General features: G+C 42.5%; 2 protein-coding genes, 1 long non-coding RNA gene and 1 pseudogene across 6 annotated transcripts in view; all 4 read left to right on the forward strand.

The window, feature by feature from the left end:
• LOC146895997 (cytochrome P450 2B1-like) overlaps positions 1 to 2,322 on the forward strand; it is a 21,683-nt gene extending 19,361 nt beyond the window's left edge. The window contains exon 9 of the mRNA XM_087908209.1: positions 1,755 to 2,322. Coding sequence (XP_087764335.1) covers positions 1,755 to 1,936 — 182 coding nt within the window. The 3' untranslated portion in view covers positions 1,937 to 2,322. The remainder of the gene's footprint in view (positions 1 to 1,754) is intronic.
• A 23,538-nt stretch (positions 2,323 to 25,860) lies between these two features.
• On the forward strand, positions 25,861 to 40,768 carry LOC125404585 (uncharacterized). 4 transcript variants are annotated; one of them, XR_015738384.1, is made up of 3 exons: positions 25,861 to 26,328; positions 34,206 to 34,305; positions 35,056 to 40,768. It is a non-coding gene; the product is annotated as an uncharacterized LOC125404585 (long non-coding RNA). The 4 variants fall into 4 exon arrangements; XR_007233314.3 differs by lacking the exon at positions 34,206 to 34,305 and having other exon boundaries at positions 26,063 to 26,328; positions 35,056 to 36,485; positions 36,941 to 40,768; XR_015738385.1 differs by lacking the exon at positions 34,206 to 34,305 and having other exon boundaries at positions 26,066 to 26,328; positions 35,056 to 35,229; positions 36,003 to 40,768.
• A 2,243-nt stretch (positions 40,769 to 43,011) lies between these two features.
• On the forward strand, positions 43,012 to 54,520 carry LOC146895998 (cytochrome P450 2B1-like). Its single transcript, XM_087911072.1, has 5 exons — positions 43,012 to 43,047; positions 45,637 to 45,816; positions 45,988 to 46,129; positions 52,238 to 52,435; positions 52,534 to 54,520. Exons 1-4 carry the CDS (start codon positions 43,012 to 43,014, stop codon positions 52,249 to 52,251), a joined length of 372 nt encoding a protein of 123 aa, XP_087767198.1. The 3' UTR covers positions 52,252 to 52,435; positions 52,534 to 54,520.
• Positions 54,521 to 67,862: 13,342 nt separating this feature from the next.
• On the forward strand, positions 67,863 to 105,487 carry LOC148123405 (cytochrome P450 2B19-like; annotated as a pseudogene).
• Positions 105,488 to 108,782: the final 3,295 nt, after the last annotated feature.

Consider the following 108,782-nt stretch of genomic DNA (forward strand, 5'->3'; position numbering starts at 1 on the left):
CATTTAAAACTAGTAGTTGCTTTTAAAAAGTAGATTCAATAATCTACCTTTATATCTTATCATAGCTATATCTTCCCTTTTTTCTTTTTAGAGTACATTCAATAATCTATCCTTTTATCCTATCATATCTATATCTCCCTTTTTTCTTTCAAAACAAGAACCTTGAATCTAATTTTCTTTGTTTAGCTTTTTTTCTTGACCATTACCAGTAACAACTTATAACCAACCCCTCTAAACAATGGCAAACATCCATAACCCAATGAAAGACCAAAAACCACCCACCCTGCCTCTTGGAAATGAAGGCATTGTGTTTTTAAATTTACTTCCTGCTCTTTGGAGATGATGGCATCTTTAGGGGACCCTGAAAAGAAAAGTTTGGGTTAATTGTCAAGTCCTGGGAGAGGCAGGTGTGTTATTTTTGAACAGTCTCTGCGTTATAGGAAATGTAGTACTTGTCTCAAGTCCTGGCAAGAGTAGTCTGTTAGGCTGGACCATCTCAGCTAGACACTACAAAATTGTTCTGAAAAAGTTGTATTCCAAAGCTGATCTTTAGGTGGTGTTTTTCAGCCTAGTGGTATTATCATAGTCCTGAGGGAATAATAGTTTTTGGGCCCTACCCTCCTTATGGAGACTCCAAAGGCTGCTGTTAGGTATGCTCATGGTTCACTGCAGAAAACTGTTAGAGTCTGAAACCCGAAATCATATACAGGGAGGTAGGTTTAACCTTTTTTTAGAATTAGTTAGTACTCTATATGATCATTAATATCATGACAAAAAGTTTAAATATATATATTAATCTCATAAATCTTATACTTTAAGAAATGCTGTTCAAAAGTCAATATAAAACCATAGGATTATGAGATTAGTGGTAATATAATAGTCCATAAATATTTGTTTTTCTTCTGTCTCATATCAGGTGGCTCTTCTGATATGAGACAGAGATTTTTGGTTTCATTTTAATCTGCATTTTTGGGTTTAGAGAAGGAGAGACAGAAGGAATGCACACACAGAAATCTTGTTATGTAGTCCAGCCTGTTCTGAACCCATCATCTTCCTTCCGTGGTCTCCCAAGTGCTGTATTTACAGGTGTGTGCCTCCACATCTGGCTCATATAGGACCCTTAACAACATCCAGTTGTTAATCTAAGAGTCTTTGTAAACAGTACCTTTACCCTTAGGCAGCCAATGAGATGGGTACCAATTCCCTCACATGAGAAAGAGGGACATTAAAGATGCTGCATTATACATATGTACACATTCACACCTCCTTCCTACTCTAAGTGGGTTCTTACAGTCCAGGAACAAAGGACTTTGATAAGCTAATAAAAACTAGGAATTTGTCAGAAGTGACCATGAGAAATTCCCAACAAATTGGAACATGTTACAATTTATTTATTCCTTGTGTACATGGTTGTATGCATATATATGTGCGCTATGGTGGGTATGGGTGTGTTCATATCAGAGGACAGCTTATGGGAGTTGGTTCTCTCTTTCTAACATGTGGGTCCAGAGGATTGAATTCATGTTATCAGGATTGATGGCAGGTGACTTTCCATGCTAAGAAGTCTCACTGGCCCTTGAATCAATTCTTTAACATTTTGGGAATCTCTCAACATTCTCACTTGAATTGCAGGGTTAAGAGTCAAACTCATTCTTCTCCATTGCAATGGGAGAGTTGTCTGGGTTTAGGGAAGGGACAGTCTGAAAGTTGTACAATGCCCTGGGGCTAACATGGCTCATTCTCTGTGCCCACAGGAAAGCGCATTTGTCTTGGTGAAGGCATTGCCCGCAACGAATTGTTCCTTTTCTTCACCACCATCCTCCAGAACTTCTCTGTGTCCAGTCCTGTGGCTCCTAAGGACATTGACCTCAGTCCCAAGGAGAGCGGCATTGGCAAAGTGGCTCCAACATACCAGATCTGCTTCTTGGCCCGCTGACTGGGCTGAGGTGGCCAGGTGTCCCCACTCCTGTTGAGAATGACCCCATCTTTCTTCCTCTGTGAGACCTGCTGCAAACCAGGCTGTAGGTCACTGCTCAAACCCTTCCACCTTACTGCAGCTTTTTCAAAGCTCTGAGGTGTGTTCTTCTGCCCTGAGAATGACACTGGAGAAATCAGTCAAGTGTCTTGCTTGATGTGTGAACAGAGAGACTTCTCAAGGTCACATCTCTTGCTAAGTCAGTTCCCTATAGCAGTCACAGTCCCCATGTAATACCTCTGGTGCTCCATGAGCTAATCTAATGGACTTTGTATATGGTCTGAATTCTGTGTCTATGAACCTGCCTAATATGTATGGTTCACATAAACAGAGTCACATGACTGTGATATTTGGTGTCTGGTGTCTTTTACTTCATATAGTATTATCTAGGTTCCTGTGTTTTGCAGTCAACAGTTACATACCTTCACATGCTTTTGTCATGATCTTTCTTAGCAAAAGCACAATACCTTCTTTAATGTGTCCTGCCAGCAGAAGTAGTCCAGATTTAGAGTGGGTCTTTTGGCTTCTAATAATCTAATAAGAAAACCCTCACAGGATGCCCAGCAGCAGCAGCCACCATGGTGCCCAGTCCCCTGATCTCCTTGCTATTCTTACATGTGACCTCCTGATTGTCTGGTAACGAAGGTTTTCTCCGGAAGGACTTCTTACTGCCAACTCCATCACATTCATGCCAGGTTGGGGAAGGACAACTTGTTGCCTTGTTCTCTGTTCCACTGTGAGAACCTGGAACAGCAGGTGGCTGATATCAGATGTTTAATTCTGGGGAACAGTAACCAATAAGTAAATAAACATCTCGATAAAGTGACACAACCAGTCATTCTTTAAACTTGTCCTATGCACAGACCTCATCTGTCTCCAGTCTCCTTCACTGTCCTCTGATGATCAGAGAAAATCCTCATCCCCAAATGTCCAGGTGGACCCCAGCTCATGTTTCTGTTGCTGGTGGAGGAGGGTGTGTCACAACTCTGCCTTGACGAAGTTCCTGGTAACTCCCCCTGGCCTACAGAGAGCTTGATGATGCCATGCTCTGACACAAGTATCTGGGCACCACCCTTTGAGCAAGTCCCAGGAAACTGAACTACACACCACACTGCTGGGACAAGCAGGTGCTTGTGGGAAATGCCATTCATTTAACACCATCACCTAGGAAGATGTCTCTTGGCAGCCATTGGCCAATCAGCAGGCAGCTTTCAACTCACCTCTGAGATACTAGATTTCCACCTGCCTCATCAAGCCCTCTGTAGCCCAGGGAGAGTTACCAGGAACTTTGCTAAGGTAGAATCCTGGCACACCCTCCTGTACCACTAGAAACAAGACAACAAACAGAGCAGCCAACTCTTCAAGAAAAACAGAGGAATGTGCAACATGCCAAGGTAGGACCATGGTGCTCTAACTTCTCCTGGATCTTAATTGTCTGGACTTGGGTGACTCCAGCTCAAGGGCTCTCTTTTTCTTGAACAATGGCTTCTGGTTTCCTGGAGAATATTTTGCTAACAAACTCTATGAGCTTACTCAAATATTTTCAAAAGGTGAGATGTGGAGGAGGTCAGGGTGAGGAGGCAGGAGGTGGGAGGAAGGAAGCGATGCTCACAGGGAGCAAAGAGTTGCAGGTCTACGGTTCAACAGGCATCTCCAGATCAGGTTGGGCATTCTCTTCTTCCAGACATGCTGTGGTACTAGAGAAGCTTCTAGAATTCTTTTGAGAAGGAACAGAGGGAGGGTTGGTATGGGGATAGGTTCTGGTAGGTGTACTGTAGTCTCTATCGTGGAGAGCAGCATTTCATGTGTGGAGTCTGTGACATTCATAGTGTCCAAACCTGAGAAGGTTCTCAGAAAACCTGGGACCAGGCCCTCAGGGAAGGGTATGATAGAGATGGTCATGTGAAACCACAAAGCTCAGGATAGGGTTTTAACCTGATGAGACCCAGACAACCTAACACAGGGGAGTGTGATTCAGTCAGAAGAAGGACCCATCACTAGGGTCAGCCTGTGAGGTTTGGGCCTTAACTCTGCAGCTGAAGGGAAATATGGAGATTTTTAATAAGCCTACGTGGGCCTCAGCTTATTCTATCCCTGGGTGGACATGAGGTGATATGGGACCTCCTAGAGGATCAGGCTGAGACTTTCTGTACACAGAGACTCATGACCATTATTGATCCATCTTCCAGAAAGTGGTGACTGGGGCATAGTCCCAAAGATAGCAGGAGAAATGATCCTACCAACCCCACTCCTAGGTATAATTGTTTTAATATTATTTTATTTTTTGCACAAAGACAGACTTGGAACTTCCTCAAGTATTCTGTCTGATCACCACAAAGGACTTTGTATCAGAACATGAAGCATGGAGAATGGAATCGGGCTGGAGACTCTGGGTCTGGTGGCACAGGTTTGGAAAACCTGGACTGAGTCCCAGGGGTCTGTGCAGGAGGTCACCATGGTGAAGACATAGAAATGGAGAGTGTGATTGCTAAAGATCTGGACAGAGCGACATAGAGACAGGTTCAAGCGTGTGGGAGAACGACAAGCTAAAGATGCAGGGATATATTTCAATATAGAAATTTCACAGAAAAAATAGAACTAAAATATGTGATACTAGAAAGAGTCGACAGAGACACAAATGTCTTGGTGGGAAGGACAGATGGATGTGAGAGTAACAGGCTGTGGTGGTTTAAATGAGAATACCCCCCATGGCTCTGATCTTTGAATACCTGGTCTCCAGTTGGTGGAAATGTTTGGGGCAGGTTAGGAGGTGTGGCCTTGTTGGAGGAGATGTATCACTGGGGGTGGATGTTGAGATTTCCAAAGCCCAAGCCTTTCCCAGTTAGTGCTCAGTCTACCTCCTAATGTGTATGAGATCTAAGCTCTTAGCTACTTCTTCAGCATGTCCACCTGATTTCATGTTCCTGAACAAGATGGTCATGGACTCACCTCTGAATCTGTAAGCCCCGAAAAATCCTGTAAATGGAGACTGTGTTTTTGTTTCCTGGCTACCCGGACCTGAATTATCACACAAAACTATATTAATTACAACACTGTTTGGCCAATAACTCAGATGTCTTCCTAGCTAGCTCTTACATCTTAAATTAACCAGTTTGTATTGACCTCTGGATTGCCACAAGGCTGTGACTTACTGGTCAGGTTCTGATGTCTCTCTCCTTTGTCAGCTACATAGCATCTGCCTGACTCCACCGTCTTTCTCCCTGAATTCAGTTGAGATGTCCTGCCTAGCTATATGTTGCCCTGCCATAGGTCAAAGAAACTTCTTTATTTACCAGTAGTAATAAAACATATTCATAGCATACAGAGCGGAATCCCACATATCTCGACTGAGGTGGTCATGTTGTCTTAGTAGTGCAATGGAAAAGTAACTAAGGCAAAGGGCATGAAGGGAGGACAGACTCTCAAAGAGACAGTCAGAGATGAGATCAGAGAGAGAGATGCACAAGGAGTCACACCATTGTCGCACCAGCACGGTAACTGTCATTCTTCTGAGCGAGGGATTAACACGCAACACAACTTCAGGTTCTGCAGAAAAGCCTTTATTCCACTTTCTCACACAGTATATATAGCCCTCAGCAGGGGAGGCCAAGACAGCAAAAGCAGGAAGCTCATTACCGTAACTCAATGGCTTAGGAGTAAACATCCTTAGAAACATTGCTGAAAACAACAGATTGTTCCTGTTTTTGTTCCTGTTTTCAAACAACTGCAAGAGTGCAAAACAGATGGAGTGGAGGTGCAAAGGCCTGTCCTCTAGGGACCCAACACACCATGGCAGATGCCTGGAGAATAATTGACACAGCACGGTTACAGAAATACAGGCAAAGCAGGATATGGCCCAAGCCAGGTGAGGGCCAGTCAGAGGGACAGGGTAGGGTACACCTAGAGCTCGGTGGTGTACCTCTTGTTCCCAGGGACCTTTATAAACTTCTTTCACTCTGCCATGATCAACATTATCTGCTTTATGATTTTTAGTGAGTGCTTTAATTTCTAGGATCTCAAATTTGTACATTCATCAAGATTCACATCTTCTTTGAATAACTAGCTAAGGTCAGAGATTCCACCATGAGCCAGGAATCAGTGTGGGTGGATTCTGGGAAGAGACCAGGGGTCTAGAAAACAGAGGCAAGAAAGCCTCAGAGGTCAGATTCCCAGAGAAGTAGAGATTATTTTAGTCTGTCCGTGCATCTGAGTGTGGTATCACTCAGTGGGTAACCAGCAGCATCCATAGCAACCGAGGAAAAGGAGATGTGCTAAGGCATGCTCAGATGGAAGAGTGTGTTCACAGATGCATGGAGCCCTGGGTCAGTGTGGAGATTTGGAGACTGTGTTATAAAATGCAGGGATTGTGCCACCCGCACCAGGGGAAGTGTTGAGTACTGCCTTGGAACCTAAGAGAAGTTCCATGGAATGCTATGGGACATTTCAGAGTGACAAGTCCTCTGACCTTTAATTCTGAGAGCAAGTATCACATACCCTGTGGATTGTGGAAGTGGCTGCTCTGAGGCCGCAGTCTCAGCTTGAAGCAGCTGTTCTGCTCACTGAAGGAAGTTTTAGAATAGATTGGAACAGTGAGATAATGTCTCTGGAGGCCCTTGTTTAAAATAGGCTATGATGTCTTGCAAGCCCCCAGACCACCTTTGCTACATTAAGCTGCTTTGTGTACATAATCTAAATAAATCCTTGGTTAACTCATGATCTATAGTTCCTCTTTAAACTGGTGATTAAAGCAATTGTTTCCAAAGCAGCATATAAAAGGATTACTTAATAAACACACAGCATGCAGATGCAAATGCTGTTTTCCCGCACTGCATCCCGTGTCCTGGTTTGTTCGGCACTCTTACCCAGGGACCCCTGACACTCTAGACATTGACAGGTAAGGGCCATGGAACCACATAAAGTGATTGTGCTGGGGCAAGTTTGTTATTCCAGGATTTGGAAGGTTGAGGCCGGGGCTTGGGAGTTCAATGTTATCCTCAGTTCCTTACGTGGAGGCCAGCCTGGAATACATGAAACTCTATCTAAAAAAATACAAAATCTTTTCCTTTCTCAAGGTAATACATTGCTTACTTGCTTATAGAAATCTGAGATAGCATTTATGGTTCTGGTTTGCCTATTCCCATATCCATAGACTCCCATGAAAATACTTTACCTTCCCAGTGTGGTGACAAGTCATACCGGGCATAGATTTAGGCATCCAAAGGATGGACTGTGGGAGAAGAAGCTGTAGTGATCTCGTGGTGATTCTAGGTAGCTGGAGCTGTAGAGGCAGCAGTGTGTGTGTGTGTGTGTGTGTGTGTGTGTGTGTGTGTGTGAGTACCCACATGACCACCTATACTCAGCTGGGAGCACATTCCCCAAGTTTCTATGATGTTCTTGAGATGCTGTTGTGTTGTGCAAGGCACAGGCTTAAGCACTAGCCATTTATGGAATCAAAACATGTTTTTAGGGTGTTCATGCCTTCCTCTGGGTGTGTGAGCTCCTTCCTGGCATCTTGAAGCACTTCCCTGGGCCCCATACCTGCTTGTACAGCAACCATTGAGAACTGAACAGCTTCACTACTAAGCATGTGAGAGGTGCCAGGAATCACTGAGCCCCAGTGCTCATCAGGTTCCCACTGACCCCTCCTTCACATAAACTCTTGGATGAGAAAAGGAGCAGAGGTCTCCACAGACACAAAAGCTCCCTCCTGGATTCCTGTGCTGATCTCTTCAAACTGGACTCGGAAAACCCCACGTCAAATCAAAACCCTTTATTTTATTAATGAATATAACACCTTTAGGGGAAGTGATTTATCCAAGGTCACACAGTGAGGTCAGTGTGAAAAAGGGCTGGGATCTTCATTTTACCCACAGCTCTTTCTCGATAAAACACAAGGGGCCTGGGTTAATCTCCACCCACTAGCCATTCCATAAGCAAATCTCTCTCACAGGTAGAACAGAAACACTAGACGAGGCATCTTCTTAAAGAGTCCACTGGCGGTCCTAGGTATTATGTTGACAGTGACAACCAGCATCTTAGAAAAGAGTTCCTTTCTATCTCTCACTCTCTTCCTCCTTCCCTTTCTCCTTTCCTTCCTTCCTTCCTTCCTTCCTTCCTTCCTTCCTTCCTTCCTTCCTTCCTTTCTTCCTTTCTTCCTTCCTTCCTTCCTTCTTCCTTTTCTCCCACCCTCCCTCAGTCCTTCCCTCCCTTCTTGTCGTGTTTGAAAGAAAATGGCCCTCAAAGGGTATGACACTATTAGGAGGTAAGGTCTTATTGGAGGAAGTGTGTCACTGTGCACACAAATATTGAGGTCCCTCAGTGTGACAATCAATCAACTTCTTGCTGCTTCCAAGATGTAGCACTCTCAGATCCAGAACCAAGTCTTCCTGCACACTGCCATGCTCCCTGTCATGCTGATAATGCCCGGAACCTCTAGAACTGTAAGTCAACCACCCTAATGAAATGTTTTTCTTTTTTCCTTTTTTTATTTTTTAAAAAGAAAACAATCTTTTTTTCACTTTATATACCAATTCCAGTTCTTACTCCCTCCCTGTAAAGAGTCCTCAGAGCATCGCCATTGTTAAATGGTGCTGGTGTCCTGCAGCTTGGAGGTAAACAAATCCTTTTGAAGTTGCTGAGTGGGCTTTGGCCTGTCTTTGCATAACTGAGCCTTGGTTCCCTGGCCTGTCCTGAGGCCTGGGCTTCAGCAGAATGTTATTCACCAATCAGAACAGTGTCCGAGTCTCTCCACCCTAGAAAAGCAGCTGCCGCTTGGCTTTTCGCTCTCTCATTCCCCAGTTCCCCTTCAACTGAGAGGCTCCAATAAAGTTGTGATTTGGGAAGAATTCTCGATTTCGTGGTCATTCCTGCTTGCTGGTCAAGAGGCGTGCTACACACCTCCCCTCCTCCCATTCCTGCCATCTTCCCCTCTACCTCACCCCCACATAAACTCCTCAAGGAGGGTAAGTCATATTGCTTTGGGGAGGGTCCAAGGCCCTCCCTGCTATATCTAGGCTGAGCAAGGCATCCATCCAAAGAGAATGGGTTTTCAAAAAGCAAGTACAAGTAGTAGGGATAAATCCTGTTACCACCGCGAGTGACCTCACAGTCTGCCCTAGTCCTACAACTGTCAACCACATTCAGAGGGGTTAGTTTGGTCCTATGCTGGTTCCTTTCCTGTTCTGCTGGAGTTGTTGAGTTCCCATCAGCTCAGGTAAACTGTTCAGTGGGTGTCCCCATCATGGTCTTGACTTCTATGCTTATATTCTCCCTCCTACTGCTCTTCAACTGGACTTTGTGAGCTCAGCTCAGTGCTCCAGTGTGGGTCTCTGCCTTTGTTTCCACCGGTTGCTAGATTAAGGTTCTATGGTGACATTTAAAATATCCATCAATCTGACTGCAAGGCAAGGGCAGTTCAGGCACCCTCTCCTCTATTGCTTAGGGTCTTACCTGGGGTCATCCTTGTGGCTTCCTGGGAATTTCTCCAGTGCCAGATTTCTTGCTAGCACTGTAATGGCTCCCTCAAACAAGTTATCTCTTTCCTTGCTCTCATCTCTGTCCTCCCTCCATCTCAATTATCCCATTCCCTCAAGTTCTCCTCCTCCTCCTCTTCTCCCCTCCTCTTTCCCTTCCATCCTCTGTAGTTCCGTTCATTTACCCAGAATTTCCATATTCATAATTCCTTCAGCTTATGCTTTCTTTATTGCCTCTATTTCAGTCTTCAAGTCTTGAACTGTTTGTACTTTTTGCTTCACCCATTTGATTTTTTTTCTTGGTTTTCATGGTTTTCTTTGAGAGATTTATTGATTTCTTCCATTTTTTTGTCTTTTCCTCCATTTCTTTAAGAGAATTTTTCATTTTCTTATTAAAGGTCTCCATCATCCTCATAAAGTTACACTTAAAATCATTTTCTTTTACTTCTTCTGGGTTAGGGTGATCAAGTCTTCCTGTTGTGTGACCACTGGCTTCTGGTGTTACCGTGTTGGGTCCTGGTGTGACCTTGTTGCTTTTTAAGTTGTTGAATGATTTCTTGCATTGGCACATACCCATCTCTTCCTCCAATTGGTACCAGCAGTGTCTTTGCCTCTTGGTCCAATCCTTGCAGTTGCTGTCTGTGTCTTTGGGAACTGTTCTTGGTCTGCTCTGTACTGTCGCTGTCTGTGGCTCAGGGAGTCACTGTGATCTCTCTTTGGCCACTCTTGGACTGCTCTCTTGGTCTGTTCTTTTGATCACAGCTCCAGAGTTCCTCTCTTGGTCCTCTCTCTTTCCTCTCTTTGTAGTTGCAGGTTGTGTTTCAAAGTTACTCTGAGATTGCAGGGGACAGGAGAGTTTGGGGGTGGAGTGGGACTTGTAGCTTGCAGCGTCTAATCGATAGGATGGGGATGTTGGAACAGCCTACCTATAGGAAACTTGCATGCTGACTAAAGAAGCTGATGCAGGTGAAGGAGGGGCCCAGGATTTTTGCCCTTGTAGGAGGGCCTATAGAGTGAGGTGTCCCGCCAAGTAGGTGGTCACTCACCCCTTGGTCCTCTCTGTGTAGTAGCAGGCTGTGTTGCAGAGTTCCACTGAAATTGAAGGTGTAGGAGGGTTTGGGAACAGAATGCGACTTGCAGGGTCGCATTGATGGGGTAGGTGTGTTGGAGAAGGCTACCTGTAGGAAGCTTGCCTGCTGACTGGTTAGAAAACTCAAAATGTGTTTCTGAGAAGAGTTACTGTGGACTGGACAGTGTTGGCGCATACCTTTAATCTTAACATTCAGGAGGCAGAGACAGGCAGATCTCTATGAGTTCGAGGCCAGTCTGGCCTACAAGAGCTAGTTCCAGGACAGCCAGGGCTGTAAAATAGAAAAACCTTGTTTTGAAAAAATAAAAAAAACCAGCAAACAAACAAAAGAAGATTTGCTGTGGTCATGGTGTCTCTTCACAACAATGGAAACCCTAACTAAGATACTTTTTTTCCTTTCTTTCTTTGGTACATTTGTGTGTTGTATACATGCATGTGTGTTTGTGTGGTTTTCATGTATGTAGGTACACCTGTGAGTAGAAGTTCAAATTCACATTCACGTTTGCTTGCTGGCCCGAAGTTAGTATCAAATTTTCCTGGATGATGCCCCTCTTCACTGAGGCAGGATCTCACTGGACCCAGGGCTATCTTTCCCCCAGAGGTCCCATGTCTGTCTTCCAAGTATTGGGGTTACACAGGGAGCCAAAGATTCCTGGCTTTTATGTGACTTGTGTGTTCTTATCTTTAGTCCTTATGCTTGCGTGGCAAGTACTTTATTGGTGGAGCCATCTTCCCAGTCCTGTTGTGAAGAGTTCTGAAGACTCACCTCAGTGACATATGTGTGTGTGTGTGTGTGTGTGTGTGTGTGTGTGTCTGCATGTGTTTATATGTGTGTATGTTGATGTAGTCCAGGTTTTCTTGAACTTGCAGTAGCCCTGGCTAGGTTCAATCTCATGACAGCCTTCCAGCCTCACCCTTTAGAACGCTAGGATCAGAAGTGTGAGTCATAATACCTGGCTGCTGGTGAGGCCTGGATAGCTGAGACTGGTGGGGGGAGGGGTGTCGGGATCGAGACATAGAGGCTTATTTTCTCTAAGCGGAAAGACATAGAGGCAGAAAAACAGCAACCTTTATTTTTCCCTAACCTAAAGCCTTTTATACGTCTACTGCTTCTGTGGAAAACCCACTGGCCAGAAAGAACACAAACAACCTTGTCAATTACAGACCACAAGAAAGTTCCACTGTCAGTCAGGGGAGTGAGGGCAGCCTGATCATGACAACTCCCTCCATTTTATTTTATAAAATAAAAAGTATCTGTCTTTTTACTTTGGGTGGAATACCTTGCCTGCCATGGGGACTAACCCTCTAACATTCCCTGTCTTAAGTGGCATCCTGCCTCCATGGCTATGCAGACACATAGCCTTAAACCAAGTATCCCCAGGACTGACAGCGCCAATGAGCCAGACCAGTGCTACAACCATCTAGCATGCACTAACCGGGTGGTAAAATTAACAAAAGCAGTATTCCAAACTCCTCTCATATGATGGTTGATTCCCAACAGTAGCAGAAGCATGCAGTACAGTGCCATGAGTAATGCACATAACATGATTAACTGTTGAAAAGTCCAAAGATAGTCCACTTGCTCCTGAATCAGAGCCATTTGTTGGTTACGTCCATTAAGATTATTTTGAATGTCCGAAGCATCTCTGACTCTTTCAGCCATCTGGTTGACAGTCTCAGCCATCTGGTTGACAATCTCAGCCATCTGCACAGTCTGGGAAAGAGCAACTCTGGCAGCAGTAGCTGTGGTGGCAGGGATAACAATAACAGCAACCACAGCTGCAGTGATTCTGAAAGACTCCTACCCCTTTATGACAGAGCCTTAGACCAATGTGCCTATTGCAAGGAAAAAGGACATTGGGTCAAAGATTGCCCTAAGTTACCCAACAACCAAAAGAAAAGACCCAAAAAACCTGACCACCTGTTGGCTTTGGATGAAGACTAGGGGCATCAGGGCCAGTAGCCCCCCCCTCCGAGCCCAGGATAACCCTACACGTTGGGGGGCAACCTGTCACTTTTCTAGTAGACACAGGGGCTCATCACTCAGTGCTCACCGACAACCAGGGACCTTTAAGCAGCAAAACTGCCTGGGTATAAGGCGCCACAGGAGGAAAACAATATTGCTGGACTACTGAAAGGAAGGTACACCTGGCAACATGTAAAGTCTCATTCTTTCCTACATGTGCCTGACTTCCCCTACCCACTTTTGGGGAGAGATTTACTGACCAAATTAAAGCTCAAAATTAATTTGAAGGGACAGGGTCCACCATATCAGGCCCAAATGGGGCTCCTCTTCAGGTCCTCACCCTCCAATTAGGAGATGAATACAGGCTTTTTGACCAACCCCCCCAATTACAGGGGGACTTAGACTTTTGACTTAAAGAATACCCCTTAGCCTGGGCAGAGACTGGGGGCATTGGACTGGCTATACAACAGCCACCCCTCATCATAGAGCTGAAGGCAACAGCCACCCCCGTCTCCATCAAACAATATCCTATATCTAAAGAAGCACACCAAGGAATAAGGCCTCACATAAAAAGACTTTTGGACCAAGGAATATTGACTCCCTGTCGGTCTCCTTGGAATACCCATCTTTTACCCATTAAGAAACCTGGCACAGGGGACTACCACCCAGTCCAAGACCTCAGGGAAATTAATAAACAGGTGGAAGACATCCATCCCACAGTGCCTAATCCGTGTAACCTACTAAGTACCTTGCCTCCAACACATCCCTGGTATACTGTCCTAGATTTGAAGGATGCCTTCTTCTGTTTGAGGCTAAGTCCTCAGAGTCAACCTCTGTTTGCTTTCGAATGGAGAGACCCTGAATTGGGTATCTCAGGACAGCTAACCTGGACCCGCTTGCCACAAGGTTTCAAAAACAGTCCCACCCTCTTTGACGAGGCTCTTCACCATGATTTGACAGACTTAAGAACCAGGCACCCTGCACTGATCCTGCTTCAATATGTGGATGACATTCTGCTGGCTGCCTCCACCGAAAAAGATTGTCGGACAGGTACCAGGGCCCTCCTACAGCTTCTAAGGGAAACGGGATACAGAGCCTCTGCCAAAAAGGCCCAAATTTGCCAGAAGAAAGTCATCTATTTAGGATATAAGTTACAAGACGGCCAACAATGGCTGACAGCCGCACGTAAAGAGACTATATCCCATATCCCAATGACCCAGAACCACCACCAATTGCAAGAGTTCCTGGGGACAGCTGGGTTTTGCTGGATATGGATCCCGGGGTTCGCAGAAATGGCAGCCCCTCTTTACCCACTGACCAAGCAGGATACCCCTTTTGACCAGACTGAAAAGCAACAACAGGCTTTTGATGACATTAAACGGGCCCTTCTTTCCTTACCGGCCAAGCCCTTTGATATAACCAAGCCCTTTGAACTCTTCACTGATGAGAAACAGGGCTTTGCCAAAGGGGTCCTTACTCAGAGACTTGGGCCATGGAGACACCCCATTGCATACCTGTCCAAGAAACTAGATCCAGTTGCCTCAGGATGGCCCTCCTGCTTGAGAATGATAGCTGCCATTGCTGTTCTGATCAAGGATGCTACCAAATTGACTCTGGGGCAGCCATTGACTATTCTAGCACCCCATGTCATTGAATCCCTAATTTGCCAACCCCTCATCACTGGCTGTCAAATGCCCGTCTAACCCACTACCAGTCCTTGCTTCTGGACGCCGACAGAATCCAGTTCAGGCCTATAGTTGCCCTCAACCCGGCGACTCTACTGCTCCTACTGGAGGGGCCTACATCCCATGATGGCCAACAGATCCTTGTGGAGATGCATGGGACTCGACCTGATCTGAATGATCAGCCTCTGAAAGATGCGGACTTCACCTGGTACATGGATGGCAGTAGCTACCTGCTAAATGGAGAACAACGGGCGGGAGCTGCAGTGACAGATGACACCCAGGTAATCTGGGCCAGTGTGCTTCCTGGGGGTACCTCTGCCCAACGTGCGGAACTCATTGCTTTGACCCAAGCACTCCAACTGGCAGCAGGTAAGAAACTTAATGTCTATACTGATAGCTGGTATGCTTTTGCCACGGCCCATATTCATGGAGAAATATACAGAAGAAGGGACTTTTGACTTCGTAAGGGAAGGAAATTAAAAATAAGACTGAAATCCCGGCTTTGCTAAAAGCCTTATTTCTCCCCCAAGAAATTAAGCATAATGCATTGCCTTGGGCATCATAAAGGAAACAGCCAGAGGCAAAAGGGAACCACCTGGCCAATGAGACAGTCAGACAAGCAGCTCTGGGACCTCAATTGTTGACAGTCACCATCTTATCAGAGACTGACAGGAATACCCAGATCCCTGATTGGGATTATGGAAAAGAGGACTTGGACATTATTCAAAAACTGGGAGCAGATTATGACCCAAACCGTAAACATTGGATATACCAAGGAAAGACTGTAATGCCTGTCAAAATAGCTAAGGAACTAATTGACCACCTTCATAAACTGACCCACTTAAGTGCAAGAAAAATGAAGGCTCTATTAGAATGAGAGGAAATGGGTAAATACCTCCCAACTAGAGACAACCTCCTACAACAGGTGGTCAATAATTGCAGAGCCTGTGCTCAAATTAATCCTGGGAAAACCAAAATTGGCCAAGGAGTCTGCCTGAGGTGACATCGCCCCGGGACTCATTGGAAGATCGATTTTAACTAAAATCAAACCTGGAATGTACAGATATAAATATCTCCTAGTCTTCATAGATACCTTCTCAAGATGGTTCGAAGCTTTCCCCACCAAACATGAAACAGCAAGAATGGTCACCAAGAAACTCTTGGAAGAAATCTTCCCCAGATACGGGATGCCTCAGGTACTGGGGTCAGATAACAGGCCTGCCTTTGTCTCCCAGGTAAGTCAGTTGGTGGCCAAGCTTTTGGGGATCAATTGGAAATTACATTGTGCATATAGAACCCAAAGTTCAGGACAGGTAGAAAGAATGAATAGAAGGATTAAGGAGGTTTTGTCAAAATTAACGCTTGAAACTGGCTCTAGAGACTGGGTGCAGCTCCTACCCCTGGCCCTATAATGGCCAGAAACACACCTGGCCCACATGGCCTGACTCCATTTGAAATCCTATATGAAAGCCCACCTCCAGCCATTTCTTTCTATGATGCTGATATCTCTGACTTTGCCACCTCCCCTTCCATGCAGGCCCATCTGCAAGCATTGCAGTTGGTGCAACAAGAGGTCAGGAAACCGTTGGCTGCTGCTTACCAGGAGGGTCAGGAAACTCCCTGGAGGCCACATCCCTTCCAGATCAGTGATTCCGTTTGGGTCAGGAGACATCAGACTAAGAACCTTGAACCAAACTGTGCTCCTGACCACCCCCACGGCGCTGAAAGTTGACGGGATCACTGCCTGGATCCATGCGTCACATGTCAAAGCACCCCAACCAGGACACTTCACCGACAATCAGGACCCAGGATCATCATGGAGACTCCAACACTCTCAAAACCTGTTAAAGATAAGACTTGTCAGGGCTTAGCATTGACAATGGCCCTGGCCCTCCTTGCTTTAAATGTTGGGGTCTCGGGGAGCCCTCACTTGCCTAAGCAGATTACCTGGCAGGTGATCTCTCAAACAGGAGATATAATCTGGTCTATTACTGGCTCCCACTCCTCTGGGACCTGGTAGCCCACACTTACCCCAGATTTTTGTTCATTAGCTGCTGGATTAGACTCTTGGGATCTACCTGGTATCAACCCACGTCATATACCAATGGTAGCCCTGAGAATAACCCAGGGAAAGAAATTCTCAAGGAGCCAGCGTAGCTTAGGATGGTCATCTAATAAAGGCGGATTTGGCTGTAGAAACCCGACATGGAGAGCTAACCTAGGAAAACTGGACTTTTATATATGTCCCAAAGATGGAAGAGATAGGACCACAGCCCAGAGATGTGGAAGGCCTAAAAATTTCTATTATGCTAGATGGGGCTGTGAGACCACTGGTGATGCTTACTGGAAACCTAGCTCTAATTGGAATTGGATTTGGGTAACTAAGAATTATACTGCAACCTCTTACTGTGCTGAAGAAGCCACCTGCTTACCTCTAAAAATAGTCTTTACCTCTCCTGGGAAACAATTACAAAACCTTGATAATTGGATAAAAGGCAGGACACGGGGCCTCAGATGATATTTCCCAAATAGGATGAATCACCCTGACCGGGGAATTATTTTTACAATTCAACTCAAGGTTGAACAGGCCCCCCATTCAATCCTAATAGTTTGACCAATGGGCCCCGGCAACACTGCCCTCATGACCTACCCAACAGGTCCTGGCCTCACTGCCCCACCTACCCAATGGGTCCTGGCTGCACTGCCCTCACGACCTACCCAACAGGTCCTGGCCTCACTGCCCCACCTACCCAATGGGTCCTGGCTGCACTGCCCTCACGACCTACCCAACAGGTACTGGCCTCACTGCCCCACCTACCCAATGGGTCCTGGCTGCACTGCCCTCACGACCCAAACAGCAGCCTAGACCCAGGGTTCTCCATGCCCTGGAGGACTTAGAATTCCACCCTGCCATCCTGAGATCAAAAGATCCACCCCACTGGTTAAAGAAATCAGGCCCCCCAATCAACCACTAGACTTAATTTCACTATGTCATCTACCCCATGCAGACATACTCTATCTATCCCACTGCAATCACCGACAGCTACCCAACTTCCAGGGACAAAGAATAGATTCTTAAACCTGATCAAAGGAGCTTACCTGACCCTCAATAGCACCAAGCCTGAACAAGCTAAAGATTGCTGGCTATGCTTAGTACCAAGACCACCTTATTATGAAGGTTTAGCCTTTAATGCTAAGATTGATAATCGCACCACCCTGCCAGCATCATGCGCTTCCCTCCAGAGTCACAAATTGACTCTTCCTCAAATTAACGGACGAGGACTATGCATAGGGATGGTTCCCCTATCCAAGCAGACATTATGTAATCAAACAGTCTCTGTCCCTTCAGGGTACTACTACTTGGTTGCCCCTAATGGAACTTACTGGGCTTGTAAAACAACACTAACACCACGCGTTTCTGCAGCAGTTCTCAACATGACTGCCGACTACTGTGTCCTAGTCCAACTCTGGCCCTGCATCATATATCACAACTCAGAGACTGTCCTAGAATTTTATGAGGGACATCATAGATTTAAAAGGGAACCCATCTCTATGACCCTAGCCATCTTGCTGGGCGTTGGGGGGATTGCGACTGATATAGGAACGGGAACTACAGCATTGCTTCAAAATAACAAATATATGCATTTACAAGCCACTATGAATGCTGATTTACAAGCTTTAGAGAAATCAGTTAGGGCACTTAAAGATTCATTGACCTCGCTATCCGAGGTAGTTTTGCAAAATAGGAGGGGACTTGATTTGCTGTTCCTAAAAGAAGGGGATTATGCACCACACTCAATGAGGAATGTTGCTTTTATGCTGACCAAACTGGAATAGTAACTGAAACCCTGGATATACTCAAAGATAGAATAGCCAAACGTCAGAAAGAATTTGAATCACAACAAAATTGGTTTGAAAGCTGGTATAACTGTTCTCCCTGGTTCACCACCTTGGTCTCCACAATCATGGGTCCACTAATGATTTTAATGCTCATCCTGACCCTTGGGCCCTGAATCCTCAACAGACTTGTCCAATTCATTAAGGACAGGCTTACAGTCATCCAGGCTCTAGTCCTCACTCAGCAATACCATGCACTCAGACAAATGGAACCTGGGGTCAACCAGACCCCAGAGCAAGACAAATGGATATAGGGTTATATCCAGGATAAAACCACAGGGGGGAATGAAAGACCACTACCCATTTATGACAGAGCCTTAGATCCAGACAGGGGACTTGAAAACTGGGGCAGCTTTTCATACAAAAAGAGGAACCAGGTGAGGCCCAGCTGCACAGGATATTTGCGGTCAACTAGCTTTGCAGAGAACTAGGCCGATGGCAAGATAGCAGGAACAACAAGTTCCCATGACATTTCATCAAAACAACCAGAGTGCTGAACTTAGCTTTATCTAGATTTTATGGTTTTTCTGAGAAAATGCCGATGGCCCAACACCCTTGTCCTAAATTTGCCCCTAGCTCACCTAATGAGAACTAATGAAATACTTGTTGCTATGCCTCAGCCTATGTAACCCCAACTTCCCTATAAAAATCAGCTGTATGCTCAGCCCAGGATGCTCAGTCAGCTACGCTGCTGAGACATCCACAGGTGCCTGTGTATTCAATAAACTGCCTCTTGCTCTTGCATCCAATGGACTGGCTCTTGGACAGGGAGCTCCAAGTGAGACCCCTTTGACTTCTGGGGTCTTTCAATTCCAAGGTCTCTCTTTTGCTAATCTTCTATGGTCCAGCACTTGTTGCCATATTTGCTGATACTCCTGACACCACTGTGGTGTCCCCCAGGCCAGGCACTGACTGGGCCAGGGCAAAGTGCCTTTCGCCGCAGCCACCTATCAAAGTTCTGCTCCAGCTGCCTTCTGGCCACAGCCACACTCTCTCTGGGTCCAAACTGCTGCATGGAGCAGAGCAGAACTCAGGGAAGCAGGCTCGCTGCTCCTGTTCTGGAACCATTGAAGGGGCCCACTTTAACAACCTTTTAGGGAAACCCAGCACCATTGGCATATCATTTCTATGTGCATGGATTGACTTGTTTGGAAAATTGAGTATAAATGCAATCTCTTGACCTCTACACTTGCTGATTTTTTTCACTTAACGTCAGGGTCCTGGGGTCATCTTCATTGCAGCAGGTGTCAACAATGCATTCCTTTTTAGTAGCTGAATGATAATTCAATGTTCCCCACATTTTGTTGATATGTTTTCCCAGTAGGGACATGCACGCACACACACACACTGGGTCTTAGTATGCAGCCCAGGGTGTTCTTGACTTCCTAATCTATCTGCCTCATTCTTTAGGTAGCTGGGATAAGATATACATCAAGACGTCTGGTGGGTTGTGTCCATTTTTGATTCTGCTGGGTGTGGGTCTTTCAGCTGATTTCTTTTTGCTGTGTCCCTGTGCTGGCTGCTTTTATGTGAACTTGATACAAACTGGAGTAATTTGGGTAGAGGGAGGTTCAATTGAGAAAATGCCCCCATAACCACAGGACCGCTCCCCAACTCCATATTCTGACATTGTATATTCAGCACCTGGGAAGGGTGATGGAATCACCTGGGCTTCAGTGGTCTGGGACAGCCCTGTCTCTCCAGCTCTGTCACCTCAGCATCATGACTATTCTCTTGGGGACCCCTGAGAACAAGGTATTTCTGTCAATAGTTACTTATTTTTAAGTGGGGTTTCATGTAGCCCAGAATGACCTAGGACTTGCTTCATAGCCAAGGGTAATCTTGAACTCTTGCTCCTCCTGACTCCTCCTCAGTGCTAGAAATGCTAGTGTCTCTCTCCATAGTGGTCTCTGGAGTTTTAAACAGTGAGCCTTCCACAAAGCAAGACCCAGCGCAGAACTGTGACAAATGCCTTACAAAGTCTGACTTCCCTACTTTCTGACCTCATCCTTCACATCTGTAACTCGGAGTCTGAGAATTGATCTCTTAAACATGATGGAAAGGGGCTGACGGGATGGCTCAGTGGGTGTGGGCGCTTGCTGCCAAGCCTGACTCTGTGAGTTCGAGCCCTCGGACACACACAGTGAAAGGAGAGCACGGAGTCCACAGTTTGTCCTCTGATCTCTGCCTGCAACCTTAGCACACGATAAATAATTGGAACACAAAATAAAAACCATGAAAATAATCCCAGGATCGGATGACCACAAAACATTTTCCACGCCATCTGGCCCAGAATGAACAGTTAATAAAGGTGGGCTCTCTGCGTCCTGGAGAGCTGTGCTTCTAAGACGCGGCCTGCTTGTGCGGTGAGCCCTGCTTTTCCTTAAAGGGAACACATGGTGTAAAATCAAACTAGACTGCACTAACTAGGGACCATATAATTGGTCACACTGGGATTATTTTGAAAGATGGATTGTCAGTAATTAAAGCCAGGGCAGAAAGGCAGTCTAAAAGTCATTCCTGCAATAAAGTCATGGCCGACAGGGGCCAGCAGAGGGCAGATGTTACAAAACCGGTTTCCAAGTCAACCAGTTTCCTGTGCCAGGCTCCCTTTGGTAGGTGACTGAGTTACATAAGAGGCAGAGTCAAGTTGTGTCTGCTGAACATTCCTTGGCTCACAGCAAGAATATGTGTGGGAGCCACGGCCTGGCACCTAGCTTCAGTGTGATCTGTGGGGTGGGTCTCAGGGAGATACTGGGAGTGACTATGGGGTTCTTCCTCTGCAGGTACCTTCTGCTCCCTGGGCACAGAGAGATAGAAAGTTCTCTCTAAAACATAAATCAAAAGAGGGTTGGTGCTGGCAGCTGGGTGGTAGTGGCGACACACACTTTTAATCCTAACACTTGGGAGTCAGAGGTAGGTAACTCTCTGAGTTGGAAAAAAAGGAATAAGAGTGTTGGTGCTGTTGCCAGGGCCAGCCTAGGACTCATTCTCAAACCGAAGCAAAGTAACTGCACTAGGGATGTAACTCAGTTTTCAGCAGCATTTGTCTATTATACCTGAAGCTTTGGTTTCATCTCCAGCATGGTATGAACTAGATGTGCGGGCTTCTGTTTTTGGTTCTAGAGCTTGGGAGGTAGAAGAAGTATAAACAGAAGTTCAAGGTCATTCTCTGTTACAGACTGAGTTTGAGGATAAGATTGGGTTATGTAATATGTAAGATGCTGCCTCAGCACCTACCCCACCACCAACCACCACAAAAGGAAAAACTCCAACCAGAACAAACACAAATTAGGTATGGGCGCGTATCTCAGTGGCACCTACTAAACTTCGCGAGGCCCTGGGTTCGATGCCTAGCACCCTAAACCAAAACCCATATTCAGTCAAATCTCTTCTCTACTCATAATTTGCCATGCTCCAGTCTCTATGACCAACCCATTCTCCTTCGTCCTGGTGCCCAGGCACATTCACTTTGTTCCAGCAACCCTGACCCTCTGGCTCTCTCTGAACTCAATCAATGGGGCTGGGTTTTTGCATCTCTTGTTCCCTCTGTATGGAGTTGATCTCATTCAGACAGCTGTGCCTAGCACTCGGTCATCTTGGTTCTTTTTCCAGTGATCTGTTCCCAGCAGGAGATCGCTTGTCTATGTAAAAAGACAAATGGTCGGTGCCTTGTGTGGCTCTGCTGGGGTTGTATTCTGTCATAGACAGTGGATGTGGGAGGGAAGAACCTGTCCCCAGATGTCACCTATGAAAACAGGACGCAGCTCCTTTGCAGCCTTTGTACTACAGCCGGGTCACAGAGGGACAGCGGGTCATAGCCAGATGGTGGTTGGTGTTAGCATGGGAGGTGGGCTTGGGTCTCCCTGACCTGCAGAATGAACTTCAATGATAGATTGCTTGTATAGTTTCTGTTGCTATGAAGAGACACCATGACCACAGCGACTCTTATAAAGGAAAACGTTTAATTTGGGTGGCTTACATTTTTAGAGGTTTAATCCATTATCACGGTGTGACATGGTGGTGTGCAGGCAGACATGGTGCCAGAGAAGAAGCTGAGAGTCCTGTGTTTTGACCCACAGGCAACAGGAAGTGATCTGAACTGTAACACTGAGCTTAGCTTGAGCAAAGGAGACCTCAAAGCCCACCCCTACAGTGACTCACTTCCTCTAACAAGGCCACACCCACTCCAACAAGGCCACACCTTCTAATAGTGGCACTCCCTTGGGGACATTTTCTTTCTTTCTTTTTCTTTTTATGTTGACACTGAGGCAAGCTCCAGCCTTTCAAGTTTTATTACTTATTACTTCTTACATAAACACTACTAATACCACAATTTCTGGGAAAGAGATAAGCTTCAGTTTGTTTAGCTTGGTTGTCATTCCTTTCTTTTTCTTACTGATAGCCTTCCCCCAGCCTGGCTTGTGCTCTCATTCACTCCAGCCTAGGCCTGCTGTATAACTGACTAGACAGCATCTTCCATTTAAGCTGTTCTTAGTATGGTTATTACTATCTAAACACAACTATCCATGAATTTCAACCAGAGAGACTTTCTCTTGTCTTCCTAGACCTCATGGGCCAACTGTTTCCATGTTAGAAGGCACAAGCAGTAATGCAGTTCACTGTGCTTTTGTCCTGATATTGGTACATCACTGTGCCTGATGGCCCCAGCACCTCAGCCAAAGATGGGAAGAGGCAGCATTGTGAGTTCACGTCCCCATTCATGTGTCTGCCTGTGATACTTGTTCAAGTAAATGGGATTGTTGCAATAGGGATGGGTATTTTTATTTTTTTGAGTTATTTTCTTTTTTTTTACTGATTTTTATTGAGCTCTAAATTGTTCTCTGCTCCCCTCCCTGTCTCTCCCCTCCCCTTAAACTCTCTCTGAAGGTTCCCATGCTCCCAATTTACTCAGGAGATCTTGTCTTTTTCTACTTTCTACTTCCCATGTAGATTAGATCTATGTAATCTCTCTTTGGGTCCCCATTGTTGTCTAGGTTATCTGGGATTGTGCTTTGTGGGCTGGCTTTCTTTGCTTTATGTTTAAAAACCACCTATGAGTGAGTATATGTGATAATTGTCTTTCTGTGTCTGGGTTACCTCACTCAGCATGATGTTTTCTAGCTCCATCCATTTGCCTGCAAAATTCAAGATGTTATTTTTTTTTCTGCTATACAGTACTCCATTGTGTAAATGTTGCATATTTTCCTTATCAGTTCTTCAGTTGAGTGACATTTAGGTTGTTTCCAGGTTCTGGCTATGACAAACAATGCTACTATGAACATAGTTGAGCACATGTCATTGTGGCATGATTGAACATCCTTTGGATATATAACCAAAAGTGGTATTACTGGATCTTGAGGAAGGTTGTTTCCTAATTTTCCAAACCACCACAGTGGGGCTGTAGATCCAGGGTCCCAGGAGGCAGCAAAGAGGTGGGTGAGAAGTGCCACAACGTGTCTGTGAGGAAAAGAGTTAGACAGGGGAAAGAGACTATTTAGGACATGCTCAGTTCCCTGCTGACCATGAAAGTAGGGATCAGAGGAGACTGAGGGACATTTGGGAAGGAGGGGGTCACAGAAGAAGGTGGAACTTGCTGAATAACATTTGCCTCTGAATTCAAACGCAACTGGAGGATGGTTTATAGGACGAAGATGCCCAAAGCTACTGAAACTTACTATGCCCAAGATGCTCCAAAAGTTGTCAGAGTCACAAAGCTCCTAGCCAAAGTTATAGAAGCAGCAAACAGTTGCTGCTGGAGGGGACTCTTCATGGAGCTGCCTGCAGCCTGTGTAGAGCTCCAGTGGTGTGGCTTCCCCCAGTCAATGCTTGGGTTGACTTCTTAGTGCTGCAGTTGTTATCCACGCTGCTGTCAATAACTCATCTATCTGCCTGTAAGTCACTCTGGTAAACTCATTGGTTCACCAAGCTAAGCTCGGTGGAGGTGTTCCTTTTGTCTGTTGCTGGTGGCCCTATCCAGGGTGTATAGATGTATGCTTATCGTAACAGAAGTTATTGGATTATCGTTGGGGAATCCAGGAGCATGGTGTTAGCATCTGGTAATGGCTCTGTGCTGTGATAAGTGTGGCACCAAATATGAGGTAAGAAGTAGTTGAGGAAGACACCTGAGTTCAACCCCTGGCCTCCATATCACGTTCATATGTATAGGCCCATGCACCCCACATGCGTAAACATGCACACAGAATAACTAGTCGAAATATTCATGTGTATATTTACTTAGGATTAAGAAGGATACTAATAAAATTGTAAATCATATTTGCCTCTAGGTTGTAGATCTTACCCTCAGGAGAGAGCCTGTGCTTTCAATTTGTATTCTTATTTCTCTTAAAATATCAGTAGTGAGGACTGAACCCAGAACTTCACAAATCCTAGACAAGTGCTTTACCATTGAGTCATTGCAGTCTCTCTCTGAGGGATTTAGGCAGGGGCTCTACCACTGAGCCATACCCCTAGCTCCTCACTGAGTTATTCTAGGCAGGGCTCTATCACTGAGCCATACACTCATCCCCTCACTGGGGGATTCTAGGCAGGAACTCTACCACTGAGCCACACTCTAAGCCTCTCACTGGGGAACTCTAAGCAGGGTCTTTATCACTGAGCCACCCCCCAGTTCCTCACTGAGTTATTCTAGGCAGGGGCTCTACCACTGGGCCACATTCCCAGCCTCTCACTTGGGGATTCTAGGCAGGGGCTCTACTTCAGAGCTACATCATTCCCTTCTCTATGCTTTTGTTTTGATTTTGAGACAGGGTTTTGTTTTGTAGCCCAGACTGGTCGTAAACTTGCAGCGATTCTTCAGTCTCTCAAGAGCTGGGACTACAGATGTGTGTCACTACTTCTAGCTCTTAACTTTGAGAAAATAGTTTATGTATTTGAGAGTTTGGTGCATTTATGTTTGTGTAGTTTGGACCTGTACCATGTATATATTCTTGTCCTTTGGAGGTCAGAAGAGAGGACTGGATCCCTTGAAACTGGAATTGCAGTGTCAGGAAGCCATGGGAGATGAACAGCAAACAGCTCTAGAATGCCTGGACTCCAACCTGGGGGTCAGCGTAAACAGTTTGGGTGAGCCTTGGAGCCCTGGGACTCTGTGTCCTGAAGACCTCATGCTGTTATTGAGCATAACTCTGCTTACTGCCCTCATGGTCACCATGTCCCTCATAATCTATGGGTTGTATGAAAACTCTCAGGAGTTTTCTAGCCCCTCACTGTTCATTGTTACTGGTATTTACAATAATAATTATTAACTTTTCCCGAACATTGCTGCTGGGGTAGATTAATGATTCAACCACCACCCTTGGAAAGAATCCAGACATGTAGATTGTTAGTAAAGTTAGATTAAGATTTTTTTTTATGGCTTTGCTGTAGAAAGTCTTGGGGAGCAATTTAAAGTTTAAAAACATACACATGGCGCTCACTGAGGTCAGGGAAGAAAAACAATGGCAGCCTGGCTATTGTTGGTTGATGAACCTTTCTTGCTAGGATGGGTTCATGATCAAAAGTGATGATTAATTAATTGTACCCATTTCCATCCTGAGCTTACTGATATGATTTATTAAAAATCTGTTGACAAATGGATACACAACCTGAGGACTTAAAGTAATAGTGACTGTTTTCATATACAAAAATCTAGATTTGTGATTCTTATAAGATAATTTATAAAATTACCTTTTGAGTTAAATAATAAAATGATCGCTCCTTTCCTTGTAACACTAAGATGCAGCCTGCCAGCAAAAGAAGTGACTGAGAAAAATTTCTTGCCTGGTTATACTCTGTCAATGTATAACACGTTGCTCAGATAGGAATGTAGGTCGATCTTTGGAAACATTTGCTTTTCACATGTAATCCGTGAAAGGTTTAACCACGTAAGGGAAGTGAGCACCACTCTGGAGTTTACTTGTGCTCATTGCAGTCCTCCACCTGAGAAATAGAAAGCTTCCCTTGTGCTCATTGCAGTCCTCCACCTGAGAAATAGAAAGCTTCCACACTGTAACTTCTGTACTGCTTGAAAGATCTAGATCTTGCTGTGATGTGGGATTTCTTTCTGTATGTTGTGATTATCATTAACGAGAAAAGAGCAGTTTTTTTTTAATGAATAAAGAAACTGCTTTGCAGGGTAGAACTAAGCTGGGTGGAAAACTAAACTGAATGCTGGGAGAAAAGAGGTGGAGTCAGAGAGAAGCCATGGAGCCACTGGAGACATATGCTGAGAACTTTACTCAGTAAGTCACAGCCACATGGTGATATATAGATTAATAGAAATGGGTTAAATTAATATAAGAGTTAGGCAATAAGAAACTAGAGGTGATGGGTCAAGCAATGATTTAATCAACATAGTTTCTGTGTGATTATTTTGGGTCCAAGGTAGTCAGGTGACTGGGAACCAACAAGTTATCTCCTCCAACATTGCTGGGATATATAAGCTGTAAGGAGAAAAAGAGAGACCTTGGCATGAGAGACCCTGGCATGCTGAAGATGTGTGTGCATGCATGGGTGCAATGTATCTCCCTTTTTACCTGCCCCAGAGAATTACGTTTTGCTCCCTCAAGAAAAAAAATCTATTGTGTGATCAGTCGCTGACTTCATGCCTCCTCTTTGGTTCTTGAGCTGCTGAGAGCTGTTTCTTCAGCCACATTACAAATAATTTTTAACTATTATATGGGGGTGGCAATCAAACCTGGGTCCTCTGGAAGAGTAGCCAGTGCGCTTAATCACTGAGCCATCTCTCCAGCACTGATTTCTTTTCTCTTTTTCTTTCTTTTTTAACAAGTGTTTGCATTTCACATAGTCATTAAGATGAAACTATTTCTTAATGTTTGCATGGTTATGGAAGCTTTGCATAACTCTAATAAAACTTAGTATAAAAACTATTTATTTTATTTTGGATTAGATGGGCTTTCATTTAGAACATTTGGGTTTAGATTTTTAAAAAAGCAAATGGACACTGTTCTAATGACACCTTTGGGTGTTTTCATTGCCTGGCACGATCTGCAGCTCCTGAATGAACTGGGCATGCTCAGTGACATGTGTGACTGAAACTGATGTGGTCTTTCCTTTCCACTAGTCACCTGTGCCATTTGAGGAATACAGGAACTGGCTTATGCTAAAGAAGGAAGAACAGAGAAGGTTGGCATGCTCCCCAGAGTGACACAGCATGGACACCTGTCCAGAGAAGGACAGGAAGTCAGGGCTCCTCTTAAAAGCTTCATTGGTATCTAGAAACTTCTCAGGTTGGAACGAAGCAGGTCCTGGAACTGGCCAGGGCCATGAAGGATGGAGTGGAGCAGTGGGAGAACTGTGGTCCCCTGCAGGAAGAGTTGGTACAGATGACCAAGGCTGCCTACCCAGGGCAGCACATAGAGGTGGCTTCCTGGCATTTGTCCCCAAAGCTCTAGGGCCTACTCAGCCCTAGGGACAGAGGGAGTGAGAACATGGGCTCTGAGGTCTGCTCTCTCCCAGCAAGGTTCCTGCAACCTTCCCCCTTTGCAAGGTGAGTAAAGCGATGTCTAACCAGCTCAGCCAATGAATTGCAGATGTGTCTTGTCTTAGAATGGGGCAACCAATGCCCCATAACCTCATTGGAGGTGAAAGACATACCTGATGATAGGACACACTGATGCCGCATCGTGATTGTGTAGTTGATGGAAGCCATGACTGGCTCACCCTGAGTTGAGAAACAGCCTGGTTTATTACACGATCAGTTAAAAAGTCCAAAGTCAGGGAGTAGAGAAATGGCTCAGTAGTTAAAGGCCCTGGCAGCTCTTGCAGATGACTCTGGTTCAATTCCCAGCACCCATATGGTGGCTCACAACCATCTGCGACTCCAGGTGTAGGAGCTAAGTTTCCCTCTTCCAGCCTTTGTGGGCACCACACACACACATGCTGACAAAACATCCTCCCCCTGTCCCCAGCCCTCTCCCCCTGTCCCCAGCCCTCTCCCCCTGTCCCCAGCTCTCTCTCCCATCCCCAGCCCTCTCCCCCTGTCCCCAGCTCTCTCCCCCTGTCCCCAGCCCTCTCCCCCTGTCCCCAGCTCTCTCCCCCTGTCCCCAGCCCTCTCCCCTGTCCCCAGCTCTCTCCCCCTGTCCCCAGCCCTCTCCCCCTGTCCCCAGCTCTCTCCCTGTTCCCAGCTCTCTCCCCTGTCCTCAGCTCTCTCCCTCTGTCCCCAGCCCTCTCCCCCTGTCCCCAGCCCTCTCCCCCTGTCCCCAGCTCTCTCCCCTGTCCCCAGCTCTCTCCCCTGTCCCCAGCTCTCTCCCTGTCCCCAGCTCTCTCCCCCTGTCCCAAGCTCTCTTCCCCTGTCCCCAGCTCTCTCACCCAGGCCCCAGTTCTGTCACCCTTGCCCCATGTCTCTCTTAGGCTGTCTCTAGCTTCCCATGTCTTCATATTTCTGCATGTTACCAGGTGCTTACTGAGTGTGGGGGCCAGCCATGATAGGCTAAGTCTGGGCAGGTCACCCAAGGGAAGTTCTTTACTTTCAACCATTATCACTTGGGACTCTGGCCATAGTTCTTTACTTTCAACCATTATCACTTGGGACTCTGGCCATGGATGAATTAAAATGGAGGCTGGGGTTTACCAGAGGCAATGCCTGGCTGCAGGAGGAACCACAAGCTGAGTTACCCGACCCCCATACAAGAACAGACCTGTTAGTCTTCTGCTGCCACTTTAAGAACTAACCACGCCCACCCCAACCACCTTTGGACCTCCCCCTGTAGCCATCTTCTCTCTGTCTCTCTTTCTGGTGTGTGCATGTGTGTGTGTGTGGGTGCGTGTGCGTGTGTGTGTTTGTCTCGTCTCGTGTGTACGTGTGTCTTTGTTCTCTCTCTGTTTTTCTCTTCTTTAAGCAATAAATGTCTCCCTTTTCTTTAAATAATACTATGTCTTATGAGCCTTTTATCTGCCGTAACCGCCCGCCTGACTCCCCCAGCCACATGGCGCTGCAGGGACTCACGGCCATCCTTTTCAGACTCCGCGAGCCACCTGGGACATCCCATCATCATATTCTTTTAAAAAGAACAATAAGACCATTCAAAGAAAATGCCTGGCATTCCAAGCACTTACCCAAGCAAGATCGGATCACCTGCCAGCACATCTCACCAGGATACCCCTAGACAAATGTCAGTCAATTAGGGGTTCTCAACTGCAGAGACCCCTCATGCCCACCTTTACTACTATAAAATCCTATTCTGATTGAGCTCGAGGCTCTCTGACTCTTCTAATACGTTGGACACGGAGAGACCGGGTTTGCAAACTTGATTAAAATAATGGCTCTTTGCTTTTACATATGGGACTCTTGGTTTCCTTGTTGGCTTTTCTGGGGACCTTGCGGATTTGGGCATAACACTGTGCACCTACTAAAATGCCAGGTCTTGCACTTTCCAGCACTTGTTTCCATCCCATAATGCACCTGTATCATTAGCATTCCTCAGTTTTCCAGATGAGAAAATTTAAGGCTCAAAGCTGAGTAGGCACTTACCTGGGTCTCTTTAGCAAACAAAACAAACTATGAACTGTGATGTGGACTCGGGTTCATCAGACTTAAAATCTGGTGTTTTCATAGTAAAAACAATGTTTTCATATCCCTGTCTCTTTGTTGCTTATCTACCCACGGAACCCCTAGAACCCTCTCTCCTCATGTCTCACTGTCTTTTGTCTGTCTGTCTGTCTGCTTCATATTCACCATTAGCAGGCTCTGAGCCAGACTGATCAGGTGTGACACCCGACTTTTCTTCTGGACTACAGTGGCCCAAAGGCTGGGTGTCAGCCACTCTGTGCTTTACTATGTCCACTGAGAAATGTCGGAGGACAGCAGCACCTTAGGTATTTTCCTCACGTAAAAGATTAGTTCTTTGAGACTTTCATACTGTGCAATTTGATCACATTCACACCCCCGAGCCAGCTCCTCCTAGAACCACGCCCCCTTCTCTAACCACCACTCTTTCTGCTTTTTGAAAACCTTTCAAGTCCCATTGGGGCAGCAACACCATAAGGTCAGTGGATGACTAAGTGGATTATTCTGTGCAAAGGATTCAATGCTTTCCCATCATGCTCTATGCTCTCTGGGGGTGGAATGAGGACCTGAGCTGCCCAGTAAGAACAAGGTCGTGGGTTCATAAAGTCTTGCCAAGCTCATGAGTGTGCAAAGGTCGGATGTACTGCTGGTCCTCCCCCATGGGGCAAGAGGAGTTTGTGTGTGCCAATTTCTGGAAGCCTTGACTTTTAGACTCAGAAACAGCTTGTCTCTACTTGACCTCCCCACTTCTGTTTTATCCACCCCCACCCAAATCAGGACTGTCAGTAACACAGGCTCATTTACTGCTGCAAGCTGTTGTTTGCTCATTTTAACAGAGAAAGAGGCAATAGTGTGAACACATTCACCACACAATGGGTGTTAGTGCCCCCAAGTTCCGCTGAGATGAACAGGATGCAGGCTTGTCATGATAAAGGAGACAAACCCCCTTCCTGTCAGATACCAGTTACATACTAGAAACATCTCAGTCCTTGGGGTCAGAGGATAGAGAAAGGACAGAGATACAGAGGAGAAAGAAAGGTGGGAGTGGGGGTAGGGGGATTGGGGAGTTGAAGGATGGAGAGAAAGGGAAACAGAGAGCACCATACCCTAAGGGGCAGAAAAAGGCTCTCAGACATTGAGGTGCATAGGCAGGACAAGATAGGGAGAGAGTGACCACCTCAGTCAGAGAGATGCAGGAATCCATGGAGACATGTCTCCTAACAGCTGTGTTCCTGTGTTATCAGATCCCTGCTTTACTGTCTTCTCTACCTGTTCTGCATCCACCTCCGGATCTCAGGTCACAGTTGGACCTTCTCTCTGTTTCTCTCATCTGTGTCTATGGTTGTTCCAGAAGAGAGGTAAAGGAGAAAGATACCACACACGCACGCACGCACGCACGCACACACACACATGCAGAGCGGGCCTTAAATCCAATTTTTAAAAATGTGCTTGGTTACTCCCCAACATTTATGCCACTATTGGACCAATGGACATCTCTTGCAGGTGGTCATTACTGTGCCTCACAGGGCTCATAGCTGGGTGAGACTGATGATTGCTCTTCTCCTCCAGTAGCACGCATAGCACCTTCTAGCATTGTGAACACTAGTAAGTCGGGGTGAGGCTTCCAGATGAGAACCAGACCAGCTAGTTTGCTCCATGTTCTTCTGTACCATGAGAATGTGGTGTCTTCAGCAATACGGGTTTACCATCAAGTTGTGAAAGGCAACCAACGGCATTGGAAATAGACTGGGATGTTTGGGGTGGGACAGTCTATGGGACCCGTTGGGTCAGTGCAAGAAGAAGTGCAAGCCTCTTCTTGGTCTGGGGGTTTTAGGGGTGGCATATGATGCCTGTTTGGATGTTGTCTTCTTCCTTATATGGCAATGCCATTTAAATTCCTTTAATCCATGTATATATTTTAGGACACTTCCACAGTAGTAGGATTCTACGTGTCTTTTCAAAAGAAACTTCGGTGTTAGTTATCCTTCCTCTCATTCCCCCTCTACTCTGTGCTGTCACCCCTTCCCCATTCACTCCTCTTGTTCTAATTCCCACGTACTTCGTATAGCACCATGTGCTATGTCCCATCCCTGAAAGATCCCCCATCCATCCCTTACCAGTTGCTTAACCTCTGTGGATGTTCTAAATGAAACACCCGTATTGAAAGTGTAAAAGCCACATAGAAGAGAAAACATGCAATGTCTTTCTGGGCCTGCATTGCCTTGCGCTGAATGATCATTTCTAGCTCCATATCCTGATCATTTTGTAGTTTCATGTTTCTCTACAGCCAAATACCACTCCATTGTAAATGAACCACATTTTCATTATCCACTCATCGCTCAATGGGCACCTTGGCTATTTCCAACTTCCAACTGTTATGAATAAAGCAGCAATGGACTTGATGAGCAAGTATCTCTGTAGTAAAATGTTGTGTCCTGGGGACATGCCCAACAGTGGTGTAGCTGGAGTCTTGTGGCAGATCTACTTTCAGCTTATTGAGGAACCTCCACAATGATTCCCATAGTGGCTGTGTCAGTTTACACTCCCATCAGCCATGAGTAGTCTACCTCAGATCCTGAATCCTTGCCAGCGTCTGCTGTCATCTGCTTTATTAATTTCAGCTATTCCTGCTGTGGTAAGATGAAACCTCAAATTGGTTTCCTCTCTCCTCTTCCTCTGCTTCTTCTAGAAGTCACTTTCTTGAAGCAGCTGTCTTCTTCTCTGACTCTTACAATGTTTCTGTGATGCTTCTGGAGCCTTAGGGAATTTGTTTGGTTATTTTGTAAGTTTATTTACTGGGAACAGGCAGTTCACAGTGAGCTGATCTCTTCATTTGACTAGTTTTGTCTTTCTGTAATGATCTTGGATTATTGTAAAAAGGAGCTTCTTTGATGAGGGGTGAGAGATGCACTTATGAATGGATAAGTCTGGTTTTTAGAAGCCTTCAATTATACGTGTATGAATGCTTGCCTGCATGTAAGTCTGTGTGGCACATGCATGCTATCAGGTCCCCTGGGACTGGAGTTAGAAGCAGTTGTGAGACACAAGGTTGCTGGGAATAAAATTCAGGTCCTTTAGAAGATCAGCAAGTGCTCTTAAACTCTGAGCCATCTTTATGGCCCTGTCTCTGTGTGAAGTTTATAATATGTATGAACTGAATAGCCGAGAATTCAGGATGTTCTCTTCTAGAGTAGGGTTCTCATGTGTCATGTGGGGTGATACAACATCACTAGAACACCGGTTGTGATAAGTTCAATGTGTATATATGAACCCCATAGCAATGAAAAGAGCAAGCAGCTAATAAGCCAAATAGAGCCATATAGACATGTGATAAGTTGAAGGTTTATACTTTGTACCTTAAAGGAGTAACAATGCCAACATAACAAGGACTTTGGTTAGTATACTAGGTCACAAAATAAATCACAAAAAACTTAATCCAAAAGAAGACAGGGTAAAAGGAAAGGGGGAAAAAACACAAGAGATAAATAAATTGCTTTTAGACCCAACAATGTCTGTAATCATTAGATACAAATTAAAATGTTAGGCTGTAGATAAAAGCAATTTTCATGCATGTATTGATATTCTGTGTTGTGTGGGACTTTCAAAGAAGGTGAGTCACTCTAGAAGGCAAATAGGCTCTTTAGCATCAGGAAGGTCAGCCTCTGGTGGACTGAACTTTGAACCACTGTTTGAAAGTATCTTTATTGATTGTTACACAAAGGTTGTTTTATGGGTAAAACAAGTTCCTAATATCAAAACTCCCTTGATCTCTTCTGCATGTTCTCTGAAGGAAACCATCAACTTTAGTCCTTATCATGTACTCTTTGTAGGACTCAATAATTCAAGACACCTCAGGTGTGCCAGGATGGTCTTGTGACCAACGGTCATGCAACAGATGGAAAACCCCTTCAGAAAAACAACTCTGAAAAGCAAGAAAACAATCACTGTTCTCTACTATGACATTTTTCAAGGTCTAAGTACCTCTAACTATTACTTTCTGTTGTTATTAGATACAGTGAGAAACAACTGTTACATTCTAACATTACCTTAGACACAATGACTCTACTAGATTCCCACAATACTGCTCATTATAACTACACCAGAGACCCAATAAGTTCTACAGTGAACAATGAAGAAATCTCATCCCTCTGCTGGGAGATGTCTATAGGACTCTGCAGAGGACACTGCTTCCTGCTGGCTATAGTGTATTCTGGAGTTGTCCCCTTTGTTGTGAGCCTTCTTCTAGGGAGTCATGAGCAGATGTCTATTGGCACCACATGAACAACATTTTTTAACCTTGTAGCTTGGTGAGCCAATGATTTTATTGGGTGTTGCTCACAAGAGCACATGTAACTGAAAGACAGTGGCATTACCCCCAAACCCACCCCAGCATAGGCAATGGCTCATTTAAGCTGCCTCCTTGGCACTCCATGCACAGCTTGCAGGCAGCTGCACTGGAGAGTATCTCCCTCCCCATCAGCGTTGCTCATTGCTTCCATCCTTCAGAGATGCATTTGTGAGTTTTGTAACTTTTTGACTTTTTTGAGCCTTGTGTTTTCATAGATTTCTCTGTTTCCTTCCTCTTTCCAGGAGAGAATGTTTCACGTCATAGGAAATAGCTACACAGGCTGTCTATTAAAGGCTTTGTCAGTGGTGTGGTGATCCTGGGAGGTGATGGGACCTTTAAGAGGTGGGGCTCAGTCAGAGGGCTTCATGTTTGTTGCTGCCCACTGTGAGTGAGCAGTGAGAGTCCAGTCTCTTCTTCCTCTTTGCTAACTGAGGCCATGAGATGCCTGGTTTTAATCTGCATCATGCTTTTGTTAAAATGTTCTGAACACCCTTGCTCAATCCTTGACATCCTCACTTCAATGAAAGACATTGACCGGCACATACATTAAAATGATTTTTTAACAGTCACAAATGTAATCTGGAGGAGAAATTACACTTTCAAACATATTGCTGATAGATTGGATATGACTATGCCAAAGAAGGAACACCTGTCCATCACGTTACCATGTACAAATATTGACTCACAATGCATCACAAACCAAAATATATCCAAACTATAAAACTTCTAGAAGTGTCCAACATTTGCAGTTGGGTGTAGGTGTTATTCCTTTGCGATCACTTTAAGAGCTAGCCACGCCCACCCCCAGCCACTTCTGACCTTGTCGCCATCTTGGTTTTCTTCTTTCCTGTCCGTTTCTTGCCGTGTGCACACGTGTTTTCTGTCTCTCTCTATGTTTGTCTATGTCTCCCTTTCTTTAAGTAATAAATGTTTAGCTTTATGTATAGCCTTATGTCCATTTATTCTTCCGTCCACCGCATCCAGCTGCCTGACTCTGCCGCTCTCCCGGGGACCCTGCACTGCCCTGGCAGCAGCCTCTGCTTGGCTCACAGGCCGCCCGGGCCATCCCATCATCATATTTTTTTTTTAAAGAACAATATTTGGTGCCGTGGACTCGAGAGATTCACCTGCCAAGGGCCAGAGTCCCAGCTTCACCTTTCGTCCGGGACTCTGATCACCAACTTCCGGGATTGAATCGGGACCAAGGGCTTCTCAACACCGCCAACTGCCTGAACTCATTCCTACAAACGACACTGGCTTCTAATTGTAAGTTTCCTCACTCCAGCCAGCTGATCTGAGCCTTTTTAACCCAGGATTGACTGGTCCTCCCGGTGTTTCTGGGCTCGGGGGGTACTTCTCTGCCCCCTCGCTGGCATTCATTACGGCTTGTGTCCTCTGTTAAGCCTGTGACTGGGACAGCTGGCTTGGCCAGCTCCCACCATTTCCGCACTGGGAACCCGGGGTTCCCAGCCTCCTTCCTCTTTATTTCAGGCTTTTCTTCCTTCCTATCTTTCTCACGAATGTAATTGGCTGATCCAGTTCGGTCTTTAGCATCTCCCATGTGTGCCTCGGACGCCTGGGCACATATCTGAATGTTCACTTGCATCTCAAGTGGGGAGCCATTCCCCATAGGCTTGAGATGCCACGGTTTTTGCAGGATTTTCACGGTCTTGGCCTGGGAAAACAAGTCGTACCAGCCTTATGCAGGTTTTTCACGATTCAACAACCAGGCAGCCCGTGGCTTTTAAAATTCCCGTGGTCTTCCATTCAAGCCACAACACGTGGCCACCGCCATGTTCACTGGGGTCAGGTGACTTTATCACTAGATTCACTGAGAGCCAGATCACGCGACCAAGTTCTCTCATTCTCATATATGTCCTGCCTTTCCTCTCCCCCTCCTCGGTGATCTCGTTAACTCTGATTACAGGTGTCTTACATACTGACATGCTTTCTGATAGGGCCCATCAGAAGCATGCACTCTGCCTAATTCCTGTTCAATCTTTCTATATATAATGATTGTTCATTTTATCTCGTTTCAGACTACAAAATCATAAGTCTCACATTTTAAACTGGTATGTACTTTTAAGCTGTTTTCTACCATTGTCAGTTCTGCCACTAATCTTAATGTTACAAACAGTTTTTTTCTTTCTGTCTGTCTTTTTACAAATGTGGATCTTACCTGTTAAGAGTCAGTACAGTCAAACTCAGACCCAACCTTCCAGACAGATTCTATCCTGCAGTTATACCTAATAATCAACCCTCAACTGCTCAGAGATCTGGGGAATGTGATATTTAATTATTTAAAAAACTTTCCATAACAAAAAGAGACAAGTTGGCTCCTAGCAAGCACTCTGTTTCCTCCGAGAAGACAGAAGACAAACCGTCAAAGACCAACGTTCATCTGCAGTTTGCTTCGACTGCCAAGTGCTGACCATTGGGCAAAGACTGCCTTTCACCTAAACTGGAGACCTCCAAACGTGGACAAAATCACTGGAATCGACAGCCTAGGTGCCCAGGTCAAGGTAGGCCTGTCTTCCCAAAATTTCTTAGGGTCTTCTAAAGCCTGGCAGGCTCTGCATTAAGCAACAAGGTCAAATGCAACCTTCAGCGACCAGGGAGGACCCAAAAAGAGTAGCTCTGGGTGCCAACCAAGTAAGTTCTCTGTCATTTTTTAATCAGTAACTCAAGTAAAATCTTATCCTTCTCAAAGATCTCTGACAATCTGATAGCTGAGAGGTTTTGTCAGATTGTCTCACCAAATAGAAATACTTTTCATTATAATTTCTGTTTTTACAAACTCAAGGAGTTTTTGATACAGTATATATGTCTAAAACTTCTGTTTTTCTTATGAGTTCCAGGGAGCCAAATTAAAGAACCCATCATAAACAGGCCAGATACAAACCTCTCAATTCCCTGGTCCTAAAATTTTTTTTTCTCAATTTAACTTTGTCCTCTGTTTTGCCAACACCCTAACCAGATACAAGGGACACCAGACATTTCCATGCCACAGACACCTGTCCTGTCGGGAACAGAGACCAGTTATGCCAGGATGTAAACAGCACCCAGCTTCTCTCAGATCTCCCTCACCCCCCCCAAAGACGACGCCCACAAATCAGCCGGAAGCAGTCTTGAGAATTCGCCGCCCCAATTCCTTCAAACTGTAATGTCTAACCTTCTACTTTTTATTATAAAAAGGATTCAGGAATGTTATTCCTTTGCGATCACTTTAAGAGCTAGCCATGCCCACCCCCCAGCCACTTCTGACCTTGTCGCCATCTTGACTTTCTTCTTTCCTGTCCGTCTCTTGCCGTGTGCACACGTGTTTTCTGTCTCTCTCTATGTTTGTCTATGTCTCCCTTTCTTTAAGTAATAAATGTTTAGCTTTATGTATAGCCTTGTGTCCATTTACTCTTCTGTCTGCCATATCCAGCCGCCTGACTCTGCCGCTCGCCCGGGGATCCTGCACTGCCCTGGCGGCAGCCTCTGCCTGGCTTGCAGGCCGCCTGGGCCATTCCATCATCATAATATTTTTAAAAAACAATAGTAGGGAAGACATTCAGTTTTGTCACTGGTGATAATCCATGAAAAGAATGGTAAATGGAACTTTACATATTTTAAAAAAAACACTTTGGCCCCTTAAATTAAAATGAAGAAATGACTTCGTTTCTGTGTGCCATGGCACACACTTTCAATTTCAGCATTTTGGAAATTTATTAGTGAAGTTTTCTCTAATTTGAGATGTGTCCTGTAATTTGGAATGCTTGCTCCCGTGTACATTTGTCAACTTACTGATTATTTAAAATAGAGTTTTAAGGAAGGGGTTTGTAGCTCCAATGGTAGAGTGCTTGCTCAGCACGTGTGAAGCCCCAGGTTCAATACCGAGCTCATCATAGACTTGGTGCTGGGGCCTACCTGTCATTCCAGCAGGTGGAGGCAGGAGGACCAGTTGAGGATCAGTTCAATATCATTTTTGGCTACAAAGCAAATTCGAGGCCAGCATGGTATAAATGAGACCTCTCATTTCAGAAACAAAGTCCAGCATTGTTCATGTTTCTACCAACTTTCCTGCATCATCCAATGGCACGAACTTTGAAGATGATAGAATTGTTTAGAGTGGGCTACCAACTTATATGCTTTGATAAACCTCTGCCTTCCAAACTCTTTGTTTAAACTCTTTGTTTAAAATGTAAGGATGTTTTTTGTAGGTTGTGAGGTGGTCAATTCTCTTCCTAAGGATGGAGTGAGCAGACAATAACTAGACAACAAGGGAACTTTATTTACCTTGTGGTAACAAGGACTTAAAGGAGAGAATAAACACTGAGACCCCATGGTGGTCGAAGGACACCCACCATGAGACACTGTGAACATCATATCTCTGCACACCTGGTCTTCTGTCCCTGGGTAAGTCTCAAGGGCTAGAGCCAGCCTCAGGAATGAATTCTCATCTTCAGCTAAGGGACAGAATCTCAGACGCAGAGGCAGGAATGTGCTCCACAGCCTGTGTCCACAGTTCATGTCCCACAGGTTGAAGTGGTGGGATCCCAAGAAGGCTCTCTGTTTGAGAAAGATGCTTCAGAACAGCAACCCTCTGACTTGTCTGTCTCTGTGAGTCTTCAGCACACTGTTTCTTCTTAATAGAGCATCTGGAAACTCAGCCCTCAGCCAGGAGCCAGGAACCTGCCCAAAAGCCAGGCTCTGGCCAGAATGTAGGGTATGGAATCCTCCCTCTCTGACCATTCAATGACTTTACCCCTCCAGAGGTCACCTCACCCAAATTTATAGGGCTATCTGGTTTCTGATTGACTGAATGTATATGTTTGCAAATAAAGTAAAAAATGGAACCAATCAGAGAAGAGGTCTCAAAATCTAGATGGAAGAAAACTAGTTTACAATCAGGTCAGTGTATACCCACCTATGCAGTGGCAGAGAAGCTGATACTCGAACTCTCCAAAGAACTTCCATCAGTTCCTGATCACCTCCCCCAGAAGCCGCATTGGGCAGGGTTCTCCACCCCTGCCTTCTGGTTCCTGCTGCCACTTTGATCATCCATCTAGCCAACCATCATTGCCTGCCACCATCTGCTCCTCCACTTGGTTCACTATGGCAGCTCTGGGCGCCATTTGTGTTTCTTTCCCAGCTGCCTCATTTGACAGATTGGGTGCCTCGCTCCAGGTTGTCAAATAGTAATCCAGAGCAGCTGGAAGTCCCATCCTGTTTCCCCTTCTTTTCCACAATGACCTCTGAGCCTTAGTTGCAGGACTGTGCTCTTGGTTGTAGTCACTTTATTCTGTTTTCTCCAGGGTATTGCTGTGTGGATACCTCTGACTTCTAGGTATTCAGACAAAATTTGGAAGTTAGCAGTCACAGCCTGAGGACTATCTAGTGACTTTCTAGATGTGTCATCGTTGATGATAATCCACAGTATGAGAATTGCACAAATTTATATTTCACTAGTTTTGAGACATGGTCTCACTATGTATCCTAGAACTCACTTTGTGGCTCAGGTTGGGCTGGAATTCAATGGGATCCACCTGGCCCTGCCTTCTTCATGCTGAGATTAAAGGCATGTGCCCCACCACTGGCTCATCCTTGAATACAAGGTTAGTCCAAACTTAATAAGGTCTACATTAGACATTGTCTCTAAAAGAGGGAAACAATTATGGTTCAAGATTAGCCTGATGACCTGCTGATCTATCAGGAGGACCCTGTGTGGACTCATCCTTAGTCACTGAGTCATGATGATGTTGATGGTTTGGGGTTCTGGATAATTGAAATTTCTTTTGTGGAAAATACTTGGGGAAAGTCTTTATTTCTGAAAGTGTGATAACTCTGTATTTAAAATAATATTAAGTTTCAGTACCATTTTCAGAGTGATGGGATTGTATGAATGTGCCATCACAACCACTTAATGCCATGTTTAGGATGAAACTCAGAACTTCATGAATTCTAGGTAGACTACCAACTTAGGCACATCCTCAGCTAATTTTGTCCTATAATGCTTCTGAAATTTAATGCTACCACACTAAGTTAATGTAATGCTAAAGATTAAATCTGGAACTCTGCACGTTAGGCAATCATTCTACTATCTGAGCTACCTCTCCAGTCAATTTTGTCCTATAATGCCTCTGTAATATGAAAGGTTCTATAGATGCCAGTGTTGTTTACATGATTCTCTCTCAATGTCTCCCTGTTATTCGTCTGGAGATGAGTCTACATAACCTGTCATTTCTTCATTTGTCATCAATTCTTTTGTAGGTATCAGGATAAGAACAAGTTATGACAAGGGAAAGATGAATTCTCATCTAAGCCATAGACATGTGTGCAACCTTCCATCATCCATATACATGAAGTATACAAGTTTTTACCAGTTTATATTTTCCTAAATTAATGATGCATAATAAAGTCTACAACATAAATGGTTGTATGAAGCATTGTCAGCTAAATGAAACTTGGGGCTTATTGGTATGGAATGAATATATTTTATGTGTGAAAAGGCATGAATGAAAGCATCATGAGGAGGAAAGGGTTTATTTTGCTTGTATTCCCACTTTACAGTTCATCATCCAGGGATGTCAGGGCAGGATCTTGGAGGCTGGAGATAATGCAGAAGCCATGGAGGGGTGCTGCTTATGGCTTTCTCCTCATGGCTTGCTTAATTAACCTTCTTATAAAACCCAGGATCATCAGCTCAGGGGCGGCACAACTTTCAGTGGCTGGATCCTCTCCATCAATCACTAACAATGTGGGATTCCCCTCTGCATGCTGTGAATATGTCTTATTAATAAAGAAGCTACCTTGGCCTATGTTTCTTGGAATTTTCTCTGGTGGCTCAAGAAGCTGATATCTCTTCTAGGCATCTGTGTTGATGTAAGATGGTTTTGTGGGCTTTAGTCATGATGTGTCTGCTACAAAGACTGAGTCTTAATGACAACATTCTTTTGGCCAGTAGTAGAGACACAAAGAGGAGTTGGACCATCAAAGCTACTAATAGGACTAGAAATCACCATCATTCTACAGTGTCACAATAACACTTTAATTTTTCTTAATAAACTCTATTATTGATGCCTGGGATCCAGTCTCCCAAAACGTAGGGCTCCAAATGAAACCATGGCATCAGCATGACCTAAAATTTATCTATTCAAGGGGACTAGGGAGAAAGACGCACACTCTCTTGATGGTTTCCTTCTTTATTCTCTATTTCTATTGTATACATTTTTCTGTGACTTACATAAACCAAAATAGTTTTCTCAGGCAGTATAGGAATAACAATGTGGTTACATTCCATATTTCAGTTGAATGATTATAAGAAATACAGGTAAAACCATGTTTTTCATCACCTTTACATGATTGAAAACAAAGCCATTCTGGTATCCCACTTTCATTTACATCTAAGTACCTTGTTAGATTAACAGAACAGGAGCAAGCAGAAAGTATTTTATCTCAGCCAACTCTTTTCTTTGCAGGCTGCACAATGTGATTACAAAGAAAGCAACAATCATTCTATTATTTATCTTGATGGACAATTTTATAAGGAATCTTAAAGGAATCATAAACCTAAACTTTTATACGTGAAAAACCAGTCAGTTGCACTTTAAATCTTTAGGGTGCATACCCACCCAACGATAGTTTCTTACATCAGGACATCGAGGGCAGGAATGAGTATAAGGAGTTAACCATCACCTTTGCTTACCAACCAACTCCAGCCAGAAAAGTGTGTTAGCTAGCAACAGTTGGGCTGCCTTGTGTTTTTGAGCCTAACCTAGTGAATCTGCAACTCAGCTCTGTGTCCTTGTGAACATTATATTATTTTCTGGGGCTTTTCATCAGAAGACTGTTATCAAAACATATGATTTAACCTGAAACAGTTTTAAAAGTTTGTTTTAGTTAATGATGCACACAGAAACTTGTGACTGTGTCTTTTAGCATCAAAATTAAAGAAATTTGAGTCAGCCTGGCTCCTGGGACACTATTATTTCTCTTTATCATGAGCTTGAGCTATGATCTATACAGCTACATAAGTGAAACTCATAGGTGCTGTGGATATCACAGCAAGGGTGTGTGGGTTCACATGGGTTTGTGAAATGAAGACTCAGAGGCACCTTAAGAATGAATTTAGCCTTTCTTGACTGCAGGGCAGGTCAGTCTCTCTAGAGAATCTTCACGACTGATCCATCAGGACTCAACATTCAGGACTAACCCTTCAGGACTCAACCTTCAGGACTGACTGTTTTCCCTTTCACCAGGGCTCCTTTCATTGTTCTCCAATTTACACCTAGCAGGTACAAGTCCATATCCTCAAAACATCCTGACTGGACCTCCAAAGGGACATTGCCAAAGCAAATACCTGATTGAGGAGGAACTACAGTTTTCTGGGTTTCTTTCTAACCAAGTTTTGCATAGGCTTTGTACCCATGGGAAATTCTCAGATACAGGGCAACAAGAGAAAAAAAATTAATTGCTAACAAAAGATGAATAGAGCTAAGTGCTAGCATTCTGGAGGTGGACCAGGTGTATCCCAGCAAGAGTGCTGCCACACATAGTCCCTAGCTCTGTCACATTTCCTTATATTTACTTTTCTTCCTCAGAACCGTGTATAAGTTATCACTGTTATATCAGACAGTACAGTTTAGGGAGAAATCACCTTCTTGACAACCCACAGATAGGAATTGCCCAGTAGAATGGAATGTTTTCATGATATAAACACACAACATTGCAGGCAGTGTGGATCTCCCCACAGCCATTCACACAATTCCAGATACCAGAGAAAGACAAGCAGCAAACAGGAAAAGGCACAGCAGAAACAAAAGATGCCCCTGGGTCTGTGGCCTCAGGGTCTTGCCTGTCCAACTTGACCCATGGGAGAGTTTCTTCCTGCTGAGCTGATACTATGAGCTTCAACTGTCACCTGTCCTATGACATGGCCACCAGCACTCTATGTTATAATGCTATTATATTGGGCAAGCATTTATTTTTTCAGCTGCATCTTAAAAATAAATGCTTTTTAATGCAGAGGACAGATGGGATCAGTTCAAGTACAGAGGTGCGATCATGGTGGAGACCTTGATCTTATTTTCAGCAGCAAAGGTACAGTGAGGGGCCTGGGGAAGTTTCAGGGTATTAAGTAAGGAATGTTTCAGTGAATGATGTGTCTTGGGTTGTGGTGAAACTGTTCATATGGATGTAAGAGCAGAAGTAGGGAATTAGGAGGGGACTTGCAGAGGGAAGTACACAGCATTTTATGTAACCTTAACAAAATCTTTTAAACCACTATTATTTATGACCTTGTGTGTCTGTCTGTCTCTGTGAGTATATTTCTAACAGGGGACACTAACTTGCTCATGGAGGCAGAGGCCAGAGTAGGTCACCAGGTGTCCTCCTCTGTCAATCTGTCCATTTCCTTCAGTCGGGCTCCCTCTCTGCAACTGGATCTGAAAGTCAGCAAGACCAAGGAATCCTTCCATCTTCACATTCTAACTCTTTATTCAGAAGTCATAGGCATGTATGAATGCCTCAGCTTATTATATTGGTGATGAGATCAAAACCCTGGTCATCACAACTGTGCAGCAAGTACTCTTATCAGATGAGCCCCAATTACAGTGTTAACAAATGATCTGTATCATCTATCTGTGCATCAGCTTCCCAATCTATGTATCTATCTAATATCTGTATATCTGTATATTATCTATTTGTCTATCAAACAATCTTTTATTCTTTAAAAAATGCTGGTGTGCCCCTGGCAGGCTCGTAGAGCAGTCACTAGTCCAGCAGAGACAGCTGTGTGTCCCTGCAAGATCCCTAGGGTCCATGTGAACAGGCGGCGAGCTCACAGAGCAGTGGGAGCATGTCCTTGGAGAGCGGCTGGCTGTGGACAGACAGGCACATGGCAGGCAGGTAGGAGACAGAGACATGGACATGTAGAATGAGATTGAAATATTTATTCAGGGGGTTATGGAGGAAAAGGGAGGGGGAAGAGAGAGAAAGGGAGAGGGAGGAGAGGGAGAGTAAGAAAGACAAACAGAGAAAAAGGGAGAGAGAAAGACAGAAACACGTGTGCACACACCGAGAGAGAGAGAAGAAAGAGGCCAAGATGGTGACGAGAGGTCAGAAGTCACTGGGAGTGGGCATAGCTTGCCCCTTAAAGGGACCAGAGATCAAAAGGAATAACACAATCTATCTTCATTATCATTATCATCATATTTGTGTTTGTGTGAGTGTTTGTGAATGGTCCTTATGCATATCTGTTATCTGAAGAAACCAAAGAGGTCATCAAATCCCATAAAGCTGGCATTACAGGCAGTTTTTAGCTATCTGACATGGGAGGTGGGACAAAACTCAGGGCCTCTGCAACAGGAGCAGTGTTCTTAGACACTGAGCCACTTCTCCTGCCCCACCTCTTAAGTTTTGAGTTAAGATGTTGTTGAACTGGGTCACCTCTCAAGAAGCCCACCTCCATGAATTTTAAAGATGAGCATTTTCTTACCACTGATGTTGAACATCAAGACTGGTCCCTGTCTCAGTCCCTTGTAGTCATTACCTCCCACTAGCCCGATGCACCATCAACTGCATGTGTGTTTGAACATCATTTAGATACAACAGATAAAAATAAAGCTCGCTTTTGTGTAGCATTAATTTGACATGTTCCACTTATATCGTTGATCTGATCTGAGGCTTGTTGGTTCATTGCTGCATAAGATTTGCTGCTGTGGTTCCATCTAAAAACATAAATACATCAATATCAAACATACGTAGAGCTTTTTCCTAGCATTGTCCCCTAAACTATACTGGGCACTGACCGTTTTCATAGCCTTTCATTTCTATTAGCTGCAGTGCAATCTTGACAGAGTAAAGGTTACAAGAGGAAAAGGGAGGGTTGTTTGCATATTCACACATGTTCTGATGTCAAAGCCAGGTTGTCAGGATGGAAATCAATGCATTTGTTGACTGAGCCCTTTCATCGGTCAATCTGCTCATCAATGTATTCATATTCTGTATTTTGTTGTACATAGATTAATTTACGTCCCTTTTATTCATGAGAAAATAACCTCAGATTGTTAGCCTGTATTTTTAATTTTTTAACTATTGTTTATTGCTGTTTTGTCTGCATATATGTCTGTGTGAGGATATTGTATCCAGTGGACCCAGAGTCAGAGACAGTGCGAGCTGCCAAGATGGTGCTGGAAATTGAACCTGGGTCCTCTTCAAGAGCAGCCAGTGCTCTTAACCACTGAGACATTTTCTCTCCAGCCTCCTGTATTTTCTAATATAAATTTCATGCAAAGAACTCTCTCTCTCTCTCTCTCTCTCTCTCTCTCTCTCTCTCTCTCTCTTTCTGCTATGGAAGAACACAAACCAAATGTGGAGAATTCTAACCATCTTCTCCTACAGCCCTCAGACTGATAGATGAGCCCTTTGTTGTGGGTTTTCCTTTTCTCTCTTTTATGAGCATGGTGGGAGCTTTGAAGAGAGCCTCTAACATAGCTCTAAGCGTGGCTGGAGAGACAGATGCCTGAGAGAAGTGCAGGTGTGCATGCCCAAGAGTGCAGTGTGTCTTTCTCAACAGAGTCTCCTGGCTCTGCACTGTTCCTAAGCTATTGGCTCACAGAAAACAGGGTCACCGTGCATTGCCTCCGTGAAGGGGGTGAGCATTGTCTGCTGTCCCCCTTTTCTGTGCAGAGAAAGTCCAAAAGGGGATCGATCGGCTCACACTGCCCACCAACCCTTGATGACCACATCGAAATGCCTTACACTGAGGCTGTCATTCATGAGATCCAGAGATTTGCAGTTATTGTCCCGATTGGAGTGCCACACAAAGTCACCAAAGACACTTCGTTCCGAGGGTACCTGCTTCCCAAGGTGAGACCAGCTGCGATTCCAATCTCTATGCCATGGTCATCCTCCTCTCTCCCAATCACCACCCTAGGCCTGTTTGTGGTTTCCTGACATTCTGTGGTTCCCTAAGGACTAACTGCCTGCAGATGGGAGTCAGGGTATGCTAATATCATTGCCTCTCACAATGGCTCCTAGAACACTGAAGTGTACCCCATCCTGAGTTCAGCTCTCCATGACCCACGGTACTTTGAACAACCAGATGCCTTCAATCCTGACCACTTCCTGGATGCCAATGGGGATCTGAAGAAAATTGAAGCTTTTATGCCCTTCTCTACAGGTGAGAAGGACCTGTGCTACATTTCCCAGACTCTAGAGGGCAGGCTTACCCTCCAGGATACAGTCAGGACTAGGTGCAGTCTATTCCAGCTGGGAACCCATTGGACTTGGCTACTGTCCAGGAGGGGTCGCTTTAACTAAAGGTGAATCCTGCTCAGGAGGATTTTGGAGAGGTATTGAAAAGGCTCTAAACCTGAGCAAATTCATTTTCTTAATTATTTTTTTTTTTATGAGGAGAGAACCTTTTTAAACTAGTGAAACCATTTGTCTCTAATCATGATTAAATGGCTGACAGAGGAGAAGAAAGGATGTTCACAGAGAACACAATGGGCTAAGTGCACAACCAGGTTCCTCCCACCACTCCCAGCAATAAACAACATATTGATTAATAGAGAGGATGGGGACACAGATATTCCCAGGTCAGGATGTTTGGCATTATTTTTGCTTAATCTTTTTTGTTAATTGATTTTTCTTGAGCTCTACATTTTTCTCTGCCCCTCTCTCTGCCTCTCCTCTCCCCGCTTCAACCCTCTCCCAAGGTCCTCATGCTCCCAGTTTACTCAGGAGATCTTGTCATTTTCTACTTCAAATGTAGATTAGATCCATGTATGTCTCTCTTAGGGTCCTCATTATTGACTATATTCTCTGGGATTGTGATTTGTAGGTTGGTTTTCTTTATGTTTAAAAACCACCTATGAGTGAGTATATGTGATAATTGCCTTTCTGCGTCTGGGTTACCCGACTCAAAATGATATTTTCTATCTCCATTCATTTGCCTGCAAAATTCAAGATGTCATTATTTTTTCTGCTGTGTGTACTCCATTGTGTAAATGTACCACATTTTCCTTATTCATTCTTCAGTCAAGGGGCATTTAGGTTGTTTCCAGGTTCTGGCTATGACAAACAAACCTGCTATGAACATTGTTGAGCACAGGTCCTTGTGGCACGATTAAACATCCTTTGGATATATACCCTACAGTGGTAATACTGGGTCTTGAGGAAGGTTGTTTCCCAATTTTCTGAGAAATCACCACACTGACATCCAAAGGGGTTGTACCAGCTTGCATTCCCACCAGCAATGCAGAAGTGTTCCCTTTTCCCCACAGACTCTCCAGCATAAGTTGCCATCAGTGTTTTTGATTTTGGCTGTTCTTGCAGGTGTAAGATGCAATCTTAGAGTTGCATTTCTCTGATGACCAAGGATCTTGAACATTTCCTTAAGGGTCTTTCAGCCATTTTAGATTCCTCTGTTGAGAGTTCTCTGTTTAGGTCTGTACTCCATTTTTTTTTTTATCGGATTATGTGTTCTTTTGGTGACCAATTTCTTGAATTCTTTGTATATTTTGGAGATCAGACCTCTGTCTGGTGTGGGGTTAGTGTAGATATTTTCCCATTCTGTAGGATGTCATTTTGTCTTGATGACCGTGTCCTTTGCTTTACAGAAACTTTTCACCGTCAGGAGGCCCCATTTATTAATTGTTTCAGTGTCTATGCTGCTGGGATTATATTTAGGAAGTGGTCTTTTGTGTCAATGCATTCAAGTGTATTTCCCACTTTTTCTTCTATCAGGTTCAGTGTGGTTGACTTTATGTTAAGGTCTTTGATCCATTTGGACTTGAGTTTTTGCATTGTGATAGATATGGATCTATTTTCATTCTTCTGCATGTTGATATCTAGTTATGCCTGCATCACTTGTTAAATATATCTTCTTTTTACCATTTGAAATTTTTAGCTTCTTTGTCAAATATCAGGTGTTCAAAGACATGTGGATCGATATCCTGGTCTTCTATTCGGTTCCATTGGTCCTCCTGTCTGTTCTTATGCCAATAGGAGTCTGTTTACAGTACTGTAGCTCTGTAGTAGAGTCAGGGATTTGGGATGCCTCCAGAAGTTCTTTTACTGTACAGGATTGTTTTGGCTATTCTGTTTTTTTTTTTTTTTTGCTTTTCTATATGAAATTGAATACTGTTCTTTCAAAGTCTGTGAAGAATTTTGCTGGGATTTTTATGAGCATTACATTAAAACTGTAAATTGCTTTTGGTATGATTGCCATTTTTACCATGTTAATTATGCCTACCCAAGAGCATGGGATATCTTTTCACTTTCTGGTGTCTTCATCAGATTCTTTCTTCAAAGATTTATAGTTCTAGTCATACAAGTCTTCCACTTGTTTGATTAGAGTTACTCTAAGATATTTTATGTTATTTGTGGCTACTGTGAAGAGTGCTGATTCTTTGACTTCTTTCCCAGTCCTTTTATTACCGGTGTACAGGAGAGCTACTGATTTTTTTTTTTGAGCTAGTCTTGTATCATGCTACATTACTGAAAGTGTTTATGAGTTGTAGAAGTTCCTTGGCAGAATTTTTGGATTGCTTCTGTAAACTATCATATCATCAGCAAACAGTGAGAGTTTGACTTTTTATTTTCCAATTTGTATCCCCTGATCTCCTTTTGATCTCTTATTGCTCTAACTAGGACCTCAAGAACTATATTGAATAGATATGGAGAGTATGGACAGTCTTGTCTTGTTCCTGATTTCAGTGGAATCACTGGGAGTTTCTCTCCATTTAGTTTGATGTTGGCTGTTGTCTTGCTTTATATTGCCTTTATTATGTTTAGGTATGTTTATGTGGTTTATTATGTTTAGCTTGCTTATATGGTGGATTACATTGACAGATTTTCATTTGTTGAACCATCCCTGCATCTGTGGGATGAAGCCGACTTGATCATGGTGGATGATGGTTCTGATGTGTTCTTGGATTTGATTTTCCAGTATTTTATTTAGTATTTTTGCATCAATGTTCATGTTTGAGATTGGTCTTTAATTCTTTTTCTTAGTTATCTCTTTCTGTGGATTGGGCATCAGGGTAATTGTAGCCTTATAAGAAGAGTTAGACAATATTCTTTCTGTTTCTATTGTATGGAATAATTTGGGGAGTATTGGTATTAGTTCTTTAAAAATCTTGTAGAATTCTGAGCTGAAACCATTTGGTCCTGGGATTATTTTGTTTGGGAGAGTTTTTGTGACTGTTTCTATTTCTTCAGCAGTTATAGGTCTGTTTAAGTTGCTTGTCTGGTCTTGATTTAATTTTGGTAATTGATATTTATTCAGAAAGTTGTCCATTTCCTTTAAGTTTTCCAATTTTGTAGAGTACAGGTTTACAAAATATGATCTGATAATTCTCTGTATTTCCTCCGTATCTGTTGTTATCTTCCCCTTTTCATTTCTGATTTTTTTAATTTGGATATTCTCTCTCTGCCTTTTGTTTAGGTTGGATAAAGGTTTGTCTATTTTGTTGATTTTCTCAAAGAACCAACTCTTTGCTTCATTGATTCTTTGTATTGTTTTCTTTGTTTCTATTTTGTTGTTTTCAGCTCTCAATTTGATTATTTCCTGCTGTCTAGTTCTCTTGGGTGAGTTTGCTTCTGTTTTCTAAAGTTTTCAAATGTTCTGTTAATTCAGTAGTGTAGGATTTCCCAGCTTCTTTATGTAGGCGTCTAGTGCTATGCACTTTCCTCTTAACACTGCTTTCATTGTGTCCCATAAATTTGGGTATGTTGTGTGGTCATTTTCATTGAATTTTAGGAAGTCGTTAATTTTTTCCTTTATTTCTTCCTTGACCCATTGATGATTCAGGTGAGAATTGTTTAATTTTCATGTGTTTGTTGGTTTTCTGGAATTAGTATTACTGTTGACTGCAATTTTTTAACCATGGTGATCTGATAAGGTACATTAGGTTATTCCAACATTTTTGTATTTGTTGAGGTTTGTTTTGTTACCAAGTATGTGGTCAATTTTTGAGAAGGTCATGTGAAGTGCTTAGAAGAAGGTATATTCCTTTCTGTTTGGATGGAATATTCTATAGATGTCTGTTAAGTCCATTTGAGTCACAACATCTGTTAGTTCTCTTATTTCTCTATTCATTTTTTTTTTGTCTGACTGACATGTCCAGTGGTGAGAGGGGAGTGTTGAAGTATCTGACTATTGGTGTGTGGGTTTAATGTATGATTTAAGAATTAGAAGTGTTTTTTTTTTAACATATGAGGGTGCCCTTGTATTTGGGTCATAAATGTTCAGAATTGAAATTTCCCCTTGATGGATTTTTTTTCTGTGTCTAATATGAAATGTCCTTCTTTATCTCTTTGACTGATTTTAGCTTGAAGTCTATTTTTGTTAGATATTAGGATAGTTACACCTGCTTGTTTCTTAGGTACATTTGATTGGTATATTTTTTCCCAACCCTTTACTCTGAGACAATGTCTATCTTTGAGGTTGAGATGTGTTTCTTGTATGCAGAAGAAGGATGGATTCTGTTTTCATATCCAATCTGTTAGCCTGTGCCTTTTTATAGATGAGTTGAGTCCATTTACATTAAGGGATATTAATGACCAGCGATTGCTATCTTCTGTTAATTTATTTTTCATTGTTGGTTATGCTGATATGTGCATTTCCCCTTTCTTTGGGATTTGCTACTATAAGACCATCAATTGTCTGTGTTTTTGTTGGTGTAGCCTACTTCCTTGGGTTGGAATTTTCCTTCTAGTATTTTGTGTAGGGCTGGGTTTGTGGCTAGATGTTGGTAAAATCTAGATTTGTCATGGAATATCTTGTTTTGTCCTTCTGTGGTGATTGAAAGTTTTGCTTGTTATAGTAGTTTGGGCTGGCATCCATGGTCTCTGAATGTCTGCATAACGCTTGACCAGGACCTTTTGTCTTTCATTGTCTCCAATGAGAAGTCAGGTGTAATTCTGATAGGTCTACCTTTATATGTTACTTGGCCCCTTTCCTTTGCATCTCTTAATATTCTTTCTTTACTCTGCATGCAAAGTTTTGATTATTATGTGGCAAGATGACTTTTTATTTGCATCCGGTCTATTTGGTGTTCTGTAAGCTTCTTGTATCTTCGTAGGCATATCTTTCTTTAGGTTGGTAAAGTTTTCTTCTATGATTTTGTTAAATATATTTTCTGTACTTCTGGGTTGAACTTCTCCTTCTTCTATACTTATTATTCTTAGATTTGGCCTTTCCATGGTGTCCCACATTTCCTGAATATTTTGGGTTAAGCTTTTGGTAGATTTAATGTTTTATTTATTTGATGAGTCTATTTCCTCTATTGTATCTTCAGTGCTTGAGATTCTCTCTTCAATCTGTTGTATTCTGTTCATGCTTGCGTTTGTGGTTCCTGATCATTTTCTTATGACTTCTGTTTCTATAAATCCCTTGACTTGTGTTTTCTTTATTGTCTCTATTTCAGTTTTCAAGTCTTGAAAAGTTTCTTTCATATGTTTGATTTCTTCTTCTTGTTTTTCTTTAAGTGATTTGTTGATGTCTTCCAATATTTTGTTTGTCTTTTCTTCCATTTCTTTAAGGGAATTTCTCATTTCCTCTTTAAGAGTTTCAAACATTCTCTTGAAGTTATTTTTTTAGATCATTTTCTTCTACTTCATCCATATTTGATTGTTCAGGCCTTGCTAGTTTTGAATCTTTGGGTTTTATTTGTGTTGTGTTGCTGTTTGCGATATTGCATGCATTCTTACCTTTTCTACTCATTTTTTCCTTTAATAGGTGTGGTTGAGGCTGTCTGAAATTCTCTTGAATAATCTTCTGGGTGCCAGTGAATCCAAAGCTCAGATGGTTGTTCCTTGTGCTACAGTCAGTGTCACAATTCCTGGGAAGTCCTATTCTCACACCCAGACCCACTGGGGTCCTGGCTTAGGTCTACTTCTTTGAAGATCCAAGATTCATGTCCGAACCCTCAGCAGTCTCTGGCTCTGACTCTGTCTCTGGCTCACTTGCTCAGCAGTTACTCCCCCCCTGTATTTGTTCCAGTGGAGATCACTGATCCGGATCTGGTTAATGACTCAATTCTGATCCACCAGTGTCCGGGAATAGGTTGGCTCCTGGGACTGAATTTGCTCCTGGCTTCCGCTCCTGGTGGAGCTTGTTCTTCTCTCCAATGTTTCTTATATTAAGAAATATACTAATTAATAATTTTAAGATATTGATTCTTGGACAATTGTATTTGCTCAATTCAACGGCCATAGTAATGGTCTTTTCCCAGGTGATCATTGCTGCAATTCACACAACTATGTTTTGATAATGTTATAGCTAAAAATCCCTGAAAGGATGTTATGCTGAATTTTACAAGTGGCTCTTCCAATGGAAGGACTGCATGCATGGTTAATAATGAAAAGGAATTGTGGAGCATAATATGGCTCCTTGAAAACAACTTAAGAGGATAAAAGCTGCAGACAGAAATTCTGCAGACAGCTCTGGCATAATGGCACCAAGATGACCATTGCTAAGGTAAGGTGAAAAATAACCCTTGCAATGAATTATGAAAAGATCTGACCTATATTAATTTTGGAATTGAGAATATGTTTGTGTGTTTTTTTTTTCCACAGAAAGAAAATAAAGCTGGATGAGATGACTGCATATACAGCAAAGGAGTGGCAAACCTGATGACATTGTAGCTGAAAATGCCCCCATATAGGAGTTCAAGAAAGAAGTTGGAGAAAAGTCCTTGACCCCGTTTTCCCCACCCCCACAGAGAGGAGTGCCTGATCCCAGGACCTCTGCCATCTCTCTAACTTCAAGGTGCCATGCTGCTCTGAGGGACAGATGCTGAGCTACCTCCAGACACTTGGGACACTCACAGACCCAGAGGCCCTGCTGTGACGACCTGACCACAATGACTACAATTTTTCTGCAGTTTGAATCCTGTTTGCTTTGGAGCTGAGATGCAGACTGAACATCTGGCTGTTTTAATCTTTGAGACACAGAACTCATTTTCATTAAAATATTGGACCTGAGAACTAAAACCTAAACCTTTTTCCTAGGGAAAGAAAGATTCAAAATAAGGAATGACTGAAACGCTCTTCAGTTAAGAAGGCAGACAGTCTAAGGGTTTAACTGCTGTTCAGAGACTGGAACTGGTATTTGATAACAGCAATGTCATTGTACTCTTACTCATCAGAAAAGCTTTTCTTGTCTTTTGATTAATGTGAATTTAAGAAAATTATGATATGTTTAATTGTTGATTTATTGTTATGATATTGATCTAATAATGATGATATCTTGTAACTGCATATAAGATGTTGAGAAAAGTTGGTATTAACTAATAATGCTGAGAATTATGGTCTTTTAAAATGGGCTTACATCCAGCTGTTGACATTTTCTGACTGCTTTCTTGTGATGCTTAATGAAACACCACAGTATAAAAGAGCCTATAAAACTATCTGTTAGTTACCACAGAAAAAGCTGTTGTCATAGAGCATATGGTTAATACCTTCCTGGCAGTCTGATGGTAGACCTGCCATTCACTCGACAGTCCAGCTAGCTGGACACCCTACCTCACAATGAGGAGGGGTTTTTCTCTTTCCACTTTATTGGAATATTCTGGGAGTGTTGGTTGGGACAGCATCTCACCATGTATCTCTGGCTGACTTAGAGCCTGCTGACCTGATAATATTGGTAAATGCTTATAAGAGGTTGAGAAAAGTTGGTATTGACCCAATAATGCTGAGAATTATGGTATGGACCTGATAATGTTTGTAATTGCTTATAAATGTTAAGAAAGGTTTGACACACACTGTAAATGTTTGGATATAATGCGTATGTTAAGAATTCTACATTTTGATACAATGTGAAAAATTTAAGAGACACTCTATACTAGTTGAAGAAGCATTCTCAACTCAGGTGAGCCTTTTCTTCTTTAAATAGGGGAATATAGACTTTAGAAGCATACTTATTCATAAAACATTATAATTTATCCTGAACAAGAATGTATGGCTCTGAGACACAGAGCTGAAAGGTATCTCTTTCCCTTAATCTCTTTTTTTTCACAGAGATCAGCAGTCAATGACCGATTTAAAGCTTCTCCCCTGAAGCCTAAGACAGGCACTTGCATAAATAAAATGCCTGTTCCAAGGATGGGAAAATTTGGGTAAATGAAGGAGTCTTGTCCCAAGCCAGGATCGTCTGTCCTGTTGCAAAAGCACAGGCTTTATTAAAATTAATAAGAGAGAGTGGATTGTAGGCCCATATTTCTATATGGTATGACAGCCAGGCTCTCAAGCCATAGGCCACACCTGAAATGGTCACGTACCTTTCCAGACAGACTGTTGCTACCCTAACGAAGGGTCAGGATGTTCTTTTGACCCTTTCTTTGTAATTTGGAGGATGCCTGAAAAGAGGTGCTAATTCAGTCTATGTGACAGAGCTAGCACACAGAGTAGGAAAACGTGACAGCAAGCATAGGTAAGTGTGGACATGACTAAAAGCCATTCACCTGGTTGCTTAGGAAACAAATGCTAATGAATTTTCCACTCAGTTTATGTTTTGGTATCAAGGTTTGGAGAATAAATGAGGAGAACTTTTTCAGGATGTGAACTCTGGATTTCATGAGGGATCTCTGAGAATTCCCCCCCACCCCCCATAAAGCCATGTTAGTTGTGTCTTTATTCTCGTGCCTCCACACTGGTCCAGAGAAATAGTTTATGGACTGTGCTGACACCTGACCACGACACCTTTGGAGCCCAGTCCCCCTCTTTCACTCTGCCATAGCCAACATCATCTGCTCCATGATATTTTGTGAACACTCTAATTTTAGGATCCCAAATTTGTACATGCACTAAGTTCACTGAGTGAAGGATTCACTATCACCAGCTCTTTCTATAGCCAGCTAAGATCAGAGATTGCACCATGGGCCAGGAATCAGTATGGGTGAATTCTCAGAATGGATCAGGAATCTAGAACAGAAAAACAAGAAAGCCCCCAGAGGTCATAATTCTAGAGGATTGGGGATTATTTTAGTCTCTCTGTGTTTCTGAGGGTGCTGTCACTCAATGGGTAACCAGCAACATCCATAACAACTGAAGAAGAGCAGATGTGTGAAGTGAAGGCATGTTCAGATGGAAGAGTGTGCGCCCAGCTGCATGGAGCCCTGGGTCTAAGTCTTGGCATCACATGAAGAGATTGTACTGGGACAATCTTGTCATCCTATGATTTGGAAGGTTGTGGCAGGAGCCCAGGAGATGAAGGCTATCCTCTGTTCCTTACATGGAGGCCAGCCTGGAACCCAAGAAACTCTATCGGAAAAAATATACAAAGTTCATCTTTTTCTTAACAAAGTACATTGTCTACTTGTTTACAGAAGTCTCAGATAGCATTTCTGGTTCTGGTTTGCCACTCACTACTTTGTGTTTTTAACTTTGAGAAAATATTTTATGTACTTGAGAGTTTGGTGCACTTATGTTTGTGTAGTTTGCACCTCTACCATGTATATTCTCCTATCTTTTGAAGGTCAGAAAAGAATATTGGATATTTTGAAACTGGAGTTACAGTGCTGGGAAGCCATGGGAGGAAAACAGCAAACAGCTTTGGAATTCATGGGATGAGACCTGGCAGTCAGGATTAACAGGCTGGGTGAGCCTTGGAGAAGCAGAGCCCTTGGACTGTGTGTCCTGAGGACCTCATGCTGTTATTGTCCATAGCTCTGCTTATTACCCTCATGGTCACCATGTTCCTCACAGTCTATGGGTGGCAAGAAAATTCTCAGGCACTTTTTAGGCCCTCACTGGACAGTTTTTCTGGTACTCAGAATAATAATTATTGACTTTTTTCATTGCTGCTGGAGCAGATTAACGATTCAACCAGTACCCTTGGAAAGAATTTAAACATATAAATTGTTGGTAGAGTTAGGTTTAGATTGTTTGGTTTAAGGATTCACTCCAGCCTCTGTCATCCTTTTACTCAAAAAGTCTGGAATGTTTAGGTTAAAATTCCATTCTAAGCCTCCTCCCCTGGGAGTTGCCTCAGTCCAGACCACCTCTAAGAAAGCCCACCAAACAGTATACCTCAGAGATGCTCAAGACTATTAGGAATATTCCTAAAAATGAGCCTCTTCATCAAAGCAAATAATCCTAAACAGATCAAATCAGAATGAGTTAAAAGATACCCTGGTTTAATTGGAGGTCTGCACACTCGGGGGGCCTGGTGGGGGAACAGAAAGTTGACACAACCACTGAAGAAAAAGAGGGAAGACCACACATATATTTTCTGGGGAGCAGTTTATATAGCCTGTGAAGTGGTCTTGACCTTTCCTGGGGAGGGGTCAGGGTTTGGCGGACTCAGGGGAGGGTGCTGCCAAAGATGGATGCCAGTAGCTGGGGTTACATTTCAGACTCTTTGTATAAGGGATGACAAGACATTGATGGGATACTTATGACCAACATTTTAGGCTCTCTTTGGATAAAGAGGCATTGTCTCAAGTCTGGATACTTCCTGTGTACATGGGGTGACATGAGGGAGGGGAGAGCTGCATGTTGGTGGACTCATGCTCAGTGAAAGGTATGGCTGGAGAGGCATCTCGTTCACTTTTATCCTGGAGATGCCAGGCATCTGTTTCTTGAGGGAGATGAGAAGGCAGGTGACTAGGAGAAAAAATATTATTACCCATCTTGTTTGTATCACCAATGATGACTGTGCCAGGATGAGGAACAGAGAGACCCTTCATTGTGGCATCTTGGAAAACCAGAGGGTGGAAGGTCCTAACTGCTAGACAGACCAACTGTCCTGAATAGGTGACTGCTTGAGCCTTGAGAGATTGTACCAGCATGGATGATCTAGGAGCTTGGCATTCGAGGGGGTGGTGTGGATTGTCATATGAGTTCTTGTCCATTAAGGTTTAAGAGACCTAGGAGCTAGCTGATTCAGGAGTACTTTGTCCCCTGGGGAGAACTGGGCAGGTTTAAGGGCTTTAGGGTCCACTGGTGTGGGGGCAGGGAGACAACTGTCAGCATGTGAATGGAGAAGGAACCTCAGAAGGGAGAGGTAGAGTAGGTATCCCACCAGTGGAGGAGTTTGGACTGGGAGGTGATGGTTAAGGAGAAAGGACCTTCCATAACGCAGCTCAAAAGGGCTCAGACCCATAGGAGGACATGGACTGGCCCTGACGTGAGTAAGGGCAATGGGAAGAAGGGAGGGCCAAGTTAACCTGAGTCCAATGGAGAGCCTGATTAGCTGTTGTTTGATGAATCCACTGGTCCTCCCCACCTTTCCTGAAGATTGTGGATGGTAGGGGATGTGGAATTTTCAGGAGATGTTGAGAGCTTCTGACACAAGCTCTATGACCCTGGAAGTGAAGGCTGGCCCATTTGCCATCTGAATGATACATGGGACACCAAACCAAGGAATGATGTGATCCAGAAGTACCTGGGCCACCACATCTGCCATTTCCCTGGAGGTCAGAAACACTTCTATCCATCCTGTAAAAGTGTCCACAAGTGTTAGGAGATAATGGAGTTTTTTATGAGTAGGCATTTGGGTGAAATCAACCTGCCAGTTTTCACCAGATTGGTGTCCACAAAGCTGGTGTAGAGACTGACGTGTGTAGTGAGCCTCCTGTTGGTTCACCTGGGCACAAGCCTGGCAGGAGGAGTGAACCTGTGAAGTATGATCTTGGAGATGTATAGTGCCAAGAAGAGGGGCTCCAAGAAGTGGAATAAAGCTTTGGGGCCTACACGTAAGGTCTGGTGGATGTCGGAAATGATCGAGAATGCCAGGTCTTGAGGAAGGATGAGACGGTTATTTAAATAGAACCATCCATCCTTTTTTTTTGTACCCCCCCTTTTATGAGCTTATCTCTCTCTTTTGATTGGTAACAGGGTTGATAGGAAGGAGTTAAGAACAGCATATGTTCTGTGGAATCAGAGGAGCTGGAGGCCAGCCCAGGGGCCACTGAGTCAGCCTTGGCATTGCCTAAGGCCACTGGGTCCTTGGAGGATTGGTGTCCCCAACAGTGAATAATGCCTACTTCTGCAGGGAGCTGGAGGATCTCCAAGAGGTTGACTATAAGAGGTTCATTAACTATGGGATTGCCCTTGGTAGTAAGGAAACCCCTTTCGTTCCAGAGTGCAGAATGAGTATGGGCTATTAAGAAGGAGTATTTAGAGTCAGTATAGATATTGGCCCATTGGCCCCTGGCTATTTGGAGTGATCTAGTCAAGGCAATTAATTTGGCCTTTTGTGAGGAGGTTCCCATTGGCAGGCAGGTCACCTCAACTGTGTTAGTGGAAGTGACCACTGCATATACTCCTTGGTGGTTTCCTGATTTATCTATAAGGGAGCTTCCATCAACAAACAGGGTGAGTTGGGGATCTGTAAGTGTCTGGTTTAGAAGATGCTGCAGAGGTGAAGTTACAGCTTCTAAAGCCTCTGGGTAGGAGAGAGAGGAGGTACCAGGGAGGGCGGGAACAGGAAGGAGAGTTGAGGGATTTAGGGCAGGACTGGAGGTCAAAATAATTTGAGCAGGTTTCTAGAAAGAGTAAGTGAAAAACCTGGACTCCTGAAGGCCCAAGGAGAGAAAGAGAGAGAGAGAGAGAGAGAGAGAGAGAGAGAGAGAGAGAGAGAGAGAGAGGAGTGTCTCTGAAGGTCTGAGAGGTGGTGGGTGGAATATACCATGATTGCCCTGGACAATGTGATCTTGAGAGCATCCCAAGTGAGTTCAGCTGCCGCTGCCTGGGCTCTTAGGCATGGTGGCCATTCACAGATGGTGAGGTCCAGCTGTTTGGATAAAAAGGTGACAGCCCAATTCAATGGACCCAACCTGTTCCAGCCTGTTGGGTTAGAACTCCTGTGGCCACTCCTCATCTGTATAGAGATGGTAAGGCTTCGTGGGGTCTGGAAGAACAAGAGCAGGGACTATTATAAGGGCATCTCACAGTAGAGAGAAGTGGTGGCAGAAGGTGGCTAGGTGGGTGAGAGGCCCTGTGGGGGTCTACTAGGTGAGTCTGGTCTGTATATTGTCTCAGTGCTGCCTGGATTCTACTTTACTCTTCAGGAGTGAGAGTGGAAGCCTGGATGATATAGAAGTCATTCCTGATTAGATCGTAGGCCTGGGACAGATAGAGAAACTCCTTAATATAAACAGAAGGATTAGCAGAGAAGGAATCCAGTTGCTTTTCTCTCTGAGAGAGATCTGGAAGAGAGAAGGGAATATGGACTTTAATAATGCCACCGGCTTCTGCTACTTCCTGGAGAGGACAGAGAAGGGCAGAGTTATGCAGAGATCTGGTGTGAGAGGAGATGGGGGAGGATTGGGAGCGATTAGTCCAGTGTGTAGAGGAGATCCAAGAAGTAGATTGAGGTGTGTGTGGGATGGTAGGGAGGTGTGGTAGCAGGGAGGGGAGGGGAGGAAATTGGGGAGGGACAAAATTAACCTTGAATTTCCGGTTTGACTGGGGAGGGAGTAAGTAGGGGTAGGAAAGCGGAAGAATGTGGAAAATGTTGTTCTACAGGAGGGGGGTAGGTTTAGTAAGGGTTTGAAGGTGTGGGGGAGGGACCAGTGTGTCTGGCTGCAGGGTCATGGCAGGGCTTTCAGGGTCCCAATTCCCAGATGGTTGGGAATCTGGAGCTGCTCTGACCCTGGCGACCAGAACCGGTGTTGCAAGACACTGACTACTGAAGGAGGGGTGAGGGCACAGTGCACAGACTCATGGATATATGAGAATTCTGTCCATTTATCCCTGCAGTGGCAAAAATTTTCTAGGTCCTGAAGGATGGAAAACTCAAGAGTTCCCTCTGGTGGCCATTGCTTCCCATTGTCAAGGTTGTTGTATTGAGGCCAAATCTAGGGCATAAAGAAATTAGCCTTTCAGGTATTGTTTCGTACAGTCCCAATTTATAAAGATCTTATAGGAGGCAGCCCAGGGTCGATAACAGATCTGGCTTCGAATTCCAAGAACCCATTTTAAAAGTCTATCCAATTGTGCGGCTCAAGTCTATCACAGTGTGTTTACTGGGACAACTCTTGAGCCAGAAGGGGGCTGTGAAAATTGAATGGCAGGCTTCCCTGGCCATGCAATTTTCACCTCAGCCAAGCCCAGCTTAGCCACTTGAATAAGACTTTGGGCGTGATTGCGACTTCAACAGAAGGCCCGAAAATCGACAAAAACAGATGAGAATGGATTCCGAAGCCCTAATGGCATAGAGCAAAAACAAGGGGAACTTAGGGAGACAAAGCCAATCTAGCCTGGAAGCCGATTTTAACCTGGCAGAGAGCAAGAGTGATAAGGGCATTTTCCAAAATGCGGCCTTGAGACTGGAAAAACAGCCCTTCCTCCCCCTGTGGGACCTCCAAAATGTTAGAAATATTTCCTAAAATCAATCTTTTCCGCCAATGCAAATAATTCCAATCAGACCTAATTAAAAGTTATCCAGGTTTAATTGGACAACTGTGCTCTTGGGTGGCCAGAGGTAGAAATAGAAAGCCAACATGACCTCCAAAGAGGAAAAGAGAGGACCACTCCCACAGGGTATTTAATTGCTGGAAACATTTAAACCTGGGCTTTTCCTAATTCTGTTTGATTTGGTTAGATTCAGATTATTGCATGAGTGGAGAGGTTTATTGTGATGTAAAAACTTTTCAAAGATGTTTATATTAATGGCTTTGATTTAGAAAATCTTGGGGGAACAATTTAACGTTCAGAAAGGCACATAGTTGAGTGAGATACTCTTTGAGGTCTTAGAACAAAACAATGGCAGCCCGGCTATTGATGGCTGATGTGCCTTGATCACAGGTGATGATTAATTACTTGTTCCCATTTTAGCTCTCAACTTTCTGATATGATTTAGTAAAAATACTGTTGATAAGCAGGTATGTAACCTGAGAGTTTAATAAAGAAATGATGGTTTTTCATAATCAAGAATGTAGATTTGTGAATCTTTTAAGATTTTTTTAATAAAATTGCCTTTTGAGATAAATAATAAAGTGATTGGTCCTTTCTTTACAACCCTAAAATGCAGCCTGTCAGTAAAGAACTGACTGAGGAAAAAACCTTGCTTACTTATACTCTGTTAATGTATAACAAGTTGCTTAGATATGAATGTATGTAGACCTTTGGACATCATTTGCTTTCTTTTTTTTCAATACAGGGATTCTCTGTGTAGCCATGGTTGCCCTGTAACTCACTCTGTAGACCAGGTTGTCTTGAACTCTCAGAGATCTGCCTGGTCCTGCCTCCCAAGTGCTGGTGTGTGCCACCACCGCTCATCTTGTTTTTCACATATAATAGGCAAAGAGTTTAATGAAGTAAAAGGAAATGAGAAGCAAGCTGTTGTATACTTGTATTCATTGCAATTCTTCACTTGAAAAATAGAGCATAATTGCATTATTTTTATACTACTTGAAAGATTTTGCTGGGGTGTATAAACTGTAATGAAGTAAAGGAGATTTGAGAGACCCTGACATGGTGAAGGTGTGTGTGTGTGTGTGTGTGTACCGACCGGTGGGACATGAACAGGAGTATGAGCCTGGAAGAGAGAGGAATGAAAGGGGCAAGAGGCATGCGAAATGTACAGCAAGTCTGTGTTCTGATCAGTCTGCCAACTTTGTTTTTTCCTCAGGAGCATTATATAGCAAAAAGGAAGGGGAAGGGTAGGTTGCTGAAATGTCATTGATCTAACTGGAATGTCAGGTCCGGAGAGTACCTAGCTGATAGGAAGAGATAAGGAAATGCTGAGGGTCTGTATATGTTTACTAACAAGGGAAAGGCTAGTCACTTCTGGTGCCTGGGATCCACAGGTCTGCAGGCAATCTTAACTCACAGGGAGATAAGGGTTATCCTAGGCCTGGAACTTGCCCTACAGAGGCTTCTGAATAGCTTACTTAATTTGTGACTAAGATGACTATAACCAATACAGGTCTTTGCTTCCAGCGTGTGTGTGTGTGTGTGTGTGTGTGTGTGTGTGTGTGTGTGTGTGTGTGTGTTTATGTGCACATGCACGCAAGCATGTATGTGTGTTTTTATTTTTCATTTCCCCAGAGAATTACGTTTTACTCCCTTGAGAAAAAAAATCTATTGTGTGATCAATTGCTGACTCCACACCTCTCCTCTTTGGTTCTTGAACTGCTGAGAGCTGTTTTGTCAGTAGCATTACTGATAATTTATAACTCTCATATGGGGAAAAGCAGTCAAACCTGGGTCCTCTAGAAGAGTAGCCAGTGCTCTTAATTACAAGCCATCTCTCTATCCCCTCATTTCTTCCCTTTTCTTTCTTTTTCAACAAGTGTTTACATTTCACACAGTCGCTGAGATTAAACTATTTCCTAATGTTTGCATTGCCATGGGAGTTTTACATAAGTCTAACAAAACTTATTATAAAAAATTTATTTTGTATTAGCCTGAGAGGTGGCTTTCTAGAATATGTCACCCAAACTCTAGGGCCTACTCAGCCCTAGAGACAGACGGTGTGAGAATATGGGCTATGAGGTCTGCTCTCTCCTAGCAGGATTCCTGCAGGCTTCTCCCTTTGCAAGGTGAGTATAGTGATGTCTATCCAGATCAACCAATGAATTGCAGATATGTCTTGTCTTTGAATGGGGCAACCAATGCCCCATAACCTCATTGGAGGTGAAAGACGTACCCGATGGTAGGACACACTGATGCCGCATCGTGATTGTGTAGTTGATGGAAGCCATGACTGGCTCACCCAGGGTTGAGAGAGAACACTGCATATCATTGGTATAGTACATGATCATAGTTAAAAACTCTAAGTCAGGGAGTGGAGAAGTGGCTCAGCAGTTAAAAGCCCTGGCTGCTAACGCACACCTTTAATCCCAGCACTAGGGAGGCAGAGGGAGATGGATCTCTGTGAGGTAGAGACCAACTTGGTGTACGGAGTGAGTTCCAGGACTGGTTCCATAGCTACTGAGAAACTGTGTCTCAAAAAAACCAAAACCAAATCAAAACAAAAGCACTGGTGGATCTTGCAGAGGACTTTGTTTCAATTCCTAGCACCCCTATGGTGGCTCACAACCATCTGTGACTCCAGTTCTAGGGACTATATTTTCATCTTCACATCTCTGTGGGCACACCACACACACACACACACACACACACACACACACACACACACACACACGGTGTAGACACACATCCTGCCAAAACAATCTCACGCCGTCCCCATCTCTCTCACCTGTCCCCAGCTCTCTCCCCCTGTCCCCAGCTCTCTTACCCTGTCCTGACACTGTTTTCCATCCCATGATGCACCTGTAACATTAGCACCCATCAGTTTTCCAGATGAGAAAATTTAAGGCCCAAAGCTGTGTAGACACTAACCCAGTTCTCTTCATCAAAACAAAACCAACAACAATATGTAATATGGATTCCAGTTTGTCAGACTTAAAGACCATTGTTTACGTACAACTTGCAATCACTTCCTAGAGTGGGCCCCTTGGAAACAGTATGGGGAGGTGGGATGAATTTACCAGTGGAAGAAAAGTTGAGATGTTGAATCTGGAAGTTGTTGTTGGTCATTCTGCTGAGCTATTATTTGTGAAAGCCCACATGTGACTCAGTTTCCTTCTGGGGTCATTTCTGACTTAAAGAAGTCATTTGAGTTCAAGTTTGCCTGATATGCTTTTTCCAGTAATCTTGATGGCTGTGAGTAACGTCCTGTTAGCCCATAGAAAGAACCTTTTGCCCAGATGAAAGAGCACATTTTTCTATTAAGATTTGGGCTGGTGTATGCCAGCCAGAAGCACTCCTCATTACAGATTAGAAGTTGCTTAGTTGAATGAGATAATGCGCCTGCTTGAACTTCTTCCCAAGGACAGTGCAGGGAGGAGGTTAGCGACTGAACTGCCCTTAATTCTGCCTTTTGCCTGTAATTAGTATTTATGCTGGGTGAGAAATAAACTTGGGGCTGTTTGGTATTTCTAAATGGAGTCTGCTCTTTTGTTTCCAGTTGCCCAGAACCAAATAATCACACAGAAACTAAATTCATTACAACACTGTTTGGTCCATAGTTTAGGCTTATTTCTACCTAGCATTTACATTTTAAATTAACCCATTTCTATCAATCTGTGTGTTGCCACAAGGCTGTGGCCTACTGGTGAGTTTCCTAAGGTTCCAGTGTGTCCTTCTCCACTGGCAGCTACATGGCGTCTCCTTGACTCCATCTACTTTCTCTCTATAGCTCTGTTCAGATTTCCAACCTGGCTTTACTTTGCTCAGCCATTGGCCCAAACAGCTTCTTTCATTATCCAATAAAGGCAACATGTAGACAGAAGGATCTCCCTCACCAGGTATTTACTTTCAGTCCTCCTGGTCTATTCTTTGTTTCTGTCTTCATTTCTCTTAATCTAGCATTTCCTCAGCCTCAGCACCCCTCCCAGGATACCCCCAGCTGTTTTCTGTTGGAGTGGAGTTAGACAGAGTGGTTATGGGGCTTAACCACTCTTGGGGCTGGGCATGGAATGGGTGGAAAACTGCAGGGCACCACAGGATAAAGGAGAACACGCAGAGAAAGGGAGGTCTGTGATGAGCTTTGCAGAGAGCCGTGTGGTGTAAGAACACAGGCATGTAAATGCACAGGCGCACATACAGGAAAAAAGTGGTTAGGTGTGAAGCACGAAAAGAGTAAGAAGTGACTCGAGTGTAAGTGTCAAAGCAATTAAGGACAAGGACATAGCAAATAGCTATTTGTACATTTACTTAAGATATATTAAAATCCAGAGGTGCTTAGGAAGGGAAACAGCAATTGCTGTTAGAAGCAGTTGTGAGACACAATGTAGGTGCTGGTAATAAAAGTCAGGTCCTTTAGAAGATCAGCAAGTCCTCTTCACTTCTGAACCATCTTTCCCTCCCTGTCTCTGTGTGAAGTTTATAATATACATGGAAGTCAAATGTAGGAACTGAATAGCCCGAAAATCCAGGATGTTCTCTTCTACAGTAGGGTTCTCATGTGTCATGTGGAGTGATACAACATCACTAGAATGCCGGTTGTGATAAGTTCAATGTATATATTATGATCGCCAAAGCAATGAAAAGAACAAGCAGCTAGTAAGCCTAACAGAGCCATAAAGATGTCTATTAAGTTGGAAATTTAAATTCCATACCTTAACGGATTAACACCGCCAACAGAACATGAATATGGTTAGTAGAATAAGTAACAAGATAGATTAATGAAAAATGCTTAAGCCAAAATTAGATAGCGAAAGAGGAAGGGGGTTAAGAATATAAGGGACAAATGAATTGCTTTAGACTTACACTTTTAATCATGATACAAACTAAATGTTAGATTATAGATAAAAGCAATTTCCATGCATATGGGTGTTCTATAGTCAATGGGACATCCAAAGAATGTTAATACAATTTAGGCTTTTCAGCAGAAAGTGGGTCCAGTCTCTGATGGACTGAATGTCAAACTGCCATTCCAAAGCATATTTATAGATTGTTAGAGAAAAGTTGTTTTATGGGTAAAACAAATCCTCATACCAATACCCTCTTGATCTATTCTGTATGTTTGCTGTAGGAAATCATCAGACTCCTGAAATTTTAGTCCTTATTGTGTACTGTCTGCAGTACCCAATAATTCAAGATTCTCCAGGTGTGACAGGATTGTCCTGTTGCTGCAGCCAGCGCAGCCTGGATAGCCGAGACTGGTGGAGGTGCCGGGATTGAGACACAGAGGCTTCTTTTCAGGTAGAAGAACAGCAAGCTTTATTTTGACTAGCAACCTTTTACACCTCTACTCCTTCTGTGGAAACCCACTGGCCAGAAAGAACACAGACATCCTTGTCAATTACAGACCACAAGGAAGTTCTGCTGTCAGTCAAGGGGAGTGAGGGCAGCAGGATCACAACACCTGTCATCAAAGTCATGCAACAGATGGAAAACTCCATAAAAAAAACCTCTTTAAATCATGGAAAACAATCACTGTTCCAGATTATGATTTTTTTTTCAAGGTCTAAGAACTTCCAACTAATACTTTATATTGTTACTGGATACAATGAGAAACAACTGTTACATTCTAATGTTTTGACACAATGACTCTATTAGATTCCCACTACAATACTGCTAATTATAACTACACCAGAGAAAGTGTGGTCTCCAGTTTGTGGCAGTGTTTGGGAAGGATTAGGAGGTGTGACCTTTATAGGAAGTGTGTCGTGGAGGTGGGCTTTGAGATCTCAAATGCCCACTCATCCCAGTTAGCTATCCTTCTCTCTGCCTCATGTTTGTGTTTAGAATGGTGTCTCTTCATAGCAATAGAAAAGTAACTAAGGCATCAGGGAAGTGCTCTACCACTGTGGTTCATCCACAGTCTTTAAAGGTTTTATTTGTACATAGGGTCTTCTAAGTTACTTAGGCATTGGTTGATGCTTAATTTCAGCTTTCCTAATGCAGAGATGAGAAGCAAGGGTGGCTATGTCCCTCCTTATACCTCTCTTTCTTAAAAAGATGTCACTTCTCTTTACTGGGGAGAGGAAGATGGAGTGAGAGAGGGGAAGCTGTATTCTTCTTGTAAAGTTAGCCAATGCCTGTCTGATGTTGGCAGCAGAGATATACATCAGCAATTCAGGAAGGAGAAAGGTCAGGAAACCATGGTGATTTCAGGCATTGCATCTGTACTTTTCTGATCTTGGCAATGTGCCACAATAGACTTGAATGACCCTGGGACCTTTGTCCTGCCAAGCGGGGTGATCTGGCACTGAACTTGCGTCATTATTCTAATGCAGGATTCCCAGTGGGAGCCATGAAGTGCATTTCATAAAGTAGTTGTCATAATCTTCACATTTTGGGGGAAATATATTGCCTTGACCTACTATTAGAAGTACATATGTGTTAAGAACCTCTTTCTTAGGCCACACAGTGAGTTAGAACATTAGCCTAGAATACAGAGGGAGACCTTGTCTAAGACAAACAAAAAAAAATAAAGAGAGACCAACATTCAAATGTATTTTGATGTGGGACTCTCTGTATGCTGTGAATACCATTGGTTAATAAAGGACTGTCTTGGGCCTGCACAGGGCAGAATAGAAGTAGGCAGGGAAAGCTAAACTGAATGCTGGGAGGAAGAAGGTGCAGTCAAGAGAAGTCATGGAGCTGATGCCAGAGACAGACATGACAGAACCTTGCTGGTAAGCCATAGTCACTTGACAATACACAGATTAATGAAGATTGCTTGGTTTAGGATGTAAGAAGTTGTCAATAAGAAACTAGAGATAATAGGCCAAGCAGTGATTTAGTTAACATATTTTCTATGTTGTTATTCCGATTCTGGCAACTCAGAACCTACAAGTAGCCTCCTACAACAGTGTTCCAAATGTGATATAGTCAATCAAGTATAAATTTAAAACAACTCAATTTGGTATTGATTCCCAACTATTGGAAAACCTCAGATATTTTTGGAACATTAGAGCTATGGAAATCCTCCTTTTTAGTGGGAGGATTAAAGAACTCTAAATATAAATCCAAGATTTTTTAAGAAAAGTAAAAAAAACAGTGAACATCTTTGGAGAATATTTAGATGCCCAATTAAGATAAGCTACAAGTTCAAATGCTTATCATATTTCAAGCATAGCATTAAAAATACATAATATATAAACATGCCAGGCCTAGTGATGTTAGCTTACAAACCCAGCAACTTCAGAAGTTAAAAGCCGTTCTGGGGTTACAGTGAGACTGAGAACAAATAACTGGTTGTGTTGACACAAATCTCTAATCCTGAGAACTGGGAAGACCAGAAGTTCAAGGAAAGACAGGGCTACATAGTGAGACTCTTTCCATAACAAAACAAAACAACAAAGCAGAAATTATGGAGCCCATGGATGTAGCAAAGTTGATAGAGTTCTGACTGACATCACATACATGAAACCCTGGTTTTTATCCTCAGCATTCCTTGAGATGACCATGTGGTTCAAGCTTGTATTTCCAGCACTTTGGAGATGGTGGCCGGGGATCAAAAGCTCAATGTCATCCTTGGATACAAAGTGAGTCCAGGTTTAATAAGGTCTACATTAGACATTGTCTCTAAAAGAGGGAAACAATTATGATACAAGATTAGCCTGATGACCTGCGATCTATCAGGAGGACCATATGTGTGGAGTCATCCTTAGTCACTGAGTCACGATGATGTTGATGGCTTTGAGTTCTGGATAATTAAAATTTCTTCTGTAGAAAATACTTTTGTAGAAAATCATTTTCACTGAAAGTGTGATAAGTATGTATTTAAAATAATATTAAGTTCCTGGTCCATTTTCAGAGTGATAGGATTGTATGAATGTGCCATCACAACCAGTTAATGCCATCTTGAGGAAGAAACTCAGAACTTCATGAATTCTGGATAAAGACTACCAACTTAGCCATATCCTCAGCTAATTTTGTCCTATAATGCTTCTGTAATTTAATGCTACCACATTAATATAATGTAATACTAAAGATTAAATCTGGAACTCTGTGCATTATAGACAAGCATTCTACCAACTGAGCTACATATCCAGTCAATTATGACCTGTAAAGCCTTTGTAATTTCAAAGGTTCTATAGATGCCAGTGTTGTTTACATGTTTCTCTCTCAGTGTCTCCCTGTTCTTCTTCTGGAGATGAATTAACATGACCTATCAGTTTTTCATTTGTAATAATTTTTTTGTGGATATCTGGATAAGAACAAGTTATGACAGAGAAAGATGAATTCTCAACCAAGCCACAGACATGTGCACAACCTTCCATCATCCTTATACATGAACTATACAGTTTTTACCAGTTTATATTTTCCCAAATTAATGATCGATAATAAAGTCTACAACGTAAATGATTGTGAGAAAGTTTGTCAGCAAATGAAACTTGGGGCTTATTGGTATGGAAATGAATGTATTTTATGTGTGAACAGGCATGAATGAAAGCATCTTGAGGAGGAAAGGGTTTATTTTGCTCATATTCCTACTTTACAGTTCTTTGTCCAGAGAATTCAGGGCAGGAACTTGGAGGCAGGAGCTGATGCAGAGGCCATGGATGGGTGCTGCTTTTGACTTGTTCCTCATGACTTGCTTAATTTACCTTCTTATAAAACCCAGGACCATCAGCTCAGGAACAGGACCACCTTCAGTGGCTGGGCCCTCCCCATCAATCACTAATAATGTGGAATTTTCCTCTGTATGCTGTGAATATGTTTTATTAATAAAGAAACTACAACAGGGCAAAATAGAACCAGGCAGAGAAATTAATCTAAATGCAGGGAGAAAGAAGGCAGAGTCAGAAAGAAGGAGCTAGTTAGCAATATGCCTAAGCTATTGGCCAAACAATGTTGTAATTTATATAGCTTCTGTTTGATTATTTGGGTCTGGATGGCCAGGAAATGAATGAACAGTCTCCATTTACAAAGTGGCACCCAAACATTCGGCAACATCCATCCACAAAAAGCCTCAGAAAGTGTGAAAAAAGGGCTTCTAGATCAATAAAAATGGGAGTCAATTAGAGCTTCCTGGTAGCTACATATTGTTAGATTGACTCTGTTTGGTGGTGGCAAGCAGAGACACAACTCTTTGAAGAGAGGGCTTCCTGACTCAGCATTAGCAGCAAAAAAAAAAATCTCACCTTCTTTAAGAAAGGGTTTTCTGGTTTGTTGTGGTAGCACAAATGGCTCTGAACATTATCAGGAGGCATTGGATAGTCTGAAGAAGCTGGACTACAGGAAGCATGGTTCAGCTGAGCTGTCCAGACTGAAGGGTATGGGCATGAAACTAATGCACATCTGCATCCATATCTGTATCTATTATTTTTGAGGTAGGGTCATATGTAGGTGAGATTGACTTCAAACTGGATGTGTAGACAAGGATGACTACTGATTCTCTGGTCTCTACTTCTCTTGTGCCAGAATTATAAACAAGTGTTACCCTATCTCCTTGCTCTACAGTACTGGTGTACTGATTAGGAAATCCAACCAATCAGTGCAGACCCTGCCTGTCTGGTGAATTAACCCATCACCTCTTAGGTCCTCAGGAGAGAAAAGGTGGCCAGGGAAGGCGTACCTATGTACCAGTCTGTGTCTAGGTGTTTTCACAGTGTAACAACAATGTCTGCACCAACAAACCACAACCGTCCATCCTTATGCTTGGCAGCTTCGAGAAAATTGTGGAGACTTTTTTACAGTGCACCTGGTACCAAGGCCCGTGATCATGCTGTGTGGGACAGAGGCCATAAGGGAAGCTCTGGTAGACCAAACCAAGGCTTTCTCTGGCCGGGGGACAAATGCTATGCTTGAGCCAATTGTACAGAGATATGGTGAGATATAGGACAGGGTGAAGTGGCAGATGTGGTCTGGGAAGATGTGTGTGAGAGGTGGAGCCTGAGCTGTGGGGAAGGAATCAGGGTCTTTGAATTTCCACTGTAACCACCCATACTTCCCCTACGTTCTTAGGTGTGTTCTTTTCCAGTGGTGAATGCTGGAAGACCCTTCAGCAGTTCTCTCTGGCCACCATGAAGAGCTCAGGAATGGTCAATCACAGTGTGGAGGAGCAGATTCAGGAGGAGACCCGATGTGTGGTGGAGGAGCTGCAGAAACTCCAAGGTGAGTCCCAGAGAACGGGCAGAAAGTAAGCTGGTGATACAGGGACCCGAGTGCAGAGCCTAAGAAAGAGAAAGAGACATACAACGGTAGAGAAACAGACAGACAGACAGACAGACAGACAGACAGACACAGATACACACACACACAGGGGCACACAGACACATACACACACAGAGAAAGAGAGACAGAGACAGAGAAACAGACAAACAGACAAAAAACACACTGAGTTTGGGGATGAATAGATATGAACAGAGGTGGAAAGATAGAATCACAAGAGCTCGGAAAGAAATGTGATTTATTTTGTTCTCAAAATAACTCAGAAGCATTTACTGCCCATGGTGGTCACTTCCCTTCAGAAAATCAATCTGTAAATTAATTTTGTTTGTCAATTGGATAGTTTTGTTTCATTGTTTAATCAATCACTAATGATGTGGGATTTCCCTCTGAATGTTGTGAATATGTTTTATTACTAAAGAAGCTGCTTTCGCCTATAGCAGGGCAGAATAAAGCTAGACAGAGAAAGCTAATCTGAATGCAGGGAGAAAGAAGGCAGAGTCAGGGAGATAGCCTAAGGTATTGGCCAAATAATGTTGTAATTTATATAGTTTATATAGTTTCTGTTTGATTATTTGTGTCTGGGTGACCAGGAAATGAATGAGCCTTCACCATTTACAAAGTGTCACCCAAGCATTCATCAACATGCTTCCATAAAAAGCCCCAGAAAGCATCAAAAAAGGGCTTCTAGGCAAACAAAAATGGGAGTCAATAAGAGCTTCTTGGTAGCTGCATATTGTTAGATTGACGCTGTTTGATGGTGGTAAATAGAGGGACAACTCCTTGTAGATGGGGCTTTCTGACTTAGCATTAGCAACAAAAACTTCCCACTATCTTTAAGAACTGGCTCTCTGGTTTGTGATGGTAGCACAAGTGGCTCTGGATCTATTGGGAGGTTGAGCACTTAAAAGGGGGTCTGTTAGCAGCTTGTTACAAACTGCTTAATGGTGAATAGACCCGCCATGTCTCTAGAACTGGGGTGATTAAGAATGGCTTGCAATGATGGAGAACATACCTCTGCCATGTTGAACTGTGAAAGCCAACAGGCAAAGCAGTAGTGTTGGTCATAGCCAAGCCTGCTTAGCATTTAAACAAAAAGGCTCCCATGGTCAGAAAATGATTACAAATACACAATAAGACAGATTCAGGTGAAAAAGACCTCTGCATGGATCACAGTATTGGAAAAAATGTACATGGGCTTAAGAGAGAAACAGAAGAAAGAGTACAGACAGTCATAGATTAAAGGAGTAAAGATGATAAAATAAATAATAAAAAGTAATAGAGTATTAAAATGCATGTAAAGATATAAAATATACAGAGAATCAAAACTATGTATATTATTGTGTTTTCATTTGATTTTTGACTACTAATGAGGTATCGACTGAAAAAAATTTGATTTTGGGGCTGCTTTGCTAAAACAGCATATATATATGTGTGTATATATATATTTAAAAGTGTCTTGTCTTCAAAATTTGAGTCTAAACACACAATATTTGGAAAAGAGGTTCTGTTTTTGTATCTAGAGAAGATTAGAATCTGTGAATTCTTTCTAAGCTAATGTGGTTTGATGAAACAAGATCCCCTGAAAGGCCTCTAAGAACTCTAAAAATACTTAGGCCAACAAACAGCAGGAAGTGGTGCAGGAGAATTATCTGTATTCTGTCAATTGTGTATTTTAATAAAATGCTGATTGGCCAGGCAGGAAGTATAGGTGGGTCAACCAGACAGGGTGATGAGAACAGGGGAAGGCTAGGAAGGAGGAAGCCCATTCCTCCATTCCTGCCCAGATCACAGAGAAGCAAGATATAACCTGCCCTGCTGGAAAAGGTACTGAGCCATATGGCTAACACAGACAAGAATTATGGGTTACCGTAAGATGTAAGAATTAGTTAATAAGAAGACTGAGCTAATGGGCCAATCAGTTTTATAACTTATGGAGAACTCTGTGTGATTTTCTTTGGGACTTGCTGGTTGTGGGGTACTGGGCGGGACAGAAACCCCAACAAGCTGGCCCTCATGTTACAAGGAAGCAGTTTGGAGCAAGTAACACCCAGATTCTCAAAATGATTGTTTATAAATGCTTTTTTTTTATTTTAAAGGGTTTGAGTATAAATAGTTTATGGTCACAGTCAATTTCTTTCTTTAAAAAAGGGTGATATGATATAGAGATGTGTACTTTGTATTAATATGGATCTTGGACTTATGATACAAATTTAGGACTGGTTTTGTCAGACTGTGTATATTTATATCTGCTCTTATTTAAGTTTTTGTGTTTGTGCAGCTCATTTAAAATTAAATGCATAACTTAAATTACAGATTAATTGATAGTCATTTATAATAGTCAAATACCATCATGTTAGTTATGTTTTCTAGATATACAGAATACATTTCAGTTAGATAGATAATCTTCAACAATTCAAAGACTGGCAGAATATGGCATTTAAAATATTTTAAGAACTTAGACTTTTCTCAACAGTAAGACATGTCTGCTTCTGGCAGCACCAACTACTTCAGGGAGGTCATTGAAGAAACTCATTATGGAATTTGCCTCCAATATGACAAGGCTGGCCATTTGGGCAAGAAAATGCTCTTGCCTGATCTGCTTGATGGTATGCTGTATGAACTGGACACACAGGACCCACAGAAAAATGACTGCTGAACTTGCTTAAAGAAGGTGAGACAGTCCTTCAGAGTTACTGCTTCAGGAAAGAGCCTTCCAGACATTTGACGGAACACAGAATAAAGTGAGTGACAAGCTGCCAATATGGACAATGTAGTCTATCAAATTTTCTGCTTCATAGAAAAGCCAACCAGATATTATGGGCCTGTAGGCTAAAGATGGATACCCAAACCTTGCAGAAGAACTTTGGATTACTGTCCAGGCAATGAGATGTATTCGTCAATTCTAGAGTTTTAGAAGTTGCTAACAATGCATTTTATGATTACTTAGGCAATATTATAGACTTCTGGGAACTTGGATGGAGTTGAAGGCAGAGAGTAATATTTTTTCTTAATTATGATAAAAGATAAATTAGACATGAAAGTTTGCAGTTACAAATAGACTAAACATTGTAGGTGTAATTCTTTTTTGATACATGTTTTGTTAAATGTAATTTCATTATGTTAATGTTCAAACATTTCTTTTTATTTAGACAGAAAAAGATAATGATGTGGGATTCTCCTCTGTATAATGTGAATATGTTTTATTAATAAAGAAGCTGTTTTGGCCTATGGCATGGTAGAATAGAGCTAGGTGGAGAAAACTGAACTGAATGCAGGGAGAAGAAGGCAGAGTCAGGGATATGCCATGTAACTGCCAAAGGAGAAAGATGCCAGAACCATACCAGGAGGACTTGTCATCATGGTAATACACAGATTAATAGAGATGGGTTGATTTAAGATGTAAGAGCTAGGTAGGAATATGTCTAAGCTATTTGCCAAACAGTATTGTAGTTAATATAGTTTCTGTGTGATTACTCCAGTTAGGATGGACAGGAAATGAATGAGCAGTCTCCATTTCCAAAACTGAAAAAAAAGAAAAAGCCTTACAGAATGAGTCACAGTGTGATTTTATGTGCTCATTTTCTCCACTCCAAGTTGACAATAAAGCTGCCCATCAGAGATACACAGAGGTTCCAGAGGCTCCTCTGCCAGGTTTCAGGCTCTCTCCTCCTGGCTCCTAAGGCTTCCTACTCTTGCAACTCTTGCTTCTACTTCTATTTATCTCAGGTTTGGCCATCACTGGCCAGAGATACCATGGGGACTCTCTAGAAATCCCATCTTGTTATATTGAAGATGAGATCCAAACCCTGGTCATCACAATGGTGCAGCAAGTACTCTATTCTGATGAGCCCCAATTACAATGTTAACAAATGATCTGTATCATCTATCTGTGCATCAGCGACTTATTTGCCAATTTATCTATGTATCTATCTAATATCTGTATATCCATGTGTTATCTATTTGTCTATCAATCTGTTTTCATTATCATCATCAACATATTCGTGTTTTGTGAGTGTGTTTGTGAATGGTCCTTATGCATATCTGATATCTGAAGAAACAAAAGAGATCATCAAATCCCACAAATCTGGCATTACAAGCAGTTTTCAGCTATCTGTCATGGGAGGTGGGACAAAACTCAGGGTCCCTGCAACAGGAGCAGAGTTCGTAGCCACTGATACACCTATCCTGCCCCACCTATTAAGTTTTGAGTTAAGATATTTTTGACCCGTGTTACCTCTCAAAAAGCCCACCTCCATGAATTTTAAAGATGAGCACTTTCTTACCACTGATGTTGAACATCAAGACTGGTCCTTGTCTCAGCCCCTTGTAATCGCTACCTCCCACTATCTCGACACACCATCAACTGCATCTGTGTTTGAACATCATTAGATGCAGCAGATGGGAACAAAGATTTTTGTGTGTGTGTGTGTAGCATTAAGTTGGCAAGTTTCACTTACACTGTTGATCTGGTTTGAGACTTGTTAGTTCATTGTTGCATAAGATTTGAAGCTGTGACCCCATCTAAAAACATAAATATATCAACATCAAACATATATAGAGTTTTTTCTTAGCATTGTCCCCTAAATAACACTGGGCACTGACCATTTTCATAGCCATTCATTTCTATTAGCTGCAGTGCAATCTAGAGAGGGTAAAGGTTACAAGGGGATGAGGGAGGGTTGTTTGCAAACATTGCACCATGCTCCTCAAGGGCTCTCAGCACTGGAAGGTTGTCATGTTCCTGGGACCATTTCCATGTAGAAATCCTGATTGTTGCATTGCCAGGCATTTTCCCAAGTGTCCATACTGTAGTCATGACTCACATTCATGACCACTACTAGGTGACTATCACTTTCCTTCCCATGTAACCCAGTAGATGGGTCAGGGTAGTTCTCTCTAAATGTTTTCAGGAGGCATTGGACAGGAACACAGGAGGCATGTTGCAACTGGCCAAACTGAAGGAAATGGGAATAAAACAAATGCACTTCTGTATCCATATCTGTATCTATTATTTTTGAGGTAGGGTCATATGTAGGTGAGACTGACTTCAAACTGGATGTGTAGACAAGGATGACTACTGATTCTCTGGTCTTTACTTCTTTTGGGCCAAAATTATAAACAAGTGTTACCCTGTCCTCTACTCTACAGGATTAGGAAATCCAATTAGTGCAGACCCTGCATGTCTGGTGAATTAACCCTTTACCTCTTAGGTCATCAGGAGAGAAAGGGTGGCCAGGGGAAGGATACCTATTTATCCATCTGTGTCTATGTGTTTTCACAGTGTAACAACAACGTCTGCACCTACTCACCACAACCTTTGTACCCTTATGCTTGGCAGCTTTGAGAAAAATATGGAGACGTGTTCACAGTGCACCTGGGACCAAGGCCCGTGGTCATGTTGTGTGGGACAGAGGCCATAAGGGAGGCTCTGGTGGACCAAGCTGAGGCTTTCTCTGGCTGGAGGACAGTTGCTGTGTTTGAGCCAATTGTACAGAGATACGGTGAGATACGGGACAGGGTGAAGTGGAGGATGTGGTCTGGGAAGATGTGTGTGATGGTGAAGCCCGAGCTGTGGGGAAGGACTCTCGGTCTTTGAACTTCTATTGTAACCCACCCATGATTCCCGTACATTCTTAGATGTGGTCTTTGCCCGTGGCAAATGCTGGAAGGACCTTCTACAATTCTCTCTGGCCACCATGAAGGACTTAGGAATGGGCAAGCACAGTGTGGAGGAGCAGATTCAGGAATAGGCCCGATTTGTGGTGGAGGAGCTGCAGAAACCCCAGGGTGAGTCCCAGAGAATGGGCAGAAAGGAAGCTGGTGACACAGGGACCCGAGTGCAGAGCCTAAGAAAGAGAAAGAGACATACAACGGTAGAGAAACAGAAATACAGACACACAGACACACGCACACAGTGGCACACATACACACACAGAGAAAGAGAGAGACACAAAAGACACACTAGTGTGGGTATGAGGAGATTCAGAGAGAGGTGGAAAGAGAGAATCACAAGGACAGGAAAGACATGTTAGGTATTTTGTTTCCAAAATAACTCAGAAGCACATACTGCTCATGGTGGTCACTTCCATTCAGAGAATCAATCTGTGAATTAATTTTCTTTGTCAATAGGATAGTTTTGGTGGATACTCATCCTCTCAAAACTCAGAAGGTGAGGGAAGATGGCCGTGAGTTCAAGGCCCGTCCTGTCTACCTTGTGAGGTCCCGCCTTTGATGTGGCTGTGGCTGAGTTGTGGAGAGCTTACAGCACCATATACAGTGGGCATGGTCCTGCACCCTCGAGGTGGAGGCAGGAGGATGATTTTTCCAAGTTTCTCTTCTACTACACAAAGTGTTCAAAACCATTTTGACTTAATCATTGTAATTGCCCCCATCCCTGCCCCCCTCCATGGTCTCATCAAAGGCAAACACAGACCTTAAGTCAATGAAAGGAATGGAGTAGGAGGACCTGCAGACATGGCCGAAGCAGGGAACTGTGTTTTCTTCCTTGTGAGTGTGCTGGTGAGCAGCAATGAGCACAGAGGCTCATGGGAGTTTGATTTTGGTAAAAATCAGAGTTACTCTGAGGGTACTTTTGGTTTGTTGTATCAAGGGCACATTGGTGACAAGACTGTTGCTTGCGCCTCCATTTTTTTACACAGGGTATTTGTCATCTCTTATTTACCTTTCTCTGGATATCTGAGAGGTCAGTGTGGAGAGGTGAGGGAAGAAAGGTGCAGAGGGTGAAAAGAATGAAGGGAAAAATAAACCGTTCATGAAGGGACCCAGAGGAAATGAAAACAAGCTGAGACTCAAGCTACAAAGGGACTGAGAGAGAAGCTGCTGAGCCCCAGGAAAGTGTTCTCTTAGGATCAGAGACCACAGACAAGCCAGCCGTGAAGGGAAAGAGTCACCCAATACTGTCGCACTGACAACAGCCCTACAACTACCAAAGTCCTTGATTGAACCTGGCACACAAAGGCTACAAGGAGCAGTGGCCTTCTGGAACACCACAGAAATCAGAAGTCAGAAAAGAGAGGAATGGAGGAAGTCAGAGAAGGGATGGAAGACATCAGCGAAGGGACGGAGAGTGTCAAAGAAGGGAAGAAGGAAGTCAGGGAAGGGATGGAGGAAGTCAGAGAAGGGATGGTGAATGTCAAAGAAGGGTTGGAAAAAGTCAGAGGAGGGATGGAGGATGTCAGAGAAAAGACAGAGGAAGTTAAGAAGGAACAGATGAAGACAGGCAGATGGGCATGGAGTGTACAGGGGTTGTAATTCACATAGCTGTCCCTGATCCCTTCTGTGCACCATTCCTGCCAGTGGGAGTTAGCTAATATTTCAGAGTCAGGATGCTGTCCTGGGAGGAGGAGCAGGTGCAGATTGACTGCACTCACTCTACATCGTGTTCCTAGAATCCTAATGGCAGCCATGTTCCAGCCATGATTGGCTCAGTTTCCTTGCTGAAGGTGCATCCCTTTCTGTATATAGAAATAGCATCCCATATTCTGTACAGTACCGAGGGAAGTTAAATAAAAGTATGTGTGCATCTCTGAGTGAAGAGCCCAGACCCTTATGTGCACCATATGTGCAAATATGTTGCTGTTCATTGAGCAGTGAGTGGGGGAAAAGCTTTACAGACATGGGGCTGAAGCCAAATATACTCCTAGTTCTGTATTCCCTGTCTCTTATCCTATATATTCCTTCAGAGGTCCCCCGCTAGACCTTGCTTTTGTCTTCCAGTGCATCACAGCCAATATCATCTGCTCCTTATTCTTTGGAGAGTGCTTTGACTTCAAAGAATGCCAGTTTCTGTGCCTTTTGGACATGATCTATTGACCAACTTGCTCATCAGCTCATTCTCCAGCCAGGTAAGTAGGTGGGAAAGAAGAAGCATCCAAGGCAGACGAAAAAAGAGGCCGCTTTGTGAGTAAAGAAGACAGTGTCTTATGACTGGAAGAAAGACAGAGACAACATGGACAAACAGTGAGCCTGTGGCCTGGAGGGATGAAAGGAAGAAAGGAGGAACAGAGGAAGAGATAGTTGTTAAGCAGAGTGGAGAGAGCTGAATGCCGAAATACGAACCATCCAGACATAAGAAAATGATGACGTGGGGGATGCAGATGTTACTTAGAGGACAGAGGACACAGTATTTCATGCATGAGCCCTTGAGTTCATCCCCAGTCCTTGGTGGTGTACAACACATGAAATTTCAGTATTTTGGTATTAGAGACTGGGGTATCAGAAATTTGGACTGTCTGGCATTAATGTGTTCAAAATACAATACCCCCCAAATTAAGACAAAACAAGGAAGATTGGGAGAGAGAGCAGAGGAGAGGAAATGGGAGATACAGAGAATGTAAACTGAAGGTTAGAGACTGATTTAAAGACATGTGTATATATGTTGTGCATGTGTGAGAGGTGTATGGGTGTGTGTATGTTCCTTCATGATGTCTGTGGACCTAGGAGCACTGCCCACTTCCCGAGACCTGATAACTCATTGTGACCTGCTTGGCCCTTCTTTCTTGCAGGTGTTTGGGCTCTATTTGGGTTTTCTGTAGTTCTTTCATGTTACCCACAGACAAATCTACAAAACGTTCAGGAAGTCCTTGACTATATTGGCCACACTGTGGAGAAGCACTGGGTAACCTTGGAACCCAAAAATCCAAGAGACTTCATTGATACCTACCTTATATGCAAGGAGATGGTAAGTCCTGTGTGAATGAGGGGATGGCTGAGAGTGAAGGCTGAGGATGTGAGCAGAGGAAAAGGGGGCAGAGGATTGGGAAGAGAGACAAGAAATGGAGTGGAGGAGATACAGAAGTGTCTGGAAAATGATGAAAATAAAAGGAAGAGAAAATGTGATAGGGGGAAAGAAGGGCAGGGAAGAAACACAGGGCAAGGGACAAAAAGCAGAAAAGACCGCAGAGGAAGAAAGAGCCTGGGAGACAAACCATGCTAAACTACCAGAGAGCACAGTAGAGAGAGAAGGCAGAGCAGAGGCCAAGTGGCATTGTTGAGGACTGAGAAATGCCATGTGGCCCAGATGTTTCCAAAATGTGTGTGTGTGTGTGTGTATGTGTGTGTCTCTGTTATACAAGAACACAATATATAACATTACGTTTCAAATGCATAGAATTCTTACCATCAGTCTCCTGGCTCTGCACTGTTCTTAAGCTATTGGCTTTAAGGAAACAGGGTCAATGTGTATTGCCTTCGTGAAGGGGGCAAGCATTATTTGTTGTCTCCCTTTTCTGTGCAGAGAAAGTACCAAAGGAGATCAATCAGCTGATCAGCTCACACTGTCCTTGAACCCTTGATGGCCAAACCAGAATGCTATTAACTGAGGCTGTTATTCAAACGATCTAAAGATTTGCAGATTTACTCCCGATTGGATTGCCTCACAAAGTCACCAAAGACACTTTGTTCCGAAGGTACTGTTCTCCAAGTGAAATCAGCTGTGATTTGACATCTCTATGCCATTAACTGCCTCCACTCTACCAATCACCACCCTAGGCATGTTTGTGGATTCCCAGCATTCTGTGGTTCCCTAAGGAATGACTGTCTGCATATGGGAGTCAGGGTATGCTAATATCATTGCCTCTCACAATGTGTCCTAGAACACTGAAGTGTACCCCATCCTGAGTTCAGCTCTCCATGACCCACGGTACTTTGAACAACCAGACACCTTCAATCCTGACGACTTCCTGGATGCCAGTGGGACTCTGAAGAAAAATGAAGCTTTTATGCCCTTCTCTATAGGTGAGATTGACCTGTTTTTCATATCCCACACACTAGAGGGCAGGCTCACCCTCTAGGATACAGTCAGTACTATGTACAGTCTACTCCAGCTGAGAACCCATTCCACCTGGCTACTGTCCCAGGAGGTGTCTCTTGAACTAAAGCTGCATTCTGATCAGCAGGATTTTGGAGAGGTATTGAACAGCCTCTAAGCCTGAGTATGTGCATTTTTTTTCTAATTTTATTATGAGGGTAGAATCTTTCTAAACGAGTGATTAAATGGCTGACAGAGGAGAAGAAAGGATGTTCACAGAAACACAATGGGCTAAGTGCACAACCAGTTTCCTCCTGCAGCTCCCAGCAATAAACAAGAGATTAATTAATAGAGAGGAAGGGAGCACAGATATTCCCAGGTCAGGACGTTCAGGATGTCTTTAAAGTCAATGTAGCAATGCCCACATAAAGTCCTCAAAATAGAGCAAGAAAGTTCCTCCACTTTAGAAAGTGCAATGACCAAATTATTCATCCGTTGTTTTCCAGTTCCATCAAATCCATCAATTATTTATTTCTCTTTTAATTAAAATGAATTTTTCTCTCATAAAATATGTACTGATTACAATTTACCCTCCCTCTACTCCTCCCACTCCCTCTCCACTCTTCCTCCCCCCAAAATACACTTCCTTCTGTCTCTCATTAGAAAAGAACAGGTTTCTAAGCGATAACAACCAAACATGATGAAATTAAATACAAAATAAGACAAAAACCATCACATCAAAGTTGTACACTGAAAATCAACAGAAGGAAGAGCCCAAGAGAAGGCACCAGAACCAGAGTCCCACTCATTCACACACTCAGGAATCCATGGAAACACTAAACTGAAAGCTATAAGATGTGCACAGAGGACCTGGTACAGACCCGAGCCTGCTGCCTCAGTCTGAGTTCATATGAGCTTTGCTCAGTTGGTTCAGAGCCTCGTTCTCTTGGTGTCCTGCATCCCCTCTGACTCCTATGGTATTTCTGCCTCGTCTTCCTCTGGGTAATCTGAGCTCTGACGGGAGGTTTTGACAAAGATTTTCCATTTAGAGCTCTGTGTTCCAAGGTTTCTCTGTGAAATGTCTGGCTGTCTCTCTCTGAGTTTTTTTCTATCTGCTGCAGGGGGAAGCTTCTCTGATGATGGCTGAATAAGGAAGGCTCTGATCTATGAGTGTAGCAGAATATCTTCTAGGGTCATTTTGTTCTAACTTTTATTTTTCTTTTTGAGCAGTAGTATTTTTTTTTAACCCTGTCCCTGGTTCTTGGACATTCAAGCAATGCCACATACTCAAACCATACATTGGAAAATTACTTTCACAATTCACTGCATTGTGCCACTGTTGAGCCTTAGTATATCCTCCAGGCAGGATAGCATGCTTCATCAAAGTTTTGTAGCTGGTCTGGTATATACATTTTTCATTAAGTAGCATGTAGAATACTTCCTCTACCAAAGATGCTAGATCACGGGTGTGAAGGTTCTATATAGGCACCAACTAGATGTCTCCAGTCCAGTGATTTGTGTGAGAATTGTCTTCAGCAATGAGGCCTTGCATTCAGTTTGTGGAGTCAACCTACTGTCTTGGACACAGCCTTGGGTTGTTTGGGGTCTTTCATGGGATTCGCTTGGCCAGAAACTCATTGATTACAGCCGATTCCTGAAACTAGAAACTTCATTTAGTGAGAAGAGATGGCCAGTTGGGACCATATATCCCTCATTATTTGGAGACTTCTTTCGAATTGCCTTTCTGTAGGTTAGGAAGTTTCTACTGCACTATGTTTCCATACCAGCACTCAATGCCCCTGAGTAAAACTCTAATGTGTATATGATCCACACCTTCTTTAACCATTCTTCTATTGAAGGGCACCTAGGTTGTTTCCAGGTTCTAGCTATTACAAATAGTGCTGCTATGAACATAGTTGAACAAATGCTTTTGTAGTATGATAGGGCATCTCTTGGGTATATTTCCAAGAGTGGAATTGCTGGGTCCTGAGGGAGGTTGACTCCCAGTTTCCTGAGAAACTGCCACACTGATTTCCACAGTGGCTGCACAAGTTTGCATTCCCACCAACAATGGATGAGTGTTCCCCTCATTCCACATCCTCTCCAGCTATCCTTGGTGTTTTTGAGTTTAGCTATTCTGACAGGTGTAAGATGTTATCTCAAAGTTGTTTTGATTTGCATTTCCCTGATCACTAAGGAGGTTGAACATGACTTTAAGTGTCTCTTGGCCATTCAAAGTTCTTCTGTTGAGAATTCTCTGTTCAGTTCAGTACCCCATTTTTAATTGGGTTAATTAGAGTTTTAGTGTGTAGTTTCTTGAGTTCTTTGTATATTTTGGTGATCAGACCTTTGTCTGATGAGGGGTTGGTGAAGATCTTCTCCCAGTCTGAAGGTAGCCTTTTTGTCTTACTGACAGTGTCCTTTGCTTTACAGAAGCTTCTCAGTTTCAGGAGGTCCCATTTATTCATTGATTCTCTTATTGTCTGTGCTACTGGGGTTCTACATAGGAAGTGGTCTCCTGTGCCTATGTCTTGTAGACTACTTCCCACTTTCTTTTATATCTGGTTCAAAGTGGTCAGATTACTGTTGAGGTCTTTAATCCATTTGGACTTGAGTTTTGTGCATGGTGATAGATATGGATCTACTTTCATTCTTCTACAGGTTGACATCCAGTTATGCCAGCACCATTTGTTAAAGATGCTATCCTTCTTCCATTGTATACCTTTAGCTCCCTTGTCGAAAATCAGGTGTTCATAGGTTTATGGGTTAATATCCGGGTCTTCTATTCGATTCCATAGGTCGACTTTTCTGTTCTTATGCCAATACCAAGCTGTTTTCAATACTGTAGCTGTGTAATAGAGTTTGAAGTCAGGGATGGGAATGGATCCAGAAGTTCCTTTATTGTATAAGATTGCTTTGGCTATCCTGGGTTTTTTTGTTTTTCCATATAAAGTTGATTATTGTTCTCTCAAGGTCTGTGAAGAATTTTGATGGGATTTTGATAGGGATTGCATTGAATCTATAGATTGCTTTTGGTAGAATTGCCATTTTTACTATGTTGATTCTCCCAACCCAAGAGCAAGGGAGGTCTTTTCATTTTCTGGTATCCTCCTCAATTTCTTTCTTCAAAGACTTAAAGTTCTTGTCAAATAGATCTTTCACTTCCAATAGAGTTATCCTAAGATAACTAAGATAGTTTATGCTATTTGTGGCTATCGTGAAAGGTGAAGTTTCTCTGATTTCCTTCCCAGCTTGTTTATCAGCTGTAGGAGTTCTTTGGTAGAGTTTTTGGGGTCGCTTATGTACACTATCATATCATCTGCAAATAACGAGAGTTTCACTTCATCCCTTCCAATTTGAATCCCCTTGATCCCCTTATGTTGTCTTATTGCTATTGCAAGAACTTCAAGCACTATATTGAAGAGGTATGGTGAGAGTGGACAGCCTTGTCATGTTCCTGATTTTAGTGGAAGGGCTTTAAGTTTCTCTCCATTCAATTTGATGTTAGCTGTTGGCATGCAGTAAATAGCTTTTATTATATTTAGGTATGATCCTTGTATCCCCAATCTCTAAAAATCTTTATCATAAAGGGGTGTTGAATTTTGTCAAATGCTTTTTCAGCATCTAATGAAATGTTCATATGGTTTTTTTTCTTTCAGTTTATTTATATGATGGATTACATTGGTAGATTTGTGTATGTTGAACCAGCCCTGCATCTCTGGGATGAAGCCTACTTGATCATAATGGATAATTTTTCAAATATGTTCTTGGATTAGGTTTGTCAGGATTTTGTTGAGAATTTTTGCGTTGATGTTCATGAGTGAGATTGGTCTGTAATTCTCTTTCTTGGTTGTGTCTTTGTGTGGTTTTGGTATCAGAGTAACTGTAGCTTCATAAAAAGAATTTGGCAATGACTCTTCTGTTTCTATATTGTGAAATACATTAAGGAGTATAGGTATTAGCTGTTCTTGGAAGTTGTGGTAGAATTTTGCATTGAAACCATTTGGTCCTGGGCTTTTTTTGGTATGGAGGTTTTTGATACCAGCTTCTCTTTCTTCACTACTAACAGGTCTATTTAGACTGTTCACCTGGTCTTGATTTAACTTTGATAAATGGTACTTATCTAAAAACAAGTCCATTTCTTGTACACTTTCCAACTTTGTGGCATATAGGCTTTTGTAGAAAGATCTAATGATTCTCTGAATTTCCTCTGTGTCTGTGGTTATGTCCCCTTTTCATTTCTGATCTTATTAATTTGCGTGTTCTCTCTCTGCCGTTTGATTAGTTTGGCTAGGGGTTTGTCAATCTTGTTGATTTTCTCCAAGAACCAGCTTTTTGTTTCATTGATTCTTTGGATTGTTTTCTGTGTTTCTATTTTGTTGATTTCAGCCCTCAGTTTGATTATTTCCAGTCTTCTACTCCTCCTGGGTGTGTCTGCTTCTTTTTTTTCAGAGCTTTCAGGTGTGCTGTTAAGTCTCCAATGTGTGCTTTCTCCATTTTCTTTAATTGGGCACTTTGTGCTATGAACTTTCCTCTTAGCACTGCTTTCATAGTGTCCTATAGGTTTGAATATGTTGTGTCTTTATTTTCATTAAATTCAAGGAAGAGTTTAATTTCTTTCTTTATTTCTTCCTTGACCCAGGGTTGATTCAGTAGTTGACTGTTCAGCTTCCATGAGTTTGTAGGCTTTCTGGGGTTAGAATTGTTGTTGAATTCTAACTTTATTCCATGTTGATCTGACAAGACACTGGTGGTTATTATAATTTTTTTTTATCTGTGGAAGTTTGCTTTGTTACCGAGTATGTGGTCAATTTTCTAGAAGGTTCCATGAGCTGCAGAGAAGAAGGTATATTCTTTCCTGTTAGGGTGGAATGTTCTATAGATATCTGTTAAGTCCATTTGATTCATTACCTCTATTAATTTTCTTATTTCTCTGTTAGGTTTCTGTCTGATTGACCTGTCTATTGGTGAGAGAGGTGTGTTGAAGTCTCCTACTATTAGCGTGTGTGGTTTGATGACTGCCTTGACTTCTAGAAGTGTTTCTTTTACATAAGTGGGTGCTTTTATATTAGGGGCATAGATATTCAGGATTGAGACTTCCTCCTGATGAATTGTTCCTGTTATGAGTATAAAATGTCTGTCTCCATCTCTTCTGATTGATTTTAGTTTAAAGTCAATTTTGTTGGAAATTAGAATGGCCACGCCCGCTTGTTTCTTAGGTCCATTTGCTTGGAAAACCTTTTCCCAACCCTTTACTCTGAGTAGGTGACTGTCTTTGTGGTTGAGGTGTGTTTCTTGTAAACAGCAGAATGTTGGATCCTGTTTTTGTATCCAATCTCTAAGTCTGTGCCTTTTTATAGGTGAATTGAGTCCATTGATTTTAAGTGATATTAATGACCAGTGGTTGTTGACTCCGGTTATTATTTTTTATTTTTTTGTTTTTTGTAGTAGAGTTTGTGTGTTTCCCTTCTTTGAGTTGTGCTTGTGAAGGGTCACTAGATGTCTGAGTTATTGTAGGCAGTGTTGGCAATGTTAGATTCCTTGGGTTGCAATTTTCCTTCTATTACTTTCTGTAAGGCTGGATTAGTAGCTACGTATTGTTTAAATTTGTTTTTATCCTGGAATATTTGTTTTCTCCATTGATAGTGAATGATAGCTTGGCTGGGTATAGTATTCTGGGCTTCTATCCATGGTCTCTTAGTTTCTGCAGTACCTCTATCCAGGACCTTCTGGTTTTCATGGTTTCCATAGAGAAGTCCGGTGTAAGTCTGATAGGTTTACCTTTATAAGTTACTTGACCTTTTTCCTTTGCAGCTCTTAATATTCTTTCTTTAATCTGTACGTTTTGTGTTTTGATTATTATATGGTGAGGGGATTTTTTTTTGATCCAATCTTTTCGGTATTCTGTATGCTTCTTGGACCTTCATAGGAATATCATTCTTTAGGTTTGGAAAGTTTTCTTCTATAATTTTGTTGAATATATTTTCTGGGCCTTTGGTCTGCAATTCTTCTCCTTCTTCTACTCCTATTATTCTTAGGTTTGGTCTTTTTATTATGTCCTAGATTTCTTGAATGTTTTGTGATGAGAATTTGTTGGATTTGCTGTTTTCATTGATCAGAGTGTCAATCTGATCAATTTCTCTATGGCATCTTCAGAATCTGAGATTCGTTCTTTTATCTCTTATATTCTATTGGTTATGCTTGATTCTGTAGTCTCTTTTTTTTTACTTAGATTTTCCATATCCAGCCGGCCCTCGGTTTGAGTTTTCTTCATTGCCTCCATTTCAGTTTTCAATTCTTGAACTGTTTCCATTACCTGTTTGATTGTTTTTTCTTGGTTTCCCAGGGTATCATTTATGGATTTACTCATTTCTTCAAACTTTTTGTTATACTTCTCATCTATTTTTTTAAGGAAGTTATTTATATCCTGTTTAAGGGACTCTATTGCTTATGGGATCTGGTGTTTTCATGTTGTTTTTCAGATTGTTGGAGGAATTCTTGCCTTGGTGTCTGACCATCTCTTCCTTCAAATGTTCTCTAATGGATCTTCTGGTACTGGGTCAGGTTCTTCTGTTGGGTAGGGATCGCACTGACAGAAGGCCTTCCTTTCTTCAGGCAGGCTATTAAAACACAGGAATTCCCTCCTGCCGGGTTGCACTTACAGTCCAGTCCCAGCATGCAGTGCAAGCTGGCTGAGCTGGGTAATTTTATGGCCCCGAGGAGGAAGGGAGGAATAAAGGAAGGGGTTCCTGGGTGAAAGCTGGGATGGGAAAGGAGGCGAGAGGGCTTAGCCCCTGCAGAATAACCAGGGAGTCAAGGGGGGCAGGGGGTGTCTGAGTTCCTCCTTGCCGGGCTCCTGCCGTGGGTCAGGAGCAAACTCACCCCTCTGATGAATCCTCTGCTAGAGGATCAGTACCCCTTGCTGGCCAGGAATCTTGCTGAGCTGACACAGGGCCTAGCTTTCCACAGGCAGGCTATTGAAACACAGGAACTTCCTCCTGCCGGGTTGCACTTACAGCTCAGTCCTAGTGCCTGGGTTCACCTTCTTATTTAGCTTCTCTAGGGTCATGGACTAAAGGCTCTATGTCCTTGTTTGTGGCTAGAATTCACTTTTTGTTTCTTTTAAACACTGCCTGGCCCGTTACCTCCAGCCTCTTATTGGCCAATGCTCACATATTGATTCAACCCATTTCTAATAATCTGTATCTCACCATGAGGTCATGGATTACTAGGAACGATTCAGCATGTCTGACCTGGCAGCTTCATGGCGGGTGGCTCTCTGCCTCTGCCTCTTTCTCCCAGCATTCTGTCTGTTCTGTCTGTTCTGTCTACTCTACCTATCTAAGCTGCTATCCTATCAAAGGCCAAGGCAGTCTCTTTATTAACCAATGAAAGCAACACATAGACAGATGACCCTCTTACATCATTTCCCCTTTTTCTGTTTAAACAAAAAGAAAGGCTTTCACTTTAACATAGTACATTACATATAGCAAAACAGTTATAAAGCAAGAATTACAGTTATATTATCTATATCTATTTTATCTTTTATCATAACTAATGAAAACTATAACTATAACTAACCATTCTTCAACTCCATCAAAGACTCCTGAAGGATATAATACTACCTAAGTAAACAAGAAGTAAGCAACTTCGAAAACTCTAGAAATGACAGATACATCTCACTGCCTGGACAGTCACCCAAACTTTTTTTTGTACTGTTAGGGCATCAATCTGTGGCCTACAGGCCCATGGTATCCAACAGACATTTCCATGAAACAGGAAATTTCAAAGACAGTTCAGTCACTTTCTTGTCCTGCAGAATGTCTCGCAGACTCTTTCATGAGTCAGGAACCCCAAAAGATCATCTCACCTTTAGGCAAGTTCAGCAGTCCTCTCTCTGTGGTTTCTTTGTGTCCAATTTATGCAACAGTCCAGGCAAAAGCAGTTTCTTGCCCAAATGGTCAATAAACTCCATAAGGAGCCTCTTCAATGCCCATCTTCCTCTTGAAGTAGCTGGTGCTGCCAGGAGCAGACATGTCTCATTGTCATGAACAACCCTAATCACAATACCTTAATCAAGATCATAAATACATATACATATAACAAAATTGACCTTAAAATCCATATCACTGCAAATTATTCATATCTATATCATATCCCCTTTAAATGTAAAATAATATTTATAAACAATATTTGGGAATATGGGCACAGTTCTTTCTCTCCAAACTGCTTCGTGCTGAATGGGGGCACTGTTAATCAAGTCTTTCATGGTGTATCTTGTTTGTCAGTTGAGTGAAGTAATTTTTTGAGGGTGTTCACAGCAACGTTTGAGGAGGGTGTGGTCTATCATACCATATTGAGATAGAAGCAATCCACAGGGTCTCATCCTCTGTGAAAACAAAAGAAGACCCTCTCCAAAGCATCATATCCTTAGACCCAAATTTAGAAGTCATGATACCTTTAGAACATAAATATTGGATCAGCATAGTAGCCCATATAATGAAAGGTCTCTTTGTATTTAGCTCCTTCACAGTCAAAAATTTTAAAGAAAACACAATGTACATAATCTAGACTCTTTGTGAATTTTCCATTTTTACATGGCTTATTTTTATTTCTTTCTTTTAATCTATAACTATTTGTACTCTGTCTCTTTAAAGATCTTACCATTTTTTAAGGCATTAACTTTATTCTCTATATTCTTTTTTTTCTCTCTCCCAAGTCTATGTACTCTCATCCAACACTGTGACCAGGTCTTTTATGTCTGAATCTGTCCTATTATGAATCTGTAATTCTTAACTGTCTTGAAGAGCTTTTAAAAGTCTGAGTAGCTTGGTTGTGGCTGCTCTGGATGTTGGCTCCGCCTCTCTCCAATTTCAAAATGGTGGATGTACCATTTTCTGCTAACTCTGGGGCGACTAGGTAAGAGCTGTCTTAAACTCTCTCTCTCTCTCTCTCTCTCTCTCTCTCTCTCTCTCTCTCTCTCTCCTTTTTAAGCCCTCTCAGGTTTTTAGGTGGATTTAGTCAACCACGTTGGGCACCACTCTGTTGTAAAATGGCGTGGCAGGCTGCGTCCCGCCCAGATCCCAGCTAGCTTACCCTGAAATAATTACACAGAAACTGTATTCTTTTAAACACTGCCTGGCCCATTACCTCCAGCTTCTTATTGGATAACTCTAACATATTAATTCAACCCATTTCTAATAATCTGTATATCACCAAGAGGTTGTGGCTTACCGGAAAAGATTCAGCATGTCTGACTTGGCAGCTTCATGGTGGGTGGTTCTCTAGAATGAACTTATGAGTGAGTATATACCACATTCATCGTTTTGAGTCTGGGTTATCTCACTCAGTAAAGTGTTTTCTATTTCCATCCATTTGCATGCAAGATTCAAGATGTCATTGTTTTTTTACCATTGAGTAGAACTCTAATGTGTATATGTGCCACATCTTCTTTATCCATTCTTCTATCGAGGGGCACCTAGGTTGTTTCCAGATTCTAGCTATTACAAATAGTGCTGCTATGAACATAATTGAACAAATGTTTTTGTAGTATGATAGGGCATCTCTTGGGTATATTTCCAAGAGTGGAATTGCTAGGTCCTGAGGGAGGTTGACTCCCAGTTTCCTGAGAAACTGCCACACTGCTTTCCAAAGTGGTTGTACAAGTTTGAATTCCCACCAATAATGGATGAGTGTTCCCCTTCCTCCACATCCTCTCCAGCATAGGTTATCATTGGTGTTTTTGATTTTAGCCATTCTGACAGGTGTAAGATGTTATCTCAAAGTTGTTTTGATTTGCAATCCAATGATCGCTAATGAGGTTGAGCATGACATTAAATGTCTGTTGGATATTTGAATTTCTTCTGTTGAGAATTCTCTGTTCAGTTCAGTACCCCATTTTTAAAATTGGGTTAATTGGAGTTTTAAGGTCAGTTTCATGAGTTCTTTATATATTTTGGAGATCAGACCTTTGTCTGATGTAGGGTGGGTGAAGATATTCTCCCATTCAGTAGGTTGCCTTTTTGTCTTAATGACAGTGTCCTTTGCATAACAAAAGCTTCTCAGTTTCAGGAGGTCCCATTTATTCATTGTTGCTCTTATTGTCTGTGCTACTGGGGTTCTACATAGAAAGTGGTCTCCGGTGCCCATGTGTTGCAGACTACTTCTCACTGTCTCTTCTGTCAGGTTCAGTGTGGTTAGATTTATATTGAGGTCTTAAATCTACTTGGATTTGAGTTTTGTGCATGGTGATAGATATTAATCTATTTTCCTTCTTCTACAGGTTGACATCCAGTTATGCCAGTACCATTTGTTAACAATGCTTTCTTTCTTCCATTGTATAATTTTAGCTCATTTGTTTAAAATCGGGTGTTCATAGGTTTGTGGGTCAATATCCGGGTCTTTGATTAGATTCCATTTGTCAATGTCTCTGTTCTTATGCCAATACCAAGCTGTTTTCATTACTGTAGCTCTGTAATAGAGTTTGAAGTCAGGGATGGCTATGCCTCCAGAAATACCTTCATTGTATAGGATAGTTTTGACTAGCCTCATTTTTTTTCCATATAAAGTTGATTATTGTTCTCTCTAGCTCTGTGAAGAATTTTGTTGGGATTTTGATGGGGATTGCATTGTATTTATATATTGCCTTTGGTAAAATTGCCATTTTTACTATGTTGATCTTCCCAATCCAAGAGCATGGGAGATCCTTCCATTGTCTGGTATCCTCTTCAATTTCTTTCTTCAAAGACTTAAAGTTCTTGTCAAATAGATCTTTCACTTCGTTGGTTAGAGTTACCCCAAGATACTTTATGCTATTTGTGGTTATCTTGAAAAGTGATGTTTCTCTAATTTCCCTCTCTGCTTCTGTGTTCTTTGTGTATAGGAGGGCAACTGATTTTTTTGGAGTTGATCTTGTATTCTGCCACATTACTAAAGGTGCTTATTAGCTGTAGGACTTCTTTGGTAGAGGTTTTTGGGAACACTGATGTACACTATCATATCATCTGTAAATAATAAAAGTCTGACTTCTTCCTTTCCAATTGAATCCCCTTGATCTCCTTATGCTGTCTTATTGCTATTGCTAGAACTTCAAGCACTATATTGAAGAGGTATGGAGAGAGTGGGCAGCCTTGTCTTGTTCCAGATTTTAGTGGAATGGCTTTGAGTTTCTCTCCATTTAATTTGATGTTAGCTGTTGGCTTGCTGTATATTGCTTTTATTACATTTAGGTATGATCCTTGCATCCCTAATCTCTCCAAAACCTTTATCATTAAGGGGTGTTGAATTTTGTCAAATGCTTTTTCGGCATCTAATGAAATAATCATATGGTTTTTTATTTCAGTTTATTTATATGAGGGATTACATTGGTAGATTTTCATATGTTGAACCATCCCTGCATCTCTGGGATGTAGCCTACTTGGTCATAATGGATAATTTTTCTAATGTGTTCTTGGATTTGGTTTGCCAGTATTTTATTGAGAATTTTTGCATCATCGTTCATGAGTGAGATTGATCTTTAATTGTCTTTCTTTGTTGAGTCTTTGTGTGGTTTTGGTATCAGGGTAACTGTAGCTTCATAAAGAGTGTTTGGCAATGACTCTTATGTTTCTATTATTTGACACACACGAAGGAGTATAGGTATCAGTTCTTTTGGAAGTTGTGGTAGAATTCTGCATTAAAACCATCTGGTCCTGGGCTTTTTTGGTTGGGAGGTTTTGATGACAGCTTCTATTTTCCCGTGGCTTAAAGGTCTATTTAAATTGCTTTCCTGGTCTTGATTTAATTTTGGCATATAGTACTTATCTAACAAAAATAGTCTTTTTTTTTTACATTTTTCAACTTTGTGGCATACAGGCTTTTGTAATAAAGCCTAATGATTCTCTGAAATTCCTCAGTGTCTGTTGTCATGGCCCCCTTTTCATTTCTGATCTTACTAATTTGCATGGTAGCTCTCTGCCGTTTGATTAGTTTGGATAGGGGTTTGTCTATATTGTTGATTTTCTCCAAGAACCAGCTTTTTGTTTCATTGATTCTTTGGATTGTTTTTTGTATTTCTATTTTGTTGATTTCAGCCCTCAGTTTGATTATTTCCAGTCTTCTACTCCTCCTGGGTGAGTCTGCTTCTTTTTTTCCAGAGCTTTCAGGTGTGCTGTTAAGTCTCCAATGTGTGCTTTTTCCATTTTCTTTAATTGGGCACTTTGTGCTCTGAACTTTCCTCTTAGCATTGCTTTCATAGTGTCTCATTAGTTTGGGTATGATGTGTCTTTATTTTCATTGAATTCAAGGAAGACTTTAATTTCTTTCTTTATTTCTTCCCTGACCCAGGGTTGATTCAGTAGTTGACTGTTCAGTTTCCATGAGTTTGTAGGCTTTCTGGGGGTAGAATTGTTGTTAAATTCTAACTTTATTCTATGGTGACCTGATAAGACACAGGCGGTTACTACAATTATTTTGTATCTGCGGATGTTTGCTTTTTTTGCTGATTATGTGATCAATTTTTGAGAAGGTTCCATGACATTCTGAGAAGAAGGTATATTCTTTTCTTTTTGGGTGAATGTTCTAATAGATGTCTGTTAAGTCCATTTGGTTCATTAAATCTGTTAGTTCTCTTATTTCTCTGTTAAGTTTCTGTCTGGTTAACCTGTCCGTTGGTGAGAGAGGAGTGTAGAAATCTCCTACTATTAGGGTGTGGGATTTGATATATGCTTTGAGTTCTAGTAATGTTTCTTTTACATATGTGGGTGCTTTTATTTTAGGGGCATTGATATTCAGGATTGAGAATTCCTCCTGATGTGTTATGAGTATAAAGTGTCCTTCTCTATTCATTCTGATTGATTTTAGTTTGAAATAAATTTTGTTAGATATTAGTATAGCCTTACCCACTTGTTTCTTTGCTCCAGTTGATTGGAAAACCTTTTCCCAACCCTTTACTCTGAGGTAGTGTCTGTCTTTTAGGTTGAGGTGTGTTTCTTGTAAACAGCAGAATGTTGGATCCTGTTTTCGTATCCATTCTCTTACCTGTGCCTTTTTATAGGTGAATTGAGTCCATTGATATTAATGACCAGTGGTTGTTAACTCTGGTTATTTAATTTTTGGTGGTAGTGTTTGTGTGATTCCCTTCTTTGAGCTGTGCTGGTGGAGGATTGTTAGATGTCTGTGTTATTGTGGGTGTTGTTGACTTCCTTGTGCAGTGATTTTCCTTCCATTACTTTCTGTAAGGCTTGATTTGTGACTACATACTGTTTCAATTTGTTTGTGTCCTGGAATATCTTGTTTTCTCTATTGATGGTGAAAGAAAGCTTTGCTGGGTATAGTATTCTGGGCTTGCATCCATAGTCTCTTAGTATCTGCAGTACATCTATCCAAGACCTTCTGGCTTTCATGGTTTTTATAGAGAAGTCAAGTGTAATTCTGATAGGTGTAACTTTATATGTTTCTTGACCTGTTTCTTGTGTAGTTCCTAATATTTCCTTTACACTGTATGTTTTTTTGTTTTGATTATTATATGGCAAGGGTATGGTTTTTTTGATCCAGTGTATTTGGTGTTCTGTATACTTCTTGTACCTTCATAGGAATATCCTTTTTAAGTTGGGAAAGTTTTCTTCTACAATTTTGTTGAATATATTTTCTGTGCCTTCGAGCTTTAATTTTTCTCCTTCATCTACCCTTATTATTCTTAGGTTTGGTCTTTTCATGGTGTCCTAGATTTCCTGTATGTTTTGTGTTAAAAATTTTTTGGATTTGTTGTTTACTTTGATCAATGAGTTCCTCTATAGTATCTTCTTCATCTGAGATTCTTTTCTCTATCTCTTGGTATTTTGTTAGTTATACTTGTCTCTGTAGTTCCTTTTCGTTTACCAAGATTTTCCATATCCAGCCATGCCTCCATTATTTTTCTTCATTGCCTCCATTTCAGTTTTCAAGTCTTGAACTGTTTCCATTACCTGTTTCATTGCTTTTTGTTGGTTTTCTTGGGTATCTTTGAGGGATTTATTAATTTCTTCAAACATTTTGTTAGTCTTCTCATCCATTTCTATATGGGAGTTTTTCACCTCCTGTTTAACGGTCTCTATCATTTTCATAATGTTACGTTTAAAGTCAATTTCTTCTACTTCTTCTGATTAGGGTGTTCAAGTCTTCCTGTTCCATGTTTGCTGGATTCTGGTTTTATCATGTTGCTTTTCAGGTTGTTTGAGGAATTTTTGCATTGGTGCCTGCCCATCTATTCCTTCAAATGCAGTCAGGAGAGTCTTGGTGTCTTGGTCCAATCTTTGCTGTGTCTAACTGTGTGTACTTGGGGGATTTTCTTGATTTGCCCTCTCTTAGAACCCCTCAGCATTGGAGTTGGCTCTCAGATCCCCTCCCCCCGAAGTAGGCTGTGGTGGTAGATCTAAGGACCCCACAGATGGAAAGCAGTGCTTGGGGAAAAGATAGGATGAGGTAACTAGAGTAATCCAGTAGCCTGGGAGCCCCCCGCCCTGAATGGCCAGAAAGTTTAGGGAATTTGATGGTGCCTGTACTCTGTTCCTAGGGCATATGGCTGGCTGGGTGGGCACACACTTACCTTACTGGATGGACCTCCTGGTACAGGAGCAGTGTCTCTTGCTGGCCAAGAACCCCACAGATAAAAGGGTGGGCTTGGAATATGCAGGCTCAGTTGAACAAGAAACCCCCTCAGCACTAGCACTCACCACTGTGTCCCCAGGCCCTCAGGCCCTTAGCCAGCTGACTTGGGCGAATCCTAGGACCCCACATATGGAAAGGGGTGTTTGGGGGCAAGCTGGAATGGGATAAATAAAGCCAGTAACCTGGGAGATTTCCTACTGAATGGCCAGAAAATTTCGGGGATTAGAGGTGGACTGTACTCCATTCTCGGGGCATCTGGCCTGCAGGGCAGGCATACACTTACCCATCCAGATGGACCTCCTGTCACAGGGGCAGGGCCTCCAAAGGGTTGCAAGTAACTGGAAAAATCAAGAAAGCTTTAAGTAGACAGACATATGTTGCTGGATTAGTTATAGCAGGAACTTCAGCTCTTGTTGTTTTGCTTGCTACTACTGCAATTGCTTCAGTGGCTTTGTTTCAGTCTCTTCACAATGCAGGGTTTGTTAATCAATTCTCTAACAATGTTTCTATGGCATTCAAGACACAAGACGATACAGATGTAAAAATGGAACATACATTGAATGCCTTGTATGATGTGGTACAATGTTTGGGAGATGAGCTCCAGAGCTTAAAATCCAGAGCACAGCTGAAGTGTACTGCTAATTATGAATGAATATGTGTTACAGCTTCTGTGTATAGTGATAGTGTTATCGGTTGGAAGAGAGTTAAAGTACATCTCTAGGGAATCTGGCATGATTCTATTGAATCCTTAAATTTGGCTAAATTATATCAAGAAATTTTGTATATGAAAAAAGGCTATATTGGATTTTTTTGCAGAAAAGCAGCTGAAGATATTCTGGAACATTTTTAAAAGGCTGTTCCAGCATGGTCAGCATTTACCTCATTTAATAGTAGTATTACAATCATTGGGGCTTGTGGTTTTTTGGGGAACAATTTGTTTACCTCTAGTTTTCAAGGTGATTTTGAACTCACTGTAAAACTTGGGCTTGGAACTTCATGGAGCAAAACTTCACACACTTCCCTAAAACTTGTTACCAGAGACTTGCAGTCATAGATGGGTGAGTTTTCTTTGCCTCCTTTCAACCTAAAACAGAACATGAATCATTGGGATACATGCTCCCATGATGGGAAAGATTGGAGAAAGGAACCCCCAAGGCAGACACAGTCTTCCAATGGACTCTGTGGGGTCTTTAAAATAAAAGAAAAAGGATGAATGTGTGGGAGCCCACATGTGACTCAGTCTTTACCTAGGGTCACTTCTAACTTAAAGAAGTCATTTGAGTTCAAGCTTGCCTGCTCTGCTTTTTCCAGGAACTTTGAGGGCTGTGAGTAATGTGTGTGTTAGCCCATAGTAAGAGCACTTGTGCCTAGATGGAAGAGCACATTTTTTCTACTTTGATTTGGACTGGTGTATGTCAGCCAGAGGCACACCTCATTGTTGAAAAGTGAGCAGGGCTCCTTTGTTCCGTCCTGCCTGGCTAGCTTACCCCCGAAATAATAACACAGAAACTGTATTCATTTAAACACTGACTAGCCCATTATCTCTAGCCTCTTATTGGCTAACTCTGACATCTTGATTTAACCCATTTCTAATAATCTGTATCACCACTTGACTGTGGTTTACTGGCATGCGTCTAACCAGCATCCATCTCAGGCAGGATAACCATGGAATGCCTGACTCTGCTCTTCTTCCCAGAATTCTGTTCTCTTTTCCATGCCTATCTAAGTTTTGCCCTAAAAAGGCCAAGGCAGTTTCTTTATTAACAAATGAAAGCAACACAAATATAAAAGTACCTCCTACACCATTTCCCCTTTTCTGATTAAACAAAAAAGAAAGGCTTTCACTTTAACATAGTAAAATTACATATGACATAACAGTTATAACGCAAAAATTACAGTTACAATATTTCTATCTATTTTATCTTTTATCATAACAAAAAAAACTATAACTAGAACTATCTATCTATCCTTCAGCTCCATCAATGACTCCAGAAGGTTATAATATTATCTAAGTAAACAGGAAGTACATTGTAAGTAGCTTCCAAAACTCTAGAAATGACAGAGACATCTCGTTGCCTAGACAGTCAACCAAAGTTATTCTGTACCATTGGGACATCCATCTTCAGCCTACAAGCCCAAAGTATCCAGCAACTTTTTCATGAATCAGGAAATTTTAAAGATATTTCAGTCATTTTGTTCTTTGTTCTGCAGAATGTCTCACAAATTCTTTTATAAATCAGGAACCCCGAAGGATCATATCACCTTTTGGCAAGTTTAGCAGTCCTCTCTCTGCAGGTTTTTTGTGTCCAGTTAAGCAGTCCAGGCAAGAGCAGTTTCTTGCCCAAAAGACTATCTAACTCCACAAGGAGCTTCTTTGATGCCTATCTTCCTTTTGAAGTAGATTGGTGCTGCCAGGAGCAGACATGTCTCATTGTCATGAAAAGTCCTAAGTTATCAAAACATTTTAAATGCCATGTTCTGTAGTCTTTGAAAGATATGAAGAATGCCTATCTAACTGAAATATATCTCTATATATCTAGAAAAATTAACTAACATGACTACAAGATTGACTATTATTGATGATTATCCATTAACAACCTATATTTTCTAATTATACATTACATTTTTAAATGAACTACACAATCACAATACCTTAATCAAGATCATAAATACATATACATATAACAAGATTGACCTTAAATTTATATCAATAAATCAAGATTTATACCAATGCAAACTATTCGCCTCTATATCATTTCCCACTTTAAGTGTAAAAGAACATTTATAAACAATAATTGGGGATATGGGCACAGTTCTTTCTCTCCAAACTGCTTCGTGCTGTATGGGGACACTGTTAATCAGGTCTTTTATGGTATATCTTGTGTGCTAGGTTCATCTCAGTTGCAGCTGAGCAAATTAAGTTTTTGAGGGTGTCCAGAGCAACCTTTCAGGAGGGAGTGGTCTGTCATACCATATTTGCCTGGAGTCAATCCACAGGTTCTCATCTGTGAAAATAAAAGAAGAACCTCTTTTCCAAAGCATCGTATCCTTAGACCCAAATTTTGAAGTCAAGATACCTTTATAATATATATGCTGGATTAGCTTAGCAGCACACACAATAAAAGGTCTCTCTGCAGTTATCTCCATCACAGTTAAGAAATTTAAAGAAAACATAATAATCCAGACTGTCTGTGAATTTTCCATTTTTATGTGGCTTATTTTTTTAATCTATGACTATCTGTACTCTGTCTCTTTAAAGACTTTACCCTATTTTTTAAAAAAGCATTAACTTTATTTTATGACTTTTTATACTCTTTTTCTTCTCTTTCCCAAGCCTATGACTTTATATAACACTATGACCCATTTAGAGGTCATTTATGTCTGAATCTGCCCTATTGCAATGTCTGTAATTCTCTACTGTCTTGAAGAGATTTTAAAATACTACGCAGCTTGGTTGCAGCTGCTCTGGATGTTGGCTCCACCTCTCTCCAATTTCAAAATGGTGGACGTACCATTTCCGCTAGCTCTGGGGTTGCCAGGCAGGAGCCACGCTCAGCACTTTAACTCTGAGAATGAGCTTGCAGGATGTAAACTCTTATTATCTGAGTTACGGCCAAATCTGCCACACAGAGCATTGCGCATTCTGGATACATCTCTGTGTATGGCTGCAGGAATCTACCATGCTCTCCTGCTTGTGCACGCCTAGTAGATCTGATTCCTTCCACCTGCCCTGGAAGGGAGAGCTGAGCCATTGACATGGTCTCAGAGTACTTTCTATCCAATCCCAAGTGGGCACACAAACATCCGGTGCCATAAAAGCCATTGAAATACTTCTTACCGGAGTTAAAAATTAGGAGCTGCTTAGTTGGATGAGATAATGTACCTGCTTGAGCTTCTTCCCAAGGACACTGTAGGGAGGTCATGAGCTGAACAAAGGCTACTGCCCTTTGTTCTGCCTTTTCCTGTCATTAGTACATATGCTTGGTGAGAAATAAACTCCTGGCTGTTTAGTCATTACCTTCAGTCCTCCCTGTCTATCCTATGCTTCTGTCTTCATTTCTCTTAACCTAACATTTGCTCAGTCTCAGTGGCCCCTCCCAGGGTGCCCCCAGCTAATTTCTACCAGAGTGGGTACTGACAATCGTTGGTGGCTCCCTCATCTCAGTGACTTATTTCTAATCCCCTTGAGCAGCATTCACTCTGCAGGTTAAGAAGTTTATTACTTTTATTTTAGTGATATAGTCTCAATAGCCCAGGCTGTTCAGTACTCGCTGTGTAGTCATCATGCCTGGGCTATGCCTTGCTGATGATCAAGCCCAGGACATCATATGTGCTAAGCAGGTACTCTCTCAACTGAGCTGCATCCCCAGCTCAAGATATTAGTGTATTGTCACTAGCCCTGTCTGTTGTTTATCCACCCATAGAGCCCCTAGAACCCCCTCTCCTCACCTCTCACTGTTCTTTGTCTGTCTTTCTGTCTGTCTCACATTCTCCATTAGCAGGCTCTGAGCCAAACTGATCAGGTGTGACAGCCAACTTTCCTTCTGAACTACAGTGGCCCAGAGCAGGGTGTCAGTCACTCTGTGCTTTACTGTGTCCACCAAGAAATGTCAGAGGACAGCAGCACTTTAGGTATTTTCCTCACTTGAAAGATTAGTTCTTTGAGATTTTTATTCTGCGTAATTTAATCACCTTCACACCCTCCAGCCAGCTCCTCCTACAACTACATCACATCTCTAACACCCAAGTCTGTGTCCTCTTTCTGCCTTTTAAAAACTTTCAAGTCCTGTTGGGGCAGCAACACCATAAGGTCAGTGAATGACTAAGCAGATTATTTTGTGCAAAGGATTTGACGCTTTCCCCTCATGCTCTCTGGGCACGGAATAAGAATCTGCCCTGCCAAGTAAGAGGAAGGCCATGGGTTCAAAAAAGTTCATGGTGGTTCTTGCCAGATCATGAGTGTGTGAAGGTATGGATATACTGCTGGTCCTCCCCCATGGGGTGAGAGGAGTTTGTGTGTGCCAGTTTTTAAGAGTCAGACACAACATACCTCTCTATTTAGCCTTGTTTTCTCCAGCCCCACCCAAGTAAGGACTGTCAGGAACAGGTTTGTTTACCACTGCAAGCTGCTGTTTGCTCATTTTAATAGAGAAAGTGTGAACACATTGGCCACACAACCAGGTGTGAGGGCCCAAGTTCTACTAAGAATAACAGGATACAGGCTTATGTTGATGAAGGAGTTAGTCTACAGTTACACGTTAGAATTAACTTAGTTCCTTGAAGTTAGAGGATTGAGGAAGGACATAGATGCAGAGGAGAGAAGGAAGGTGGGGCTTTGGTGGGAGAAGGATGGAGAGAAAAGGACAACAGAGAACATAATGCCCCATGGGGCAGAAAAAGGCACTCACACAGGGAAGGATAAAGGCAGAACAAGACAGGGAGAGAGTGACCACCTCAGTCAGAGAGATGCAGGAGTCCATGGGGACATGTCTCCTAACAGTTGTGTTCCTGTGTTGTCAGATCCCTGCTTTACTGTCTTCTCTACTTGTTCTGTATCCACCTCTGGATCTCAAGTACAGTTGGACCTTCTCTCTGTTTCTCTCATCTGTGTCTATGGTTGTTCCAGAAGAGAGGTAAAGGAGAAAGATACCACCCCCCCCCCACACATGCATGCATGCACACATGCATGCATGCACACATGCATGCACTCATGTGCACATGCACATGCACAAACACACACGCACACACACAAAGACACATACATGCACGTGTGCAGAGTAAATCCAGTGTTTAAAAAATGTGCTTGGTTACCCCCTAATATTCGTGCCTCTATTGTGCCACTGGACACATCTTGCAGGGCTCATAGCTGGGTGAGACTGATGACTGCATTTCTCCTCCAGTAGCACACATAGCACCTTCTAGCACTGTGAACACTAGTAAGTCGGGGTGAGGCTTCCAGATGAGAACCAGCTAGATTGCTCCATGTTCTTCTGCACCATGAGAATGTGGTATCTTCAGTAGTACGAGTTTACTGTCAAGTTGTGGAAGGCAACCAAGGGCACTGGAAATAGACTTTGATGTTTGTGGTGGGACAGTCTATGGGACACAATGGGCCAGCTCATGAAGATGCAGTCTCTTCTTGGTCTAGGGGTTTTAAGGGTAGCGTATGATGTCTGTTTGGGTGTTGTCTTCTTCCTTATATGGCAATGCCATTTAAATTCTTTTAATCTGTGTATATATTTTAGGACACTTCCACAGTAGTGGGATTCTATGTGGCTTTTCAAAAGAAACTTCGGTGTTAGTTATCCTTCCTCTCATTCCCCCTCTACTCTGTGCTGTCACCCCTTCCCCATTTGATCCTCTTGTTCTAATTCCCATTTACTTCTCATGGCACCATGTGCTATATGCCCATCCCTGAAAGATCCCCCATCCATCCCTTACCAGTTGCTTAACCTCTGTGGATGTTCTAAATGAAACACCCATATTGAAAGCGTAAAAGCCAAATAGAATAGAAAATGTGTAATGTGGGTCTCTCTGGGTCTACATTACCTTGACCTGGACGATCATTTCTAGCACCATATAGTTACTTGAATATTTCATAATTTTATTTTTCTCTAAAGCCAATAATATTCCGTTGTAAATGAACTACATTTTCCTTATCCACTCATCACTCAATGGGCATCTTGGCTATTTCCAGCTTCTGGCTGTTATGAATAAAGCAGCAATGGACATGGATCAGCAGGTATCTCCTTAGTAAGATGTTGTGTCTGGGGATATGCCCAAGAGTGGTACAGCTAGAGTTTTGTGGCAGATCTACTTTCAACTTGTTGAGGCACCTCCACAGTGATTCCCATAGTGGCTGTACCAGTTTACACTCCCATCAGCCATGAGTAGTCTACCTCAGATCCTGAATCCTTGCCAGCGTCTGCTGTCATCTGCTTTATTAATCTTGACAATTCTGCCTGGAGTTAAGATGAAATCTCAAAGTCGTTTCATCTTCCTCCTCCTCTTCTTCCTCCAATTCTTCTAAAGGAGATTATCTTGAAACAGCTGTCTGGGACTCTGGCTCTTACAATATTTCTGTGATATTCCTGGAGCCTCAAGGAATTTGTATGGTTACTTTGGAAGTTTATTTACTGGGGCCAGGCAGACACTGTGAGATGATCTCCACACTCGACTAGTTTTGTCTTTCTGTAATGATCTCAGATTATTGCAAAAAGGAGCTTCTTTGATGAGGGGTGAGAGATGCGCTTACTAATAGAGAAGTCTGGTTTTTAAAAGCTTTCAATTATACATGAATGAATATTCGCCTGCATGTACATCTGTGTGTCAACTGCATGCCACTGGGACTGGAGGTAGAGGCAGTTGTGAGATGCAATGTAGGTTCTGGGAATAAAAGTGAGGTCCTTTAGAAGTTCAGCAAGTGCTCTTCAGTTCTGAGCCATCTTTCCTGCCTTGTCTCAGTGTGAAGTTTATAATATACGTGAAAGTAAAACGTATGAACTGAATAGCCCGAGAATGCAGAATGTTCTCTTCTACAGTAGGGTTCTCATGTGTCACGTGGGGTGATACAACATCACTAGAATGCCGGTTGTGATAAGTTCAATGTGTATACTGTTATTCCCTAAAGCAATGAAAATAACAAGCTGCTAGTAAGCCAAATAGAGTCATAAAGACATCTATTAAGTTGGAAATTTGTACTTTGCACATTAAAGAAGTAACAATGCCAACAGAACAAGGAATATGGTTACTAGAATAAGTTACAAAATAGAATACTGAAAAATACTTAAGCCAAAATAAGACAGTGTAAGAGGAAAGGGGCAAAGAACACAAGGGACAAATGAAATGCTTTTAGACTTATACCCAACAATGTCTGAAATCATGATACAAACTAAATGTTAGATTACAGATAAAAGCAATTCCCATGCATATGGGTGTTCTGTAGTCAGTAGGATATTCAAAGAAGGAGAATACAATTTAGGCTCTTCAGCAGATAGCAGGTCCAATCTCTGATGGACTGAATGTCAAACTGCTCTTCCAAAACATATTTATTGATTGTTACATAAAGGTTGTTTTATGGGTAAAACAAATCTTCATATTTGTTTTGATCTGTTCTGTATGTTTGCTGAAGGAAACCATCAGAACCCTGAAATTTTAGTCTTTACTGGGTACTTTCTAGAGTACCCAATGATTCAAGATTCTCCCAGTGTGCCAGGATGGTCTTGTCACCAAAGTCATGCAACATATGGAAAACTCCCTCCAATAAACGGCACTATAAATCACGGAAAACAATCATTGTTCCTGGTTATGATTTTTTTCATGCTCTAAGGACCTCCAACTATTCCATTCTATTGTTATTAGATACAATGAGAAACAGCTGTTACATTCTAACATTACCTTAGACACAATGACTCTACTAGATTCCCACTACAACACTGCTCATTATATCTACACCAGAGACCCAGTAAGTTCTACAGTGAACAATGAAGAAATCTCATCCCTCTGCTGGGAGATGCCTATAGGACTCTGCAGAGGTCACTGCTTCCTGCCGGCTATAGCGTATTGTGGAGCTGTCCCCTTTGTTGTGAACCTTCTCCTAGGGAATCATGTACAGATGTCTATTGGCACCACATGAACAACATTTTTTTAAGCTTGTTGAACCAATTATTTAATTGAACACTGCTCACAGGAAACCAAGTTACCCAAAGTCAGCCATATCACCCACAAATGGCTCATCAAGGCTCATCAAGGTTGCTTGCAGGCAGCAACACCGGAGAGTACCTCCCTCCCCATCAGCATTTCTTATTGCTTCCATCGCTTCAGAGAGGTGTTTGTGAGTTTTGTAACTTGAATTTTTTGAGCCTTGTGCTTCCATATATTCCTGTGTTTCCTTCCTCTTTCCAGAAGAGAATGTTTCAAGTCACAGGAAATAGCTACACAGCCTGTCTATTAAAGGCTTTGTCCGTGGTGTGGTGCTATTGGGAGGTGATGGGACCATTAAGAAGTGGACTCAGTGGGAGGACATCATGTTTGTTGTTTCCTACTGTGAGTGAGTCCTGAGAGTCCAGTCTTTTCTTTCTCTTTCCTCGCTGAGGCCATGAGATGGCTGGTTTTAATCTACAACATACTTCTGTTAAAATGTTCTAAATGCTCTGGCTCAATCCTTGACAACGTCACTTCAATGAAAGACATTGACCTGCACATTTGTTAAAATGATTTTTAACAGTTATTAAAGCAATCTGGAGGAGAAATTACGTTTTCAAACATATTGCTTATAGATTGGATATGACTATGCCAAAGAAGGAACACTGGTCCATGCACGTTACCATATACAAATATTGACTCAATGCATCACAAACCAAAATGAATGTCCAAACTATAAAACTTATAGAAGTGTCCAATATTTGCAGTTGGGTGTTGGGAAGACATTCAGTTTTGTCACTGGTGGATAATTCATGAAAGAATGGTAAAAGGAACTTTACATATTTAAGAAAAAAACCACTTTGACCACTTAAATGACATTGTTTCTGTATGCTGTGCATATACCTTTGATTTCAGCATTTGTAAAGTGGATTTTGCTGTCATTTGAGACGTGTCTTGTAATTTGATATGTTTGTTCATGTGTACACTTGCTGATTACTTAAAAAAGAGCTTTAAGGAAAGGGATGTAGCTCCGTTGGTAGAGTGTTTGCCCAGCGTGTGTGAAGCTCCAGGTTCAATAATGAGTTCATCATAGACTTGGTGCTGCTGCTCCCCTGTCATTCCAGCAGGTAGAGGCAGGAGGATCAGTTGAAGATCGGTCCATGATCATTTTTGGTTACAAAATAGATTTGAGTCAGCATGGCATAAAAGAGACCTCTCATGTCAGACACAAAGTCCAGCATTCCTCTTGATTCTACCAAGTTTACTGCATCATCCAATGGCGACATTGGTGATGATAGAATTGCTTAGCACGGGCTACCAACTTAAATGCTTTGATAAATTATGCCTTTCAAACTCTTTGTTTAAAATGTGAGGATGCTTTTGTAGGCTGTGAGCTGGTCAATTCTCTTCCTAAGGATAAAGTGAGAAGACAATGACTGGACAACAGGGAACTTTATTACTCTGCAGGAAGAAGCATTTAAAGGAGAAAGTAAACATTAAGACTCCATAATGGCAGAAGGACACCCACCATGAGACACTGTGAGCATCATATCTCTACAATCCTGGTCTTCTGTCCCTGGGCAGGTCTCAAGGGTTGGAGCCAGACTCGGGAATGAATCTCATTTTCAGCCAAGGGGTAGAATCTCAGAGGAAGAGGCAGGAATGTGCTCCATAGCCTGTGTCCACAGTTCGAGTCCCACAGGCTGAAGTGGTGGGATCCCAAGCAGGCTCCCTACTTGAGACAGAATCTTCAGAGCAGCAATCATCTGACTTGTCTGTTTCTGTGAGTTTTCATCACACTGTTTCTTCTTAATAGAGCATCTGGAAGCTCAGTCCTCAGCCAGGATTCAGGAACCTGCCCAAGAACCAGACGCTGGCCAGGATGTCGAGTACAGAATCTGCCTTCTCTGACCATTCAATGACTTTACTTCTCAGGACTTCACCTAATTCAACTTTATAAAGTTTTCTGGACCCTAATTGGCTGAATGTATATGTATGCAAATAAAGTGAAAATGGAGCCAATCAGAGAAGAGTTGTCAAGTCTAGTGGGAGAGGGAGAGAAACTAGTTTATAATCAGGTCAGTGTGTACCCAATTGTGCAGAGGCAGAGTAGCTGATACTTGAAATGTCCAAAGGGCTTCCATCATTACCAATTCACCTTCCCCAGAAGCTGTATGGGGCAGTGTTCTCCACCCCTGCCTTCTGGTTCCTGCTGCCACTTTGATCATCCACCCAGCCTACCACCATTGCCTGCCACCATCTGCTCCTCCACTTGGTTCACCATGTCAGCTCTGTCTGCCAATCCCATTCAGCTGGGGTTTGTGTTTCTTTCCCAGTTGCCTCATTTGACAGGTTGGGCGCCTCGCTCCGGGTTGTCAAATAGTAATGCAGAGCAACTGGAAGTCCTATCCCATTTCCCCTTCTCTTCCACAATGACCTCTGCGCCTTAGGTGCGGGACTGCACTGTGGTTGTAGTCACTTTATTCTGTTTTCTCCAGGGTATTGCTGTGTTGATACCTCTGGCTTCAAGGCATTCAGACAAAATTTGGAAGCTAGCAGCCACAGCCTGAGGATTATCTAGTGACTTTCTAGATGTGTCATCGTTGATGCTAATCCACAGTATGAGAACTGCACAGGTTTATACTTTCACTGGTTTTGAGATATGGTCTCACTAAGTAGCCCTGACTGTCCTGGAACTCACTTTGCAGCTCAGGTTGGCCTGGAGTTCACTGAGATCCACCTGGTCCTGCATTCTGCATGCTGGGATTAAAGGCATGTGCCCTGTCAGTGTCTCATACACTTTTTTTGTTTAATGTGACATTTGTTTATTTTTTATTGATTTTTATTTAGCTTTACATTTTTCTCTGCTCCCCTCTCTTCTTATTCCCTCCCCACTTCAGCCTTCCCCCAAGGTCCCCATTCTCCCTATTTACTCAGGAGATCTTGTCTTTTTCTATTTTCTACTTACCATGTAGATCAGATCTATATAAGTCTCTCTTAGTGTCCTCATTGTTGTCTAAATTCTCTGGGGTTGTGGTTTGTAGGCTGGCTTTCTCTGTCTAATGTTAAAAATCCAACTATGAGTGAGTACATGTGATAATTGTCTTTCTGTGTCTGAGTTACGTCGCTCAAAATAATGTTTTTTACTCCATCCATTTTCCTGCAAAATTCAAGATGCCATTAATTTTTCTGCTGTGTAAGTACTCCATTGTATAAATGTACCCCATTTTCCTTATCCATTCTTCAGTTGAGGGGCATTTAGGCTGTTTCCGGGTTCTGTCTATGACAAACAAAGCTGCTATGAACATAGTTGAGCACGTGTCCTTGTGGCACGATTGAGCGTCCTTTGGATATATACCCCATAGTGGTACCACTATTATGGATTTATTTAGTGCTAGATGCTTTCATAAAGTTACCACCATGAACATCAAATGTTTCATTGTTCTGAAATTCTGCTATGGGTCTTCTGTCCCTAGACATACAAATGGTAAACCCCAAAGCAAATATACATACACATGACTTACATCACCATTTCCTTCGTGGCCAGACTGTGTACACTATTAAACATTTACAAAGTGCTTTAATTATTTTTCCTCTTTAAAATCATTGTGTATGTTTTTTTGTATGTGTGTGCATGTGTGAGTGTGTGTGCATGTGTATTTTTGTGTGTGTGGTTGTGCTACTGCCTATGTGCAGAGGCCAGACAGTGATGTTAGTATCTACCTCAGTTATTTTCTGCTTTCTTAACTACTTTACTCAATTAATTAATTTAAGACCAGTCAATGAGATCTGTCTCTAACTGCTCCACCTTCCAAGTCTTGAGGTTCTGTATATATGCTCCATGTTCATGCCTAGCTTTACGTGGGTTCTGGGGATCCAAACAAGGTCCTTGTGCTTATGAAGCAGGTACATATTTGACTAAACTATTTCCCCAGCTTCTCTTCAATTTTCCCTACCTTTTGTAGTGTATAAAATAATGGAATTCGTTATGATATTTTCATACAAATCATTCTTCACTCCTCTACTACCCTGCTTCTCCCTCTGTAATGAGGATTAAACTTCGTTTTATTTATACCAGACTAGTGTCAGACCACTGAGTCCTCAGCCCCTCACTGTTGATTGCCAGAGTCCAGGTATGGCTCATTTGAATGAGAATGATTTCATAGCCTCATATGTTTGAATGCTTGCTCTTCAGTTTGTGGCACAGTTTGGGAAGGATTAGGATGTTTGGTCTTTATAGGAAGTGTGTTGTGGAGGTGGGCTTTGAGATCTCAAAAATCCACTCATTCCCAGTTAGTTCTTCTCTCTGCCTCATGCTTGTGGATTAGGATGGTGCCTCTTCATAGCAATAGAAAAGTAACTAAGGCACCAGGCAAGTGTTCTACCACTATCGTGCATCACCTACTCTTTTAGGGTGTTATTGGACATAGGGTTTTGGTAAGTTACTTAGGCAATGGGTGATGCTTAATCTCAGCTTTCCTAATGCAGAGATGTGAATCAAGGGTGACATCACCCCTTCTTAGGCCTCCCTTTAACAATAAGACTTCACTTCTCTTCACTAGACAGAGAGACAGAGTGAGGGAGGGGAAGCAGCATCCTTCTTGTGAAGTTCAGCCAATGCCTGTCTGATGTTGGCAGCAGAGTTATACTTCAGTAATTCAGGAAGGAAAAAGGTCAGGAAACCATGGTGATTTCAGGCATTGCATCTGTACTTTTCTGACGTTGGCAAGTTGCCAAAATAGCCTTGAATGACCCTGGGACATTTGTCCTGACAAGCAGGGTGATCTGGTACTGAACTTGCATCATTATTCTAATGCAGGATTCCCAGTGGGAGCCATTGAGTGCATTTCATACAGTAGCTGTCATAATCTTCACAGTTTGGGGGAGATAAATTGTCTTGACCTACTAATAAAAGTACATATGTGTTAAGAACCTCTTTCTTAGGCCACACAGTGGATTAGAACATCAGCCTGGGATACAGAGAAAGACCTTGTCTAAGACAAACAAAGAAAGATACCAACATTCAAATGTATTTTAATGTGAAACTTTCCTCTGTATGTTGTGAGTACCATTTGTTAATAAAGGACTGCCTTGGTCTACATAAACATAGAACATAATATTCATATTAGAAATGATGTTTTATATATAAAGCACACAGTAAACATGCACAGGCCCATGTCTCAGAAAATAAACAGATAGAACTGAG

Source organism: Myodes glareolus, chromosome 1, assembly GCF_982192425.1.
Source record: "Myodes glareolus chromosome 1, mMyoGla1.1, whole genome shotgun sequence".
NCBI classification, from domain to species: Eukaryota; Metazoa; Chordata; class Mammalia; order Rodentia; family Cricetidae; genus Myodes; species Myodes glareolus.

Excerpts from the sequence above, each read along its gene's own strand:
- LOC146895998 (XM_087911072.1), top strand. The coding sequence starts at position 43,012 with ATGGTGGAGACCTTGATCTTATTTTCAGCAGCAAAG. Across the intron at positions 43,048-45,636 it reads TCTTATTTTCAGCAGCAAAG|AGAAAGTCCAAAAGGGGATC; the intron begins GTACAGTGAGGG and ends TTTTCTGTGCAG. Across the intron at positions 45,817-45,987 it reads GAGGGTACCTGCTTCCCAAG|AACACTGAAGTGTACCCCAT; the intron begins GTGAGACCAGCT and ends AATGGCTCCTAG.